Here is a 143,134-nt window from a genome sequence, read left to right as displayed (position 1 = left end):
ACAAATTCGAATTAATCGATAAAATCGGTTTATCACCCAGCACTACCTACCAGTACACTATAGTCTACAGAGCAGAGGAAGACAGCACAAATGCAGATGTGCTGAGCCGGCTCCCTTTGCCTGACACACCCACCCAGACCGTGGTGCCTCCAGAGACAGTTTTATTGCTGGAGAGACTGTCAACTCCTCCTGTGAATGCCAAACAAATCAAAAAGTGGATAGAGAGAGACCCGGTCCTGTCTCAGGTGAAAAAATTCCTCATGCAGGGTTGGCCCCCTGTGGTAAAGGATGAGAGACTGAGGCCTTATGCTAAACAAAAAAATGAACTGAGCGTCCAAGACGGCTGTGTTTTCTGGGGCTCCAGAGTGGTGGTCCCACCTCAGGGGACCACCACTTATATCAAACCTCACACAGTACTATTAAAACTGCAAACAGCAAGTTACCAAGGAATATATTTATAAGCTAAAAGGATAACTAAGTCAAAACAGCTAGGCAACAAGAAATATTTAAGGACACACTAGGTGAAAAATAGCTACTGCTAGAACAAGTAAATAAGACAAGTAAGTAAATAGAATAAGACAGCTACAGCTAGAATTAGATCCCACTAGGAACCAGCAGCAGATGTATAGAGAAAAGGACTAACACTCAAGCAGCTGGAATAAGACTAATAGCAACTTTTTAAGCAAGAAAGATGGTACTTACTCTATACTAGATGAACCAGCAATTCAGAATCACTCCGGAAGATAAAATGCACACTGGATTGAAACTGAATCAGGCCAGACTTATAAATCCCTGTGATGTTCTGGCCACACCCTGGCCACTTAACACCCAATTGAACAAAGAGGTACACTGAAAATAGGCTAATGCCCAGAAACGTGTCACTTATTTAAAACTCTATCAAACCTCACACAATACTGTTAAAACTGCAAACAGCAAGTTACCAAGGAATATATTTATAAGCTAAAAGGATAACTAAGTCAAAACAGCTAGGGTAACAAGAAATATTTAAGGACACACTAGGTGAAAAACAGCTACAGCTAGAATAAGTAAATAAGACAAGTAAGTAAATAGAATAAGACAGCTACAGCTAGAATAAGATCCCACTAATTCCCAATCGGAACCAGCAACAGATGTATAGCAAAAAGGACTAATACTCGAGCAGTTGTCAGCCTACCTGTACACTATAGTCTACAGAGCAGGGGAGGACAGCACAAACGCAGCCGTGCTGAGCCGGCTCCCTTTGCCTGACACACCCACCCAGATCGTGGTGCCTCCAGAGACAGTTTTATTGCTGGAGAGACAGTCAACTCCTCCTGTGAATGCCAAACAAATCAAACAGTGGATAGAGAGAGACCCGGTCCTGTCTCAGGTGAAAAAAATCCTCATGCAGGGTTGGCCCCCTGTGGTAAAGGATGAGAGACTGAGGCCTTATGCTAAATAAAAAATGAACTGAGTGTCTAAGACGGCTGTGTTCTCTGGGGCTCCAGAGTGGTGGTCCCACCTCAGGGGCGTTCACAAGTAATGGAGGAGATCCATGAGACCCACCCAGGGGCCTCCCGTATGAAAAGCTAGCCAGGGCATATGCATGGTGGCCTAACATGGACCAGGATCTAGAAAACAAGGTGAAATCCTGTTCCCAGTGTCGGATAAACCAAAAAATGGCACCGCCCACCCCACTCCATCCATGGCAGTGGCCTGGTCCAGACTACATGTGGACTTTGCAGGGCCTTTTATGGGGCAGATGCACATTCTAAGTGACTAGAGGTACACCAGATGAGCAACATCACAGCCCCGGTGACGATTGACAAGCTGGGTCAAGTGTTTGCAACTTTTGGACTTGCTAACATGCTGGTGAGTGACAATGGTGCAACATTTACCAGTGAGTTGCTCAGGGAGTTTATGGAAAGGAACGGCATCCACCACGTCTGCACAGCACTGTTCCATCCTGCCTCAAATGGTATGGCCAAGAAAGCTGAGAAATTTAAGGAAGGGCTTAAACGTATGACAGGAAGGGAGCCCATCACAACAAAGCTCTCACGTTGGCTGTTTCAGTACAGCATAACGCCACAAACAACGACAGAGCTCACACCTGCGGAAATGCTGATGGGCAGGAAGCTAAAGTTGCACCTGGACTTGATGCATCCAGATGTTAAAGCAAGGGTGGAGAGGAAACGAGAAACAAAAGGAGAGGCACAATGAGCGTGCCAGAGAGAGACAATTTGAGGAAAAGGACTGTGTGTATGTGAGAAACTTTGGCAGTGGTCAACACTGGCTGCCAGGCGTCATTCTAAAGCAAAGTGGTCCTATCTCTTTAGTGGTGAAACTAACGGATGGCAGAGTATTCCGCAGGCACCAGGACCACATCCGTTGGTGCCACGACACTCCTCTGCATCCAGACACCTCAGCAGGGGGGCATACAGGGGAGACAGAACAAGGCCCAGCACAGGAGCGACATCCAGGGGCTGTGGTGACTACAGGAGTGAGTAATGAACTCAAAAGCTCACACATGCAACCCACGAACCTAGGCCCAGTGGGAGACACCACACCAGTGTCTGCTGAGCCCCCATGCCCACTGGGACAGACCCCACCAATGTCTGCTGAGACACCGGGGGTAGTACTACTCAGCGTAGTCACAAACCGCCTGACAGACTAACCCTTTAAGACAGAGACTGAAGTCAGGGTGTTCATGTGTCGCATAAGTGGCTTACCCACTTCAGATGTTTACAGTGTCATGTGTCAGGTCATTATTTATGTTCATGGGCCTACACTAACAAGTTTGGAGGTGTATAAGACTTGTGTTGTTAAATATTTTTCTGTCCACAGGGGAAATTTAGCTTAAGGGGGGAGAAGTGTTGTAAGTGTTATAATGAGTTAAACAGGACTAGTTTTATTATTATTCTTTCATGGGGTCCCCGGACCCTTTAGGATGTCACACAGGGAGTAAATGTGTTCTGTCCATCAGTCTAATGTGTTTGTGCCATGTTAGTGCTCACGGACGGTTAGTGTACTGCAATTTTGTCTATGTATCGGTCCCATTCCGTTAAGTAAAGCTTTCTTATTATAAAGTATATGTGTCGTTCAAGTTACTAAAAAAGGAATACATAGAGCTGGCAGAAACATAGAACAGCACTTGAGCAGCAACTGATAGGAATTGACAGTGTTTTGGTCACTCACTGACCCTTAGGCTATGGCATTGTGACACATGTTGTGCCGCAAGGTGTGCACTTTGTCCCTCTCCTAAAATATGTGACCATTGCTCTTTCACATCCAGGAGTAGAAAATTTGGAGTCTGATTTTCAAATTTCTCCTGGTATTTTTTTCTTATGTTCTGGAATTGTTCACAATTTAGGAGAAAGTGCTTCTCTGTCTCGACCTCTTCTGCCGTAAAGTGACCACATATTCTTTGCTTTTTGGTAGCCAAGATGTTGTGTGTCTGCCCTTTTCAATGGCTAGACTGTGGTCACTGAGCCTGTACTTGGTAAGGATGTGTCTCTGCTTAGTGTCTCTGACAGTGGACAGATAGTCAGCCAGTTTGTATTCTCTTTTTAGGGCCCGATCATATTCTAATTTGTGTTGTAATTTGGTTTCTGTGTCCCAATGTTCCAAATATGAGTTGTTGCATTGTGCGATGATGTGGTTTACTCTAACCTGTGGTTGGTTAGCAGTGCTAGTCTGAAACTCATCTATGTTAGTGGTTACGGGGTTAGTTAGTTTCAGAACCAGCTGACTGAGGGGACTCTTTCTTAGCTCTTGGATTTAGAATGCTTTAAATTGCAATGTGTCGTGGGGACTTGATTTAAGGTGCATCCAGAATTTAAGTGATCTTTTTTTGATATTTATTATCAATGGGAAACAGCCTAATTCTGCCCTGCATGCATTTGTTGGTGTTTTCCTTTGTAAATTTAACAGTTTTCGACAGAATTCTGCATGCAGGGCTTCTATTGGCTGTTTGTCCCATCTAGTGTAGTCTTGATTGATTGAGTGGACCCCATACTTCACTTCCATATACTGCAATGGGCAGGATGACACTGTCAAGGATTTTGGACCAGATTTTAATTGGGATGTCTGTTTTATAGAATTTTTGCATAGAAAGCTCTTTGGGCTTTCTCTTTAAGTGCATTCACTGCCAGACCAAAGCTTCCAGAGGCACTGATTTTTAGTCCCAGGTCATCATAATTTAACGTGTGCTCTAGGGCGGTGTTACCTAGAATAAATAGGAATCTACTTTCTTGACACCCGGGCTTCTTCTGGAAGATCATAATTTTTGTCTTTCTTAAGTTTACTGCCAGGGTTACACTGTCTGTCTGTCTGTCTGTCTGTCTGTCTGTCTGTCTCTCTCTCTCTCTCACTCTCTATCTCTGTCTGTCTCTGTCTCTGTCTCCATCTCTCTCGTTCTCTCTGTCTGCCTCTGTCAGTCTTGTCTCTGTGTCTCTCTCTGTCTGCTCCAGTTTCTCTCTCCACTTTTCTCTCTGTCTGATTCTCTCTCTCTGTCTGTGTCTGTCTGTGTTACCTAGGTTACTGAACCTGTCGCTGACCTCTGACCTGGTTCCTGATCAGGATGTGATTGATGTCATCATCCATGTGGGACGGAACCCCCATGGGCGACACCTTGCCTGGAACTACTTCAGAGAGAAGTGGGATGTTCTGAATGCCCGGTACGGGGGGATTTTTGACATTCTTAATTTTAAGCAAGTATTTGAAAAGTTAGCCAAAGAAAATTTGAATTAGTCTTTTTCCACCAACTTGTGAGTGAATAAAGAGCCTCTGTGTGCACAAGAGGTGACAAAACTAAATCTTTAGGAATAAAAAGATAGGTAGATACAGCCAATCCAAGATGGCGGCTCGCTGGACGCAGCGGCTACTGTGGTTCCCTGTTCAGTGTCGTGTTTTCTTTGTTATTTATTCGTTAGTTTTAAGTTTATTTACAAGTGTAGGTCATGCGCTCTTCTACAGCCATCAGGAACTGTTAAACCTCAGAACAGATTACTCACTTCCCTCCACCATCACGGACAATTCCCCCATGGATATTATCCGCTCACCGGTCTCGCAGTGGAAACACTGCCCCCGTCGGCAATGTAAACAACGTGGCGGGCTACATGCTAAGCTAACTAGCGCTCCCTTCAAAGTTTCCCTCCCCAGCATCTTCATGGCTAATGTCCGGTCGTTAGCTAACAAAATGGACGAGATAAGACTCAGCCTGTCCTCTCAGAAAAGGCTCCAGAACTGCTGTCTGCTGATGTTTACGGAGACTTGGCTCAACAGCAACATAGCGACTCGGCAGTCGAGCTAGCGGGCTGCACAGCCTTCCGTGCCGACAGGACAGCGGACTCCGGCAAGCTCTGGGGAGGAGGTTTGAGTATTTATGTCAATAACTCTTGGTGCAACAATATAAAGATCGTTGAAAGGCATTGCTCTGCTGATCTCGAGCTCCTTATGATTAAGTTCAGGCCTTTTTACCTGCCCAGGGAGCTAACGGCCATTACCATCGCCGCTGTATACATCCCCCCACATGCTAATGCTAAGGTAGCACTTAAGCAGCTACAATGTGCCATCAGCAGACAACAGACCCAACACCCGGACAATGCCTTTATCATAGGTGGTGATTTCAATCAGGCTAACCTCAGGGCTGTATTGCCCAAATTCCATCAGCATGTCTCCTGCCCCACTAGGGGACAAAACACCCTGGACCATCTCTATACAAACATCAAGGACTCATACATCAAGGACTGCCCTCATCTGGGGCATTCTGACCACCTCTGCCTGTTCCTGGTCCCAGCCTACAAACCCCTAATAAAATGGGTCAAGCCAGCAGTAAAGACAATCACTGTCCAGCCAGAAGGAGCAGTCTCTGAACTCCAGGACTGTTTTGATAACACAGACTGGAGTATTTTTGCACATTCAGCTACCCATGGCTCCCATATAGACATTAATGAACAGACATCTGCCATACTAGCCTACATTAACTTTTGTACTGAGGGTGTCACAACAAAAAAATCGGTCCGCACCTTTCCAAACCAGAAACCCTGGATGACCAGTGAGGTCCTGTAGCTGCTGAAAGTCCGGGATGCAGCGTTCAAGTCAGGTAACTGCGAGGCCTACAGCACAGCCAGATCCAACCTCAAAAAGGGCATCATAACAGCCAAACATAAATATTCCCTGTGAATAGAGAACCACTTTCACTATAACTCTGATCCTCGGTGAATGTGGCAAGGCATTCAGTCTATCACAGACTGCAAAAGCTCTAATCGCGGTCCCACTGTCCATGATGCCTCCCTGCCAGACAAGCTAAATCATTTCTATGCCCGATTCGACAAGGACAATACTGACCCAGCCACAAAAGTCCCCAGCCACCCAGAAAACCAGGTGCTCACTCTATCAGTCGCAGAGGTCAGAGAATCACTGCGCAGAGTGAACACATGGAAGGCTGCCGGACCAGACGGCATACTGGGTTGGGTCTACTGGGAATGTGCCGACCAGCTGGCCGAGGTCTTCACACCTCTATTTTACCTCTCACTGTCCCAATCTAAAGTCCCGGCATGCTTTAAGACCACCTCTATCATTCCTGTCTCCAAGAAACCAACATGCACATGTCTGAATGACTACCGACCCATAGCACTCACCCCCACTGCCATGAAGTGCTTTGAAAGACTGGTTCTGGCTCACATCAAAAACATTATCCCCCCCACATTCGACCCACATCAGTGCGCCTACCATCCCAAAAGGTCTACTGAGGATGCCATTGCAGCTGCCCTACACATTGCTCTGACCCACCTTGAACTTAACAACACATACATCCAGATTCTGTTTATAGATTACAGCTCTGCCTTCAACACTATCATCCCCGCCAAACTAACCACCAAACTCCTCTCCCTTGGCCTCAACCCCTCCCTCTGTAACTTGATCCTGGACTTCCTGACCAACAGACCTCAGTCTGTTAGGTTAGGTGACCACTCCTCCTCCACCCTGACCCTCAGCACAGGTGCCCCTCAAGGCTGTGTTCTGAGCCCCCTCCTTTTCTCCCTCTTTACCCACGACTGCCTGCCAACTCACCCTTCAAATGTTATAGTTAAGTTTGCAGATGACACCACCGTCATTGGCCGTATCACCAACAATGACGAGATGGCCTACAGAGATGAGATTGAGCACCTCACATCACGGTGTACTACCAACAATCTTGTCCTTAATGTGCAGAAGACAAAGGAGCTGATTGTGGACTTCAGGAGGTCTAGAAGCTGCAGCCACTCCCCCATTCACATCAATGGGGTGGAAGTGGAGCGTGTTTCCAGCTTTAAATTCCTTGGAGGCCACGACCTTTCGTCGACATTAAACACCCAGGCCCTTGTCAAAAAGGCCCAACAACGCCTGCATTTCCTGAGGAGGCTGAGGAGCGCCCGTCTACCTCCCAAAATTCTCACCAACTTCTACCACTGCACCATGGAGAGCATCCTGACCATCTGCATCTCAGTGTGGTACGGCAACTGCACCTCAGTAGACCAGAAAGCTCTGCAGCGGATCGTCAAGGCGGCCCAGCATATCGCCAGTACCCAGCTCCCAGCCATAAAAGACATTTATCACAAACGCTGCCTTCGAAGGGGTCTGAGCATCAGCAGAGATCCCACCCAATTGTTTGCAATTGATGCTGCTAAAGGAGGCACAACTCATTATTAAATTCAGGGGGGCAATTACTTTTTTTCATGGGGGATATGTGTATTGGATAAGTTTTTTCCTTCAATAAGTGAAATGATCATTTAAAAAACAGCATGAAAGTAGCTCTTTAAGGATGTGAGATCAATGTACTTCTCTGAACTCATATCAAGAAATAACCACAATCCTGAAGTTCTCTTTGGGGTAATTGGTTCTGTTATTGGGTGGCACGGTGGTGCAGTGGTTAGCGCAGTCACCTCACAGCAAGACGGTCCTGAGTTCAATCGCAAGGGTCGTCCAACCTTGGGGATCGTCCTCTGTGTGGAGTTTGCCTGTTCTCCCCGTGTCTGCGTGGGTTTCCTCCGGGTGCTCCGGTTTCCTCCCACATTCCAAAGACATGTAGGTCAGGTGAATCGGCCATACTAAATTGTCCCTAGGTGTTAATGTGTGTGTGTGTCAGCCCTGTGATGGACTGGCAGCCTGTCCAGGGTGTCTCCCCGCCTGCCGCCCAATGACTGCTGGGATGGGCTCCAGCATCCCCGTGACCCTGAGTAGGATAAGCAGTTTGGATAATGGATGGCTGGGTTCTGTTATTAATGGTCCTTCCACTTTTCTTTTTGAACCTGATGTTGAGTTGTCCAAAAAATTTCTCACTCATTTTGTAAATAAGGTGGAGAATAGCAGGTCCCAAATCCAGCCAGGCTCTTGTATTCACTCCATTCCCCATGTTAATTCTGCCTCTTTTAACCAGTTTCAACCAATTACAATTTTAGTGTTAAAGAGTACAGTCTCCAATATGAATTCCTCCTCATCCTGCATCTTAGACATCATTCCCACTAAGCTGCTCAAGGAGGTATTTTTAACTATCAGCCCCATTATTCTGCAAATTCTTAGTAATTCTCTGACCTTTGGTTCTTTTCCAGACAATTTTAATCATGCCATTGTTCACTCATTGTGGAAGAAACCTAATTTAGATCCCCTGTCCCTAAGTAACTACAGACGAATCTCCAAATTGTCTTTTCTATATAAGGTTCTGGAGAGAGTAATTTCTTTTCAATGTATTTCTTTTATGAATGGTAATAGTGTTTTTAACAGTTTTCAGTCTGGTTTTAGCGTACTTCATAGCACCGAGACAGCTCTAGTTAAGGTCACTAATGACCTACTGCTGACTGCAGACACAGGTGACTGCTCGATTTTAGTTCTTTTAGACTTACAGTTGTGTTCAAAATAATAGCAGTGTGTGTAAAAAAAGTGAGTAAAGCTCAAAATCCTTATAATGACTTTTATTTCCATATACGCAAATGCATTGGGAACACTGCACATTCTATTCCAAATCGAAACATGAACAAGAAAATTAACAAATTTGTTATTCCTTTACAGAAAGTGAAGAAAAAGGAATATTAGGGTGTTCAAAAAAATAGCAGTGTCTGCATGAACTCAAACATTTACTGTATAAACTGAAAAATGCTTGAAGATTTAGCTTTCCTGTGAATCACTGAACTAATATTTAGTTGTATAACCACTGTTTCTGAGAACTGCTTCACATCTGTGTTGCATGGAGTTGACCAACTTCTGGCACCTGTGAACAGGTATTCCAGCCCAGGACGATTGGACTACTACTACTACTTTCGGCTGCTCCCGTTAGGGGTCGCCACAGCGGATCATCCGTTTCCATTTCTTCCTGTCTTCTGCGTCTTCCTCTGTCACACCAGCCACCTGCATGTCTTCCCTCACCACATCCATAAACCTCCTCTTTGGCCTTCCTCTTCTCCTCTTCCCTGGCAGCTCCATATTCAGCATCCTTCTCCCAATATACTCGGCATCTCTCCTCCACACATGTCCAAGCCATCTCAATCTTGCCTCTCTTGCTTTGTCCCCAAACCGTCCAACCTGAGCGGTCCCTCTAATATAATCGTTCCTAATCCTGTCCTTCTTCGTTACTCCCAGTGAAAATCTTAGCATCTTCAACTCTGCCACCTCCAGCTCCGCCTCCTGTCTTTTCGTCAGTGCCACTGTCTCCAAACCATATAACATAGCTGGTCTCACAACTATCTTGTAAACTTTCCCTTTAACTCTTGCTGATACCCTTCTGTCGCAAATCACTCCTGACACACTTCTCCACCCACTCCAACTTGCCTGCACTCTCTTTTTCACCTCTCTACTGCACTCCCCGTTACTTTGGACAGGTGACCCCAAGTATTTAAACTCAAATGCCTTTGTCACCTCCACTCCTTGCATCCTGACCATTCCACTGTCCTCTCTCTCATTCACGCATAGGTATTCCGTCTTGCTCCTACTGACTTTCATTCCTCTTCTCTCCAGTGCATACCTCCACCTCTCCAGCCTCTCCTTAACCTGCACCCTACTCTCACTACAGATCACAGTGTCATCCGCGAACATCATCGTCCATGGAGACTCCTGCCTGATCTTGTCCGTCAACCTGTCCATCACCATTGCAAACAAGAAAGGGCTAAGAGCCGATCCTTGATGTAATCCCACCTCCACCTTGAACCCATCTGTCATTCCAACCGCACACCTCACCATTGTCACACTTCCCTCATACGTATCCTGCACCACTCCTACATACTTCTCTGCAACTCCTGACTTCCTCATACAATACCACACCTCCTCTCTCGGCACTCTGTCATAAGCTTTCTCTAAATCTACAAAGACACAATGCAACTCTTTCTGGCCTTCTCTATACTTCTCAATCAACATTCTCAAAGCAAACATCGCATCTGTGGTGCTCTTTCGTGGCATGAAACCATACTGCTGCTCGCTGATCGTCACCTCTCCTCTTAACCTAGCTTCTATTACTCTTTCTCAAATCTTCATGCTGTGGCTGATCAACTTTATACCTCTGTAGTTGTTACAGTTCTGCACATCGCCCTTGTTCTTGAAAATCGGTACCAGTATGCTTCTTCTCCACTCCTCAGGCATCCTCTCACTTTCCAGGATTGTGTTAAACAATCTAGTTAAAAACTCCACTGCCATCTCTCCTGAACATCTCCATGCCTCCACAGGTATGTCATCAGGACCAACTGCCTTTCCATTCTTCATCCTCTTCATAGCTGCCCTCACTTCCTCCTTGCTAATCCGCTGAACTTCCTGATTCACTATCCCTACATCATCCAACCTTCTCTCTCTCTCATTTTCTTCATTCATCAGCCCCTCAAAGTATTCCTTCCACCTTCTTAGCACACTCTCCTCACTTGTCAGCACATTCCCAGGACGATTGGACTACATTCCACAATTCCTCTGCATTTCATGGTTTTGCCTCGGAAACAGCATTTTTGATGTCACCCCACAAGTTTTCTATTGAATTAAGGTCCGGGGATTGTGCTGACCTCTCCATAACGTTAATCTTGTTGGTCTGGAACCAAGATGCTGCTTGCTTACTGGTGTGTTTGGGGTCATTGTCTTGTTGAAACACCCATTTCAAAGGCATTTCCTCTTCGGCATAAGGCAACGTGACTTCTTCAAGTATTTTGATGTATTTAAACTGATCCATGATCTCTGTTATGCGATAAATAGGCCTGACACCATAGTATGAGAAACATCTCCATATCATGATGCTTGTGCCACCATGCTTCACTGTCTTCACAATGTACTGTGGCTTGAATTCAGTGTTTGGGGGTCATCTGACAAACTGTCTGCGGCCCCTAGACCCAAAAAAAACAATCTTGCTTTCATCAGTCCACAAAATGTTGCGCCATTTCTCTTTAGGCCAGTCAATGTGTTCTTTGGCAAATTGTAACCTCTGCAGCACGTCGTTTTTTCAACAATGGGACTTTGCAGTGGCTTCTTGCCGAAAGCTTGGCTTCACATAAGCGTCTTCTAATTGTTACAGTACTCACAGGTAACTTTAGACCTTCTTTGATCTCCCTGGAGCTGATCATTGGCTGAGTCTTTGCCATTTTGGCGTTTCTTTGATCCATTTGAATGCTAGTTTTCCGTTTTCTTCCACTTCTTTCAGGTTTTGGTTGCCATTTTAAAGCATTTGAGATCATTTTAGCTGAGCAGGCTATCATTTTCTGCACTTCTTTATATGTTTTCCACTCTCCAATCAACTTTTTAATCAAAGTAGGCTGTTCTTCTGAACAATGTCTGGAACGACCCATTTTCCTCAGATTTTCAGAGAGAAATGCACTAGAACCAGCATGTACAACATTTGCTGCCTTTGTCCTAAAATAAGGGCCACCCGTTTGACACCTGTTTTTTCACAGCTGAATGACCTCCCTGATCGAACTCCACACTGCTATTATTTTGAACACTACTACTACTACTACTTTCGGCTGCTCCCATTAGGGGTCGCCACAGCAGATCATCCGTTTCCATTTCTTCCTGTCTTCTGCGTCTTCCTCTGTCACACCAGCCACCTGCATGTCTTCTCTCACCACATCCATAAACCTCCTCTTTGGCCTTCCTCTTCTCCTCTTCCCTGGCAGCTCCATATTCAGCATCCTTCTCCCAATATACCCAGCATCTCTCCTCCACACATGTCCAAACCGTTTCAATCTTGCCTCTCTTGCTTTGTCTCCAAACCGTCCAACTTGAGTGGCCCCTCTAATATAATCGTTCCTAATCCTGTCCTCCTTTGTTACTCCCAGTGAAATTCTTAGCATCTTCAACTCTGCCACCTCCAGCTCCGCCTCATGTCTTTTTGTCAGTGCCACTGTCTCCAAACCATATAACATAGCTGGTCTCACAACTATCTTGTAAACCTTCCTTTTAACTCTTGCTGGTACCCCTCTGTGGCAAATCACTCCTGACATCCCTCTCCACACACTCCACCCTGCCTACACTCTCTTCTTCACCTCTCTCCTGCACTCCCCGTTACTTTGGACAGTTGACCCCAAGTATTTAAACTCATACGCCTTCGTCACCTCCACTCCTTGGATCCTGACCATTCCACCGTCCTCCCTCTCATTCATGCATAGGTATTCCATCTTGCTCCTACTGACTTTCATTCCTCTTCTCTCCAGTGCATACCTCCGCCTCTCCAGGCTCTCCTCAACCTGCACCCTACTCGCGCTACAGATCACAATGTCATCTGCGAACATCATCGTCCATGGAGACTCCTGCCTGTTCTTGTCCATCAACCTGTCCATCACCATTGCAAACAAGAAAGGGCTCAGAGCCGATCCTTGATGTAATCCCACCTCCACCTTGAACCCATCTGTCATTCCAACCGCACACCTCACCATTGTCACACTTCTCTCATACATATCCTGCACCACTCCTACATACTTCTCTGCGACTCCCGACTTCCTCATACAATACAACAACTCCTCTCTCGGCATCCTGTTGTATGCTTTCTCTAAATCTACAAAGACACAATGTAACTGCTTCTGGCCTTCTCTATACTTCTCAATCAAAGGAGTTGAATCAAGTGCAACTGGACTTGGTATATATCCGTGAAGACGTTTCGCCTCTCATCCAAGAGGCTTCCTCAGTTCGTGCCTTTCTGACTAGACCAAGCTAGTCTAACCGTAACCCTAACCCTGAGGAAGCCTCTTGGATGAAAGGCGAAACGTCTTCACGGATATATACCAAGTCCAGTTGCACTTGATTCAACTGCTTTCGATAACCATGACCTGGATGAATGAGAACATTCACAGACACTTCTCAATCAACATTCTCAAAGCAAACATCGCATCTGTGGTGCTCTTTCATGGCTTGAAACCATACTACTGCTCGCTAATCGTCACCTCTCCTCTTAACCTAGCTTCTGTTATGCTTTCCCATGTCTTCATGCTGTGGCTGATCAACTTTATACCTCTGTAGTTGTTACAGTTCTGCACATCCCCCTTGTTCTTGAAAATCAGTACCAGTATGATTCTTCTCCACTCCTCAGGCATCCTCTCACTTTCCAAGATTGTGTTAAACAATCTAGTTAAAAACCCCACTGCCATCTCTCCTAAACATCTCCATGCCTCCACAGGTATGTCATCAGGACCAACTGCGTTTCCACTCTTAATCGTCTTCATAGCTGCCCTCACTTCCTCCTTGCTAATTCACTGATCTTCCTGATTCACTGTCCCTACATCATCCAACCTTCTCCCTCTCTCATTTTCTTCATTCATCAGCCCCTCAAAGTACTCCTTCCACCTTCTTAGCACAATCTCCCCGCTTGTCAGCACATTTCCATCTCTATCCTTGATCGCCCTAACTTGCTGCACATCCTTCGCAACTCAGTCCCTCTGTCTACCCAATCAGTACAAGTCCTTTACTCCTTCCTTAGTGTCTAACCTGTCATACAACTCACCATATGCCTTTGCCTTTGCTACCTCTCTCTTCGCTTTACACTGCATCTCCTTCTACTCCTATCTACTTTCTTCATCTCTCTGACTATCCCACTTCTTCTTTGCCAACCTCTTCCTCTTTGTAATTTGCTGTACTTCCCCATTCCACCACCAAGTGTCCTTGTCTTCCTTCCTCTGCCTTGATGACACAACAAGTACCTTCCTAACTGTCTCCCTCACTATTTCTGCAGTGGTTGCCCAGCCATCCGGCAACTCTTCACTACCACCCAGCGCCTGTCTTAACTCCTGCCTGAACTACACACAACAGTCTTCCTTCTTCAACTTCCACCATTTGATCTTCGGCTCTGCCTTCACTCGCTTCCTTTTCTTGGTCTCCAAAGTCATCCAACAGACCAACATCCAATGCTGCCTAGCTACAGTCTCCCCTGTCACCACCTTGCAGTCTCCAATCCCTTTTAGATTGCACCTTCTACATAAGATATAGTCCACCTGTGTGCACTTTCCTCCACTCTTGTACATCACCCTGTGTTCCTCCCTCTTCTTGAAATATGTATTCACCACAGCCATTTCCATCCTTTTCAAAAAATCCACCACCATCTGTCCTTCCACATTTCTCTCCTTGGCACCATACCTACCCATCACCTCCTCATCACCTCTGTTCCCTTCACCAACATGTCCATTGAAGTCCGCTCCAGTCACCACTCTCTCCTCCTTGGGTACCCTCTCCACCACATCATCCGACTCACTCCAGAATTCTTCTTTCTCTTCCATCTCACACCCAAAATGCTGGGCAAATGTGCTGATAACATTCAGCAATACACCTTCGATTTCCAGCTTCATACTCATCACTCTGTCTGACACTCTTCACCTCCAGTACACTGTTGACATACTCTTCCTTTTGAATTACCCCTACCCCATTTCTCCTCCCATTTGCACCATGGTAGAAGAGTTTGAACCCATCTCCGATACTCCTGGCCTTACTCCCCTTCCACCTGGTCTCTTGCACACACAGTATACCTACCTTCTTTCCATAATATCAGCCAGCTCTCTCCCTTTACCAGTCATAGTACCAACATTCAAAGTTCCGACTCTCACTTCCACACTCCTACTCTTCCTCGTCTCTCGCTGACTCTGGACATGCCTTCCCCTTCTCCTTCTCCTTTGCCCAACAGTAGCATAGGTTCCACCGGCACCCTGCTATTTAACAGTACCGGTGGCGGTCGTTGGTAACCTGGGCCTCGACCGATCTGGTATGGAAATCTTATTTATGATCCGCATATTCGATTTGGCAAAGATTTTACGCCGGATGCCCTTCCTGACGCAACCCTCCCCATTTATCCGGGCTTGGGACCGGCACTAAGAATGCACTGGCTTGTGCATCCTCAGTGCTGGGTTAGACACCGACATCAAGACACCAAGCAGAATAAATGATGAAAATTCCCTCAGTGAATAGAATGGTTTACAGTCAATGAAAAAGGTCTCTAAGTGAGGCCTGCAGGATTTCTTCAACACTGTGACATCCACACACCAACCTTTGTTTATGTAGAAGCATATGCCTCCATCGAATTTTTTTTCCAATAGCTCCATTTCGCGGTCTGCCCAAAGGACTTTGAACTGTGGCAGATGACGTGTACTGTCCGTTTTATGCTCACTAAGCCAGGTTTCAGTGACACATAGGGTGGTGATCTGGAAAAGTTCAAGTTTTTTTCCGTTTAGGAGTAACAGTTCATCCATCTTGTTGGCCAGACAGTGGACATTCGCCAGGTGGATTGACAGGAGCATGGTTCCAAATCCCCACTGTTTCAGTTTCACAAGCGCGCAGGCTCGCTTACCCCTTCGGCATCTTTCTTGTAGTTCGCACTGGTCTGTACCAATCAAGACCTCAGCAATTTAAAGTCGGTAAAAAAGTGTGTTCAGTTTGTCGAGTGGACATTTGGAGACTTAAAAGATCTTCCCAGTTGGGTGTGTCAGGGTATCAATAAATAAATAAATTAATAAATATATTCCCTAGGTGTGAATGTGTGTGTCGGCCCTTTGATGGACTGGCAGCATGTCCAGGGTGTCTCTCTGCCTGCTGCCTAATGACTGCTGGAATAGGCTCCACCATCCTTGTGACCTTGTTCAGGATAAGCGGCTTGGAAAATGGATGGATGGATGGATGCATGTATTTCTATGGATACTGTACTGTAGACTCATATTAAATGGACTCTACATGGTTGTGTTGTGTACTGCAGGTATGGAGAAGCTCTGTTTATGAACTCCAAACTCATCGGTGGAGTCACAGAGTTCCTCAACACAGACACTGAACTGAGAGAGGTATACACACACACACACACACACACACACACCACACCACACACAAACACACACACACACACACACACACACACACACACACACACACATATACACAGCACACCACACACAAATACACACACAGACACACAGCTATACACATAAAAATTCCGACTGGGTTAACCACACAGCAGTCAGAGTGAAAGAGAGGGAAGAGAAAGGAGATGAGATGTGAGAGGAGAAGAAAGAAAAGAGAGAGAGTAAGAGAGGCAAACAGCAGTCAGAGTGAAAGAGAGGAAAGAGAAAAGAGATGAGATGTGAGAGGAGAAAAAAGAAAAGAGAGGCAAACAGCAGTCAGAGTGAAAGAAGAGATGAGATATGAGAGGAGAGGAAAGAAGAGAGAGGGAAATGGAAGTAAAATGTTTGCTTTATGCAGATGATCTAGTTTTGTTGTCACCACCCGCAGATGGGCTGCAACAACTACTAGACCTGCTTGAGGACTATTGCCAGCACTGGGCCCTGGCAATCAATCCAAAAAAGACAAAAGTAATGATCTTCCAGAAGAAGCCCAGATGTCAGGAAAATAGATACCAGTTGACTCTAGGTAGCATCACCTTAGAGCATACGATGCAGTATACTTACCTGGGTCTAATTATTACAGCATCAGGGAGTTTCAGTAGGGCAGTGAATAACCTAAAACAAAAAGCTGGCAGAGCTCTATATGCAATGAAAAATAAATTCTTTAACATTGATATACCAATCTCCACCTGGTGCAAACTGTTTGATGGTGTAATTCTGCCCATTGCACTATATGGAAGTGAGGTATGGGGTCCACTCAGTCTTTCCAGCTACACTAGATGGGACAAGCATCCAGCAGAAACCCTACATGCTGAATTCTGTAGAACGATTCTGAAAATACAAAGGAAAACACCAAACAATGCATGTAGGGCGGAATTAGGCTGGTTTCCATTATTGATAAATGTACAGAAAAGATCTCTAAATTTCTGGATGCACTTAAATACAAGCCCAACAAATACATTGCACTTTAAAGCTCTGAAAACCCAAGAACTGAACCCCGAAAAGAGTCCCCTGAAGCAGCTGGCTCTGAGACTCACTAACCCTTTAACAAATACTAAGACCAACCAACCTCAGGCCAGCACTTTATTCCAAACCAACTTGAGGATAAATCCGCTATAAAACAAACAAACATGAGGATAAATCAGCTATAAAACAAACAAACATGAGGATAAATCAGCTATAAAACAAACCAACATGAGGATAAATCAGCTGTAAAACAAACCAACATGAGGATAAATCAGACTATAAAACAAACCAACATGAGGATAAATCAGCTATAAAACAAACCAACATGAGGATAAATCAGACTATAAAACAAACAAACATGAGGATAAATCAGCTAAAAAACAAACCAACATGAGGATAAATCAGCTATAAAACAAACCAACATGAGGTTAAATCAGCTATAAAACAAACAAACATGAGGATAAATCAGCTATAAAACAAACAAACATGAGGATAAATCAGCTATAAAACAAACCAACATGAGGATAAATCAGCTATAAAACAGACCAACATGAGGATAAATCAGACTATAAAACAAACCAACATGAGGATAAATCAGCTATAAAACAAACCAACATGAGGATAAATCAGACTATAAAACAAACCAACATGAGGATAAATCAGCTATAAAACAAACAAACATGAGGATAAATCAGTCTATAAAACAAACCAACATGAGGATAAATCAGCTATAAAACAAACCAACATGAGGATAAATCAGCTATAAAACAAACCAACATGAGGATAAATCAGCTATAAAACAAACCAACATGAGGATAAATCAGACTATAAAACAAACCAACATGAGGATAAATCAGCTATAAAACAAACCAACATGAGGATAAATCAGACTATAAAACAAACAAACATGAGGATAAATCCGCTATAAAACAAACCAACATGAGGATAAATCAGCTATAAAACAGACCAACATGAGGATAAATCAGCTATAAAACAAACCAACATGAGGATAAATCAGACTATAAAACAAACCAACATGAGGATAAATCAGCTATAAAACAAACCAACATGAGGATAAATCAGCTATAAAACAAACCAACATGAGGATAAATCAGACTATAAAACACACCAAAATGAGGATAAATCAGACTATAAAACAAAGCAAGAACAATTATCTGAAACATTGGAACGCTGAAATCAAAACTCAAAACAAACTAGAAGTCTATCGGGCCCTAAAAACAAACTATGATCTGGAAGAACACCTCTTAACTGTCAGAGACAGGAAGCAGCGACAGATCCTCACCAAATACAGGCTCAGTGACCACAGTCTAGCCATTGAAAAGAGGAGACACAAAAAGACGTGGTTGCTAAAAGAGCATCGAACATGTGGTCATTGCATGACAGATGAGGTGGAGACAGAGGGGCACTTCCTCCTTAAATGTGACAAATTTGAAAAACAGCGCCGGGCTTTTGTCCAGGAGCTGGAACATGTGATTCCAGAGTAGCAGGACATGGAGGACGCAGGTAAGCTGCGGGTGGTCCTGGGAGGGGGGCAGCGGCGAGCATTGCAGCAAGATTTATATTTTCCTGCCACAACCTGAGAGACAGTGGGGGACGGCACCTATTGCTACTGTTGTTGTTTGATATCATAATCGTTGTTGTTGCTGTTGTTGTTGTTGTTGTTATAATCATTGTTGTGTTGTGTTGTTGTTGTTTTACATGCTTTGGCAATATGTACACAAATGTATGTCATGCCAATAAAGCACATATTGAATTGAATTGTGTAAGAGAGATACAGCAGTCAGAGTGAAAGAGAGGAAAGATGAGCTGTGAGAGAAGAAAGAATAGAGAGAGTAAAAGAGACAAACAGCAGACAGAGTGAAAGGGAGGGAAGAGAAGAGATGTGATATGAGAGGAGAAGAAAGAATAGAGAGAGTAAGAAAGACACAGCAGTCAGAGTGAAGGAGAGGAAAGAGATGAGATGTGAGAGAAGAAAGAAGAGGGCGTAAGAGAGACACAGCAGTCAGAGTGAAAGAGCGGAAAGATTGGATGTGAGAGGAGAAGAAAGAATAGAGAAAGTAAGAGAGACAAACAGCAGTCAGGGTGAAAGAGAGGAAAGAAGAGATGAGATACGAGAGGAGAAGAAAGAAGAGACGGAGTAAGAAAGACACAGCAGTCAGAGTGAAAGAGAGGAAAGAGATGAGATATGAGAGGAGAAGAAAGAAGAGACGGAGTAAGAAAGACACAGCAGTCAGAGTGAAAGAGAGGAAAGAGATGAGATATGAGAGGAGAAGAAAGAAGAGAGAGGGAGTAATAGACAGCAGTCAGAGTGAAAGAGAGGAAAGAGAATAGATGAGTTGTGAGAGGAGAAGAAAGAAGAGATAGGGAGTAAGAGACAGCAGTCAGAGTGAAAGAAGAGATGGGAGGAGAAGAAAGAAGAGAGAGGGAGTAAGGGAGACACACAGCAGTCAGAGTGAAAGAGAGGAAAGAGAACAGATCAGATATGAGAGGAGAAGAAAGAAGAGAGAAAGGTAAGAAAGACACAGCAGTCAGAGTGAAAGAAGAGATGAGATATGAGAGAAGACAGAAGAGAGAGGGGGTAAGGGAGACACACAGCAGTCAGAGTGAAAGAGAGGAAAGAGAATAGATGAGTTGTGAGAGGAGAAGAAAGAAGAGATAGGGCGTAAGAGACAGCAGTCAGAGTGAAAGAAGAGATGAGAGGAAAAGAAAGAAGAGAGAGGGAGTAAGGGACTGCAGTCAGAGTGAAAGAGAGGAAGGAAAGAGAAGAGATGAGATATGAGAGGATAAGAAAGAAGAGAGGGAGTAAGGGAGAGACAGCAGTCAGAGTGAAAGAGAGGAAGGAAAGAGAAGAGATGAGATATGAGAGGAAAAGAAAGAAGAGAGAGGGAGTAAGAGAGAGACAGCAGTCAGAGTGAAAGAGAGGAACGAGAATAGACGAGATATGAGAGGAGAAGAAAGAAGAGATAGGGAGTAAGACACAGTAGTCAGAGTGAAAGAGAGGAAAGAGAATAGACGAGATATGAGAGGAAAAGAAAGAAGAGAGAGGGAGTAAGAGAGACACAGCAGTCAGAGTGAAAGAGAGGAAAGAGAATAGACGAGATATGAGAGGAAAAGAAAGAAGAGAGAGGGAGTAAGAGAGACACAGCAGTCAGAGTGAAAGAGAGGAAAGAGAATAGATGAGTTGTGAGAGGAGAAGAAAGAAGAGATAGGGCGTAAGAGACAGCAGTCAGAGTGAAAGAAGAGATGAGAGGAAAAGAAAGAAGAGAGAGGGAGTAAGGGACTGCAGTCAGAGTGAAAGAGAGGAAGGAAAGAGAAGAGATGAGATATGAGAGGATAAGAAAGAAGAGAGGGAGTAAGGGAGAGACAGCAGTCAGAGTGAAAGAGAGGAAGGAAAGAGAAGAGATGAGATATGAGAGGAAAAGAAAGAAGAGAGAGGGAGTAAGAGAGAGACAGCAGTCAGAGTGAAAGAGAGGAACGAGAATAGACGAGATATGAGAGGAGAAGAAAGAAGAGATAGGGAGTAAGAGACAGCAGTCAGAGTGAAAGAGAGGAAAGAGAATAGACGAGATATGAGAGGAAAAGAAAGAAGAGAGAGGGAGTAAGAGAGACACAGCAGTCAGAGTGAAAGAGAGGAAAGAGAATAGACGAGATATGAGAGGAAAAGAAAGAAGAGAGAGGGAGTAAGAGAGACACAGCAGTCAGAGTGAAAGAGAGGAAAGAGAATAGACGAGATATGAGAGGAGAAGAAAGAAGAGATAGGGAGTAAGAGACAGCAGTCAGAGTGAAAGAAGAGATGAGAGGAAAAGAAAGAAGAGAGAGGGAGTAAGTAAGAGAGACACAGCAGTCAGAATGAAAGAGAGGAAAGAGAACAGATCAGATATGAGAGGAGAAGAAAGAAGAGAGAGAGGTAAGAAAGACACAGCAGTCAGAATGAAAGAGGAAAGAGAATAGATGAGTTGTGAGAGGAGAAGAAAGAAGAGATAGGGAGTAAGAGAGCAGTCAGAGTGAAAGAAGAGATGAGAGGAGAAGAAAGAAGAGAGAGGGAGTAAGAGAGAGAGCAGTCAGAGTGAAAGAGAGGAAAGAGAATAGACGAGATATGAGAGGAAAAGAAAGAAGAGAGAGGGAGTAAGAGAGACACAGCAGTCAGAGTGAAAGAGAGGAAAGAGAATAGACGAGATATGAGAGGAAAAGAAAGAAGAGATAGGGAGTAAGAGACAGCAGTCAGAGTGAAAGAAGAGATGAGAGGAGAAGAAAGAAGAGAGAGGGAGTAAGGGAGACACACAGCAGTCAGAGTGAAAGAGAGGAAAGAGAACAGATCAGATATGAGAGGAGAAGAAAGAAGAGAGAAAGGTAAGAAAGACACAGCAGTCAGAGTGAAAGAAGAGATGAGATATGAGAGGAGAAGACAGAAGAGAGAGGGGGTAAGGGAGACACACAGCAGTCAGAGTGAAAGAGAGGAAAGAGAATAGATGAGTTGTGAGAGGAGAAGAAAGAAGAGATAGGGCGTAAGAGACAGCAGTCAGAGTGAAAGAAGAGATGAGAGGAAAAGAAAGAAGAGAGAGGGAGTAAGGGACTGCAGTCAGAGTGAAAGAGAGGAAGGAAAGAAGAGATGAGATATGAGAGGAAAAGAAAGAAGAGAGAGGGAGTAAGAGAGAGACAGCAGTCAGAGTGAAAGAAGAGATGAGAGGAAAAGAAAGAAGAGAGAGGGAGTAAGGGACTGCAGTCAGAGTGAAAGCGAGGAAGGAAAGAGAAGAGATGAGATATGAGAGGAAAAGAAAGAAGAGAGAGGGAGTAAGAGAGACACAGCAGTCAGAGTGAAAGATGAGATGAGATATGAGAGGAGAAGACAGAAGAGAGGGAGTAAGAGACAGCAGTCAGAGTGAAAGAGAGGAAAGAGAAGAGATGAGATATGAGAGGAGAAGAAGAGAGGGAGTAAAAAAGACACTGCAGTCAGAGTGAAAGAGAGGAAGGAAAGAGAAGAGATGAGATGAGATATGAGAGGAAAAGAAAGAAGAGAGAGGGAGTAAGAGAGACACAGCAGTCAGAGTGAAAGATGAGATGAGATATGAGAGGAGAAGACAGAAGAGATAGGGAGTAAGAGACAGCAGTCAGAGTGAAAGAGAGGAAAGAGAATAGACGAGATATGAGAGGAGAAGAAGAGAGGGAGTAAAAAAAGACACTGCAGTCAGAGTGAAAGCGAGGAAGGAAAGAGAAGAGATGAGATATGAGAGGAAAAGAAAGAAGAGAGAGGGAGTAAGAGAGACACAGCAGTCAGAGTGAAAGATGAGATGAGATATGAGAGGAGAAGACAGAAGAGAGGGAGTAAGAGACAGCAGTCAGAGTGAAAGAGAGGAAAGAGAAGAGATGAGATATGAGAGGAGAAGAAGAGAGGGAGTAAAAAAGACACTGCAGTCAGAGTGAAAGAGAGGAAGGAAAGAGAAGAGATGAGATGAGATATGAGAGGAAAAGAAAGAAGAGAGAGGGAGTAAGAGAGGCAGCAGTCAGAGTGAAAGATGAGATGAGAGGAGAAGAAAGAAGAGATAGGGAGTAAGAGAGGCAGCAGTCAGAGTGAAAGAAGAGATGAGAGGAGAAGAAAGAAGAGATAGGGAGTAAGAGACACAGCAGTCAGAGTGAAAGAAGAGATGAGGAGAAGAAAGACGAGAGAGGGAGTAGGAGAGACAAGCAGCAGTCAGAGTGAAAGAGAGGAAAGAGAACAGACGAGATATGAGAGGAGAAGAAACGAGAGAGGGAGTAAGAGAGACAGCAGTCAGAGTGAAAGAAGAGATGAGGAGAAGAAAGAAGAGAGAGGGAGTAAGAGAGAAGAAATAATAAGAGAGTGGTATAGAAGAGGACCAGAGGAGTAGAGATGGAAAAAGTAAAGAAGAAAGGGGAATGAAAGGGGAGAAGAGGTGTAGAGGAGCAGGGACCGGGGTCAGAGGTCAGTTGGATGGTTTTACAAACAGTTTCATAGACAGTTGAAACATTGGGATTCTTTTTCTCTTTTTTGTTGCTAGTTCAGTTTTCCAGTCTTCCATTTGGCAAATTTGACCAAGTCTTAACATTAAAGTTTTCTCTTCCTTCCTGAACTTTTACGTTTTTAATTACTCACCTTTTTTGGAAGTGTCCTTGTAATAATAACTTAACTTGCATGTCAGAAAACTCTCCTGTAATTACTGAACATTAAAGGGTTCTTTTAATTTTTTTTCTTTGAAGTGATAAAGTAGTCTTTTCTATTCCCTTCATTAGTTTTAGGTTTCTTTCCACTCCAGAAAAGGTGGCGTGCTCTTAAAGTGGCTGATCTTTTGGTTCCAGTGGATGAACTTGGTTTGATAGAAACGCATCTAGCTTTGCAGGAAAATGCAACATATTCTGAACACAACACTTTTTGCTTTCTTTCTTTTTATCTTTTTACTTTCTTACTGTTTTTTCCAAGTGAATTGTATAATAAAGCTAATGATTATTCTGTCTTTTCTTGTCTCATATACATCAATTGTTCCATCTATCTGTCTATAGTTAAAAGAGTTTATACAGGCCAGCAGTGGGGGAGCAGGTCCGGCGTTGCCGCGGGCACTGGAGATTGTGGAGGGAAATGTGCACTGGCACCGTCTCCACCGGCAACAGTTCTACCAATGGCTTCGCAAAGCCCCAAACCCCAGCTTTGGCTAATGGCTACACTAGCGGCTAACATCTGTCTGCAGTCAGATAAAAGGAACAGAGGGGAGTAATGTGTACATTTGACAACAAGCTGTGGCTTTTCTGTGCCTGATTGTTTTCTGGACTGTTCTGCTGTTTTGATTGAATTCTGAACTGGTTTTTTTGGTTTACGTTCTGTTTCCTAGACTGCAGTTGTAGCTAGCTAGCATGGCCTAAAACCTCAAAACTGACTGAACAACAACTTGAGACTGAAAAGTTAAAATTCACCGACCAGCAATGCACAGAGTGGGATGCTGCACCGACACAAAGACTTTAATGAACAACGGCAAAATGACGGCTAGCTAGAGGGTAACCAAGCTACCAGAGCCCCAGTAGCACCGTTTTACAGTTCATACCAGGCTCCACTGAGCACTGGGACTTTGATTTAAGATTGCTTGTGATTCTTAGAGAATCACTTTTCAACCACAGACTTTTTTTCTTTTTTGTTCCCACTTTTAATTCTGTTACTTGGAGAGATTGACGAAGAAGAAGAGAGAAGTCAAAGACAAATATAAAATAGCGTAACAGGTAGAAGAGGGAGAGAGCGAAAACAGGAAACACAGCAGAGAGAAGAGGGTAAACATAATGGCAGACTAAATATGTTTCTGAATGCTTGATATTCCTCCATCTATATTTCTCTCACCATCCCTTTTTCCCACCTGTCTTTCAGTGACCCCTGAACTGATGTTTGTTTTCTTCAGACAGAGCTAAAACGGAAAATGAATTCTTATAGAAAGCTGATCTCAGTTTGCCTTGTCAGGAAATCCCAGCAAAGTAACAGAATCCTCAGAGCAAATAATAACAATCATGACATACAAACAAGTAACGCATGTCTCTGCTTTATTCTGGGGAAGAGTCACTCTGCAGTCAGCTGATCATATGGTATTTGGTGCTGTTCTTGATTTTGATCAAAGCTCTAGTCGCCTTAGTTTGTTGATAAGAGTGAGAAATGTGCGGCTACATTTTCCCAACAGTCTTCCTTTATTAAGATTTAGGTGAGCCTGTGTGTTGTATTCGTGGTTTATTTTTGACAGATCTGTACAGCTCAGAACTTGTTTCTATCTGAAGTCATTATTTTACTTGTCATGGTTAGCAACTTTAAACTAGATGAAGCGGGACCGTTTGTGCCACTACTAAAGCAGTTTTGTTTTTGTTGTTGTTAGTCTATATGAGCCTGTGAAATGTCTACTTTCTCAAAATTGTATTTATGGCTATAAACTCAGCAGATTTTTCTCACAAATGTTTCAGAATTTAAATGTCCATGAAAATGATGCAAACTTGATCCAGACTGAAACTTTCTGGAGTGATGCAGATGTCACCCAATGAGATGACTCATGTGACCTTTACTCTTGCTTTTCGCATTTGCCAAGAATTGATTTCATGTATCCATCTTGTCAAACTCACAGAGGATCTGAAGAAAGTCTACTCAAAAAAATTGCGATGAGACCATAGAAATCCCGACACAGACATTCAATTGGCAAAGTTCAGAAGTGCCCACCACAAGAAATGACTCAAGTGTTTTCCTGCTTGTCTTAACTACACTAACAACGGTAATGGGTGAGCTGTGGATTCAAACACTGTGTTTTTGTTAGAAGGAAAACAGACGTCCATGAGCTCGATGCCAGATTAGCCATGAAGAGACTGACACAGATATCGGAGAGATGAGAGGACAGAATAATGGATGATAGATGAGAAAAATGTAAGACAGATGAATGAGTGGAGCAACTGGTTTGATCTGAGAACCAGTAACTGAGAGGGAAGTAGATGGATCAGTTACCATGGCGTTACCCTGACAACTCCACTGATCGATGGAAAACCCTGAAGATCAAAACCTTAAATCTGAACTTGTAGCAACATTTGTAGACACATGGCTTTAGGAAAAGCACAGTATTACTGCCCCTAGCTGTCAGCTGGACACTGAACTAATGGAACAGAACTGAACACAGTGTAAATAATTTTTCCATTATCTCAAGTAAAGAAACAACCGGTCCCTCATAGACACCAGTCTAGAGGTCTGCAGCAGCCTCAGTGTGATTTCCTCCCTGAATATACAAGTGGGTCATAACGGAGGGACTTGATGTGTGTGTGTGCGTGTGTGTGTGTGTGCGCGCGTGTATATATATATATATATATAAAATCCAGTTAGTCAAGTGGATTATTTTTGCTCCTTATTTGTTGAGCACTATCCCTACTGTTGAGTGTTTCTTTTAACAAAGTTATACACACACACACACACGCAGAGAGACAAGGAACCAACTGTTTAACACAAAGCTCCAGCTGTAGCACGCCTACTTTTGAATACAGACTGTTGGTTTTCATAAAGACTGCTTGGTTTTAACACATGAACTTTGACCCCTTTGTGTCTGGGTCAGGAGTAAGGGTACTCGTAGAGTCCTCCTCCCTGCGTGGCAATGAGCCTCTGAATTTGAGCAAGATCTCCAGCCACACTTGACCTGGACACTTCAGTCAAATGGGAGTGAACAAACACTGCCTCTGCAGGCTCCAGGTTTTAGTCGGCTGGACTCGAGGAAATGTGGCAATGTTGTTTTTGTCTTTTTTGAAGAAAAAAAGCAATTCAAAGTATTACGCTTGTAACATTGTAGGGAAGACACAGTAAAACTGTAAATGAAAAATTATAGAAAATGACTGAAACTTTTTCAGAAAAGGAGTGAAGTAAGTGTTGAATGGTGTGTTGTGTGGCCGGGTGCTCAGGTGTGTTGAGTGGACAACTTTGTGTGAGAAAGACGTTTCAAACTATTCTTGTTTGCGCCACATTTAAATGAAGCTGATGAACACTGAGCCATATAGGAATCTTAAAGCCCACACACACACTTCCCCTGCAGCCCAAGGTCCAGCGATGTTTGTGCATGTGTGATGAAGATGATGGTGATGATGAAGATATCTGTGATTACAGTGTTGTCATTGTGATCCTGACCTACACAAGTACTGCAATGCTAACTAGGTTTGTCATGATTTAATATCCCGATGTTGGTGATGATCACAGTGATTTCAAACTAAAAATGAGGATGATGATGATGATGATGATGCAGCAGTGCTAAATATTCAAGCATGATTGACCCTTTGCAAAATTCTCTCCATGTCGCATCTAGTTATAGTTGCTGTGTCCAATAAACTTTAAAAACCATCTCCGTTCCTATTATTGAATTTCAGTGTCACACAGCACTGTAACGCAAACACGGACCAGCAGAGGGACTCTTCTCTGCTGATCCGGGGAGGGCTGCGGGCTACCACACGCCTCCTCCCATACATGTGGAGTCACCGGCCGCTTCTTTTCACCTGACAGTGAGGAGTTTCACCAGGGGGACGTAGAGCGCGGGAGGATCACGCTATTTCCCCCCAGTTCACCTCCACCCTGAACAGGCGCCCCGACCGACCAGAGGAGGCGCTAGTGCAGTGATCACGACACATACCCACATCCGACTTCCCACCCGTAGACTCGGCCAATTGTGGCTGTAGGGACGCCCGACCAAGCCGGAGGTAACATGGGAATTCGAACCGGCGATCCCTGTGTTGGTAGGCAACGAAATAGACCACTACGCTACCCGGACGTCCTCTTGCGAGCGTGTATTTTTTTCAGGATGGCTATGCCGACGGTGTCCTGTGCCATGGCGCTTCTCAGATATGATTCAGTTAGTTTTGCTTGGGAGAAGGACGTTTTGGGGCTCGCGACATCACAGCTACAGCAGGAAATACTTAAGTAGCCTAACCCTAACCCAGGAAATACTTAAGTAGCCTAACCCTAACCCAGGAAATACTTGAGTAGCCTAACCCTAACCCAGGAAATACTTAAGTAGCCTAACCCTAACCCAGGAAATACTTAAGTAGCCTAACCCTGGCTACATCAGGCACACTTGGTCATATGGAGTGCTCGTATGTATCAAAGACAAGTATGGACTACAAAGATTTTTTGAATATTTGTTGTAATTTTTACGCCAATGCTGGCTCTGAAAATAGACAATATCATGATGTGCACCCTATGAAATTGTAATTTCATAAAAATAAAAGCAATAAAAAAATCTTACAATAGTTCTTGACAGGCAGGGGCGGAGCCTGTTTGGATGGTCCCCCCCAGGCTCACGGGGGTTGCGAGGGTATACTTTGGCCCAGGTGTCACATCAACAGGCTAAACAGACAAAGCTGACTGTAGCTAACAGCTGTACAGGAGTGTTGTCTTCCACGTTTAATCGGCAGAAGACATTTCTGAAGGTCAGAGAGAAACTACACTGCCATCCAGATAAGTATTATCCATCCATCCATCCATCCATCCATTATCTTAACCGCTTATCCTGCTCTCAGGGTCGCGGGGATGCTGCAGCTTATTCCAGCAGTCATTGGGTGGCAGACGGAGAGACGCCCTGGACAGTCCGCCAGGCCATCTCAGCCCCCCCCCCCCCACACACACACACACACACACACACATTCATTCATTCATTCATTCATTCATTCCTAGGGACAACTTTCGTACAGCTGATTCACTTGACCTACACGTCTTTGGACTGTGGGAGGAAACCCACATAGACATGGGGAGAACATGCAAACTGCAAGTTTGGACTACCCCGGGGCCGCCCAGATAAGTATCATAACATATCCCTAAACAACCTTTTCACCTTTTCTAGATCCTTAAACTGTCCTTTTTCTAATCTTGTAATCTGTTACGTGTAACATTAAAGCTGTCCTCCATTGATGTTTGGGCAGCACGGTAGCCCAGTGGTTAGCGCTGTCACCTCACAGCAAGAAGGTCCTGGGTTCGAACCCCGGGGTTGTCCAGCCTTGGGGTCATCCCAGGTCGTCTTCTGTGTGGAGTTTGCATGTTCTCCCCGTGTCTGCGGTAGGTTTGCTCCGGTTTCCCCCACCATCAGAAAGACATGCATGTTAGGGTTAGTGTTTCAGTAGGCTATCTTATAAAGAATGACACACACACGAGTTGCTCAGTGCAGCCAAGTATATTCAAATTGATGTAACATGTTCCTGAGCGCGGGTCATGTGTATCTAAGGTAAACTAGTGGATAGCCGATGGCATCGATCTATCTAGACCCGTAACAGTTAGTACACCTCTCTGTGCCCTGACCGAGGCATGGCAAGACGAACTGGAGTTGGTCCCCGGGTGCTGCACCGTGTGTATCACCACAATAATATAATAATATAATATAACAGATAGTATAGAACAGAGAACATAGTAAAGACATAGGTTGATTTGAAGATATGCATGTTGACATGCTTGTATTCCTCAGCAAAGTCAGAGCAGCTTTTCATCCCCACACCAAGTCATTTCTATCATCCCAACGAGCGCACCTTCACCCAGATACAGTCTCTCTCTCTCTCTCTCTCTCTCTCTCTCTCTCTCTCTCTCTCTCTCTCTCTCTCTCTCTCTCTCTCTCTCTCTCTCTCTCTCTCCTTCTGCTTCATGACAACAACAACAACCTGTTTTATGGAGAACAGTGCTTCCAAACAAAATAAACTGTTTTAAATGCAATTATTGATTTCTTACCCATCTGCAAAATGAGAATAAAAAACAAAAAAAAGAGAAGGGCGGAGGAAGTAACACATATGGGTCTAAACTCTAAACACACACACAAAATATGCAAACACACCCCACACAGTATCTCGAATGCATCATGTATGAATAATTCAAATTCCTGTTTGATTAGCTTTGAGGTCATGTTTATAATTTCGGATATTGTAATTATTCACATGTGAAGTTGGTTTATGGCTTGTTAAATCCTATTCTGTGGGGGTAAGTGCCCCATTTTAATCTGTGTATCGTTAAGATACAAGGGTCCACGGAGGTCAGAAGGACTCGGAAGGATCTTTTTTTGCCCGTGGTGATGTGGGTCAAGCCGAGCCGGCGACCTTTGGGTCTGGTAGCCGGCGACCTTTGGGTCTGGCTTTCCATCCCCCTTGTAGTGTATCAGACCCAAGCATGAGACAGGTTGAGGTAGACTGAACAACGTTTACTTATTCGACTGTGGTATATCAGTACAGTGTGGGGTTTTCAAGGTTACAGCGTCACTTAGAGGTACCCTCCAGTACTACAACATCAATACATCACATTTCCCTTTTTCTAGTTATTTATTTGGAACTTTACTAGAATACTCAGTAGTTAACAACATCTTGTAATAGTAAGTCAATACTTAGGTTTTCACCAAACTGCTGCCTTAATGAACTCCATAACTGAGATTTCCACAATCTTTTAGTACAGAACCGTTTTTTCAATATGTTGCAATAGAAACTGTCAACTCAGTCTTTTACTGAAGTTTCACAGAGAACATCACAGTTGTAACAGTTCTTGATTTCTTTCAGCATTAGTTTCGGGACTTCGAGGGAAGTCGAACTGGTCGACCACAGCGTGTGGTTTTTACAGTCTCATTTGTAGCTGCTGACTTAGGAGAGACAACTGGTAAATGAGACCTTACAGGTGAGTTTCCTTCTGGAGTGAAAGCTGGTGGTGGTGGTGTCTTTGCAGGTGAGTGTCTTTCAGATAAGAGTCTTTCTCGGATCACTTCACCTCGTTCTGGTTCTCGTCCTGCATGGAGCTGTCCATCATCCATCAGCTGTGGAGGATCAAGTGTGTGTTCCACAGTCTCTGTTGGTTTTGGTAAAATCCTGTTTTCTTTTGTTTTCAGAATGTGTCTTCTGTTCCTTCTGTAGATTTGGTCATTGTCGGCTTGTACTATGTATGACCTTGGCTTGTCATGTTTATCCAGTATCACGGCAGGTTGCCACATTTTTGTGTTCTGCTGTCTGATTCTTACTCTTTCTCCTTTCTTCACCTCTTGCAGTTTCCTTGTTCCTCGATCAAAATAGTGTTTCTGCTTGTTTTGCCTGTTAATCAACTTGCTCCGCACGTGTTTGTATACTCGTGGCTTCAGCAGGCTCTTGGACACAGGTAGTTTTGATTTCAGCCTCCTACCCATAAGCAGCTGTGCGGGGGAGTAGCCTACTCCATCCAGCGGCGTGTTTCTGTACTCTAATAGAGTGATGTATGGGTCTGTGTGACTCTCCTGTGCTTTTTTCAACAGACGCTTTACCGTTTGAATGGCTCGTTCTGCCTGGCCATTTGCATGTGGAAACTCAGGACTCGAGGTGGTATGCTTGAACTCCCAGCTGGTAGCAAATCTTTGCATTTCTGCGCTTACTAGATGCCTTGCATTATCTGAAACAAGTTCATCTGGTGCCCCATGTCTGGCAAAGATAGATTTTAGAGCAGTTATGATGTGCTTGCTTGTTGTACCACTTAATTTTGTAATTTCGGGGTACTTTGAAAAGTAGTCGACACAGAGCAAATATGCTGCATTATTGAAATGGAATTTTCTTTACTTTTCACAATTCCCATATGAGACTCATGAATTTTCTCCAGAATCTCTTCTCTCATCTTTGCAGGCACGATCAGTTTTGAATTTTTGAACAACAGCCCGTCAGAGTATGCTAACTCTTCTTTAAAAGTCCAGTACTGTTGTATGGCTTTTTGAACTTGGCTCCGTGACTCAGGCCATCCATCCTGCACTGCTGCTATGACCTGTCTTGGTTCCTCATCGTCTTGAGTTGCCTCTTTGAACTGCTGGAGCTTCTCCTCTGACACAGGTAGCTGTTGCACAACGTAGCTCACATCCAGCTCCTCCTCCTGTGTGCTATCTGTGAGATCTTTTAGGCTGGCTCTGCTTAATGCATCTGCAATGTGCATTTCCTTACCAGGCTTGTAGTTCACATTTAGGCTATACTTTTGGAGTCTCATCAACATTTTCTGCAGCCTTGCTGAAGCCCTATGGAGAGATTTTTTGAAAATAGTTTCCAGTGGTTTGTGATCTGACTCAACCTGCACTTGCCTACCATATAGATATTGGTGAAATTTCTCACAGGCAAGTACAATTGCTAATAGCTCTTTTCTATTTGAGCATATCTTTGTTCACATTCTGTTAGTGATCTTGAGCTATATGCTATAGGATGTCCTTCTTGCAGGATTACAGCTCCCAAGCCACCTGAGCTAGCATCAACTGATAGTGTGACAGGCTTTTGCACATCATAATATTTCAACACTGGTGTGTTACTCACAAGCTCCTTGAGATGTTTGAAGCTCTTTTGTTGTTTATGCTCCCAGTGCCAGATGGTTTCGCCTTCCAGTAGCTTCCTGAGAGGAGCAGACACTTTGGAGAGATTAGGAATGAATTTGGCTAAGTACTGCACCATTCCCATGATTCTCCGTAGCTTTGTTTTGTCCTGTGGCTTTGGTATTTCTTGTATGGCTCTTACTTTTCCCATGTCCGGTTTCAGCCCATCCTTGCTCAACACATGTCCGATGTAGCTGATTTCACTGAGTCCAAATTTGCATTTGTCTCTGTTCAGCTTCATGTTTATGCTTCTCAGTCTGTCTAACAGCTTTCTCAGTCTGTTGTCATGGGACTCTTTATCCTCACCCCATACAAGAATGTCATCCACCACATTCACTACCCCTTCAAGCCCTTCTAGATGCTGCGCTAAACACCTTTGAAAGACTTCTGGTGCTGATGATATGCCAAAAGGAAGTCTCTTAAATCTGTACCTTCGTAGTTGTAAATTAAATGTACATAGTTTTGAGCTTTCTTCATCTAACTGGATTTGTCAGTAATCATGATTGGCATCTAAAACAGAGAACATCTTTGTGTTCGGCATTTCTGCAACTACTTCCTCTACTGTTTTAAGAGGGCAGTGTTCCCTTTTTATTGCTGTATTTAAATCCTGTGGATCTAGACATATCCTGATCTTATTCGGCTTCACTATAGTCACCATGCTGCTGATCCATTCTGTTGGTTCTGTCTGTCTGTCTCTCTATGACATCAAAACTTTCCATACGTTTTAGTTCTGTTTCAATGTCTTTTTTCAGAGCAACTGGGACCTTCCTAGAGGGATGAATCACTGTTGAGACATCAAGATTTAACTGAATATGGTGCACACCAGGAACACAACCTAGTCCTGTGAATAAATCTTCATATTCACTCAAAATGTCTGTCTGTGTTTTTTCTTCTACCCCATATATCCTCTTAATCATGCCTAGATCAACACTCGACTTGCTACCCAATATTGCTTTTGCATCTTGTTTTCTCACTTGAAAAACTAGATCATATTTTCTGTCTTTTTCTTGGCATTTAATAGTCTTCTGCCCTAGTGGCTTTTCTTTTTTCCCAAAGAAACCCACTAATTTGTAGCTTGACTTTTGCAGCTTACTGTCTTCCAGTTTCAATTTATCTAATTCTCCCTTGGATATGACATTACAGTCAGCACCTGTATCTATCATGACTGTGAGTGGCTGTGTATTTATCTTTAGAGTTTCTCTCCAGACACCTCTGTCCATTTTCACACCCACTTTGTTTACATGCATGTCTTTTTCTTTCACTGTAACTGTCCCTATGAACATATCATCATCACTTGCTGTGTCACGGTCAATTCCTTGGATTTTCCGTCGATTATCCGTCTGTCCACTTGTCTTGCACATTTTGGCATAGTGATTCTTGCGTTGACATTTACTACAGGTTTGGCCAAGTGCAAGGCATTGCATTACTTCATGTTTATACCCGCATCTCCCACATTGTGCTTGTGGTTTTTTCTTATTTTCTTGCGGTCTGTCCTTTTTTCCATACATTTTCTGTTTGTGTATTTTCTGTACTGGCACTTCGGTTTCCTCGTGGAGCTTTTTCAGCTGGCTCTGGCTGACTTCACTTGCCCGGCATATGTCAACTGCTCTTTGCAACGTTAGCTCTGGCTCCCTTAACAGCCTGCCTCGGATCTGATCGTTTGTGATCCCATAAACAACTCTGTCTCTGATCAATTATTCAGTTAACCCTCCAAATTCACAATCTTTGGCTTTGTTTTTAAGATCAGTGACGTATGCATCAATGGATTCAGCACTGCCATGTACCCTCGTGTTAAACACGTGTCTCTGGTACGTGACATTTTTTCGAGGGTTCACGGTACTTCCTGAACAGCTCTTTTAACGCATCCAAGTCGTCGACATCATCATCATCAAAATCAAAAGTATTAAATACTTTGATGGCGTCGTCTCTGTTATGTATGCACACATCGACAGTGCTGCATTTGATTTGGTGCTGTTCTATTGTGCTGGGATCGATTGGTGATGCCTGCGGGCTCTGGGTTGTTTGATCGGGTCTGCCTTTGATGCTGTGTCAGTCTAAATAAAGAATGCCACGGAGAGGTTGTGTCGAGCGACAGCGCTGTGTCCTGACGTGATTTCTAAATACAATATTGGCGACGAGGATGGCTGATATCTCCCTCCCACCACCTGCCCCCTTTCTGGCATTACCTGGCGAGCCTCCGGTACCATGGACTCGCTGGCTACATAGTTTTGAAAATTACATCATCGCCTCAGGGCTCGATTACGTGAGCCAGGCTAGGAAGACGGCTCTGTTGCTACACTGCTTGGGAGCAGAGGGTCATCGTGTGCTCGGGTCTCTGGGGAACGTCACAAGCTTTGCCGAAGCTGTGGGACTTATGAGCACCCATTTCGCTGCTCCACAGAGTGCCCTCCTTCGGCGATTTATATTCCGTCAGCGACACCAACTGCCTGGTGAGTCTGTGCGGCAGTACGTAGCTAATTTGCGAGGGCTAGCTAGCTCATGCAAGTTTGGCGCGCTTCAGGACGAGATGGTTCGCGACCAGCTAATCGAACACACCAACAACGCAAAGGTGCGTGAGACTCCTGCTGGAAAAAGACGATCTGCTGCTGTCCAGAGCAACTACCATCGTACTACAGGTTGAGGGAGCAGCTGAGTGTGCTGCTATGCTAAATACACAGCAAGTGGCCACCTCCAGTCAAGCTGCCAACGACTCCTCCCTCTACTCACGGCTGCCCCTCGGGACGCAACCCAACCAGAGCGAGGCGGGCGCCGACTCCACTGGGGACGTCTTGCAACTGCAACGACGGCGTTCTCGGCCCCGCCCTCAACAGTCCTGTGGTAACTGTGGGTCTCGGTCTCATGTTTCAAGGGCTCAGAACTGCCCTGCCCGTGGCCAGACATGCCGTACTGCGGTAAGCACAATCACTTTGCCAACGTCTGTCGATCTTCCCCGGCTGGGTCAGAGGGCCACACCCCCCAGTCTTCAACCGCCGTCATTCACAAGGTGAGCTCTGGGCCAGTGTCATTCAAATCATGCACAGTCAACATTAATGATGTGTGCATCCCCCTGCTGTTGGACACCGGTGCAAGTGTGTCTCTCCTGAATGTTGATACCTACAGTCAGTTTTTCGGTTCACTGCCACTGTCCGCACCCTCAGCTGTCCTCTGTGGGTATGGTGACTCCAAAATCGATCTGGTTGGCTCTCTCCAACTGACTGTCCGCTATGGAACCAAGCTGGTGCCCAATGCAGTTTTTCATGTGGCACGCCGTGGGGCCAACCTGATGGGCCTGGACCTGTTCTCCGCTCTGGGGTTCTCCCTCTTAGACACAAGGGGGGCAGCAATCCTGACTGTCGCCACACCTTGGCAGCAGAAGTGGCCATCGCTGTTTATGGGGCTGGGCTGCCTCTCCGCCTTCACCCATCAACCTCTCCTCAACCGTGCTGTGAAATCTGTCATCCAACCACTGCGCCGCATCCCGTTGCTCTCCGTGATGGGGTCTCCGCCGAGCTGCAACAACTGCTGGAAGCTGGCATCATTGAACCGGTGGACGCGTCACCTTGGGTCTCAAACCTCGTGGTGGCTAAGAAGAAGTCGGGGGGCCTGTGTGTCTGCGTCGATCTACGTGCAGTAAATAAGGCAGTGGTCCCTGATAAGTATCCACTGCCCACCTCAGAAGAACCCACTGCTCAGTTCTATGGCTCTGAGGTGTTCTCCAAGCTCGACCTCAGACAGGGGTACTTACAGGTGCCCCTCCACCCCAGCAGCCGAAACCTCACAGCCTTTGTGACACATGCAGGAGTGTTTCGCTACACCAGGATGCCTTTCGGTCTCAGCTCCGCCCCTAGCTGCTTCCAGAAAATCATGGTCTCCGTGCTGGCTGGCATACTGGGCGTGGCCATTTATCTGGACGATATAGTGGTACACGGGCCCACCAGTGAAATCCACGACAAGCGCCTTAACATGGTCTTCGCAGCCCTGTCCAAGCACAAGCTAACTCTCAATGCTGAGAAATGTGTCCTCTATGGCCGCTCCTTCACCCTCAGGACAGATCACCAGGCCCTGACAGCGCTGCTGTCCACATCTGGGACAGGCCACAAACCCCTGAGGCTGCACCGCTGGTCTGACCGCCTCCGCCAGTACAACTTCAGCCTGCAGTTCACCCCAGGCAGAGACAATGTTGTCGCCGACCTGCTCTCTTGCTCTGTCTCCACCCCAGCTCCACAGACGGACACTGACTGTGTGGAAAAGGACATTGTCCAAATGCTACACACACCCCTCCAGGCCACTGTCTCTCTGCAGGAGCTGAGGGCAGCCTCCGAACAGGACCCTGTCCTCTCCCAGCTCCGCACCTACATCCAGAACGGCTGGCCTCACAAGGTCCCAGAGGAGCTGGCTGCGTTCGCCCGAGTCAGACAGGAGCTCTCCTGCTGGAACGACACCTGCGTGGCACGTGGGTTTTGCACAGTGGTCCCAGCTGCTCTCCGTGACGTGTTTTGAATACGGCGCATGAAGGCCACCTGGGCATTGTGAAACTGAAACAGCGCTGCCGAGACCTGGTGTGGTGGCCGGGGATAGACAGAGATATTGAGGCTCTGGTGAAGGACTGTTCTGCCTGCCTTGTGAGTGGCAAGACTGGCCACCAGGCTCCCCCACCCCTGCAACCTCTCGCCTGGCCCTCTCAGCCCTGGGAACACCTGCAGTTGGACATTTGTGGTGAGATCCATGGAGTTCCCCACCACCAACGCTTCATGGTGGTCGCCTACGATCTACACTCAAAATGGCCTGAACTCACCACTTCCGGCCCTGTGACCTCACAGATCATCATCGACTTCCTGGACTCTCTTTTCTCTCGCTGGGGCCTCCCAAAGGCCATCACCACTGACAACGGCCCTCAGCTGGTCTCTGCTGAGTTCACTGCTTATCTCGAAAGCAAGGGCATCCGTCATATACGCACTGCGTACTACCACCCCCAGGCCAATGGCGGCGTTGAACGTTTTCACCAGTCACTGAAGAACGGCCTCAGAGCACACATGGCCCAAGGGTGCTCTTTCACGCAGGCCATCCGTCACACTCTGCTGCACTATCGGGCCACACAGCACTCGACCACAGGCGTCTCCCCAGCCTCTCTCATGCTAGGCCGGGAACTGTGCATGCCCCTTGACAGGCTCCGCCCCTCCACACCTCAGGCACCTCCCTCTGGGGTCAGAGCCTCAGTCAGCAGACGCGGATGAAGCAACGGTTTGACCAGTCAAAACGAACCAGGGTGCCAGACATCAATGTGTCAGACTGGGTCAGGGTCCGCAGGCCCCACAGGGACAATAAAATGGCTCCATACTGGTCCTCTCCTCTCCAAGTCACCCGTCAGCTGGGCCCAGCCACTTACCTCCTCAGCGATGGCACTCGGTGGCACTCCAGTCGTCTACGGAAGGTGTCAGCTCCGCCACACACAGCTGGTGACACAACCATAGCCATTCCCTCAGCATGGCGAGACGCCCCGGGGCTTCATGCAGCTCCTACACGGGCCTCAGACATTTCTGGGCCTCAGCTTCCCCTGCCATCTCCCTCCCCACCTCGGCCTGCCCAGCCTCAGGCCGCCCCGCGACCTGTTCGCACACGTTTACGCCCTGGCCACCTAGAGGACTTTGTGTCAACCTTTCATGTTTGAAATCCTGCCGGGGGGGGGGGGGAATGTTATGTATGCACACATCGACAGTGCTGCATTTGATTTGGTGCTGTTCTATTGTGCTGGGATCGATTGGTGATGCCTGCGGGCTCTGGGTTGTTTGATCGGGTCTGCCTTTGATGCTGTGTCAGTCTAAATAAAGAATGCCACGGAGAGGTTGTGTCGAGCGACAGCGCTGTGTCCTGACGTGATTTCTAAATACAATAGTCTCTCGCCACGTGAAGGAAAGTGGCTACCGTTACCTTTTCAGACTTCTGTGAGATTCCACTTGCAACGAGATATATTTCAAACTTCTGCTTCCACACTCGCCAATTTTCTGCGATGTTGCCTTCTAAGTTTAACATCCCTGGACGTTTCTGCTGGTCCATTTCTCATTTTATGAGTTCTTTTCTGTTTTTCAAGACAAACTTCTGACACCATGTATTGTATCAGACCCAAGCATGAGACAGATTGAGGTAGACTGAACAACGTTTACTTACTCGACTGTGGTATATCAGTACAGTGTGAGGTTCTCAAGGTTACAGCGTCACTTAGAGGTACCCTCCAGTACTACAACACCAATACATCACATTTCCCTTTTCTAGTTATTTATTTATTTATACAGTACCAGAAGGAGTTACTATGTTTGATCCAAGATTTTAACCCATTTATTTTTAAAGTTCCATCAAGGCAATCAAAATCAATAACTTTTAGTCCTCCATCCTTTACTTCTTTAACCATATGAATCTTACTCCTGTATTTTCACAATATGTGTCTGGTGTGTGTCTGTGTGAGAGTCTATAAACGGGCAAACTAAAGCACTTGGGGCCTTGATTCTTTTTGGAGGTTATTGGGAATGATCAGGGGCACCTATAAAAATAGCAGAAAATTAAATTAAAATTATAATAATTATGCGTAATTATGCAAAATATGCATTTTTCTAAAAATGGCTAAAAACCACTTTTCTCGGCGTTTCAGATGATTATGAGCATCTTTGCTTTTTTCACCTATATAAAAAAAAATTTCTGGGACTTAGAAATGTTTTGGCATTATGCAAAATATATGCATTTTTGCAAAAATGCACTTATGATCCTAATTTTTTTTGGAGGTGGTAGGTATTGTTCCAGAGAGGACCAGAAAAATAGCAGAAAATTAAAATCAACTCCCATATTTTCGTAATGTGTGTGTGTGGTGTTAGTGTGTGTGTGTGTTAGTTAGTGTAGATAGCGGGACCGAAAACTAAAGCACTTATGATCCTAATTCTTTTTGGAGGTGGTAGGTATTGTCTCAGAGAGTAAGGGGAAAATCCCAGAAAATTAAAATTATGCATAAATATGCATTTTCTAAAAATGGCTAAAAACCACTTTTCTCGGCATTTCAGATGATTCTGAGCATTTGGGGGGAGGGAGTTGGAGTGGGGGGGGGGGTTTAGGGGCAGGGGGAAGGCGGTTAGTTGGCAGGATGAAGAGGAGGGAGATTTAGACGGGTGGCTAACCAAACCGCTACACTGTAGCGGGGTTCTTCTAGTTTTCTTTATATAGGGAAGTTAACATAACACATGACCATAACGCGGCGCAGGAGTTAGCGGGAGTGGAGACGTGGATATGCGAGACATAACAAGGACATTTGATGTCACGCCACTGGTACACTACCTTGTTTTAAGGCGTCGCATTACAAATCCAAAGTTATCAAGCAGTACATGATCATTGTGGTCCGCAACTGTCACAACACATCCATAGCAACATTTCAGACCGTCATGACCCGCTCCAGGTCCTAGCTCATGTTTTATGAGTTTTTCATATTTCCCAGTGTTTCCTGTTTTATTGTGGTATTAACGTTTGTCTCTCGTTTTCAGACGCGACTTCCTGTCAAGTTTCCCTCCTGTGATTACCGGCCCCGCCCTAATGTGTTGCACCTGTGTGTCATCATCTCCCCCATGTGTGTATTTAAGCCAGGCGTTTCTCTCTCATGCTGCCCGTTCGTCTCTACCCCGGTGAAGAGCGCGACGCCTCTGCCTGAGCTGACTGGGTGTTGTGTACCGACCTTTTTGCCCGGTTAAACCTTTTTGGAGCTTTTGCTGCCTGTGTCCGTCTGCTTTGTGGGTCCTTGGCCATTGTGAGCCTGCGAACTGGCTAAAGTATGGACTCCGCAGACCCGCTTCGTACTGCTCTGCAAGCTAGGACCAGCGACCGCAGTGCTAGAAGCGACGTGTAACTCGGACGCTACACCGCCGTGTGACCCTGGTAAGTTTTCATGCTTTTCTGCCAAATGCTTAACGTTAATGGTTGTCTTGCACGCAATGTAGTTGATGCTGTCCAGTGTCCAACACGCCATGTCACGTGCTGTGTTGCTGCTTGTGCAGTAGGGGTGTGTGTATGTATGTAGTGATCATGAATGAGTAGACTCGCTAGCCGGGGGTCGTTACATATGCTAATACAACACCCCGCTAAATACCCCCCCCCTCCCCAGAGATGCACCCGGGTCTTCTGTTGTTTTAACTCCTGGTCGTGGAAAAACATTATTTCGGTAGTGTCAGTCAGGGCCTGGCGTTCGTGGCCATACTTCATGATTAACTTCCGGGTTGGCTGCGAAATTTCTCGTTAAGTGAGGCCGGGTGTAACGGGGGCAGTCCTATGCTGATCAGCCTGCTGCACGCCCGTCACTCTCATCGTTAGCTCTGCGTTGTGTTCTATTTTCGGTGGGGTCCCAGGTGTTGTGGGGGCCCTCAGTCTCTCATCATCATCATCATGATCAAGGAAGGAGGGGGGACACACAGGACTCTATTTGGCCCACCTTGCCATTTATTTAAGTTTCAAACCCTTCGACAAACGTCCAGTCCTCCAGCGGGAGCGGTGTTTCTTACGGACGTGGGGGTCGAAGTTCAACCACTGCCCGGACTTCACTCGTGTGCGTTAGAAGGAGAAACCGTCCACGGGACTCCGATGTAAGAAAGGTTAAACAAGTATTTTATCCCACAGCTTGCAGTATCTTCTTACAGGGATACTCAAGGTTACGTTCTCCTCAACCAGCAAAACTGTCCTACGGTAAGAAACACGCGTGGCTCGGCTCGATCGCTGCTTGAGACTCCTCCCACAAAACAAAAATGGCCTCTTCCGTGTACCCACAAGACCTCTCTCTTAAAGCGACAGTACACGTATATGACGGTCGTTGGAAAACATACATAAAAGTAAATAATGACATAAAATGTAGTAAACACAAATCACAGCACACAGACAGGATTTGGTGATATTTCATACTCAAACAAAATAAAATAAAAACATTAATTTTAACCTGGTTACATTCACCTCTCCTGAAATTCACCAACATCCTGACGGCAGGATAAAAAGAGGAAAGGAAAAGCCCATCACTGGCACAAGTGAAAAGAAGAACCTAGTCCTCCAGTCAACTTAGGAGCTACCTCGGTTACGAGGTTCAGAAAATAATGAGGTTGATCAAGTCTCAGTATTCCCCTAGATCAATGTGACGCCTGATACGCCACACCATGCACTTGGCCCAAAACAACCCTGTCTGATAGACACCTAATAACTCACATTAAACTAGTTTGAATGACTCCAACCTCCATCAAAGTTCAAACCCTCACACTCCGTAGAAATGGAATCTGAGCCATAGATTCTATTAACCTGTTCACTGACCTCACCACCCTCCCTGTGCGTGTCCTAACCCGGCCATCGCTCTCTACTTGTGTGCGTGAGACAGTGCGAGCTGCAACATCTGTATCGAGTGAGTGTGGTGCTTCTGTGTGCGAATCAGTGTGAGATATAACGCCAACATCGAGTGAGTGTGATGCCTCTATGTGTGGTGCGTGTGTGTCGGGTGGAGTCTGAGCAGTGGCCCCCACAGGACTGACTACCAGACTAGACGGAATGAACTCTTCCGCTTCTGCCCACTCAGGTCTAGGCGAGTCTCCAAGTGATGAGACTGCTAGCCCCACTGCATCCCCTGAGACCGTCAGGCCATCTGCACTGTCCTCCTCATCGGACTCTGCGCAGTCAAGCAACTGACTGGTTGTACTGGACTCCTCACCTTGATCTAACTCAGGAAGGGGCAAGAAGTTGACCTCCAACAAACGGTTCCTGTGCACCACTCTGGTGTGCCCCTCTGCATCCTGAATCTTGTAGACGTGGATATTGGGGTTGACACCGACAACCGTGTACACTCCATTCTCCCATTTGTCAGCCAACTTTCTCTTCCCTCGCTGGAAAACATACATAAAAGTAAATGATGACATAAAATGTAGTAAACACAAATCACAGCACACAGACAGGATTTGGTGATATTTCATACTCAAACAAAATAAAATAAAAACATTAATTTTAACCTGGTTACACGGGTCACCAACGGCCGGTCCCCGTTAAGGTTCGTGAAAATAAAATCGGAACGTTTTGATTATTAACCAGTCGGATGTAAATAAAGATAATGTGAACAGAGAATACGTAGTTAAAATGGGGAATTGTTAACCTAATTAAACATTTGAAAATAAAGCTAACAGTAACAATGATACTCGCTTAACTCCCGAAATGAGTGTTCTCTCTGTGACGGTCACATTCGGAATGAGCCGAGCGATTGGTTCCGCCTTCTTCTCTGGTTTTACACCGCCACCTGCTGTCCAAGTGTGTAACATGGCATTTTACCCTATTAAACCATCAACCTTGTGTCACTTAAAAAAAGTAGTGCCTTCCTGGTGATTTCAATTCCCTCCCCACACGTGGATAAGCGGTTTTTAATTGTTTCATCTCCACCATTAAAGGGAATTGTACAAATGCTCAAATATGAATGGAGGGGTTTTAATTCGGTAAATGATTTATAATTGCTTGCCAGGAATGTTGTACTTTTTATTAGTAAATACTTTTTTTTTTTTGGTGTTCGTTCCATAAAACTGAAGTGCAGCCGGTAAGCAACCATTCAGTTTGAAGTAGAATTATTTCCCACGGCTTAAGGTTTGGGGAAGGGGGACTAGTCTTGTTGCAGAGGCCAGCATTGTCTACCTCCAATTTAGGCTTCTAGGATATGATTTGTCCAATTTTGAGAGCCACCTTTTCTCAGCTCTTTTCCTATGAGGTATACGCTATCTTGTTCTTAATGGTCTTGGATGGCACGTTACTGCTATCTGTTGGAATTGAGGTGGCGATGCTTTGCCGGCCGTGTATTGCTGTAGGGGCGTTGTGCCCCGGATGTTGTTCCGAACTAGATAGTCTGCACTCACTACTCGTCATTTAACACCGAAACATGGTGTCAGAAGTGAGTTAAAGATGGCGACGCTTAGCCTTTTCCCCCAAGGGGGCGTGAATATTAGCTTACCAGTTCTGTGTCTTAGTTACCGAGTATACCAGAACTAAGTCATGGCAGCAGTGAACCTGATTCCTCTTCCTGCTGCAATCTAGTTTAACGGAGACTAAATTGTTAACTGGACATCTTCAGGGCAGATGTTGAGGATTACAATTTAGCAACGGGACTGCATGAGAAACCGGCGGAGGTCCAAGCGGCTACTCTGAGGAGTGTAATGGGCCCTGAATGTAGGTAGGCATGTGTACAAGAACAATCTGGGATTGACTGAGGTGGAGCAGAAAGATGCGACAATTGTGGAGGCTTACTTCAAACCCACCATGAATCTGGTTTCTGAATGATGTATCTTTGGCTGCTGCAAACAGGAGGACGGTGAGTCCGTAAACGGTCTTGTTGCTTGCCTTGGGGAGAAGGCTGCTACATGTGGTTAAGAGGCGCTGAGAGATCAACTGATCTGGGACAAAGTTGTACTTGGCATTGCACATGAGGGCGCACGCAGACATTTGTTGAGGGAGAAAGATGTAACGCTGACGGCTGCTGTGGCGACATGCTGTGTCGCGGAGCTGACAGGAGGCTGAGGTCTATTGATCAAGAGAGGCCACGCATAGACGGCGGCGTCAATGCAACATTCAGGCAGCCATTCAAGGAAACTTCCCCGGTCGTAGACGAGCAAGAGACAAGATGATACGGCTGCAGATGGCCGTTCTGCATGTAGATGCTGCGGCGCTTCGCATGGGCGAGGGAAAGAGGACTGCCCAGTGTACACTGACAAAAGGGAGAGGTGGGGGTTGTACAATTTATAAAAATGCGCTTCGTATGTATGACTCATTTGTTACTTTTCTGATCATATTTCAGTCATGTAGAATTCTTTTAATTTTGATGGATGTAAAATCTAAGTCATGTAAAGGACCAGTGAAGTTTTGTTTGGAAACCCCGCCCCCTTCAGACAGCGGAAACTTGTGCAGCGGAATCGCCGTCTTTTCACTCGTGTTCCGGTCGAGACTAGACTGATGCCCCACTCTGAGGTGGTTTTTCGGCCTAGACTGGGTCAGTATACACGCCTGAACCGCTGTGTAATCCAACTCTGCTAACAGGTTATGGCCCCAGAGTTGACCAGCGATTTACCACCGAGAGAAAAGTCGCGTCGTACAGCTGCGTGTCTGAGAGTTGGCATGCTATGCTAGGAGTTAGCATGCTATGCTAGCTAGCGCCATGAGCAGGCGAGCCGCCGAGTCGAGTAGCCGCTGGTCTCGGCTAGTTTTGGACGGAGGAGAAAATAAGTATGAACTGTAAGAGACGAATACTTTGGGCCATCTTTGGCTGCAGTTTTGACTGAGCCAGCCGACGATGAGGACGCGGAGCCGGCAGAAGAGGGAAATGCCGAGCTAATGCAGTTTCTGGATGATAAAAGCTTGTCGCTGGTCATGCGAGAAGCCGTGGACAACGGTGATCCATTAAAGCTAAATGAAGCCACCATCGCAATTATTTACATGGTCTCGAGAAAACGACAAACGGAACATGAAAGAAATGCTTTCAATTATCAAGGTCAAGTTTGTTAAACAAGAATTTAATATATTTGTTAAATTTGTAGAAAACTGTGCAACCGATGTACTTTAAACTTTTTTTTTTTTTTACTGGAAATCCAACAGATGGGGGGGGGGTTGTATGGCAAGGTGTGCAGAGCTTGTGGCACGGCTAACCATTTTGCAAGTGTGCATCAAAACCAAGAGCCGGGGGCAGCAGTTCGTTCCGTGGACAATTCAATTCCAGGACGGCGGCAGCGCCGAAAATGTTTATTCAAACTATTGGGACTGTTACGGCCCCATTGCCGTGTGGTGTACGTATGTAATGTCTCCCCTCCTGTGGAGCTGCTGGTTGAGCACAGGTGATTTCAATCCCTCATCAGCTGGGCGTGTATATAACCTGGGGAGACGCCCAGTGGGCCATGTTGGCAGCCAGAGCTGTTGCGTGTATAGTCGATACTCCTTGAGGAGGGTGAAACCTGTTTGTTTTTTTTGGGGGGGGGGGTTTATCTGCGTTATTTTGTTGTTTGATACCCAACCCTGGTTAGTTAAGAGACAGCGTCTTAAATTGATCTTTTGTTGCATATATTGGCTTATGGTTGGTTTTGTTAATAAACTCGTTTGTTTTTACACTTGGTCCCACCTTTCTTATTCCCCTGGGATACGTTTTCTTTACTTCCCGTGGACATGTAACGGGGAGGAAAGGGAAAAGTGGTTTGTCACGCTTCAACTGAACAACTAGGGCTCACGCATTTCACCGTTCCTGTAGACCTTCCAGCTGACTGAGGACACGCTGGTTGGCAAACACCAAGGTGGTCTCACTTCCCCAGTTGACTCCGTGCCAGATGAGGTGCATTTTGAATTGGATGCAGTGACTCGACCAGTCCAGAGCCCATCTCGAAATGTTCCAGTCGCTATGAAGGCGTGGCGTGATCAATACGAAGCGGAGGGCCGTATTTCTCCAGTTAAAGAGCCAACAGACTTGATTAGCAATATGGTGATTGTTAAGCGACCTGACAAGCTGCGGACGTGCGCTGAGGCGATCACATTACTTCATCATGCCCACGCTAGAGGATGTACTCTAAGCTTCCTAAGGCGAGGGTTTTCACTTTCGTGGACGCCAGGATTGCCTTCCTTTTAATGCAAGCTTGATAAGCCCAGCAGCTACCTGACGACGACTCTTTGGACGCCCTGGGGTCGAACGCTGGTTGACGCTTCCCTTGGGTGTGTCTGTGGCCCCAGAAGTGTACCAACGGAAATGGTACCAGCTGCTGTTTGGGTTCAATGGGGTGGAGCTTATAGCTGACGACGTTCTCGTCGTGGGCTGTGGCGAAACGGATGAAAAGGCAGGCAGGTCAAGGTACAAATTGGCTTAAAGCTCCAGTTGAAGGTGCCAGACGTCTTCAATGGGCTTGAAGGCAGCTCACGAGAAGGTGAAAACAGTTGTAAATGACACCCCCCCCCCCCCTATCAAATGCGAAGGCTGTGCAGCGGTTTGTTGGATTTGTCACCTACCTGGCCAAATTTCTGACACGCTTTTCGAAGGTGTGCGAGCCGTTGAAGATTCGTGGACAAGGACACAGTCTGGCACTGGCTCACAAAGCATGATACAGCGGCGAGAGATGAAACGGCTGGTGACGACAACGCCTGTTTTGTGTTGCTACGACGTGGCAAAGGCGGTTATTCAAGCCAGCATGGCCTGGGCTGCTGCCAGATGCAGGAGGGTTGCCCTGTCGCATTCGCTTCGAGGGCCCTCTCACCGACGGAGCCATTATCTGTATGGACGCGACAGCATTACAGCAGAGACCGATCACAAGCCCCTCATCACCATATTCTGAGTGCCCCAAAGCGTGTGCAGAGTATGCAGCTGGCTCTGCAGAGCTACAACCTCGGGTGGTGTGTATATTGGTTGGCTAAAATAACCATAAATGATTTAATGCAGAAGAGCCTGTAGGAGTGCGTCTTCTTAACCGAACTTCTCGTGCCGCTTAATTATAGAATAAACGTTACAAGTCAGGCGCTCGTGGCTGTCGGCTAGGCATGCTATCCGAACTAACCTAACCGTCTCTGTCTGGATGTTAACATTAACTACCTAAAACAATGAACACTGGTAGTTGTAGTCCTGTAACTGACTATGTAGTCATGACTGGTCCTACAGAGCCATTTAACGTGCGTTATTCGTGCGCTGCTAGGCACTACCGTAAATCGGTTTATGATGACCACCCCCCCCCCCCAAGGGTCACTGTTGTAATAATGTAAAGTAACCTACGACACATCAGTACAGTGTCGAAGCTGGGACTAGTGAGAGACCCTCAGCAGGGCCACTGTGTCAAACACACATGCACAGCGATCACGCTGTCTGTAGTTTAGAGACAGCAGCTGGATGTGGAGCTCATCAAGCGGGCTGACTACCACAATGTCACAGACAGGCGACTCGTACAGATCCGGCCACGCAATGACGAGCACCCCACACCCTGAAATCTGACCCTGCGCGGCTGGCCTGAAAACGGAGATGAAGCTCCACTTGCAGCAAGGGAATACTGACATTTAAGGAGGAGCTCAGTAGTCAAAATGGGGTACTACTCGACGGTGAAAGTCATTACTCTGCCTCAAAATGTTGGTACGAGTGCGCTCTAGTCACATAGGGGTCGAGGCATTATAGATGCAAGCTTCATAGAAAGTGTTACTGAAAATTCTTATCCAAAAGGTGGAGAGAGTCGGACACAGCCGAAACGTGTGCATTAAATCTGCCGGCTGGCCTCTGCAGCGAGGGCATAAAGGCTCAATGTCTGGATAAATCTCTGCCAATCTAGCATTAGTCAAATGTACTCTGCTAAACATGGCGTAATACAATCGAAAGTTGTACAGATGTAGACAATGTGTTTATCAAATTTAAAATGGAGTCCCATTGATCATCTGTTAAAGGTGTTCCAGGCCAGTTTTAAATTTTCCATGGAATGTTGCTTGATGTAAATGAACTCATAAATCTGGGAGTCAATCCTCTATGGTCTGAAGTCAATTCCAGGAAATGGTCGACATGCGTTTTTTTTCTTTCATGGGTTTGTATGGAAACGAGATAAATGTCTTTTGTACAAAACCCCTGATCTGTAAATAACGAAAGAAGTGGTTCTCAGGTAAGTCATAGACTTTGGATAATCGAGGAAAAGATGCAAATATGTTATGTATGGATTGATCTAATCCACTTGTTAAACCATAAAGTAAATGCAGTGTCTGTACGGGAGGGAATGATTAGACTTAATCGGGCAGAGAATAGAAGTTCCTTGCAGCCCAAAATGCCTTCTAAACTGAGTCCATATTTTTATCGAGTGATTGACTATTATATTCGAACTCAGGTTATTGCTAAGAAGGGTCAAGGCTGCACCAACCACTGAGCCCAAATGGTGTTGGCATGATGAGAACTCTAATCATACCCAGTCTGCCTGTCCTGCAATTGGCTTTTTTTCTTCAGACCAGCGAATTATCTTCTGAATATTGCATGCCCAATCATAACGGAAATTGGGCACAGCCAGGCCTCCTGAGCGCATTGGTCTTTGGAGATGGGTTTTTCTGATTCGGCTAGACTTATTCCCCCATATGAACGAGATGATGCTCTTATCAAGGGTTTTTTTAAAAAAAAAATTTTTAAATTAGGGTCTGGATGTTTTGGAAGCGAAACAAACTTTGGTAATATCATTGTAAGCTGTCAATATTTAAATTTCAATAGCTCTTATACGACAATGTTTTCGAAAAGCTATAAAGAGTGATTACAACTAACTTTAAAGCTGGCTCCAACACCAGCAGTCACATCATAGATAATAAACTTTATTTGTATAGCACCTTTCATACATAAAATGCAGCTTAAAGTGATTTACATTAAAAATAAGGGAAACGATAAAACTCAACAACAATACAGATAAGTTAAAAGTAATAAAACACAGACCAAGGCAAGAAATAAAACCACAGTATAAGGTAAAAGAAATAAAATGGAATTTATTCAAAGCAAGAACATAAAAATGGGTCTTGAGCTGATTCTCAAAACTATCTATGGACGTTGTTTCTCTTATTTGTTGGGAGTCTATTCCAAGCTGTCGGTGCATAAAAACAATGCTGCTTCGCCATACTTTTTGTAGTTCATTCTATGGACATTGAGCAGGCCAGCACCAGAGGATCTAAGAGACCGGCTCGGAACATAATCGGATAAGCAGTCAGACAGGTATGAGGGTGCTAAACCATGTAGAGATGCTGGAAGCTAATCAGCAAGATGCTTGACCGCCAATTGGTGACAGAGGTGTCCAAGTCTCCAGCATGGGACATAATGGTTGAGGAGACAACAGACGTGCATCTCTGTCACCAAACAGTTGGGTCTGGTTGTGAGGCAAGTAAAATGTTCAAATATGACCAAACTGACTCACGGTGCAGCTAGAAACAGAGTGACAATAGTGTTACTTGGTTTTCTGCAGCAATCTGGGTCCAGATCAGACTGGAACTGTAGTAATCAAGTCAAAGGTGTTGAATGTCTGCAAAGTCCAGGCTGGAGACGCAGCGACCCTGACAGTCTTAACCAGCCAGAGGCACTGGTGACATACCTGTCCAATGCCGCCTCACCGTCTCCCTCAGAGTGGAGTTGAGGGAGATGGTGAGGTGGCATTTATGGTTCTTAATATGTAATGTTTAGTGAAGAAGTGTCGGATTTGCAAGTATCTTTAATAAAAAAATAAAAAAAAAACAAAAAAAAAAAAAACCTCTGCAAGCTATTGTTGCTGCAACTGCTGATGTGGCGCTTGGTTAAAACTGTTTAATGCAAACAGAGGCCCCCCCATTTTAAAACTGTTTAATGTAAATGGATGCCCCCCCCCATTTTATATTTTGTAAATGACAAGCATGTGTTTTTTTTCTGTACAAAGTACAGAAATCTACTCATACATTTTCGTTGTGTGTTAGTTAGTGTAGATAGCGGGACCGAAAACTAAAGCATTTATGATCCTAATTCTTTTTGGAGGTGATAGGTATTGTCTGAGAGTAAGGGAAAAATCCCAGAAAATTAAAATTATGCATTTTTCTAAAAATGGCTAAAAAAACACTTTCCTCGGCATTTCAGATAATTCTGAGCATCTTTTTTTTCAGCTATATAAAAAAATTTTTTTCTGGGACTTAAATGTTTTGGCATTATGCAAAATATGCATTTTTGCAAAAATTCACTTATGATCCTAATTTTTTTGGAGGTGGTAGGTATTGTTCTGGAGAGGACCAGAAATTATAATAATTATGCAAAATATGCTTTTTCTAAACCACTTCTCGGCATTTCAGATGATTCTGAGCATTAGGGGGGAGGGAGTTGGAGTGGGGGGGGGGGGTTAGCTGGCAGGATAAAGAGGAAGATTTAGAGTGGATGACCAAACCGCTACATTGTAGCGGGGTTCTTCTAGTTAATGTCATATTACTGGTAACTGATCTACATCGTGTCCTTGCGTTATTACTGGTCACTGGTCAAAGTACGTTTGGCCAACAGAGGGCGCAGTGAGTCTAGTATTCCCGAAGCATCTGTAGGTTGGTGATTCTAGAAGCTTGGTCATGTGAGTGCTGAGCACACGATAGAAAGGTTCAGCGCTCGGGTAATATTTTGTATTCTGCACTTTTCTGCAGGTAGGTTGATCATGATTATCAGTCTGATAAATGTAATGACGTTGTACACTCGAGTGGATAGTAACGGTAATCATTAAGTAAGGAAATGTCGAGTTGACCGTAGTTTAGCATGACGACGTTAGACTAGTAACAGCAGTAAAATGGCGACCGCCGACGGAACGAGTCATGTAAATGTTGTCTTCACAAAAGACGAGATGTCAATATGATAGAAGCCTTTGTGTCTTATTATAATCGGTGCTAGCAGGCTAGATCGCTGATTAGCTTAATTATCCGAAGACTATTTGTCGTTCATTTGAGGTTCTAGCTTAGCTAACCGCTAGCTTGGACTACAGTAATGCACTGCTGTAGCTAGCCTAGTTTAAGGTCACCACGAGGTGGGAGACACTGCGCGTGCTATACGTACTGGTGCTAGTAGAATGGCGACTTAATCTTAACATATCGGCAGCTAGTGAATCAGCGTGTCATCTTTAGACTAATGGGGATTAACAATAAATGGAATATATTAATGTGATAATTGATAATAGATAAAACACGTAATGGATTAATGTGACTGCGTGTAGTAATGGGTCAATGAATGTAGCCTTTCTAATTCTGTGAACTATTCCGGACGTTAGTACGACCTCGTTAGAGTGCAGGCATAGTATGGTGTTCATGCACAAAGAACACAGGGTGTATCGGATGAAGTAAACACAGCTATTTTTAAATGGACATGTTATTCTTAAGAGTTTATCTACTATTCTTAAAAGAAGTATACTGGTTTTAAAAATAAGAATCGTTTGATTGGTAAACGTTGGCGTATGTTTAATCTACCTCTTCAATGCAATAGTACCAACCTTCTAAGATATTTCAGGGTCAGGATATGTTGGAACAGTAAAACGGGTATACAGTCTGTAATGAACAATACATTATATATAGGTGTGTGTGTGTGTATGGAACTTTATTATACTTGTTTTGTAAACTATAGAGTATAAATTAGTTAACAAACAATGAACGTTATTTACCTCAACTTCTAAGGGGAGGGAAACTTAACCTTTATACTCAACTGGAGTCCTGTAAGAAAGATCTTAATCTTTAAACGAAATATGGGTTAATAAGGAAATTGTAATTGAAGAGTAGTAAACTTTGTACTAGGAAGGTACAATTGTGTATTATTGTATCAGTTAAACGATGGTTGATTGTATTGTTTGAGAATCAGTAGGTTGCTGATTCTAGAAACTTTGTCAGTACATGATGTGAGTGATAAGACCACTGCAGAAAGATTCACTGCTCTGATAATATTTTGTATTCTCTACTTTTCTATAGTTTCCCTACTAAATTACATGTGTTAAACCAAACTGAGCCCCAAGCATCATTTTGTCTGTAACACTGAAAGGATAGTAAAGTCTGGCCATCGAATAAATCTCCTAGCTTTGTTAGTCCCTGGCTGTACCATGCTTTAAACACTATCTTATTGTTTTCCTTTTAAAATAACTTCTTCTGTCCCCCCCCCCCTTTAATGTTCCATGTAGGGCTGCGACATCTAGTCCTGAGTCAAGCACCACTACTACCCTTCATATCAACCCTAAAAAAAAATCGGCAAAGGTAGTTCTTGTTGCTACAGGCACTTTTGTTTCATGAAATGTAGAAAATCCACCCAGTAGTGGAGCTAGAGTTTATACAAGGATTGGCCAAGGCTAATTCAGGAGGTCCGCAGACAATGACAGAAAACTAGTGTATAACCCTAACCTGGCATTAACGAGTATGAATGAATCCTGTGGTCGCTGATTAGAGGTTGAAGTGATAATTCACTTAGCTCGGAGTGCTTCAATGTGGCACATAGTGTGGTCTACTAGGGTTACTTCACTAGAATTCTTTAACATACTATGAGTAGCCAGTGTCTCTACCTCCAGAACTGCGGCTCAATTTCTTTGTCACACACTCTGTGCTATACTATACTGGAGAGACTGGGGTCACTCTGTTTTCATGAATATGTAATCTGGGTCCAAGTGTTGAACATCCAAAATATTTTCATGAAATAAAGCTCAAGCACCAAGGAGATAAGATGGCATTTGTGTGTGACATAACTTGCGTAGTTCATTTATGAAAGTAAATTTACAAATAAAGACTGCAATTTGATGTACCATGTATGACCAACTTGTACAGACCTCTCTGATTCCCAAGTCAAACGATGTTTTTTGTTGTTTTGTGAAAACACAAGATATGCTTGCACAAAATATTATCAAGCAGAAATGGACTTGGAAAAAGAAAAATAATTTTGGTGCTCACCAAGGTTACAAACTTGAACAATGTTCCCTGCAATTATTGCAAGGTTTGTTTTTATTCAAAAACACAATTTCTCAAGTAGCTATAATTTCCTATACCTTACGATGGCAAACAGGCCATCTGCAAATTGTGGTAATGTTAACACATTGATAATTGTTCGTTTCGAGTTCAAGAACAAAAATCTGAGTTGATGGATTTCAGGTTGCTAAATGTTAACTTGCTGAACACTTGGTTGTATTAATTATCTAAACACTTGTATATTGTAACTTAAAACAGTTCACTGTCTGTGTATTCCTAGCGCAGATGTAAACATAATGTTAGGCTAAACTGGGAACCTAGCTCTTTCAGCTGATTAACTCTGTTTTGCAGTCAAATGGCCAGTATGCATCTACACAGCCACTCAACTTTTCATAAAAGTTGTTCAGGAAACCTAAACTCGATGGTAAAGCTTACTTCAAAATGGTGCTTTCGCCGTAGGTCTGCCATAGTTGTCAGTCGCTTGCATAACTCGTGAGCTGTGGAAATATTTTCTCACCCTCGATTTTTGAAAAGCAGTGTAGGATGTCAAAATAAACGCTTCTTTTAAGAAGAGGTGAAATGAGATGTCAATCGGCATCAAACTGCAAGTAATAGAGAATGAAGTTTTAGGATGGCATCTGGGCTGGCCAATCAGGGGTGTCCAGACACCCCTCTGGCTCCACCTTGATTGAGTGGAAGTTTTGTGATTGCACAGGAGCAAATTGTTGTCAGATGTCTAATAAACTGGCTAACAACCCTTTTTTTATTTTGTTTTAATTTCTTGACCTAGCAAGCACTGAGCAGCACTCACTACCTGCTAAACATTTTTAAAGTAGTTTCAAGGTTTTATATTTCATCCAACCTGATGCAGCACGCACAGAGATCGCTAATATAAATGGCAGGGAAGCAAGGAAAACTTTCATTCTGCTGCGAGTATTGGGGGAGGATGGAGTGCCCTCTATTGTCCAGAAACGCACACTATCTGTATGTGCTGAAATGTAGTCGAGGTTTTCTTGGTGCAATATGTTTCCATTTGAGTGTCGGCCTACCTGGACTAGCAAATTGCTAATGCTCCTGCATAAAGATGGTTGTATTTAATTTGCAGGTGCCGTGAATTGAAGGACTCTACACCCTCACAGAAGGGACAGCCCACAAGAAAGGTAATTAAAAACTGCTCTCTGTATGAATAAATGTTACTGAGTTTTGAGCTGCAATTGTTCAGTTATTTAGCGTTTGGTTTTATGATTGTATGGTTGACATGTGTACAAAAGGAAGCACTATAAAAATGCCAATGTACATATCTAATTTATAGGCTCCAGCATCCCTGAGAGCAGGATAAGCGGTTTAGATAATCGATGCATGGATAACAAAAGAATTCATGCATTGACATATACTTGCATTAATGTAAGCCTTGTCTTGTTCCTTGCGATTAGGTCTTGTCAAAACAGGCAGCAAAATATATGGTACATTCTCCTAAAGAAGAACTTGGACGGATACCCAAAGACCCAGATCCAAACACAGGCCACCTCTTTATGACAAATTCTGTCACGGATCTCAACAATCAGTCACCAAGAAATGTAAGTAGTTGTAGTACTCTTTCATTGTTTTTATTTTTTTGGGAGAGTGCACATTAATTAAATCATAAATATGCCAGATTTAGCCTGTCATGTAGTCCTACCTTAGCAATAACCTACAAACTTCATCTGAACACAATTTACTAATTCACTTTCAGTTGGGTATGAATTTGAATATAATTAAGTGAAAACATCTCACATAAGCAATTACAGCTCTTTTTAAGGCTTTTTTCTATGTTTAAACTATTTGAATTTTTGATACCGGTTTATGCCTACATTCCATTTGCCCCATCTTTTCTGTTCATGGTATAGAGATGAGTGACTTATTTCATATGGCCACATACAGCTCGCTACCCCTGCAGCAGACAGCTATTAAATGTACAAGTACTTGTTGGTCTTATTTGGTTGATGTAGTTGTCAGTTTCAAATAAGACAACTGTACTTATTTAACTGAACTTTATTTGTGCGCTCCACAGCAAGTGGCCACAGCCTACCAAACATTTCAACAAGTGCCTTTCACTAGCAGCGCACCTTCCTCCTAACAGGAGGGTTACTGTAAGGACTGCAGTAGAAGTGACTAACAAAACAGGCTACTGTATTATAGACACCAACAAAAGTTAACTTAAACTTAACAGTTGTCTCATTTAGGGCTGCAACTATTTTGACAGTCGAATAATTTATCGATTATGACTCGCACAGTTAGTCAATGGCTCTTATCTATCTGCTTTCAAATGTAGCTTGAGGTTTTAGGCATGCGGTAACGATAAAGATGAGACCTTCATTCAAAAATGTATTTTTTAATGAATGGTTAACTAGGAGTAGTTCAGTGAGGGCAGTTACTTGCTGGGGTGTACAAGTCTGCTTCCTTTGACGAAAGCCATCCATGGTAGCATTACAAGATCCAACAAACCCACAACTTGTTCCAATTAATTTGAATGCAACCCACATTGGGCATGCACGCATAGACAAGTTGTAGAGATCTTTCACAAATTCAAGTATCAAATCCTCCGGTGTTCTCCAGACTTTTGTATTCGGCAGCAACACTATCTCCAGCCATACATGTCACTATGACAACAATGCGACGTTTAAGCAAAGAATTTCCAAATGGCAGACAGGCTTTGGTTTAACATTGTGAAGTTAGGGCACATATGGAATGTGAACAGGATGGTTGTGAATATGTGTAATGCCATTAATAATTGATTGATCAAGAGAAAATGTATTTCAAAACAGAAAATGTTACAACTCGTAACATGGCTTTTAACACTAACATTAGCTATACTAGCTAGCCAGCTAGCTTAACGAGACGAGTCTTCATCATGCAGAGAGCCAACGTGCCACCTCTTCAGATTTTTTGTCGCGTTGATCAGCGCATAATTTCCGTTGGTTGGTTAGTAGACGTAGCTCGTACTAACGGTCACATTGTGAGATGGTCATCCTAACTTTGTGACACTGTCAGGCTTTTGTCCCAGGTTATCTTCGGTCGTAAGACTGGAATTATGGCCATCTTTGAACCTGTCTCGCAGTGCAACGTAAGACCACTTTTAGAACCCCGACCAAACATATCGCCACGTTTAGTCATCTGAGACGGCCCAAATCGCATAGTCTGTAGGAGAGAGATAATGTTTAGTTACAGAATTTTTTTTTTTTCCAAAAAAAACACACCCAAACTCCAAATCTGCCTGGAGACACACCAGAGAGCCAATCGGTAATGAGCAGGACAGCCCTCCCAATGGCACGTAAACTGACGATGACGATTGCTGCCTTCAGAAACTGCATTGTCATTGTCAACTATTATGAAAGTAAAGTTGTCATATATGGGTTTTAAATTTGCAGTTGAGACAAAAACAATGTTCTTTACAAGGAAAAGAACTGATAATGAAATAAAACAAATTATGTAATCAAGAATTGGAAAAGTGGAACCCTTTCAGATTTTAAGGATATGGTTTGATGAAAGAATTACATGCTTATCCATTCAGAAAGTAGTGGACAAATGTAAGAAGGTACTAAATGTAATGGTGTTTAGTTGAAAGTGAATGGGGCAGATGGAACTGCTTTGAAGGCCATATAGAATGGTTTACTTTGGTCAGTATTAGATTATGGCTGTGTAGTGTATGGGTCAGCAGCCAACATTGGGGAAAAAATGAGATAAGGTACAATATCAGGCTTTGAGATAATGCAAAGGTGCATTTAAAACAAGCCCAACAGCAGCATTACAGGTAGAAATGGGAGACATGCCACTAGAAATGAGAAGGATACTTATCCTTGAACTACTGGGCTAATTTACAGGGCCATAGTCAGGATCATCCAACACTAGACACTTCAGTCCCTTGTTGGGAAAACGAGAGAAGGGAAACAAAAAGCTTTGGATGGACAATGACACGGAAAGCAATAGAATTTGAAGTAGATCAATTAAACATTGAGCCAACAATGTCTTTGCCAGCAATACCACCTCGGATACTTCCAGATTCCTCAATAGATTTCCCATTATTGGAAAAGAACAAATGTAAGGATTTGAATTCTGATTGACATAAAATACAGGCTTACATTGATAATTACACAGTTGCATCCAGATTTATACAGATGCATCAAACGGGTCAGTAAATAATCAAGATGGGAGGTGAATTGTAAAGAAGAAACATCCAAATTTACCGTATCCTTAATCCATCAAACTCTATCCGCATCCCTAACCCTAATTCTGGGGGTGTCTCCAAGCCAGCACTGGCGGAAGCCCTCTGGTGACACACGCTGGCCCGGGAATTAAACCCTTAACTTTCACTCCGAAAAGGTCAGTATTATCCATCAGAAATGCCATTGCCATGGTTCCCTTGCCTACTGTGGAGAGTTAGTCTCTGTTGCTGTGGTGTTCTTTGTGGGATTGTCCACCTGAGCAAGTAAAATCTTACCCTAACAAAAACCCAACCCAAAGGTGTGGAAAGATCTGGCAATTTTATCAAAAACTCACTCTGAGAGGTTCAAGACTTTACATAAGAAATGCCATTGCCGTCGTTAGCTTGGCTACTGCGAAGTTAGTCTCTTTTGCTGTGGTATTGTCTGCCTGAGCAGATAAATCCCGTACCCTAACCCAACCGAATCATGTAGGAGGCATCCGTTAATTTTATCCAAAACTATCTCTCTGAGAAGCTCGGTGCTTTCCATTAGAAATGCCGTTACCGTGGTTAGCTTGGCTACCATGAAGAGTTAGCCTCTGTTGCTGTGGTATTGTCTGTGCGATTGACTGCCCAAGCCGATAAAACGCTTGCACTAATCGAAATATGTAGAAAGAGCCGTCCGTTAATTTTATCCAAAACTTTCATTCCGAGAAGCTTGGTACTTTCCATCCGCATTGCCATAATTAGCTTGGCTACTGCGAAGAGTTGGTCTCTGTTGCTGTGGGATTTCTGAGGGATTGTTCGACTAAACGGATAAAACCCTTAACGTAAGCGAAACATGTAGAAAGCAGTCCAGTAATTTTATCCAAAACTTTCACTCCGAGAAGCTTGGTACTTTCCATCAGAAATGCCATTGCAGTGGTTAGCTTGGCTACTGCGAAGAGGTAGTGTCTGTTGCTGTGGTATTCTCTGTGCGATTGTCTACCTGAGCTGATAAAACCCTTACCCTAAGCGAAACATGTAGAAAGAGCCATCTCGTTCTACATCTTTCGGTTAGGGTTATGGTCAGCAACAGAGACTGTCTGCCTTTGCAGATAAAACCCTTATACTAAACCTATCCCAACCCTTAAAAATGTAGGAAGAGCCATCCGTTAATTGTATACAAACCTAAAGCTCCAAGACACTCCGTATTTCCCATCAGAAATGCCATTGCTGTGGTTAGCTTGAGTCCTGTAAAGAATTAATCCCACAAAGAATACCATATTAAGAGACTGTCTTGGCGGTTGCCAAGCTAACCACTGCAGTGGCGTTTATGATGGAAAGTACAGAGCTTCTCGGTGTGAAAGGTTTCGATAAAATTAACGGATAGCTCATTCTACACTTTTTTTGTTAGACTTGGGGGTAGAACTAGGGTAATAGTTTTTTTTTTTCTCAGGCAGCCAGTCTCTGCTGTAGTATTGTCTACCCTAGCAGATCAAACCCCAGCCCTAACCGCAAGATCCATCCGTTAAGTTTATCCAAACCTAATGCTAACCAAAAGCTGCAGAAGACTATTTTCAGCGATCATTTCTGACTTACTTAACTTGAAATATGTTTCTAAGTGATTCCCGCCAGCCACGATTATGGGCTGTTGTGAATCTTCCTGAGCGCAAAGCGGGTACAGGGAAGTTGTTTAATGACAAACTCTGCTTTTATGACCGTTGAGTGCTCCTTTATGGGAGCTTCGAGGAAGGAGCACATTCTGATGGGTTAAAGAGGGGGGGAAATCCACCAGTTTTATCCAGACCTAAACCTTATTCCTAATCCTTACCCTAAAAACATTAAATTGCAATAGCAGACAACTTCAAAAAAAAAAGAAGCTTATATTACTCTGAACCCCACCAACAACTTTTGAAGCTTAAAGCAGGGTAAACTAATCAAGATGGGAGGTGAATTGTAAGGAAGAAACATCCAAATTTACCGTATCCTTAATCCATCAAACTCTATCCACCTCTCTAACCCTAATTCTGGGGGTATCTCCAAGCCGGCACTCTGGTGACACGCGCTGACCCGGGCATTCAACCCTAAACTTTCACTCCGAGAAGGTCAGTATTATCCATCAGAAATACCATTGCCATGGTTCGCTTGCCTATTGCGAAGAGTTAGTCTCTGTTGCTGTGCTGTTCTAGAGAAATGTGTTTCTAAAGTGAGTCCTGCTAACCACGATGATGAGGTGTGATGCTTCTTCCTGAGCATAAAGCAGGTACAGAGAAGTGGCTTAATCCCAATTTCTGTGCTTTTATGGAAAGAAGCATGCGCTGAGTGGTAAAATGCAGAGAGCCATCAATTAATTTTATTTAAACCTAACCCTAAAAACAAACTGCTGTAGCAGTGAACTTCAAAAAAAAAATTATAATGCTCCAACCCCCACCATCAATTTTTCAAGTTTAAACGGGGTAAACCAATCAAGATACAAGACAGTGGGAGATCAATTGTAAAGAAGAAAAATCATCCTAATTGAACCTACCATTAACCCATCAAACTCTCTCCATAACCCTAATCCTGAGGGTTTCTCCAAGCCAGTGCTTAGGCACTGTCCACCTGAGCAGATAAAACCCTCCCTAAACCGAAACATGTAGAAAGAACCATCTGTTAATTTGATCCAAAACATGGACTACGAGAAGCTTGGTATTCTCCTTCAGAAATGACATTGCTGTGGTTAGTTTGGCTCCTGCTAAGAATTAATCCCACAAAGAATACCATAGTAACAGAGACTGTCTTGGCAGTTGCCCAGCTAACCACTGCAGTGGCATTTCTGATGGAAAGTACAGAGCTTCTCGGTGTCAAAGGTTTGGATAAAATTAACGGATAGCTCAGTCTACGTTTTTCTGTTGGACTTGGCGGTAGAACTAGGGTAAGAGGTTTTTGTTTTGTTTTTTTGCTCAAGCGGCCAGTCTCGCTAACCAAAAGCTTCAGAAGACTGTATTTTCAGCTATCATTTCTGCCGTTCTTAACTTGAAATATGTTTCTACTAGAGGAACCCTGCTGCAATGTAGCGGTTTGGTTATCCACCCGTCTAAATCTTCCTCTTCATCCTGCCAGCTAGCCGCCTGCCCCTAAACCCCCCACTCCAACTCCCTCCCCCCAAAATGCTCAGTATCATCTGAAATGCCGAGAAAAGTGGTTTACCCTCCAACTCCCTCCCCCCAAATACTCAGAATCATCTGAAATGCCGAGAAAAGTGGTTTTTAGCCATTTTTAGAAAATGCATATTTTGCATAAATATGTATAATTATTAAAATTGTTTTAATTTTCTGCTATTTTTCTGGTCCTCTCTGGAACATTACCTACCAACTCCAAAAAAAATTAGGATCATAGGTGCATTTTTGCAAAAATGCATTTATTTTGCATAATGCCAAACATTTCTAAGTCCCAGATTTTTTTTTTACATAGGTGAAAAAATGTAAGATGCTCAGAATCATCTGAAGTGCAGATAAAAGTGGTTTTTAGCCATTTCTAGAAAAATGCATATATATGCATAATTTTAATTTTCTGGGATTTTTCCTTTACTCTGAGTCAATACCTACCACCTCCAAAAAGAATTGGGATCTTAAATGCTTTAGTTTTCTGGTTCCGCTGAATAACAGACATATACGCACATGCGCACACACACGCACATTACGAAAACATATGAGTAGAAAGTGATTCCCGCCAGCCACGATAATGGGCTGTCATGAATCTTCCTGAGCGCAAAGCGGGTACAGGAAAGTTGTTTAATGACAAACTCTGCTTTTATGACTCTTGAGTGTTCCTTTATGGGAGCTTCGAGGAAGGAGCGCATTCTGCTACTGCTAAGAGTTGGTCTCTTTTGCTGTGGTAATCTGTGTGCGATTGTCTGCCTGAGCTGATAAAACCCTTACCGAATCCCAAACCCTACCTCAACCGAAACATTGTAGAAAGAGCATACGTTAATAAGATCCAAAACTGTCACTCCCATTCACATGGGGAGCTTTGCTACTGAGATTTACTCTCTGTTGCTGTGAGATTGTTTGCCTGAGCAGATAAAACCCTTACCGAATCCCAAACCCTACCTCAACCAAAACATGAAGAAAGTCATCAGTTAATTTGATGCAAAATGCTGACTACGAGAAACTAGGTACTTTATTTCAGAATTGTCATTGCTGTGTTTAGCTTGCCTACTGCGAAGTGCTAGTCTCGGTTGTTATGCTATTCTGTGTGGGATTGTCTGCCTGAGCAGGTAAAACCCTTACCCTATCCCAACCGAAACATGTAGAAAGAGCGATCTGTTAGTTTTATCTGAAACTATCTGTTCAGAAATGCTACTGCGGAGGTAGTTGCTGTGGTATTGTTTGCCTGAGCATATAAAACTCTTAGCCAAACTCATCCCTAACCGAAAGATGTAGAAAGAGCAATCTGTTAATTTTATCCAAACCCTTTCAGTTGGAAAAGCTCAGTACTTTCCATCAGAAATGACTGTCATGGATAGCTTGGCTACTGCTAAGAGTTATTCTCTGGTGTGGGATTGTTTGACTGAGCAGATAAAACCCTTACGCTTAGCGAAATATGTGGAAAGAACCGTCCAGTAATTTTATCCAAAATTTTCACTCCGAGAAGCTTGGTACTTTCAATCAGAAATGCCATTGCCGTGGTTAGCTTGGCTACTGCGAAGAGTTGGTCTCTGTTGCTGTTGTATTCTCCGTGCGATTGTCTGCCTGAGCTGATAAAACCCTTACCCTAATTGAAACATGTAGAAACGGCCTCCGTGAATTTTTTCCTGAAACTATCACTCAGAAGCTCGGTACTTGAGAAGACCAGTGCCATTGCTGTGTTTAGCTTGGCTACAGCGAAGTTAGCCTCTGTTGCTGTGGGATTGTCTGCCTGAGCAGGTAAAACCCTTACGCTAACCAAATCGAAACATTGTTGTAAGAGCATATTTTAATGAGATCCAAAACTGTCACTCCGAGAAGCCTAGTACTTTCCATCAGAAATGCCATTGCCATGGTGAGCTTTGCTATTGCGAAGAGTTAGTCTCTGTTGCTGTGAGATTGTTTGCCTGAGCAGATAAAACCCTTAGGCAAACCCTACCTCAACGAAAACATGAAGAAAGTCATTGGTTGATTTGATCCAAAATTGTCTACGAGAAAGTCGGTACTTTTTCAAAATTGTCATTTCTGTGTTTAGCTTGGCTACTGCGAAGTGGTAGTCTCCGTCGCTGTGAGATTGTCTGCCTCAGCAGGTAAAACACTTACCCTAACCCAACCGAAACATGTAGAAAGAACCATCCGTTTATTTTACCCAAAACTATCGCTGCGACAAGCTCACTGCTCTCCATCAGAAATGCCATTGCCGTGGTTGGCTTGGCTACCACCAAGACTGTCTGTTGCTGTGGTATTTCTACAGGATTATCTGGCTGAGCAGATAAAACCCTTACTCTTTAGTGAAACATGTAGAAAGAGTCATCTGTTAACTTCATCCGGAACTATCACTCGGAGAAGCTTGGTACTTTCCATCAGAAATGACTTTGCTGTGGTTAGTTTAGCTACTATGAAGAGTTAGACTCTGTTGCTGTGGTATTCTCTGTTTGATTGTCTACCTGAGCTGATAAAACCCTTACCCTAAGCAAAACATGTAGAAGGAGCCGTCCATTAATTTTATCCAAAACTTTCACTCCGAGAAGCTTGGTACTTTCCATCAGTAATGCCATTGCCGTAGTTAGCTTTGCTACTACGAAGAGTTAGTCTCTGTTGCCGTGGTGTTTTCTGTGTGATTGTCTGCCTGAGCTGATAAAACCCTTACACTAAGCGAAATATGTAGAAAGAGCTGTCCAGTAATTTTATCCAAAACTTTCACTCCGAGAATCTGGGTACTTCAGTAATACCATTGCCCTGGTTTGCTTGGCTACCACAAAGAGTTGGTATCTGTTGCTATTGTATTTCTGCGGGATTGTCCGACTGAACAGATAAAACCCTTACACTAAGCGAAACATGTAGAAAGAGCCGTCCAGTAATTTTATCCAAAACTTTCACTCCGAGAAACTTGGTACTTTCCATCAGAAATGCCGTTGCCGTGGTTAGCTTGGCTACTGCGAAGAGTTGGTCTGTTTTGCTGTGGTAATCTATGTGCGATTATCTGCCTGAGCTGATAAAACCCTTAAGCTAACCAAACCGAAACATTGTCGAAATAGCATACGTTAATAAGATCCAAAACTGTCACTCCCATTCACATGGTGAGCTTTGCTACTGAGATTTACTCTGTTGCTGTGAGATGGTTTGACTGAGCAGATTAAACCCCTACGCTTAGCGAAATATGTAGAAAGAGCCGTCCAGTAATTTTATCCAAAACTTTCACTCCGAGAAGCTTGGTACTTTCCATCAGAAATGCCATTGCCGTGGTTAGCTTGGCTACTGCGAAGAGTTGGACTCTGTTGCTGTGGTATTCTCTGTTTGATTGTCTACCTGAGCTGATAAAACCCTTACCCTAAGCGAAACATGTAGAAGGAGCCATCCATTAATTTTATCCAAAGCTTTCACTCCGAGAAGCTTGGTAGTTTCCATCAGGAATGCCATTGCTGTAGTTAGCTTGGCTACTACGAAGAGTTAGTCTCTGTTGCTGTTGTTCTCTGTGCGATTGACTGCCTGAGCTGATAAAACCCTTACACTAAGCAAAATATGTCAAAAAAGCTGTCCAGTAATTTTACCCAAAACTTTCACTCCGAGAAGCTTGGTGCTTTCCATCAGTAATGCCATTGCCGTAGTTACCTTGGCTACTACGAAGACTTAGACTTCGTTGCTGTGGTGTTCTCTATGTGACTGTCTGCCTGAGCTGATAAAACCCTTACACTAAGCGAAATATGTAGAAAGAGCTGTCCAGTAATTTTATCCAAAACTTTCACTCCGAGAAGCTTGGTACTTTCCATCAAAAATGCCATTGCTGTGGTTAGCATGGCTATTGTGAAGAGTTGGACTCTGTTGCTGTGGTATTCTCTGTTTCATTGTTTGCCTGAGCAGATAAAACACTTACCCTAACCCAACCGAAACATGTAGAAAGAGCCATCTGTTTATTTTATCCAAAACTATCGCGCCGAGAAGCTCTATGTTCCATCCGCAGTGCCATTGCCGTAATTAGCTTGGCTACGATGAAGAGTTGGTCTCTGTTGCTGTGGGATTTCTGAGTGATTGTTCGACTAAATGGATAAAACCCTTACCGTAAGCGAAACATGTAGAAAGCAGTCCAGTAATTTTATCCAAAACTTTCACTCGGAGAAGCTTGGTACATTCCATTGCAGTGGTTAGCTTGGCTACTGCGAAGAGGTAGTGTCTGTTGCTGTGGTATTCTCTGTGCAATTGTCTACCTGAGCTGATAAAACCCCTTACCCTAAGCAAAATATGTTGAAAGAGCCGTCCAGTAATTTTATCTAAAACTTTTGCTTCGAGAAGCTTGGTACTTTCCATCAGAAATGCCATTGCCGTGTTTAGCTTGGCTACTGCGAAGAGTTGGACTCTGTTGCTGTGGTATTCTCTGTGCGATTGTCTACCTGAGCTGATAAAACCCATACCCTAAGCAAAACATGTAGAAAGAGCCATGTTGTTCTACATCTTTCAGTCAGGGTTGGTGTAGGGTTATGGTCAGCAACAGAGACTGTCTGCCTGTGCAGATAAAACCCTTATACTAAACCTATCCCAACCCTTAAAAATGTAGAATGAGCCAGTCGTTAATTGTATACAAACCTAAAGCTCCAAGACCCTCGGTATTTCCCATCAGAAATGCCATTGCCGTGGTTAGCTTGACTCCTGCTAAGAATTAATCCCACAAAGAATACCATAGTAAGATTGACTGTCTTGGCGGTTGCAAAGCTAATCACTGCAGTGGCGTTTCTGATGGAAAGTACAGAGCTTTTCGGTGTGAAAGGTTTGGATAAAATTAACGGATAGCTCATTCTACATTTTTTTTTTGTTAGACTTGGGGGTAGAACTAGGGTAAGAGGTTTGTTTTTTGTTTGCTCAGGCAGCCAGTCTCTGCTGTAGGATTGTCTGCCCTAGCAGATCAAACCCCAGCCCTAACCGTAAGATCCATCCGTTAAGTTTATCCAAACCTAACTCTAACCAAAATCTGCAGAAGACTGTATTTTCAGCAATCATTTCTGCCGTTCTTAACTTGAAATATGTTTCTAAAGTGATTCCGCCAGCCACGATTATGGGCTGTCGTGAATCTTCCTGAGCGCAAAGCGGGTACAGCGAAGTTGTTTAATGACAAACTTTGCTTTTATGATCGTTGAGTGCTCCTTTATGGGAGCTTCGAGGAAGGAGCACATTCTGATGGGTTAAAGGGGGGGGGAATCCACCAGTTTTATCCAGACCTAAACCTTATTCCTAATCCTTACCCTAAAAACATTAAATTGCAATAGCAGACAACTTCAAAAAAAAAGCTTATATTACTCTGAACCCCACCAACAACTTTTGAAGCTTAAAGCAGGGTAAACTAATCAAGATGGAAGACAATGGGAGGTGAATTGTAAGGAAGAAACATCCAAATTTACTGTATCCTTAATCCATCAAACTCTATCCACATCTCTAACCCTAATTCTGGGGGTATCTCCAAGCCGGCACTCTGGTGACACGCGCTGACCCGGGCATTCAACCCTAAACTTTCACTCCGAGAAGGTCAGTATTATCCATCAGAAATACCATTGCCATGGTTCGCTTGCCTATTGCGAAGAGTTAGTCTCTGTTGCTGTGCTGTTCTAGAGAAATGTGTTTCTGAAGTGAGTCCTGCTACCCACAATGATGAGGTGTGATGCTTCTTCCTGAGCATAAAGCAGGTACAGAGAAGTGGTTTAATCACAAGTTCTGTGCTTTTGTGGAAAGAAGCATGCGCTGAGTGGTAAAAAGCAGAGAGCCATCAATTAATTTTATTTAAACCTAACCCTAAAAACAAACTGCTATAGCAGTGAACTTAAAAAAAAATCATTTATAATGCTCCAACCCCCACCATCAATTTTTCAAGTTTAAACGGGGTAAACCAAGATACAAGACAGTGGGAGATCAATTGTAAAGAAGAAAAATCATCCAAATTGAACCTACCATTAACCCATCAAACTCTCTCCATAACCCTAATCTTGAGGGTTTCTCCAAGCCGGCGCTTAGGCACTGTCCACCTGAGCAGATAAAACTTTACCCAAACCCTACCTAAACCGAAACATGTAGAAAGAACCATCTGTTAATTTGATCCAAAACTTGGACTACGAGAAGCTTGGTATTCTCCTTCAGAAATGACATTGCTGTGGTTAGTTTGGCTCCTGCTAAGAATTAATCCCACAAAGAATACCATAGTAACAGAGACTGTCTTGGCGGTTGCCAAGCTCACCACTACAGTGGCATTTCTGATAGAAAGTACAGAGCTTCTCTGTGTCAAAGGTTTGGATAAAATTAACGGATAGCTCAGTCTACATTTTTCTGTTGGACTTGGCGGTAGAACTAGGGTAAGAGGTTTTTTTTTTTTTTTTTTTGCTCAGGCAGCCAGTCTCTGCTGTAGGATTGTCTGCCCTAACCGTAAGATCCATCCGTTAAGTTTATCCAAACCTAACGCTAACCAAAACCTGCAGAAGACTGTATTTTCAGTGCTCATTTCTGCCGTTCTTAACTTGAAATATGTTTCTACTAGAGGAACCCTGCTGCAATGTAGCGGTTTGGTTATCCACCCATCTAAATCTTCCTCTTCATCCTGCCAGCTAACCGCCTGCCCCTAAACCCCCCACTCCAACTCCCTCCCCCCCAATGCTCAGAATCATCTGAAATGCCGAGAAAAGTGGTTTACCCCCTACTCCAACTCCCTCCCCCCAAATGCTCAGAATCATCTGAAATGCCAAGAAAAGTGGTTTTTAGCCATTTTTAGAAAATGCATATTTTGCATAATTATTAAAATTGTTTTAATTTTCTGCTATTTTTCTGGTCCTCTCTGGAACAATAGCTACCACCTCCAAAAAAAATTAGGATCATAAGTGCATTTTTGCAAAAATGCATTTATTTTGCATAATGCCAAACATTTCTAAGTCCCAGATTCTTTTTTTTACATAGGTGAAAAAATGAAAGATGCTCAATCATCTGAAATGCAGATAAAAGTGGTTTTTTAGCCATTTTTAGAAAAATGCATATATATGCATAATTTTAATTTTCTGGGATTTTTCCTTTACTCTCAGACAATACCTACCACCTCCAAAAAGAATTAGGATCATAAATGCTTTAGTTTCCGGTCCCGCTATTTACACTAACTAACAGGCCTATACGCGCACACACACATTACGAAAACCTATGAGTAGAAAGTGATTCCCGCCAGCCACGATAATGGGCTGTCATGAATCTTCCTGAGCGCAAAGCGGGTACTGGGAAGTTGTTTAATGACAAACTCTGCTTTTATGACCGTTAAGTGCTCCTTTATGGGAGCTTCGAGGAAGGAGCACATTCTGATGGGTTAAAGAGGGGGGGAAATCCACCAGTTTTATCCAGACCTAAACCTTATTCCTAATCCTTACCCTAAAAACATTAAATTGCAATAGCAGACAACTTCAAAAAAAAAAGCTTATATTACTCTAAACCCCACCAACAACTTTTGAAGCTTAAAGCAGGGTAAACTAATCAAGATGGAAGACAATGGGAGGTGAATTGTAAGGAAGAAACATCCAAATTTACCGTATCCTTAATCCATCAAACTCTATCCACATCTCTAACCCTAATTCTGGGGGTATCTCCAAGCCGGCACTCTGGTGACACGCGCTGACCCGGGCATTCAACCCTAAACTTTGACTCCGAGAAGGTCAGTATTATCCATCAGAAATACCATTGCCATGGTTCGCTTGCCTATTGCGAAGAGTTAGTCTCTGTTGCTGTGCTGTTCTAGAGAAATGTGTTTCTAAAGTGAGTCCTGCTACCCACGATGATGAGGTGTGATGCTTCTTCCTGAGCATAAAGCAGGTACAGAGAAGTGGCTTAATCCCAATTTCTGTGCTTTTGTGGAAAGAAGCATGCTCTGAGTGGTAAAAAGCAGAGAGCCATCAATTAATTTCATTTAAACCTAACCCTAAAAACAAACTGCCGTAGCAGTGAACTTCAAAAAAAAATCATTTATAATGCTCCAACCCCCACCATCAATTTTTCAAGTTTAAACGGGGTAAACCAATCAAGATACAAGACAGTGGGCGATCAATTGTAAAGAAGAAAAAACATCCAAATTGAACCTACCATTAACCCATTAAACTCTCTCCATAACCCTAATCCTGAGGGTTTCTCCAAGCCGGCGCTTAGGCACTGTCCACCTGAGCAGATAAAACTTTACCCAAACCCTACCTAAACCGAAACATGTAGAAAGAACCATCTGTTAATTTGATCCAAAACTTTGACTACGAGAAGCTTGGTATTCTCCTTCAGAAATGACATTGCTGTGGTTAGTTTGGCTCCTGCTAAGAATTAATCCCACAAAGAATACCATAGTAACAGAGACTGTCTTGGCGGTTGCCAAGCTCACCACTACAGTGGCATTTCTGATAGAAAGTACAGAGCTTCTCTGTGTCAAAGGTTTGGATAAAATTAACGGATAGCTCAGTCTACATTTTTCTGTTGGACTTGGCGGTAGAACTAGGGTAAGAGGTTTTTTTTTTTTTTTTTTTTGCTCAGGCAGCCAGTCTCTGCTGTAGGATTGTCTGCCCTAACCGTAAGATCCATCCGTTAAGTTTATCCAAACCTAACGCTAACCAAAACCTGCAGAAGACTGTATTTTCAGTGCTCATTTCTGCCGTTCTTAACTTGAAATATGTTTCTACTAGAGGAACCCTGCTGCAATGTAGCGGTTTGGTTATCCACCCATCTAAATCTTCCTCTTCATCCTGCCAGCTAACCGCCTGCCCCTAAACCCCCCACTCCAACTCCCTCCCCCCCAATGCTCAATCATCTGAAATGCCGAGAAAAGTGGTTTACCCCCTACTCCAACTCCCTCCCCCCAAATGCTCAGAATCCTCTGAAATGCCAAGAAAAGTGGTTTTTAGCCATTTTTAGAAAATGCATATTTTGCATAATTATTAAAATTGTTTTAATTTTCTGCTATTTTTCTGGTCCTCTCTGGAACAATAGCTACCACCTCCAAAAAAAATTAGGATCATAAGTGCATTTTTGCAAAAATGCATTTATTTTGCATAATGCCAAACATTTCTAAGTCCCAGATTCTTTTTTTTACATAGGTGAAAAAATGAAAGATGCTCAATCATCTGAAATGCAGATAAAAGTGGTTTTTTAGCCATTTTTAGAAAAATGCATATATATGCATAATTTTAATTTTCTGGGATTTTTCCTTTACTCTCAGACAATACCTACCACCTCCAAAAAGAATTAGGATCATAAATGCTTTAGTTTCCGGTCCCGCTATTTACACTAACTAACAGGCCTATACGCGCACACACACATTACGAAAACCTATGAGTAGAAAGTGATTCCCGCCAGCCACGATAATGGGCTGTCATGAATCTTCCTGAGCGCAAAGCGGGTACTGGGAAGTTGTTTAATGACAAACTCTGCTTTTATGACCGTTAAGTGCTCCTTTATGGGAGCTTCGAGGAAGGAGCACATTCTGATGGGTTAAAGAGGGGGGGAAATCCACCAGTTTTATCCAGACCTAAACCTTATTCCTAATCCTTACCCTAAAAACATTAAATTGCAATAGCAGACAACTTCAAAAAAAAAAGCAGCTTATATTACTCTAAACCCCACCAACAACTTTTGAAGCTTAAAGCAGGGTAAACTAATCAAGATGGAAGACAATGGGAGGTGAATTGTAAGGAAGAAACATCCAAATTTACCGTATCCTTAATCCATCAAACTCTATCCACATCTCTAACCCTAATTCTGGGGGTATCTCCAAGCCGGCACTCTGGTGACACGCGCTGACCCGGGCATTCAACCCTAAACTTTGACTCCGAGAAGGTCAGTATTATCCATCAGAAATACCATTGCCATGGTTCGCTTGCCTATTGCGAAGAGTTAGTCTCTGTTGCTGTGCTGTTCTAGAGAAATGTGTTTCTAAAGTGAGTCCTGCTACCCACGATGATGAGGTGTGATGCTTCTTCCTGAGCATAAAGCAGGTACAGAGAAGTGGCTTAATCCCAATTTCTGTGCTTTTGTGGAAAGAAGCATGCTCTGAGTGGTAAAAAGCAGAGAGCCATCAATTAATTTCATTTAAACCTAACCCTAAAAACAAACTGCCGTAGCAGTGAACTTCAAAAAAAAAATCATTTATAATGCTCCAACCCCCACCATCAATTTTTCAAGTTTAAACGGGGTAAACCAATCAAGATACAAGACAGTGGGCGATCAATTGTAAAGAAGAAAAAACATCCAAATTGAACCTACCATTAACCCATTAAACTCTCTCCATAACCCTAATCCTGAGGGTTTCTCCAAGCCGGCGCTTAGGCACTGTCCACCTGAGCAGATAAAACTTTACCCAAACCCTACCTAAACCGAAACATGTAGAAAGAACCATCTGTTAATTTGATCCAAAACTTTGACTATGAGAAGCTTGGTATTCTCCTTCAGAAATGACATTGCTGTGGTTAGTTTGGCTCCTGCTAAGAATTAATCCCACAGAGTACCATGGTAACAGAGACTGTCTTGGTGGTTGCCAAGCTAACCACTGCAGTGGCATTTCTGATGGAAAGTACAGAGCTTCTCGGTGTCAAAGGTTTGGATAAAATTAACGGATAGCTCAGTCTACGTTTTTCTGTTAGACTTGGCGGTAGAACTAGGGTAAGAGGTTTTTTTTTTTTTTTTTTTTGCTCAGGCACCAAGTCTCTGCTGTAGGATTGTCTGCCCTAGCAGATCAAACCCCAGCCCTAACTGTAAGATCCATCCGTTAAGTTTATCCAAACCTAACGCTAACTAAAAGCTGCAGAAGACTGTATTTTCAGTGCTCATTTCTGCCATTCTTAACTTGAAATATGTTTCTACTAGAGGAACCCTGCTGCAATGTAGCGGTTTGGTTATCCACCCATCTAAATCTTCCTCTTCATCCTGCCAGCTAACCGCCTGCCCCTAAACCCCCCACTCCAACTCCCTCCCCCCCAATGCTCAGAATCATCTGAAATGCCGAGAAAAGTGGTTTACCCCCCTACTCCAACTCCCTCCCCCCAAATGCTCAGAATCATCCGAAATTCCGAGAAAAGTGGTTTTAGCCATTTTTAGAAAATGCATATTTTGCATAATTATGTATAATTATTAAAATTGTTTTAATTTTCTGCTATTTTTCTGGTCGTCTCTGGAACAATAGCTACCACCTCCAAAAAAATTAGGATCATAAGTGCATTTTTGCAAAAATGCATTTATTTTGCATAATGCCAAACATTTCTAAGTCCCAGATTTTTTTTTTTTTACATAGGTGGAAAAAATGAAAGATGCTCAATCATCTGAAATGCAGATAAAAGGGGTTTTTAGCCATTTTTAGAAAAATGCATATTTATGCATAATTTTAATTTTCTGGGATTTTTCCTTTACTCTCAGACAATACCTACCACCTCCAAAAAGAATTAGGATCATAAATGCTTTAATTTCCGGTCCCGCTATTTACACTAACAGACATATACGCGCACACACACATTACGAAAACCTATGAGTAGAAAGTGATTCCCGCCAGCACGATAATGGGCTGTCATGAATCTTCCTGAGCGCAAAGCGGGTACAGGGAAGTTGTTTAATGACCAACTTTGCTTTTATGATCGTTGAGTGCTCCTTTATGGGAGCTTCGAGGAAGGAGCACATTCTGATGGGTTAAAGAGGGGGGGAAATCCACCAGTTTTATCCAGACCTAAACCTTATTCCTAATCCTTACCCTAAAAACATTAAATTGCAATAGCAGACAACTTCAAAAAAAAAAGAAGCTTATATTACTCTAAACCCCACCAACAACTTTTGAAGCTTAAAGCAGGGTAAACTAATCAAGATGGAAGACAATGGGAGGTGAATTGTAAGGAAGAAACATCCAAATTTACCGTATCCTTAATCCATCAAACTCTATCCACATCTCTAACCCTAATTCTGGGGGTATCTCCAAGCCGGCACTCTGGTGACACGCGCTGACCCGGGCATTCAACCCTAAACTTTCACTCCGAGAAGGTCAGTATTATCCATCAGAAATACCATTGCCATGGTTCGCTTGCCTATTGCGAAGAGTTAGTCTCTGTTGCTGTGCTGTTCTAGAGAAATGTGTTTCTAAAGTGAGTCCTGCTACCCACGATGATGAGGTGTGATGCTTCTTCCTGAGCATAAAGCAGGTACAGAGAAGTGGCTTAATCCCAATTTCTGTGCTTTTGTGGAAAGAAGCATGCTCTGAGTGGTAAGAAGCAGCGAGCCATCAATTAATTTCATTTAAACCTAACCCTAAAAACAAACTGCCGTAGCAGTGAACTTAAAAAAAAAAATCCTCTATAATGCTCCAACCCCCACCATCAATTTTTCAAGTTTAAACGGGGTAAACCAATCAAGATACAAGACAGTGGGAGATCAATTGTAAAGAAGAAAAATCATCCGAATTGAACCTACCATTAACCCATCAAACTCTCTCCATAACCCTTAGCCTGAGGGTTTCTCCAAGCCAGCGCTTAGGCACTGTCCACCTGAGCATTTAAAACTTTACCCAAACCCTCCCTAAACCGAAACATGTAGAAAGAACCATCTGTTAATTTGATCCAAAAGTTGGACTACGAGAACCTCAGTACTCTCCTTCAGAAATGACATTGCTGTGCTTAGTTTGGCGACCGCGAAGAGTTGGTCACATTCTGTGGGATTATCTGCCTGAGCAGATAGAGCTTTACCCAAACCGAAATGTACAAAGTCTTCTTTTAACTGGATCCAAAAATTTTACTCTGAGAAGCGCTGTATTTTCCATCAGAAATGCCATTGTCATAGTGAGCTTTGCTACCATGAAGAGTTAGTCTCTGTTGCTGTGGGATTGTCTGCCTGAGCAGGTAAAACACTTAACCTAACTCAACCGAAACATGTAGAAAGAGCCATCTGTTTATTTCATCCAAAACTATCGCGCCGAGAAGCTCGGTACGTTCCATCCGCAGTGCCATTGCCATGGTTAGCTTGGCTACGATGAAGAGTTGGTCTCTGTTGCTGTGGGATTTCTGAGGGATTGTCCGCCTAAACGGATAAAACCCTTGCTCTAAGCGAAACATGTAGAAAGCACTCCGTTAATTTCATCCAAAATTTTCATTCCGAGAAGCTCTGTTCTTTCCTGCAGAAATGCCATTGCCGTGGTCGGCTTCGGCTACCACCAAGACTGCCTGTTGCTTTGGTATTTCTATGGGATTATCTGGCTGAGCAGATAAAACCCTTACTCTTAAGTGAAACATGTAGAAAGAGTCATCTGTTAATTTCATCCGGAACTATCACTCCGAGAAGCTCGGTACTTAACATCAGAAATGACTTTGCTGTGGTTAGTTTGGCTACTATGAAGAGTTAGTCTCTGGAACGACCCAACCCTTAATTTTATCCAAAGATTTTATTCCGAGCAGCTCGGTACATTCCATCTGAAATGCAATTACTGTGGTTAGCTTGTCTATCGACGTTATTCTCTGTTGCAGTGGTATTCTCTATAGGATTTTCTGCCTTAGCAGGTAAAACCCTAACCCTATCCCAACCGAAACATCTAGAAAGAGCAATCCGTTAATTTTATCTGAAACTATCACTCCATGTTAAGAAATGCTACTGTGAAGAGGTAGTCCCTGTTGATGTGGTATTGTTGGCCTGAGCAGACAAAACTCTTAGCCTAACTCATCCCCAACCGAAAGATGTAGAAAGAGCAATCTATTAATTTCATCCAAACCTTTCAGTTGGAAAATATCAGTACTTTCCATCAGAAATGACTGTCATGGATAGCTTGGCTACTGCTAAGAGTTATTCTCTGTTGTGGTATTTTTTTTTTTTGTGTGGGATTGTCTGACTGAGCAGATAAGCCCTAACCCAAACCTTACCTCAAGTGAAACATGGAGAAAGCGCTCTCCGTTCGTTTTATGCAGAACTCTTACTCTGAAAAGTTCAGTACTTTCCATCAGAAATACCATTGCTGTGTTTAGCTTGCCTACTGCGAAGTGTTGGTCTCTGTTGTTGTGCTATTCTGTGTGGGATTGTCTGCCTGAGCAGGTAAAACCCTTACCCTATCCCAACCGAAACATGTAGAAAGAACAATCTGTTAGTTTTATCTGAAACTATCTATGTTCAGAAATGCTACTGCGAAGAGGTAGTCGCTGTTGCTGTGGTATTGTTTGCCTGAGCAGATAAAACTCTTAGCCAAACTCATCCCTAACCGAAAGATGTAGAAAGAGCAATCTGTTAATTTTATCCAAACCTTTCAGTTGGAAAAGCTCAGTCCTTTCCATCAGAAATGCCGTTGCCGTGGTTAGCTTGGCTACTGCGAAGAGTTAGTCTCTGTTGCTGTTGTATTCTCCGTGCGATTGTCTGCCTGAGCTGATAAAACCCTTACCCTAATTGAAACATGTAGAAACAGCCTCCGTGAATTTTTTCCCAAAACTATCACTCAGAAGCTCGGTACTTGAGAAGAGCAGTGCCATTGCTGTGTTTAGCTTGGCTATGGCGAAGTTAGCCTCTGTTGCTGTGGGATTTGCTGCCTGAGCAGGTAAAACCTTTACCCTAATACAAACCCTAACCCAGCCCAAACGTGTTGAAAGAGCCGTCTGTTAATTTTATCCAAATCTTGCATACCGAGAAGCTCTGTACTTTCCATCAGAAATGCTATTGTTAGCTTGGCAACCTCCAAGACAGTCTCTGTTGCTATGGTATTAATTCTTAGCAGGAGCCAAGCTAACCACGGCAATGGTATTTCTGGTGGAAGATACTGAGTGTTTCGGAGCTTGTGGTTCGGATATAATTAGCGGCTGGCTCTTTATACATCTTTTTGTAAGGGTTGGGTTCGGTTTAGTATAAGGGTTTTACTGCTTAGGCAGACAGTCTCTGTTGCCGTTGTATTTCTGCGGGATTGTCCGCCTGAACAGATAAAACCCTTACAACTAAGTGAAACATGTAGAATGAGCCGTCCGTTAATTTTATCCAAAACTTTTACTCCGAGAAGTTTGGTACTTTCCATCAGAAATGCCATTGCCGTAGTTGGCTTGGCTACTGCGAAGAGTTCGTCTCTGTTGCTGTGGTATTCTCTGTGCGATTGTCTGCCTGAGCTGATAAAACCCTTACTCTAAGTGAAACATGTAGAAACAGTCTCCGTGAAATTTTTTTCCGAAACTGTCACTCAGAAAGTCGGTACGTGAGAAGAGCAGTGCCATTGCTGTGTTTAGCTTGGCTATGACGAAGTTAGTCTCTGTTGCTGTGTCTGCCTGAGCAGGTAAAACACTTTCGCTAACCAAAACGAAACATTGTAGAAAGAGCATACGTCAATACGATCCAAAACTGTCACTCCGAGAAGCTGGGTACTTTCCATCAGAAATGCCATTGCCGTGGTGAGCTTTGCTACTGCGAAGGGTTAGTCTCTGTTGCTGTGAGATAGTTTTCCTGAGCAGATAAAACCCTTAACCTACCTCAACCAAAACATGAAGAAAGTCATTTAGTTTGATCCAAAATTTCGAGTACGAGAAAGTCGGTACTTTATTTCAGAATTTTCATTGCTGTGTTTAGCTTGGCTACCGTGAAGTGTTAGTCTCTGTTGCTGTGCTATTTTGTGTGGGATTGTCTGCCTGAGCAGGTAAAACACTTAGACTAAACCAACCGAAACATGTAGAAAGAGCCATCCGTTTATTTTAGCCAAAACTATCGCTGCGAGAAGCTTGCTACTCTCCATCAGAAATGCCATGGTTGGCTTGGCTACCACCAAGACTGTCTGTTGCTGTGGTATTTCTTTGGGATTATCTGTATGAGCAGATAAAACTCTTACGTGAAACATGTAGAAAGAGTCGTCTGTTAATTTCATCCAGAACTATCACTCCGAGAAGCTCGGTACTTTCCATCAGAAATGACTTTGCTGTGGTTAGTTTGGCTACTATGAAGAGTTGGTCTCTGTTACTGTCGTATTTTCTTTGGGATTGTGTGGCTGAGCAGATAAAACCCTTACCCTAACCCAAATCCTAGAAAGCGCTGTCCGTTAATTTTATGCAAAGCTTTTACTCTGAGAAGCTCTCTACTTTGCATCAGAAATACCGTTGCCGTGGTTAGCTTGGCTATTGTGACGAGTTGGTCTCTATTGCTGTGGTATTGTCTGCCAGAGCAGATAAAACTCTTACCCCAACCGTAACCGAAAGATATAGAGCCATCCATTGAGTTTATCAAAACCTAATATTAATTTCAGAGAATTTCTTTAGTTTTTATCTTGAGAAATGTTTTTCTAAAGTGCGAGTCCCGCCACCCACCATGATGAGCCTGGGGTGCTTCTCCCTGACCGCGAAGCAGGTACAGAGAAGTGGTTTAATCACTCACTCTGGGCTTTTGGTGACCGTTCAGTGTTGCTTTTATGGAGTTATCAAGAGGAAGGAGCATGTTCTGTGTGGCTAAAAAGGAGGGGCAAAAATGTAGAAATTCATCAATTTTATCTAAACCTTAGTCCAAACTCTAAAAACATGACGATTGTAGAAGTGCAATTCAATAAAAGAAACCCACTTGTATTGCTGCAAACCCCACCAACAACTTCTCAAGTTTAAAACAGGATAAACTAATCAAGAGGGAAGACAATGGGGGATCAAGTGTAAAGAATAAACAACCTCCAAATAGATCCTATACCCAATCCATCAAACTCTCCAAATTCGTAACCCTAAACCTGGGGGTATCTGTAAGCCAGTATTTGGGCATTGTTGAGGCGCCTGGTTGACATGTGTTGGCTCTTGCATTCAATTCTAACTCTTACCTTTCACTAGGAGAGGCCTAATATTTCCCATCAGAAATGCCATTGCCGTGGTTAGCTTGGCTACTGCGAAGAGTTCATCTCTGTTGCTGTGGTATTCTCTGTGCGATTGTCTGCCTGAGCTGATAAAACCCTTACACTAAGCGAAACCTAGGAAGAGCCGTCTATTAATTTTATCCAAGTCTTTCTCTCCGAGAAGCTTCGTACTTTCCATCAGAAATGCCATTGCCGTGGTTAGCTTGGCTACTGCGAAGAGTTAGTCTGTTGCTGTGGTATTGTCTGTGCGATTGTCTGCCTGAGCTGATAAAACTCTTACACTAAGCGAAACATAAGGAGCCGTCCATTAATTATATCCGAGACTTTCACTCCGAGAAGCTTGCTACTTTCCATCAGAAATGCCATTGCCGTGGTTAGCTTGGCTACTGCGAAGAGTTCATCTCTGTTGCTATGGTATTCTTTGTGCGATTGTCTGACTGAGCTGAAAAAACCCTTACACTAAGCGAAACCTAGAAAGAGCCGTCCATTAATTTTATCCAAGTCTTTCACTCCGAGAAGCTTGGTACTTTCCATCAGAAATGCCATTGCCATGGTTAGCTAGGCTACTGCGAAGAGTTCGTCTCTGTTGCTGTGGTATTCTCTGTGCGATTGACTGCCTGAGCTGATAAAACCCTTACACTAAGCGAAACCTAGAAAGAACCGTCTATTAATTTTATCCAAGTCTTTCTCCCCGAGAAGCTTGGTACTTTCCATCAGAAATGCCATTGCCGTGGTTAGCTTGGCTACTGCGAAGAGTTCGTCTCTGTTGCTGTGGTATTCTCTGTGCGATTGTCTGCCTGAGCTGATAAAACCCTTGCACTAAGCGAAACATAAAGAGCCGTCCATTAATTTTATCCAAGACTTTCACTCTGAGAAGCTTGGTACTTTCCATCAGAAATGCCATTGCCGTGGTTAGTTTGGCTACTGCGAAGAGTTCGTCTCTGTTGCGGTGGTATTCTCTGTGTGATTGTCTGCCTGAGCTGATAAAACCCTTACACTAAGCAAAACGTATAGAAAGAAACGTCCATTAATTTTATCCAAGACTTTCACTCCGAGAAGCTTGGTACTTTCCATCAGAAATGCCATTGCCATGGTTAGCTTGGCTACTGCGAAGAGTTAGTCTCTGTTGCTGTGGTATTCTCTGTGCGATTGTCTGCCTGAGCTGATAAAACTCTTACACTAAGCGAAACATAAGGAGCCGTCCATTAATTATATCCAAGACTTTCACTCCGAGAAGCTTGCTACTTTCCATCAGAAATGCCATTGCCGTGGTTAGCTTGGCTACTGCGAAGAGTTCATCTCTGTTGCTGTGGTATTCTCTGTGCGATTGACTGCCTGAGCTGATAAAACCCTTACACTAAGCGAAACTTAGAAAGAACCGTCTATTAATTTTATCCAAGTCTTTCTCCCCGAGAAGCTTGGTACTTTCCATCAGAAATGCCATTGCCGTGGTTAGCTTGGCTACTGCGAAGAGTTCGTCTCTGTTGCTGTGGTATTCTCTGTGCGATTGTCTGCCTGAGCTGATAAAACCCTTACACTAAGCGAAATATGTGGAAAGAGCTGTCCAGTAATTTTATCCAAAACTTTCACTCAGAGAATCTTTATACTTTTCCTCAGTAATGACATTGCCTTGGTTTGCTTCGCTTCCACGAAGTTAGTTTCTGTTGCTATTGTATTTCTGCGGGATTGTCCGACTGAACATATAAAACCCTTACTGTAAGTGAAATATGTAGAATAGCCGTTCATTAATTTTATCCAAAATTTTTACTGCAAGAAACTTGATACTTTCCATCAGGAATGCCATTGCAATAGTTAGCTTGACTACTAAAAAGAGTTGGTCTCTGTTGCTGTGGTATTCTCTGTGCGATTGTCTGTCTGAGCTTATAAAACCCTTACACTAAGCGAAACGTATAGAAAGAAACGCCCAGTAATTTTATCCAAAACTTTTACTGTGAGAAGTTTGGTACTTTCCATCAGAAATGCCATTGCCGTGGTTAGCTTGGCTACTGCGAAGAGTTGGTCTGTTGCTGTGGTATTCTCTGTGCGATTGTCTGCCTGAGCTGATAAAACCCTTACACGAAGCGAAACATAAAGAGCCGTCCATCAATTATATCCAAGACTTTCACTCCGAGAAGCTTGGTACTTTCCATCAGAAATGCCATTGCCGTGGTTAGCTTGGCTACTGCGAAGAGTTCGTCTCTGTTGCTGTGGTATTCTCTGTGCGATTGTCTGCCTGAGCTGATAAAACCCTTACACTAAGCGAAACATAAAGAGCCGTCCATTAATTTTATCCAAGACTTTCACTCCGAGAAGCTTGGTACTTTCCATCAGAAATGCCATTGCCGTGGTTAGCTTGGCTACTGCGAAGAGTTCGTCTCTGTTGCGGTGGTATTCTCTGTGTGATTGTCTGCCTGAGCTGATAAAACCCTTACACTAAGCGAAACATAAAGAGCCGTCCATTAATATTATCCAAGACTTTCACTCCGAGAAGTTTGGTACTTTCCATCAGAAATGCCATTGCCGTGGTTAGCTTGGCTACTGCGAAGAGTTCGTCTCTGTTGCTGTGGTATTCTCTGTGCGATTGTCTGCCTGAGCTGATAAAACCCTTACTCTAAGTGAAACATGTAGAAACAGTCTCCGTGAAATTTTTTTCCGAAACTGTCACTCAGAAAGTCGGTACGTGAGAAGAGCAGTGCCATTGCTGTGTTTAGCTTGGCTATGACGAAGTTAGTCTCTGTTGCTGTGTCTGCCTGAGCAGGTAAAACACTTTCGCTAACCAAAACGAAACATTGTAGAAAGAGCATACGTCAATACGATCCAAAACTGTCACTCCGAGAAGCTGGGTACTTTCCATCAGAAATGCCATTGCCGTGGTGAGCTTTGCTACTGCGAAGGGTTAGTCTCTGTTGCTGTGAGATAGTTTTCCTGAGCAGATAAAACCCTTAACCTACCTCAACCAAAACATGAAGAAAGTCATTTAGTTTGATCCAAAATTTCGAGTACGAGAAAGTCGGTACTTTATTTCAGAATTTTCATTGCTGTGTTTAGCTTGGCTACCGTGAAGTGTTAGTCTCTGTTGCTGTGCTATTTTGTGTGGGATTGTCTGCCTGAGCAGGTAAAACACTTAGACTAAACCAACCGAAACATGTAGAAAGAGCCATCCGTTTATTTTAGCCAAAACTATCGCTGCGAGAAGCTTGCTACTCTCCATCAGAAATGCCATGGTTGGCTTGGCTACCACCAAGACTGTCTGTTGCTGTGGTATTTCTTTGGGATTATCTGTATGAGCAGATAAAACTCTTACGTGAAACATGTAGAAAGAGTCGTCTGTTAATTTCATCCAGAACTATCACTCCGAGAAGCTCGGTACTTTCCATCAGAAATGACTTTGCTGTGGTTAGTTTGGCTACTATGAAGAGTTGGTCTCTGTTACTGTCGTATTTTCTTTGGGATTGTGTGGCTGAGCAGATAAAACCCTTACCCTAACCCAAATCCTAGAAAGCGCTGTCCGTTAATTTTATGCAAAGCTTTTACTCTGAGAAGCTCTCTACTTTGCATCAGAAATACCGTTGCCGTGGTTAGCTTGGCTATTGTGACGAGTTGGTCTCTATTGCTGTGGTATTGTCTGCCAGAGCAGATAAAACTCTTACCCCAACCGTAACCGAAAGATATAGAGCCATCCATTGAGTTTATCAAAACCTAATATTAATTTCAGAGATAATTTCTTTAGTTTTTATCTTGAGAAATGTTTTTCTAAAGTGCGAGTCCCGCCACCCACCATGATGAGCCTGGGGTGCTTCTCCCTGACCGCGAAGCAGGTACAGAGAAGTGGTTTAATCACTCACTCTGGGCTTTTGGTGACCGTTCAGTGTTGCTTTTATGGAGTTATCAAGAGGAAGGAGCATGTTCTGTGTGGCTAAAAAGGAGGGGCAAAAATGTAGAAATTCATCAATTTTATCTAAACCTTAGTCCAAACTCTAAAAACATGACGATTGTAGAAGTGCAATTCAATAAAAGAAACCCACTTGTATTGCTGCAAACCCCACCAACAACTTCTCAAGTTTAAAACAGGATAAACTAATCAAGAGGGAAGACAATGGGGGATCAAGTGTAAAGAATAAACAACCTCCAAATAGATCCTATACCCAATCCATCAAACTCTCCAAATTCGTAACCCTAAACCTGGGGGTATCTGTAAGCCAGTATTTGGGCATTGTTGAGGCGCCTGGTTGACATGTGTTGGCTCTTGCATTCAATTCTAACTCTTACCTTTCACTAGGAGAGGCCTAATATTTCCCATCAGAAATGCCATTGCCGTGGTTAGCTTGGCTACTGCGAAGAGTTCATCTCTGTTGCTGTGGTATTCTCTGTGCGATTGTCTGCCTGAGCTGATAAAACCCTTACACTAAGCGAAACCTAGGAAGAGCCGTCTATTAATTTTATCCAAGTCTTTCTCTCCGAGAAGCTTCGTACTTTCCATCAGAAATGCCATTGCCGTGGTTAGCTTGGCTACTGCGAAGAGTTAGTCTGTTGCTGTGGTATTGTCTGTGCGATTGTCTGCCTGAGCTGATAAAACCCTTACACTAAGCGAAACCTAGAAAGAACCGTCTATTAATTTTATCCAAGTCTTTCTCCCCGAGAAGCTTGGTACTTTCCATCAGAAATGCCATTGCCGTGGTTAGCTTGGCTACTGCGAAGAGTTCGTCTCTGTTGCTGTGGTATTCTCTGTGCGATTGTCTGCCTGAGCTGATAAAACCCTTGCACTAAGCGAAACATAAAGAGCCGTCCATTAATTTTATCCAAGACTTTCACTCTGAGAAGCTTGGTACTTTCCATCAGAAATGCCATTGCCGTGGTTAGTTTGGCTACTGCGAAGAGTTCGTCTCTGTTGCGGTGGTATTCTCTGTGTGATTGTCTGCCTGAGCTGATAAAACCCTTACACTAAGCAAAACGTATAGAAAGAAACGTCCATTAATTTTATCCAAGACTTTCACTCCGAGAAGCTTGGTACTTTCCATCAGAAATGCCATTGCCATGGTTAGCTTGGCTACTGCGAAGAGTTAGTCTCTGTTGCTGTGGTATTCTCTGTGCGATTGTCTGCCTGAGCTGATAAAACTCTTACACTAAGCGAAACATAAGGAGCCGTCCATTAATTATATCCAAGACTTTCACTCCGAGAAGCTTGCTACTTTCCATCAGAAATGCCATTGCCGTGGTTAGCTTGGCTACTGCGAAGAGTTCATCTCTGTTGCTGTGGTATTCTCTGTGCGATTGACTGCCTGAGCTGATAAAACCCTTACACTAAGCGAAACTTAGAAAGAACCGTCTATTAATTTTATCCAAGACTTTCACTCGGAGAAGCTTGGTACTTTTCCTCAGTAATGACATTGCCTTGGTTTGCTTCGCTTCCACGAAGTTAGTTTCTGTTGCTATTGTATTTCTGCGGGATTGTCCGACTGAACATATAAAACCCTTACTGTAAGTGAAATATGTAGAATAGCCGTTCATTAATTTTATCCAAAACTTTTACTGCAAGAAACTTGATACTTTCCATCAGGAATGCCATTGCAATAGTTAGCTTGGCTACTAAAAAGAGTTGGTCTCTGTTGCTGTGGTATTCTCTGTGCGATTGTCTGTCTGAGCTTATAAAACCCTTACACTAAGCGAAACGTATAGAAAGAAACGCCCAGTAATTTTATCCAAAACTTTTACTGTGAGAAGTTTGGTACTTTCCATCAGAAATGCCATTGCCGTGGTTAGCTTGGCTACTGCGAAGAGTTGGTCTGTTGCTGTGGTATTCTCTGTGCGATTGTCTGCCTGAGCTGATAAAACCCTTACACGAAGCGAAACATAAAGAGCCGTCCATCAATTATATCCAAGACTTTCACTCCGAGAAGCTTGGTACTTTCCATCAGAAATGCCATTGCCGTGGTTAGCTTGGCTACTGCGAAGAGTTCGTCTCTGTTGCTGTGGTATTCTCTGTGCGATTGTCTGCCTGAGCTGATAAAACCCTTACACTAAGCGAAACATAAAGAGCCGTCCATTAATTTTATCCAAGACTTTCACTCCGAGAAGCTTGGTACTTTCCATCAGAAATGCCATTGCCGTGGTTAGCTTGGCTACTGCGAAGAGTTCGTCTCTGTTGCGGTGGTATTCTCTGTGTGATTGTCTGCCTGAGCTGATAAAACCCTTACACTAAGCGAAACATAAAGAGCCGTCCATTAATATTATCCAAGACTTTCACTCCGAGAAGCTTGGTACTTTCCATCTGAAATGCCATTGCCGTGGTTAGCTTGGCTACTGCGAAGAGTTCGTCTCTGTTGCTGTGGTATTCTCTGTGCGATTGTCTGCCTGAGCTGATAAAACCCTTACTCTAAGTGAAACATGTAGAAACAGTCTCCGTGAAATTTTTTTCCGAAACTGTCACTCAGAAAGTCGGTACGTGAGAAGAGCAGTGCCATTGCTGTGTTTAGCTTGGCTATGACGAAGTTAGTCTCTGTTGCTGTGTCTGCCTGAGCAGGTAAAACACTTTCGCTAACCAAAACGAAACATTGTAGAAAGAGCATACGTCAATACGATCCAAAACTGTCACTCCGAGAAGCTGGGTACTTTCCATCAGAAATGCCATTGCCGTGGTGAGCTTTGCTACTGCGAAGGGTTAGTCTCTGTTGCTGTGAGATAGTTTTCCTGAGCAGATAAAACCCTTAACCTACCTCAACCAAAACATGAAGAAAGTCATTTAGTTTGATCCAAAATTTCGAGTACGAGAAAGTCGGTACTTTATTTCAGAATTTTCATTGCTGTGTTTAGCTTGGCTACCGTGAAGTGTTAGTCTCTGTTGCTGTGCTATTTTGTGTGGGATTGTCTGCCTGAGCAGGTAAAACACTTAGACTAAACCAACCGAAACATGTAGAAAGAGCCATCCGTTTATTTTAGCCAAAACTATCGCTGCGAGAAGCTTGCTACTCTCCATCAGAAATGCCATGGTTGGCTTGGCTACCACCAAGACTGTCTGTTGCTGTGGTATTTCTTTGGGATTATCTGGCTGAGCAGATAAAACTCTTACGTGAAACATGTAGAAAGAGTCGTCTGTTAATTTCATCCAGAACTATCACTCCGAGAAGCTCGGTACTTTCCATCAGAAATGACTTTGCTGTGGTTAGTTTGGCTACTATGAAGAGTTGGTCTCTGTTACTGTCGTATTTTCTTTGGGATTGTGTGGCTGAGCAGATAAAACCCTTACCCTAACCCAAATCCTAGAAAGCGCTGTCCGTTAATTTTATGCAAAGCTTTTACTCTGAGAAGCTCTCTACTTTGCATCAGAAATACCGTTGCCGTGGTTAGCTTGGCTATTGTGACGAGTTGGTCTCTATTGCTGTGGTATTGTCTGCCAGAGCAGATAAAACTCTTACCCCAACCGTAACCGAAAGATATAGAGCCATCCATTGAGTTTATCAAAACCTAATATTAATTTCAGAGATAATTTCTTTAGTTTTTATCTTGAGAAATGTTTTTCTAAAGTGCGAGTCCCGCCACCCACCATGATGAGCCTGGGGTGCTTCTCCCTGACCGCGAAGCAGGTACAGAGAAGTGGTTTAATCACTCACTCTGGGCTTTTGGTGACCGTTCAGTGTTGCTTTTATGGAGTTATCAAGAGGAAGGAGCATGTTCTGTGTGGCTAAAAAGGAGGGGCAAAAATGTAGAAATTCATCAATTTTATCTAAACCTTAGTCCAAACTCTAAAAACATGACGATTGTAGAAGTGCAATTCAATAAAAGAAACCCACTTGTATTGCTGCAAACCCCACCAACAACTTCTCAAGTTTAAAACAGGATAAACTAATCAAGAGGGAAGACAATGGGGGATCAAGTGTAAAGAATAAACAACCTCCAAATAGATCCTATACCCAATCCATCAAACTCTCCAAATTCGTAACCCTAAACCTGGGGGTATCTGTAAGCCAGTATTTGGGCATTGTTGAGGCGCCTGGTTGACATGTGTTGGCTCTTGCATTCAATTCTAACTCTTACCTTTCACTAGGAGAGGCCTAATATTTCCCATCAGAAATGCCATTGCCGTGGTTAGCTTGGCTACTGCGAAGAGTTCATCTCTGTTGCTGTGGTATTCTCTGTGCGATTGTCTGCCTGAGCTGATAAAACCCTTACACTAAGCGAAACCTAGGAAGAGCCGTCTATTAATTTTATCCAAGTCTTTCTCTCCGAGAAGCTTCGTACTTTCCATCAGAAATGCCATTGCCGTGGTTAGCTTGGCTACTGCGAAGAGTTAGTCTGTTGCTGTGGTATTGTCTGTGCGATTGTCTGCCTGAGCTGATAAAACTCTTACACTAAGCGAAACATAAGGAGCCGTCCATTAATTATATCCGAGACTTTCACTCCGAGAAGCTTGCTACTTTCCATCAGAAATGCCATTGCCGTGGTTAGCTTGGCTACTGCGAAGAGTTCATCTCTGTTGCTATGGTATTCTTTGTGCGATTGTCTGACTGAGCTGAAAAAACCCTTACACTAAGCGAAACCTAGAAAGAGCCGTCCATTAATTTTATCCAAGTCTTTCACTCCGAGAAGCTTGGTACTTTCCATCAGAAATGCCATTGCCATGGTTAGCTAGGCTACTGCGAAGAGTTCGTCTCTGTTGCTGTGGTATTCTCTGTGCGATTGACTGCCTGAGCTGATAAAACCCTTACACTAAGCGAAACCTAGAAAGAACCGTCTATTAATTTTATCCAAGTCTTTCTCCCCGAGAAGCTTGGTACTTTCCATCAGAAATGCCATTGCCGTGGTTAGCTTGGCTACTGCGAAGAGTTCGTCTCTGTTGCTGTGGTATTCTCTGTGCGATTGTCTGCCTGAGCTGATAAAACCCTTGCACTAAGCGAAACATAAAGAGCCGTCCATTAATTTTATCCAAGACTTTCACTCTGAGAAGCTTGGTACTTTCCATCAGAAATGCCATTGCCGTGGTTAGTTTGGCTACTGCGAAGAGTTCGTCTCTGTTGCGGTGGTATTCTCTGTGTGATTGTCTGCCTGAGCTGATAAAACCCTTACACTAAGCAAAACGTATAGAAAGTGTAATATTTGCTAGTAATATTTGATTTGCTAATGTCCCTTACGGCTTTCCGTAGCGCCACAACAAAGTCACGTGATGTACGTAACAACGTCAGTCGGAATCCGGTCGACGAATAAACACCCAGCACGAGAGAAGTCGTCCTTGCTTTATTAATGTTATAAGTTAACATAGCCAGAGGGCACAGATCATTACATGGTGTCAGAGTAGCGGAGTTTAAATACCCAATATGGATTCGTACGGCGTTCCAGCTCCACGGATGGACTGGGAATCGGCGAACTTACCTGAAGCATGGAGACGATTTCGACAAACAACGGAGCTAATGTTCACGGGCCCCCTGCGCGGGAAGAATGAAGAGGAGAAATGCAGCTACCTCCTGCTCTGGATAGGGGAAAAAGGGCGCGATGTGCACAACACTTGGACACTCAGCGGAGAACAAGCCAAGAAGCTAGAAACGTACTACGATAAGTACACTGAGTACATCACCCCCAAAGCAAACCCGATTTATGCCAGATATAAATTTCATGAAAAGATGCAGGGAGAGAGTGAATCCTTCGAACGATTTGTAACTGAGCTAAAGCTCCTAGTCAAAGACTGTGGCTACCCAAATGCCGACGAGATGGTCAGGGACCGCATCGTGTTTGCCACCAACTCACCCAGAGTGAGAGAAAAGCTACTTAGCCAGGGAGCTGAGCTAACGCTAGAAAAAGCCATAGATGTAGCCCGCTCACACGAGCTAGCAAAGCAACAGCTAACGTTTATGGGCCAGGGCAGCACACATGAAACGGTGCACGCAATAGGCAGAAAGACTTACAAACCGAACGCACCCAAAGCAGCTAACGCTAACTTCAGACAAAGGGACGTTAGCACCGCCGCCAGGGCGTGTAGCTATTGTGGAGGGCTACACGGCGCTAAAGCCACTTGCCCAGCTAAGGGTAAACAATGCATTAAATGCAAGAAGCTCAATCATTTTGCTAAAGTATGCAAGTCTAGCTCCCAGGGACAGACAAAGTACTACCGCGGCACAGTACATGCCGTCGGAGAGAACCCAGAAGAGTGCACCACTGACAGAGAACAGGAAGAACTGTACTTCGACAACATTACAGTGGAGAGCACCGCTGTGGGAGAACAGACAGAGCTGTACATAGACTGCATCTCAATAGAGAACAACGGAAAAAGCAACGAGCAGGCTTACGTAGAGGTTGGAATTGGCACACCTCCACAGAAGGTAAAGTTTAAACTAGACACTGGGGCACAGGCCAATACTATTCCCACCAACCTGTTCCAGGCGCTGTTCAAAAATGTGACACTGAAACCAGCAATACACAGACTCACTGAATATGGAGGAGGCGCGCTGAGCGTGAAAGGCACATGCAAACTCAAATGTAAGTACAGAGACAATGCAATTATGCTGGACTTTTACGTCATTGACACAAACGCCCCACCAGTCATGGCAATGAAAACATGCCGTGACCTAAACTTGGTAAAAATAGTGATGGCTGTGAGCGAGGAAAACAATGTCACATCACAGAGCATAATGGATGAGTATGCAGATGTTTTCCAAGGAATAGGAGAGTTCCCAGGCGAGTGCACCTTCCGCGTCACACCAGATGCAACGCCGGTCGTCTGCCCGCCACGCAGAATCCCCATCGCCCTACGCAGCAAACTGAGGGACGAGCTTGACAGCATGGAGAAAGGCGGCATAATCTGTAAGGTAACAGAACCCACAGAATGGGTGAACGCACTCGTCATTGTTGAGAAGCCAAAGACAGGCAAACTTAGAGTGTGTTTAGACCCCAGAGCTCTTAACAAAGTGATACAACGACCTCACTACCCCCTCCCCACGCTGGAGGACGCCACCACAAAGCTTGCTGGAGCTGAGTACTTTAGCGTGTTAGACGCGCGGTCAGGCTATTGGGCCATCAAACTGAGCACTGAATCCTCAATGTTGACGACATTTAACACAGTGTTTGGCAGGTATCGTTTCCTCAGACTGCCATTCGGAATCGTGTCCGCTCAAGACGAGTTCCAGAGACGCGTGGATGAAACATATGAAGGATTGGACGGTGTGACGGCCATAGTGGACGATATACTAGTGTTCGGCAAGACTAAAGAGGAACATGACCAGCGTCTCAGAGCGATGCTGAAGCGCACAAGGGAGCGAGGGGTGAGGCTCAACCCCGACAAGTGTCACATATGCGTGTCCGAGGTAAGCTACTTCGGCCACACGCTCTCACACGAAGGCATCAAACCAGACCCACACAAGGTGAAGGCGGTCAAGGACATGCAACCCCCACAGAACAAAGCAGAGCTGGAGACAGTCCTCGGCATGGTCAACTACCTCGCCAGATTTGCTCCACACCTCTCACAGATAAACTCACCCCTCAGACAGCTTCTGAAACAGGACAGTGAGTTTGTGTGGGATGCAGTCCACGACAAGGCGTTCCAAGAGATGAAGAATCTCATTACACAGCACCCAGGTCCAGTACTCTCATATTTCGACCCGCAGAAAGAGCTGCGACTCCAAGTGGATGCATCCAAAAGTGGCCTTGGGGCTGTCATGCTCCAAGATGGCAAACCAATTGCCTATGCGTCCAAGTCACTCAACAGCACTGAAGAAAACTACGCACAGATAGAGAAGGAGCTCTACGCTGTGGTCTTCGGCTGCAAGAGGTTCCACGAGTACATGTATGGACGAAAAGTGATTGTGGAGTCAGACCACAAGCCTCTGGAGGCAATACTAAAAAAGCCACTGGCAGCAGCACCACCCCGGCTGCAACGGATGATCCTGGCGCTCCAAAAATACGACATCCAAATCATCCACCGCCCCGGTAAGGACATACCGGTGGCCGACACACTGTCACGCAAGTCAATAGAACACCACGACAGTGACCTACAGGAAGGGATGGAGGCCCAAGTGCACACAGTCCTCAGCAACATCCCTGTGAGCGACACAAGACTCACAGAAATCAAGCAGGAAACAGCGCAAGATCCACAGCTCACCACACTCAGACGAGCCACACTCACTGGCTGGCCAGACACAAAGAAAAAGTGCCCGCCCAGCATCCAGGAATACTGGAACCACAGAGCAGAAATCTCAGAAATGGACGGTATCCTGTTCAAAGGTGAGAGAATCATTGTCCCCCAAAAGCTTCGCAAGGACATGATACAGCGCATCCATGCCAGCCACCTTGGCGTGGAAAAAAGCAAATGCCGAGCAAGAGACTTACTGTTCTGGCCTGGCATGGGGAAACAGATCGAGGATGCGGTAGCAGACTGCAGCATATGCCAAGAACGGCGCAGCGCAAATGCAAAGGAACCAATGATGTCACACGCCATACCCGAGCGGCCGTGGCAAGTGATAGGCACAGACCTATTCACATGGAACTCACAGGACTTCATAGTCACTGTGGACTACTACTCCAGATTCTTCGAGCTAGAAAGACTTTACAGCTGCACCTCATCTGCCGTCATCATGAAGCTGAAAGCAGCAATGGCTCGACACGGAATCCCCGAGACTATCATCAGCGACAACGGTCCGTGCTACAGCTCTGGTGAGTTCCGCAACTTCTCACAGACATGGGGTTTCTCACACACCACCACAAGCCCCCACTACCCACAGAGCAACGGCCTCTCCGAGAAGACTGTCCAGACGGCCAAACGCATCCTGGACAAAGCCAAAGCTGAGAACAAAGACCCCTACATGAGCTTACTGGAGTATCGCAACACACCGGTGGACAACCTGAAATCACCGGCACAGCTACTGATGAGTCGGAGGCTGCGGTCCATTCTCCCATCAACAGCAAAACACCTGCAGCCACAGATCGCCAGTCAGGAGGATGTTCACAAAAGGAGAGAGGTATGTCAACAGCGCCAGCAGGCATACTACAACCGAACAGCCAAACCTCTGCCCCACCTGCCCGCAGGCACACCAATCCGCTTCCGGCAGGAGGATGGATCCTGGAGACCTGCAACTGTGGAAAGACCAGCGAACACAGACAGGAGCTACCACATCCAAACCAAAGAAGGTCAGATCTACCAACGCAACCGTCAACACCTGCGACAAAGCAGAGTGAACACTCACACTACGCACACACACACTTCACAGCAGACTGTTACCAGCGCTAACAACAACACACAAGCCCATCAGCAAGAGCATGCTGAACCTCCAGACACGAACAATCAGCGACAACCAGACACACAGCCTGGTTACACCACGAGGTCAGGTCGCACGATCAAACCAAGACAAATCCTTGACTTATGAATGTAAAAAAAAGAGAATTTTACACCAACCTGTACTATACCTGCTATGTTTTGAAAAGAAATATTTACAGCGTTCACTTACCTTGTGTACCTACCTGCTGTTTGCAGTTACCAGTAATGAAATGAAAAAAAAAAAAGATGAAATGTTATTACGGTGTCACATTTAGACAGTGAAGGAAATGTTTTACACTACTTTGTTGCAGTCCAGTTATATAAGAGTTCCACTTTCATATTCTTTCTTATTAAGATTGTATTCGCTTATAAACGTGCTCAACGTGGTCTGTATCTCTGCAGAGAAAGCAGCACTTTTCAGAAAAAGGGAGATGTAATATTTGCTAGTAATATTTGATTTGCTAATGTCCCTTACGGCTTTCCGTAGCGCCACAACAAAGTCACGTGATGTACGTAACAACGTCAGTCGGAATCCGGTCGACGAATAAACACCCAGCACGAGAGAAGTCGTCCTTGCTTTATTAATGTTATAAGTTAACATAGCCAGAGGGCACAGATCATTACAGAAAGAAACGTCCATTAATTTTATCCAAGACTTTCACTCCGAGAAGCTTGGTACTTTCCATCAGAAATGCCATTGCCATGGTTAGCTTGGCTACTGCGAAGAGTTAGTCTCTGTTGCTGTGGTATTCTCTGTGCGATTGTCTGCCTGAGCTGATAAAACTCTTACACTAAGCGAAACATAAGGAGCCGTCCATTAATTATATCCAAGACTTTCACTCCGAGAAGCTTGCTACTTTCCATCAGAAATGCCATTGCCGTGGTTAGCTTGGCTACTGCGAAGAGTTCATCTCTGTTGCTGTGGTATTCTCTGTGCGATTGACTGCCTGAGCTGATAAAACCCTTACACTAAGCGAAACTTAGAAAGAACCGTCTATTAATTTTATCCAAGTCTTTCTCCCCGAGAAGCTTGGTACTTTCCATCAGAAATGCCATTGCCGTGGTTAGCTTGGCTACTGCGAAGAGTTCGTCTCTGTTGCTGTGGTATTCTCTGTGCGATTGTCTGCCTGAGCTGATAAAACCCTTACACTAAGCGAAATATGTGGAAAGAGCTGTCCAGTAATTTTATCCAAAACTTTCACTCAGAGAATCTTTATACTTTTCCTCAGTAATGACATTGCCTTGGTTTGCTTCGCTTCCACGAAGTTAGTTTCTGTTGCTATTGTATTTCTGCGGGATTGTCCGACTGAACATATAAAACCCTTACTGTAAGTGAAATATGTAGAATAGCCGTTCATTAATTTTATCCAAAATTTTTACTGCAAGAAACTTGATACTTTCCATCAGGAATGCCATTGCAATAGTTAGCTTGGCTACTAAAAAGAGTTGGTCTCTGTTGCTGTGGTATTCTCTGTGCGATTGTCTGTCTGAGCTTATAAAACCCTTACACTAAGCGAAACGTATAGAAAGAAACGCCCAGTAATTTTATCCAAAACTTTTACTGTGAGAAGTTTGGTACTTTCCATCAGAAATGCCATTGCCGTGGTTAGCTTGGCTACTGCGAAGAGTTGGTCTGTTGCTGTGGTATTCTCTGTGCGATTGTCTGCCTGAGCTGATAAAACCCTTACACGAAGCGAAACATAAAGAGCCGTCCATCAATTATATCCAAGACTTTCACTCCGAGAAGCTTGGTACTTTCCATCAGAAATGCCATTGCCGTAGTTAGCTTGGCTACTGCGAAGAGTTCGTCTCTGTTGCTGTGGTATTCTCTGTGCGATTGTCTGCCTGAGCTGATAAAACCCTTACACTAAGCGAAACATAAAGAGCCGTCCATTAATTTTATCCAAGACTTTCACTCCGAGAAGCTTGGTACTTTCCATCAGAAATGCCATTGCCGTGGTTAGCTTGGCTACTGCGAAGAGTTCGTCTCTGTTGCGGTGGTATTCTCTGTGTGATTGTCTGCCTGAGCTGATAAAACCCTTACACTAAGCGAAACGTATAGAAAGAAACGTCCATTAATTTTATCTAAGACTTTCACTCCGAGAAGCTTGGTACTTTCCATCAGAAATGCCATTGCCGTGGTTAGCTTGGCTACTGCGAAGAGTTCGTCTCTGTTGCTGTGGTATTCTCTGTGCGATTGTTTGCCTGAGCTGATAAAACCCTCACACTAAGCGAAACATAAAGAGCCGTCCATTAATTTTATCCAAGACTTTCACTCCGAGAAGCTTGGTACTTTCCATCAGAAATGCCATTGCCGTGGTTAGCTTGGCTACTGCGAAGAGTTCGTCTCTGTTGCTGTGGTATTCTCTGTGTGATTTTCTGCCTGAGCTGATAAAACCCTTACACTAAGCGAAACGTATAGAAAGAAACGTCCATTAATTTTATCCAAGACTTTCACTCCGAGAAGCTTGGTACTTTCCATCAGAAATGCCATTGCCGTGGTTAGCTTGGCTACTGCGAAGAGTTCATCTCTGTTGCTGTGGTATTATCTGTGCGATTGTCTGCCTGAGCTGATAAAACCCTTACACTAAGCGAAACCTAGGAAGAGCCGTCTATTAATTTTATCCAAGTCTTTCTCTCCGAGAAGCTTCGTACTTTCCATCAGAAATGCCATTGCCGTGGTTAGCTTGGCTACTGCGAAGAGTTCGTCTCTGTTGCTGTGGTATTCTCTGTGCGATTGTCTGCCTGAGCTGATAAAACCCTTACACTAAGCGAAACATAAAGAGCCGTCTATTAATTTTATCTAAGCCTTTCACTCCGAGAAGCTTGGTACTTTCCATCTGAAATGCCATTGCCGTGGTTAGCTTGGCTACTGCGAAGAGTTCGTCTCTGTTGCGGTGGTATTCTCTGTGTGATTGTCTGCCTGAGCTGATAAAACCCTAACGCTAAGCGAAATATGTAGAAAGAGCTGTCCATTAATTTTATCCAAAACTTTCACTCCGAGTAGCTTGGTACTTTCCATCAGAAATGCCATTGCCGTGGTTAGCTTGGCTACTGCGAAGAGTTCGTCTCTGTTCCTGTGGTATTCTCTGTGCGATTGTCTGCCTGAGCTGATAAAACCCTTGCACTAAGCGAAATATGTGGAAAGAGCTGTCCAGTAATTTTATCCAAAACTTTCACTCAGAGAATCTTTATACTTTTCCTCAGTAATGACATTGTCTTGGTTTGCTTCGCTTCCACGAAGAGTTAGTTTCTGTTGCTATTGCATTTCTGCGGGATTGTCCGACTGAACATATAAAACCCTTACTGTAAGTGAAATATGTAGAATAGCCGTTCATTAATTTTATCCAAAACTTTTACTGCAAGAAACTTGATACTTTCCATCAGGAATGCTATTGCAATAGTTAGCTTGGCTACTACAAAGAGTTGGTCTCTGTTGCTGTGGTATTCTCTGTGCGATTGTCTGTCTGAGCTTATAAAACCCTTACACTAAGCGAAACGTATAGAAAGAAACGTCCAGTAATTATATCCAAAACTTTTACTGTGAGAAGTTTGGTACTTTCCATCAGAAATGCCATTGCCGTGGTTAGCTTGGCTACTGTGAAGAGTTGGTCTGTTGCTGTGGTATTCTCTGTGCGATTGTCTGCCTGAGCTGATAAAACCCTTACACGAAGCGAAACATAAAGAGCCGTCCATTAATTATATCCAAGACTTTCACTCCGAGAAGCTTGGTACTTTCCATCAGAAATGCCATTGCCGTGGTTAGCTTGGCTACTGCGAAGAGTTCGTCTCTGTTGCTGTGGTATTCTCTGTGCGATTGTCTGCCTGAGCTGATAAAACCCTTACACTAAGCGAAACATAAAGAGCCGTCCATTAATTTTATCCAAGACTTTCACTCCGAGAAGCTTGGTACTTTCCATCAGAAATGCCATTGCCGTGGTTAGCTTGGCTACTGCGAAGAGTTCGTCTCTGTTGCGGTGGTATTCTCTGTGTGATTGTCTGCCTGAGCTGATAAAACCCTTACACTAAGCGAAACGTATAGAAAGAAACGTCCATTAATTTTATCCAAGACTTTCACTCCGAGAAGCTTGGTACTTTCCATCAGCAATGCCATTGCCGTGGTTAGCTTGGCTACTGCGAAGAGTTCGTCTCTGTTGCTGTGGTATTCTCTGTGTGATTTTCTGCCTGAGCTGATAAAACCCTTACGCTAAGCGAAACGTATAGAAAGAAACGTCCATTAATTTTATCCAAGACTTTCACTCCGAGAAGCTTGGTACTTTCCATCAGAAATGCCATTGCCGTGGTTAGCTTGGCTACTGCGAAGAGTTCATCTCTGTTGCTGTGGTATTCTCTGTGCGATTGTCTGCCTGAGCTGATAAAACCCTTACACTAAGCGAAACCTAGAAAGAGCCGTCTATTAATTTTATCCAAGTCTTTCTCTCCGAGAAGCTTGGTACTTTCCATCTGAAATGCCATTGCCGTGGTTAGCTTGGCTACTGCGAAGAGTTCGTCTCTGTTGCTGTGGTATTCTCTGTGCGATTGTCTGCCTGAGCTGATAAAACCCTTACACTAAGCGAAACATAAAGAGCCGTCCATTAATATTATCCAAGACTTTCACTCCGAGAAGCTTGGTACTTTCCATCTGAAATGCCATTGCCGTGGTTAGCTTGGCTACTGCGAAGAGTTCGTCTCTGTTGCGGTGGTATTCTCTGTGTGATTGTCTGCCTGAGCTGATAAAACCCTTACACTAAGCGAAACCTAGAAAGCGCCCTCCATTAATTTTATCCAAGACTTTCACTCCGAGAAGTTTAGTACTTTCCATCAGAAATGCCATTGCCGTGGTTAGCTTGGCTACTGCGACGAGTTGGTGTCTTGCTGTGGTATTCTCTCTAGGATTGTGTGCCAGGGCAGATGAAACCCTTACCCTAACCGTAACCGAAAGATATAGAGCCATCCGTTACGTTTAGCAAAACCTAATCCTCCTTTCGGGGATAAGTTCTTTAGTTTTATCGTGAGAAATGTTTTTCTAAAGTGAGCTCCACCGCCCATGATGATGAGCTGGGGTGCTTCTTCCTCAGCGCTAAGCTGGTACAGAGAAGTGGTTTAATCACAATCTCTGTGCCTTAGATGATGTTCAATGTTCCTTTCATGGGAGCATCAAGAGAAGGGGCATGTTCTGAGTGGTAAAAAGGAAAAAATTGCAGAAATTCATCAATTTGATCTAAACCTTAGTCTTAACTCTTAAAACATTAAATTGCAATTGCAGAAAAGTTCAATTAAAAAAAAAAACACTTGTACTGTTCCAAACCCCACCAACAACATTTTAAGTTTAAAACGGGATAAAGTAATCAAGATATAAGACAATGGGAGATCAGTTGTAACGAATAAACACCCAAATTGCCCCTAAACTTAACCAATCAAACTCTATCCCTAACCGTAATCTTTGGGGTATTTCTTTCCAGCACTTGGGCATTGGCGGAGGTGCTCAGTTGACATGTGTTGGCTCTGGCATTCAACCCTAACCATAAAGTTAACCTAGTATTTTCAATCTGAAAGGCCCTTGCCCTGGTTAGCTTGGCTACCGCGAAGAGTTGGTCTCTGTTGCTGTGGTATTCTCTGTGCGATTGACTGCCTGAGCTGATAAAACCCTAACGCTAAGCGAAACATGTAGAAAGAGCTGTCCATTAATTTTATCCAAAACTTTCACTCCGAGTAGCTAGGTACTTTCCATCAGAAATGCTATTGCCGTGGTTAGCTTGGCTGCTGCGAAGAGTTCGTCTCTGTTGCGGTGGTATTCTCTGTGTGATTGTCTGCCTGAGCTGATAAAACCCTAACGCTAAGCGAAATATGTAGAAAGAGCTGTCCATTAATTTTATCCAAAACTTTCTCTCCGAGTAGCTTGGTACTTTCCACCAGAAATGCCATTGCCGTGGTTAGCTTGGCTACTGCGAAGAGTTCGTCTCTGTTGCGGTGGTATTCTCTGTGCGATTGTCTGCCTGAGCTGATAAAACCCTTACACTAAGCGAAATATGTGGAAAGCGCTGCCCAGTAATTTTATCCAAAACTTTCACTCAGAGAATCTTTATGCTTTTCCTCAGTAATGACATTGTCTTGGTTTGCTTCGCTTCCACGAAGAGTTAGTTTCTGTTGCTATTGTATTTCTGCGGGATTGTCCGACTGAACATATAAAACCCTTACTGTAAGTGAAATATGTAGAATAGCCGTTCATTAATTTTATCCAAAACTTTTACTGCAAGAAACTTGATACTTTCCATCAGGAATGCCATTGCAATAGTTAGCTTGGCTACTACAAAGAGTTGGTCTCTGTTGCTGTGGTATTCTCTGTGCGATTGTCTGTCTGAGCTTATAAAACCCTTACACTAAGCGAAACGTATAGAAAGAAACGCCCAGTAATTTTATCCAAAACTTTTACTGTGAGAAGTTTGGTACTTTCCATCAGAAATGCCATTGCCGTGGTTAGCTTGGCTACTGCGAAGAGTTGGTCTGTTGCTGTGGTATTCTCTGTGCGATTGTCTGCCTGAGCTGATAAAACCCTTACACGAAGCGAAACATAAAGAGCCGTCCATCAATTATATCCAAGACTTTCACTCCGAGAAGCTTGGTACTTTCCATCAGAAATGCCATTGCCGTAGTTAGCTTGGCTACTGCGAAGAGTTCGTCTCTGTTGCTGTGGTATTCTCTGTGCGATTGTCTGCCTGAGCTGATAAAACCCTTACACTAAGCGAAACATAAAGAGCCGTCCATTAATTTTATCCAAGACTTTCACTCCGAGAAGCTTGGTACTTTCCATCAGAAATGCCATTGCCGTGGTTAGCTTGGCTACTGCGAAGAGTTCGTCTCTGTTGCGGTGGTATTCTCTGTGTGATTGTCTGCCTGAGCTGATAAAACCCTTACACTAAGCGAAACGTATAGAAAGAAACGTCCATTAATTTTATCTAAGACTTTCACTCCGAGAAGCTTGGTACTTTCCATCAGAAATGCCATTGCCGTGGTTAGCTTGGCTACTGCGAAGAGTTCGTCTCTGTTGCTGTGGTATTCTCTGTGCGATTGTTTGCCTGAGCTGATAAAACCCTCACACTAAGCGAAACATAAAGAGCCGTCCATTAATTTTATCCAAGACTTTCACTCCGAGAAGCTTGGTACTTTCCATCAGAAATGCCATTGCCGTGGTTAGCTTGGCTACTGCGAAGAGTTCGTCTCTGTTGCTGTGGTATTCTCTGTGTGATTTTCTGCCTGAGCTGATAAAACCCTTACACTAAGCGAAACGTATAGAAAGAAACGTCCATTAATTTTATCCAAGACTTTCACTCCGAGAAGCTTGGTACTTTCCATCAGAAATGCCATTGCCGTGGTTAGCTTGGCTACTGCGAAGAGTTCATCTCTGTTGCTGTGGTATTATCTGTGCGATTGTCTGCCTGAGCTGATAAAACCCTTACACTAAGCGAAACCTAGGAAGAGCCGTCTATTAATTTTATCCAAGTCTTTCTCTCCGAGAAGCTTCGTACTTTCCATCAGAAATGCCATTGCCGTGGTTAGCTTGGCTACTGCGAAGAGTTCGTCTCTGTTGCTGTGGTATTCTCTGTGCGATTGTCTGCCTGAGCTGATAAAACCCTTACACTAAGCGAAACATAAAGAGCCGTCTATTAATTTTATCTAAGCCTTTCACTCCGAGAAGCTTGGTACTTTCCATCTGAAATGCCATTGCCGTGGTTAGCTTGGCTACTGCGAAGAGTTCGTCTCTGTTGCGGTGGTATTCTCTGTGTGATTGTCTGCCTGAGCTGATAAAACCCTAACGCTAAGCGAAATATGTAGAAAGAGCTGTCCATTAATTTTATCCAAAACTTTCACTCCGAGTAGCTTGGTACTTTCCATCAGAAATGCCATTGCCGTGGTTAGCTTGGCTACTGCGAAGAGTTCGTCTCTGTTCCTGTGGTATTCTCTGTGCGATTGTCTGCCTGAGCTGATAAAACCCTTGCACTAAGCGAAATATGTGGAAAGAGCTGTCCAGTAATTTTATCCAAAACTTTCACTCAGAGAATCTTTATACTTTTCCTCAGTAATGACATTGTCTTGGTTTGCTTCGCTTCCACGAAGAGTTAGTTTCTGTTGCTATTGCATTTCTGCGGGATTGTCCGACTGAACATATAAAACCCTTACTGTAAGTGAAATATGTAGAATAGCCGTTCATTAATTTTATCCAAAACTTTTACTGCAAGAAACTTGATACTTTCCATCAGGAATGCTATTGCAATAGTTAGCTTGGCTACTACAAAGAGTTGGTCTCTGTTGCTGTGGTATTCTCTGTGCGATTGTCTGTCTGAGCTTATAAAACCCTTACACTAAGCGAAACGTATAGAAAGAAACGTCCAGTAATTATATCCAAAACTTTTACTGTGAGAAGTTTGGTACTTTCCATCAGAAATGCCATTGCCGTGGTTAGCTTGGCTACTGTGAAGAGTTGGTCTGTTGCTGTGGTATTCTCTGTGCGATTGTCTGCCTGAGCTGATAAAACCCTTACACGAAGCGAAACATAAAGAGCCGTCCATTAATTATATCCAAGACTTTCACTCCGAGAAGCTTGGTACTTTCCATCAGAAATGCCATTGCCGTGGTTAGCTTGGCTACTGCGAAGAGTTCGTCTCTGTTGCTGTGGTATTCTCTGTGCGATTGTCTGCCTGAGCTGATAAAACCCTTACACTAAGCGAAACATAAAGAGCCGTCCATTAATTTTATCCAAGACTTTCACTCCGAGAAGCTTGGTACTTTCCATCAGAAATGCCATTGCCGTGGTTAGCTTGGCTACTGCGAAGAGTTCGTCTCTGTTGCGGTGGTATTCTCTGTGTGATTGTCTGCCTGAGCTGATAAAACCCTTACACTAAGCGAAACGTATAGAAAGAAACGTCCATTAATTTTATCCAAGACTTTCACTCCGAGAAGCTTGGTACTTTCCATCAGCAATGCCATTGCCGTGGTTAGCTTGGCTACTGCGAAGAGTTCGTCTCTGTTGCTGTGGTATTCTCTGTGTGATTTTCTGCCTGAGCTGATAAAACCCTTACGCTAAGCGAAACGTATAGAAAGAAACGTCCATTAATTTTATCCAAGACTTTCACTCCGAGAAGCTTGGTACTTTCCATCAGAAATGCCATTGCCGTGGTTAGCTTGGCTACTGCGAAGAGTTCATCTCTGTTGCTGTGGTATTCTCTGTGCGATTGTCTGCCTGAGCTGATAAAACCCTTACACTAAGCGAAACCTAGAAAGAGCCGTCTATTAATTTTATCCAAGTCTTTCTCTCCGAGAAGCTTGGTACTTTCCATCTGAAATGCCATTGCCGTGGTTAGCTTGGCTACTGCGAAGAGTTCGTCTCTGTTGCTGTGGTATTCTCTGTGCGATTGTCTGCCTGAGCTGATAAAACCCTTACACTAAGCGAAACATAAAGAGCCGTCCATTAATATTATCCAAGACTTTCACTCCGAGAAGCTTGGTACTTTCCATCTGAAATGCCATTGCCGTGGTTAGCTTGGCTACTGCGAAGAGTTCGTCTCTGTTGCGGTGGTATTCTCTGTGTGATTGTCTGCCTGAGCTGATAAAACCCTTACACTAAGCGAAACCTAGAAAGCGCCCTCCATTAATTTTATCCAAGACTTTCACTCCGAGAAGTTTAGTACTTTCCATCAGAAATGCCATTGCCGTGGTTAGCTTGGCTACTGCGACGAGTTGGTGTCTTGCTGTGGTATTCTCTCTAGGATTGTGTGCCAGGGCAGATGAAACCCTTACCCTAACCGTAACCGAAAGATATAGAGCCATCCGTTACGTTTAGCAAAACCTAATCCTCCTTTCGGGGATAAGTTCTTTAGTTTTATCGTGAGAAATGTTTTTCTAAAGTGAGCTCCACCGCCCATGATGATGAGCTGGGGTGCTTCTTCCTCAGCGCTAAGCTGGTACAGAGAAGTGGTTTAATCACAATCTCTGTGCCTTAGATGATGTTCAATGTTCCTTTCATGGGAGCATCAAGAGAAGGGGCATGTTCTGAGTGGTAAAAAGGAAAAAATTGCAGAAATTCATCAATTTGATCTAAACCTTAGTCTTAACTCTTAAAACATTAAATTGCAATTGCAGAAAAGTTCAATTAAAAAAAAAAACACTTGTACTGTTCCAAACCCCACCAACAACATTTTAAGTTTAAAACGGGATAAAGTAATCAAGATATAAGACAATGGGAGATCAGTTGTAACGAATAAACACCCAAATTGCCCCTAAACTTAACCAATCAAACTCTATCCCTAACCGTAATCTTTGGGGTATTTCTTTCCAGCACTTGGGCATTGGCGGAGGTGCTCAGTTGACATGTGTTGGCTCTGGCATTCAACCCTAACCATAAAGTTAACCTAGTATTTTCAATCTGAAAGGCCCTTGCCCTGGTTAGCTTGGCTACCGCGAAGAGTTGGTCTCTGTTGCTGTGGTATTCTCTGTGCGATTGACTGCCTGAGCTGATAAAACCCTAACGCTAAGCGAAACATGTAGAAAGAGCTGTCCATTAATTTTATCCAAAACTTTCACTCCGAGTAGCTAGGTACTTTCCATCAGAAATGCTATTGCCGTGGTTAGCTTGGCTGCTGCGAAGAGTTCGTCTCTGTTGCGGTGGTATTCTCTGTGTGATTGTCTGCCTGAGCTGATAAAACCCTAACGCTAAGCGAAATATGTAGAAAGAGCTGTCCATTAATTTTATCCAAAACTTTCTCTCCGAGTAGCTTGGTACTTTCCACCAGAAATGCCATTGCCGTGGTTAGCTTGGCTACTGCGAAGAGTTCGTCTCTGTTGCGGTGGTATTCTCTGTGCGATTGTCTGCCTGAGCTGATAAAACCCTTACACTAAGCGAAATATGTGGAAAGCGCTGCCCAGTAATTTTATCCAAAACTTTCACTCAGAGAATCTTTATGCTTTTCCTCAGTAATGACATTGTCTTGGTTTGCTTCGCTTCCACGAAGAGTTAGTTTCTGTTGCTATTGTATTTCTGCGGGATTGTCCGACTGAACATATAAAACCCTTACTGTAAGTGAAATATGTAGAATAGCCGTTCATTAATTTTATCCAAAACTTTTACTGCAAGAAACTTGATACTTTCCATCAGGAATGCCATTGCAATAGTTAGCTTGGCTACTACAAAGAGTTGGTCTCTGTTGCTGTGGTATTCTCTGTGCGATTGTCTGTCTGAGCTTATAAAACCCTTACACTAAGCGAAACGTATAGAAGGAAACGTCCAGTAATTTTATCCAAAACTTTTACTGTGAGAAGTTTGGTACTTTCCATCAGAAATGCCATTGCCGTGGTTAGCTTGGCTACTGCGAAGAGTTGGTCTGTTGTTCTGGTATTCTCTGTGCGATTGTCTGCCTGAGCTGATAAAACCCTTACACCAAGCGAAACATAAAGAGCCGTCCATTAATTATATCCAAGACTTTCACTCCGAGAAGCTTGGTACTTTCCATCAGAAATGCCATTGCCGTGGTTAGCTTGGCTACTGCGAAGAGTTCGTCTCTGTTGCTGTGGTATTCTCTGTGCGATTGTCTGCCTGAGCTGATAAAACCCTTACAATAAGCGAAACATAAAGAGCCGTCCATTAATTTTATCCAAAACTTTCACTCCGATTAGCTATGTACTTTCCATCAGAAATGCCATTGCCGTGGTTAGCTTGGCTACTGCGAAGAGTTCGTCTCTGTTGCTGTGGTATTCTCTGTGCGATTGACTGCCTGAGCTGATAAAACCCTAACGCTAAGCGAAACATGTAGAAAGAGCTGTCCATTAATTTTATCCAAAACTTTCACTCCGAGTAGCTAGGTTCTTTCCATCAGAAATGCCATTGCCGTGGTTAGCTTGGCTACTGCGAAGAGTTCGTCTCTGTTGCTGTGGTATTCTCTGTGCGATTGTCTGCCTGAGCTGATAAAACCCTTACACTAAGCGAAACATAAAGAGCCGTCCATTAATTTTATGCAAGACTTTCACTCCGAGAAGCTTGGTACTTTCCATCAGAAATGCCATTGCCGTGGTTACCTTGGCTACTGCGAAGAGTTCGTCTCTGTTGCGGTGGTATTCTCTGTGTGATTGTCTGCCTGAGCTGATAAAACCCTTACACTAAGCGAAACGTATAGAAAGAAACGTCCATTAATTTTATCCAAGACTTTCACTCCGAGAAGCTTGGTACTTTCCATCAGAAATGCCATTGCCGTGGTTAGCTTGGCTACTGCGAAGAGTTCGTCTCTGTTGCTGTGGTATTCTCTGTGCGATTGTCTGCCTGAGCTGATAAAACCCTTACACTAAGCGAAACATAGAGCCGGCCATTAATTTTATCCAAGACTTTCACTCCGAGAAGCTTGGTACTTTCCATCAGAAATGCCATTGCCGTGGTTAGCTTGGCTACTGCGAAGAGTTCGTCTCTGTTGCTGTGGTATTCTCTGTGCGATTTTCTGCCTGAGCTGATAAAACCCTTACACTAAGCGAAACATAGAGCCGTCCATTAATTTTATCAAAGACTTTCACTCCGAGAAGCTTGGTACTTTCCATCAGAAATGCAATTGCCGTGGTTAGCTTGGCTACTGCGAAGAGTTCGTCTCTGTTGCTGTGGTATTCTCTCTGTCATTGTCTGCCTGAGCTGATAAAAACCTTACACTAAGCGAAACGTATAGAAAGAAACGTCCATTAATTTTATCCAACACTTTCACTCCGAGAAGCTTGGTACTTTCCATCAGAAATGCCATTGCCGTGGTTAGCTTGGCTACTGCGAAGAGTTCGTCTCTGTTGCTGTGGTATTCTCTGTGCGATTGTCTGCCTGAGCTGATAAAACCCTTAAGCTAAGCAAAACCTAGAAAGAGCCGTCTATTAATTTTATCTAAGCCTTTCACTCCGAGAAGCTTGGTACTTTCCATCAGAAATGCCATTGCCGCGGTTAGCTTGGCTACTGCGAAGAGTTCGTCTCTGTTGCTGTGGTATTCTCTATGCGATTGACTGCCTGAGCTGATAAAACCCTAACGCTAAGCGAAACATGGAGAAAGAGCTGTCCATTAATTTTATCCAAAACTTTCACTCTGAGAAGCTTGGTACTTTCCATCAGAAATGCCATTGCCGTGGTTAGCTTGGCTACTGCGAAGAGTTCGTCTCTGTTGCTGTGGTATTCTCTGTGCGATTGTCTGCCTGAGCTGATAAAACCCTAACGCTAAGCGAAACATGTAGAAAGAGCCGTCCATTAATTTTATCCAAGACTTTCACTCCGAGAAGCTTGGTACTTTCCATCAGAAATGCCATTGCCGTGGTTAGCTTGGCTACTGCGAAGAGCTCGTCTCTGTTGCTGTGGTATTCTCTGTGTGATTTTCTGCCTGAGCTGATAAAACCCTTACACTAAGCGAAACGTATAGAAAGAAACGTCCATTAATTTTATCCAAGACTTTCACTCCGAGAAGCTTGGTACTTTCCATCAGAAATGCCATTGCCGTGGTTAGCTTGGCTACTGCGAAGAGTTCATCTCTGTTGCTGTGGTATTCACTGTGCGATTGTCTGCCTGAGCTGATAAAACCCTTACACTAAGCGAAACCTAGAAAGAGCCGTCTATTAATTTTATCCAAGTCTTTCTCTCCGAGAAGCTTCGTACTTTCCATCAGAAATGCCATTGCCGTGGTTAGCTTGGCTACTGCGAAGAGTTCGTCTCTGTTGCTGTGGTATTCTCTGTGCGATATTCTGCCTGAGCTGATAAAACCCTTACACTAAGCGAAACATAAAGAGCCGTCCATTAATATTATCCAAGACTTTCACTCCGAGAAGCTTGGTACTTTCCATCTGAAATGCCATTGCCGTGGTTAGCTTGGCTACTGCGAAGAGTTCGTCTCTGTTCCTGTGGTATTCTCTGTGCGATTGTCTGCCTGAGCTGATAAAACCCTTACACTAAGCGAAATATGTAGAAAGAGCTGTCCATTAATTTTATCCAAAACTTTCACTCCGAGTAGCTTGGTACTTTCCATCAGAAATGCCATTGCCGTGGTTAGCTTGGCTACTGCGAAGAGTTCGTCTCTGTTCCTGTGGTATTCTCTGTGCGATTGTCTGCCTGAGCTGCTAAAACCCTTACACTAAGCGAAATATGTGGAAAGAGCTGTCCAGTAATTTTATCCAAAACTTTCACTCAGAGAATCTTTATACTTTTCCTCAGTAATGACATTGTCTTGGTTTGCTTCGCTTCCACGAAGAGCTAGTTTCTGTTGCTATTGTATTTCTGCGGGATTGTCCGACTGAACATATAAAACCCTTACTGTAAGTGAAATATGTAGAATAGCCGTTCATTAATTTTATCCAAAACTTTTACTGCAAGAAACTTGATACTTTCCATCAGGAATGCTATTGCCGTGGTTAGCTCTGCTACTGTGAAGAGTTCGTCGCTGTTGCTGTGGTATTCTCTGTGCGATTGTCTGCCTGAGATGATGAAACCCTTACCCCAACCGTAACCGAAAGATATAGAGCCATCCGTTACGTTTAGCAAAACCTAATCGTACTTTCGGGGATAAGTTCTTTTAGTTTCATCGTGAGAAATGTTTTTCTAAAGTGAGTTCCGCCACCCACGATGATGAGCTGGGGTGCTTCTTCCTGAGCGCTAATGTGGTACAGAGAAGTGGTTTAATCACAAGCTCTGTCCTTAGATGATGTTCAATGTTCCTTTCATGGGAGCATCAAGAGAAGGGGCATGTTCTGAGTGGTAAAAAGGAAAAAAGTGCAGAAATTCATCAATTTGATCTAAACCTTAGTCTTAACTCTTAAAACATTAAATTGCAATTGCAGAAAAATTAAATTTAAAAAACAAAAACAAAAAAACACTTGTATTGTTCCAAACCCCACCAACAACATTTCAAGTTTAAAACGGGATAAAGTAATCAAGATATAAGACAATGGGAGATCAGTTGTAACGAATAAACACCCAAATTGCCCCTAGACTTAACCAATCAAACTCTATCCCTAACCGTAATCTTTGGGGTATTTCTAATCCAGCACTAGGGTATGGCGGAGGTGCTCAGTTGACATGTGTTGGCTCTGGCATTCAACCCTAACCATAAAGTTAACCTAGTATTTTCAATCTGAAATGCCCTTGCCGTGGTTAGCTTGGCTACCGCGAAGAGTTGGTCTCTGTTGCTGTGGTATTCTCTGTGCGATTGACTGCCTGAGCTGACAAAACGCTAAGCGAAACATGTAGAAAGAGCCGTCCATTAATTTTATCCAAAACTTTCACTCCGAGAAGCTTCCTACTTTCCATCAGAAATGCCATTGCCGTGGTTAGCTTGGCTACTGCGAAGAGTTCGTCTCTGTTGCTGTGGTATTCTCTGTGCGATTGTCTGACTGAGCTGATAAAACCCTTACACTAAGCGGAACCTAGAAAGAGCCGTCCATTAATTTTATACAAGTCTTTCACTCCGAGAAGCTTGGTACTTATCATCAGAAATGCCATTGCCGTGGTTAGCTTGGCTACTGCGAAGAGTTCGTCTCTGTTGCTGTGGTATTCTCTGTGCGATTGACTGCCTGAGCTGATAAAACCCTAACGCTAAGCGAAACATGTAGAAAGAGCTGTCCATTAATTTTATCCAAAACTTTTACATTGAGAAGCTTGGTACTTTCCATCAGAAATGCCATTGCCGTGGTTAGCTACGCTACTGCGAAGAGTTCATCTCTGTTGCTGTGGTATTCTCTGTCATTGTCTGCCTAAGCTGATAAAACCCTTACACTAAGCGAAATATGTGGAAAGAGCTGTCCAGTAATTTTATCCAAAACTTTTCAGTCAAAGAATCTTGATACTTTTCCTCGGTAATGACATTGCCTTGGTTTGCTTCGCTTCCACGAAGAGTTAGTTTCTGTTGCTATTGTATTTCTGCGGGATTGTCCGACCGAACATATAAAACCCTTACTGTAAGTGAAATATGTAGAATAGCCGTTCATTAATTTTATCCAAAACTTTCACTGCAAGAAACTTGATACTTTCCATCAGGAATGCCATTGCAATAGTTAGCTTGGCTACTACAAAGAGTTGGTCTCTGTTGCTGTGGTATTCTCTGTGCGATTGTCTGTCTGAGCTTATAAAACCCTTACACTAAGCGAAACGTATAGAAAGAAACGTCCAGTAATTTTATCCAAAACTTTTACAGTGAGAAGTTTGGTACTTTCCATCAGAAATGCCATTGCCGTGGTTAGCTTGGCTACTGCGAAGAGTTCGTCTCTGTTGCTGTGGTATTCTCTGTGCGATTGTCTGCCTGAGCTGATAAAACCCTTACACTAAGCGAAACATAAAGAGCCGTCTATTAATTTTATCTAAGTCTTTCACTCCGAGAAGCTTGGTACTTTCCATCAGAAAGGCCATTGCCGTGGTTAGCTTGGCTACTGCGAAGAGTTCGTCTCTGTTGCTGTGGTATTCTCTGTGTGATTGTCTGCCTGAGCTGATAAAACCCTTACACTAAGCGAAATATGTGGAAAGCGCTGCCCAGTAATTTTATCCAAAACTTTCACTCAGAGAATCTTTATGCTTTTCCTCAGTAATGACATTGTCTTGGTTTGCTTCGCTTCCACGAAGAGTTAGTTTCTGTTGCTATTGTATTTCTGCGGGATTGTCCGACTGAACATATAAAACCCTTACTGTAAGTGAAATATGTAGAATAGCCGTTCATTAATTTTATCCAAAACTTTTACTGCAAGAAACTTGATACTTTCCATCAGGAATGCCATTGCAATAGTTAGCTTGGCTACTACAAAGAGTTGGTCTCTGTTGCTGTGGTATTCTCTGTGCGATTGTCTGTCTGAGCTTATAAAACCCTTACACTAAGCGAAACGTATAGAAGGAAACGTCCAGTAATTTTATCCAAAACTTTTACTGTGAGAAGTTTGGTACTTTCCATCAGAAATGCCATTGCCGTGGTTAGCTTGGCTACTGCGAAGAGTTGGTCTGTTGTTCTGGTATTCTCTGTGCGATTGTCTGCCTGAGCTGATAAAACCCTTACACCAAGCGAAACATAAAGAGCCGTCCATTAATTATATCCAAGACTTTCACTCCGAGAAGCTTGGTACTTTCCATCAGAAATGCCATTGCCGTGGTTAGCTTGGCTACTGCGAAGAGTTCGTCTCTGTTGCTGTGGTATTCTCTGTGCGATTGTCTGCCTGAGCTGATAAAACCCTTACAATAAGCGAAACATAAAGAGCCGTCCATTAATTTTATCCAAAACTTTCACTCCGATTAGCTATGTACTTTCCATCAGAAATGCCATTGCCGTGGTTAGCTTGGCTACTGCGAAGAGTTCGTCTCTGTTGCTGTGGTATTCTCTGTGCGATTGTCTGCCTGAGCTGATAAAACCCTTACACTAAGCGAAACATAAAGAGCCGTCCATTAATTTTATGCAAGACTTTCACTCCGAGAAGCTTGGTACTTTCCATCAGAAATGCCATTGCCGTGGTTACCTTGGCTACTGCGAAGAGTTCGTCTCTGTTGCGGTGGTATTCTCTGTGTGATTGTCTGCCTGAGCTGATAAAACCCTTACACTAAGCGAAACGTATAGAAAGAAACGTCCATTAATTTTATCCAAGACTTTCACTCCGAGAAGCTTGGTACTTTCCATCAGAAATGCCATTGCCGTGGTTAGCTTGGCTACTGCGAAGAGTTCGTCTCTGTTGCTGTGGTATTCTCTGTGCGATTGTCTGCCTGAGCTGATAAAACCCTTACACTAAGCGAAACATAGAGCCGGCCATTAATTTTATCCAAGACTTTCACTCCGAGAAGCTTGGTACTTTCCATCAGAAATGCCATTGCCGTGGTTAGCTTGGCTACTGCGAAGAGTTCATCTCTGTTGCTGTGGTATTCTCTGTGCGATTGTCTGCCTGAGCTGATAAAACCCTCACACTAAGCGAAACGTATAGAAAGAAACGTCCATTAATTTTATCCAAGACTTTTACTCCGAGAAGCTTGGTACTTTCCATCAGAAATGCCATTGCCGTGGTTAGCTTGGCTACTGCGAAGAGTTCGTCTCTGTTGCTGTGGTATTCTCTGTGCGATTGTCTGACTGAGCTGATAAAACCCTTACACTAAGCGAAACCTAGAAAGAGCCGTCCATTAATTTTATCCAAGTCTTTTACTCCGAGAAGCTTGGTACTTTCCATCAGCAATGCCATTGCCGTGGTTAGCTTGGCTACTGCGAAGAGTTCGTCTCTGTTGCTGTGGTATTCTCTGTGCGATTTTCTGCCTGAGCTGATAAAACCCTTACACTAAGCGAAACATAGAGCCGTCCATTAATTTTATCAAAGACTTTCACTCCGAGAAGCTTGGTACTTTCCATCAGAAATGCAATTGCCGTGGTTAGCTTGGCTACTGCGAAGAGTTCGTCTCTGTTGCTGTGGTATTCTCTCTGTCATTGTCTGCCTGAGCTGATAAAAACCTTACACTAAGCGAAACGTATAGAAAGAAACGTCCATTAATTTTATCCAACACTTTCACTCCGAGAAGCTTGGTACTTTCCATCAGAAATGCCATTGCCGTGGTTAGCTTGGCTACTGCGAAGAGTTCGTCTCTGTTGCTGTGGTATTCTCTGTGCGATTGACTGCCTGAGCTGATAAAGCCCTAACGCTAAGCGAAACATGTAGAAAGAGCTGTCCATTAATTTTATCCAAAACTTTCACTCCGAGAAGCTTGGTACTTTTTATCAGAAATGCCATTGCCGTGGTTAGCTTGGCTACTGCGAAGAGTTCATCTCTGTTGCTGTGGTATTCTCTGTGCGATTGTGTGCCTGAGCTGATAAAACCCTCACACTAAGCGAAACGTATAGAAAGAAACGTCCATTAATTTTATCCAAGACTTTAACTCCGAGAAGCTTGGTACTTTCCATCAAAAATGCCATTGCCGTGGTTAGCTATGCTACTGCGAAGAGTTCGTCTCTGTTGCTGTGGTATTCTCTGTGCGATTGTCTGCCTGAGCTGATAAAACCCTTACACTAAGCAAAACCTAGAAAGAGCCGTCTATTAATTTTATCTAAGTCTTTCACTCCGAGAAGCTTGGTACTTTCCATCAGGAATGCCATTGCCGTGGTTAGCTTGGCTACTGCGAAGAGTTCGTCTCTGTTGCTGTGGTATTCTCTGTGCGATTGTCTGCCTGAGCTGATAAAACCCTTACACTAAGCGAAACATAGAGCCGTCCATTAATTTTATCCAAGACTTTCACTCGGAGAAGCTTGGTACTTTTCCTCAGTAATGACATTGCCTTGGTTTGCTTCGCTTCCACGAAGACTTAGTTTTTGTTGCTATTGTATTTCTGCGGGATTGTCCGACTGAACATATAAAACCCTTACTGTAAGTGAAATATGTAGAATAGCCGTTCATTAATTTTATCCCAAACTTTCACTGCAAGAAACTTGATACTTTCCATCAGGAATGCCATTGCAATAGTTAGCTTGGCTACTACAAAGAGTTGGTCTCTGTTGCTGTGGTATTCTCTGTGCGATTGTCTGTCTGAGCTTATAAAACCCTTACACTAAGCGAAACGTATAGAAAGAAACGTCCAGTAATTTTATCCAAAACTTTTACAGTGAGAAGTTTGGTACTTTCCATCAGAAATGCCATTGCCGTGGTTAGCTTGGCTACTGCGAAGAGTTCGTCTCTGTTGCTGTGGTATTCTCTGTGCGATTGTCTGCCTGAGCTGATAAAACCCTTACACTAAGCGAAACATAAAGAGCCGTCTATTAATTTTATCTAAGTCTTTCACTCCGAGAAGCTTGGTACTTTCCATCAGAAAGGCCATTGCCGTGGTTAGCTTGGCTACTGCGAAGAGTTCGTCTCTGTTGCTGTGGTATTCTCTGTGTGATTGTCTGCCTGAGCTGATAAAACCCTTACACTAAGCGAAACATAGAGCCGTCCATTAATTTTATCCAAGACTTTCACTCGGAGAAGCTTGGTACTTTTCCTCAGTAATGACATTGCCTTGGTTTGCTTCGCTTCCACGAAGACTTAGTTTCTGTTGCTATTGTATTTCTGCGGGATTGTCCGACTGAACATATAAAACCCTTACTGTAAGTGAAATATGTAGAATAGCCGTTCATTAATTTTATCCAAAACTTTCACTGCAAGAAACTTGATACTTTCCATCAGGAATGCCATTGCAATAGTTAGCTTGGCTACTACAAAGAGTTGGTCTCTGTTGCTGTGGTATTCTCTTTGCGATTGTCTGTCTGAGCTTATAAAACCCTTACACTAAGCGAAACGTATAGAAAGAAACGTCCAGTAATTTTATCCAAAACTTTTACAGTGAGAAGTTTGGTACTTTCCATCAGAAATGCCATTGCCGTGGTTAGCTTGGCTACTGCGAAGAGTTCGTCTCTGTTGCTGTGGTATTCTCTGTGCGATTGTCTGCCTGAGCTGATAAAACCCTTACACTAAGCGAAACATAAAGAGCCGTCTATTAATTTTATCTAAGTCTTTCACTCCGAGAAGCTTGGTACTTTCCATCAGAAAGGCCATTGCCGTGGTTAGCTTGGCTACTGCGAAGAGTTCGTCTCTGTTGCTGTGGTATTCTCTGTGTGATTGTCTGCCTGAGCTGATAAAACCCTTACACTAAGCGAAACATAGAGCCGTCCATTAATTTTATCCAAGACTTTCACTCGGAGAAGCTTGGTACTTTTCCTCAGTAATGACATTGCCTTGGTTTGCTTCGCTTCCACGAAGACTTAGTTTCTGTTGCTATTGTATTTCTGCGGGATTGTCCGACTGAACATATAAAACCCTTACTGTAAGTGAAATATGTAGAATAGCCGTTCATTAATTTTATCCAAAACTTTCACTGCAAGAAACTTGATACTTTCCATCAGGAATGCCATTGCAATAGTTAGCTTGGCTACTACAAAGAGTTGGTCTCTGTTGCTGTGGTATTCTCTGTGCGATTGTCTGTCTGAGCTTATAAAACCCTTACACGAAGCGAAACGTATAGAAAGAAACGTCCAGTAATTTTATCCAAAACTTTTACTGTGAGAAGTTTGGTACTTTCCATCAGAAATGCCATTGCCGTGGTTAGCTTGGCTACTGCGAAGAGTTAGTCTGTTGCTGTGGTATTCTCTGTGCGATTGTCTGCCTGAGCTGATAAAACCCTTACACTAAGCGAAACATAAAGAGCCGTCCATTAATTATATCCAAGACTTTCACTCCGAGAAGCTTGGTACTTTCCATCAGAAATGCCATTGCCGTGGTTAGCTTGGCTACTGCGAAGAGTTCGTCTCTGTTGCTGTGGTATTCTCTGTGCGATTGTCTGCCTGAGCTGATAAAACCCTTACACTAAGCGAAACCTAGAAAGAGCCGTCTATTAATTTTATCTAAGTCTTTCACTCCGAGAAGCTTGGGCATTTCCATCAGAAATGCCATTGCCGTGGTTAGCTTGGCTACTGCGAAGAGTTCGTCTCTGTTGCTGTGGTATTCTCTGTGCGATTGACTGCCTGAGCTGATAAAACCCTAACGCTAAGCGAAACATGTAGAAAGAGCTGTCCATTAATTTTATCCAAAACTTTCACTCCGAGTAGCTCGGTACTTTCCATCAGAAATGCCATTGCCGTGGTTAGCCTGGCTACTGCGAAGAGTTAGTCTCTGTTGCTGTGGTATTCTCTGTGCGATTGTCTGCCTGAGCTGATAAAACCCTTACACTAAGCGAAACATAAAGAGCCGTCCATTAATTATATCCAAGACTTTCACTCCGAGAAGCTTGGTACTTTCCATCAGAAATGCCATTGCCGTGGTTAGCTTGGCTACTGCGAAGAGTTCATCTCTGTTGCTGTGGTATTCTCTGTGTCATTGTCTGCCTGAGCTGATAAAACCCTTACACTAAGCGAAACGTATAGAAAGAAACGTCCATTAATTTTATCAAAGACTTTCACTCCGAGAAGCTTGGTACTTTCCATCAGAAATGCCATTGCTGTGGTTAGCTTGGCTACTGCGAAGAGTTCATCTCTGTTGCTATGGTATTCTCTGTGCGATTGTCTGCCTGAGCTGATAAAACCCTTAAGCTAAGCAAAACCTAGAAAGAGCCGTCTATTAATTTTATCTAAGCCTTTCACTCCGAGAAGCTTGGTACTTTCCATCAGAAATGCCATTGCCGTGGTTAGCTTGGCTACTGCGAAGAGTTCGTCTCTGTTGCTGTGGTATTCTCTGTGCGATTGACTGCCTGAGCTGATAAAGCCCTAACGCTAAGCGAAACATGTAGAAAGAGCTGTCCATTAATTTTATCCAAAACTTTCACTCCGAGAAGCTTGGTACTTTATATCAGAAATGCCATTGCCGTGGTTAGCTTGGCTACTGCGAAGAGTTCATCTCTGTTGTTGTGGTATTATCTGTGCGATTGTGTGCCTGAGCTGATAAAACCCTCACACTAAGCGAAACGTATAGAAAGAAACGTCCATTAATTTTATCCAAGACTTTAACTCCGAGAAGCTTGGTACTTTCCATCAAAAATGCCATTGCCGTGGTTAGCTATGCTACTGCGAAGAGTTCGTCTCTGTTGCTGTGGTATTCTCTGTGCGATTGTCTGCCTGAGCTGATAAAACCCTTACACTAAGCAAAACCTAGAAAGAGCCGTCTATTAATTTTATCTAAGTCTTTCACTCCGAGAAGCTTGGTACTTTCCATCAGGAATGCCATTGCCGTGGTTAGCTTGGCTACTGCGAAGAGTTCGTCTCTGTTGCTGTGGTATTCTCTGTGCGATTGTCTGCCTGAGCTGATAAAACCCTTACACTAAGCGAAACATAGAGCCGTCCATTAATTTTATCCAAGACTTTCACTCGGAGAAGCTTGGTACTTTTCCTCAGTAATGACATTGCCTTGGTTTGCTTCGCTTCCACGAAGACTTCGTTTCTGTTGCTATTGTATTTCTGCGGGATTGTCCGACTGAACATATAAAACCCTTACTGTAAGTGAAATATGTAGAATAGCCGTTCATTAATTTTATCCAAAACTTTCACTGCAAGAAACTTGATACTTTCCATCAGGAATGCCATTGCAATAGTTAGCTTGGCTACTACAAAGAGTTGGTCTCTGTTGCTGTGGTATTCTCTGTGCGATTGTCTGTCTGAGCTTATAAAACCCTTACACTAAGCGAAACGTATAGAAAGAAACGTCCAGTAATTTTATCCAAAACTTTTACTGTGAGAAGTTTGGTACTTTCCATCAGAAATGCCATTGCCGTGGTTAGCTTGGCTACTGCGAAGAGTTAGTCTGTTGCTGTGGTATTCTCTGTGCGATTGTCTGCCTGAGCTGATAAAACCCTTACACTAAGCGAAACATAAAGAGCCGTCCATTAATTTTATCTAAGCCTTTCACTCCGAGAAGCTTGGTACTTTCCATCAGAAATGCCATTGCCGTGGTTAGCTTGGCTACTGCGAAGAGTTCGTCTCTGTTGCTGTGGTATTCTCTGTGCGATTGTCTGCCTGAGCTGATAAAACCCTTACACTAAGCGAAACATATAGAAAGAAACGTCCATTAATTTTATCCAAGACTTTCACTCTGAGAAGCTTTGTACTTTCCATCACAAATGCCATTGCCGTGGTTAGCTCTGCTACTGCGAAGAGTTCGTCTCTGTTGCTGTGGTATTCTCTGTGCGATTGTCTGCCTGAGATGATGAAACCCTTACCCCAACCGTAACCGAAAGATATAGAGCCATCCGTTACGTTTAGCAAAAGCTAATCCTACTTTCGGGGATAAGTTCTTTTAGTTTTATCGTGAGAAATGTTTTTCTAAAGTGAGTTCCGCCACCCACGATGATGAGCTGGGGTGCTTCTTCCTGAGCGCTAATGTGGTACAGAGAAGTGGTTTAATCACAAGCTCTGTGCCTTAGATGATGTTCAATGCTCCTTTCATGGGAGCATCAAGAGAAGGGGCATGTTCTGAGTGGTAAAAAGGAAAAAAGTGCAGAAATTCATCAATTTGATCTAAACCTTAGTCTTAACTCTTAAAACATTAAATTGCAATTGCAGAAAAATTAAATTTAAAAAACAAAAACAAAAAAACACTTGTATTGTTCCAAACCCCACCAACAACATTTCAAGTTTAAAACGGGATAAAGTAATCAAGATATAAGACAATGGGAGATCAGTTGTAACGAATAAACACCCAAATTGCCCCTAGACTTAACCAATCAAACTCTATCCCTAACCGTAATCTTTGGGGTATTTCTAATCCAGCACTTGGGCATTGGCGGAGGTGCTCAGTTGACATGTGTTGGCTCTGGCATTCAACCCTAACCATAAAGTTAACCTAGTATTTTCAATCTGAAATGCCCTTGCCGTGGTTAGCTTGGCTACTGCGAAGAGTTAGTCTGTTGCTGTGGTATTCTCTGTGCGATTGTCTGCCTGAGCTGATAAAACCCTTACACTAAGCGAAACATAAAGAGTCGTCCATTAATTATATCCAAGACTTTCACTCCGAGAAGCTTGGTACTTTCCATCAGAAATGCCATTGCCGTGGTTAGCTTGGCTACTGCGAAGAGTTCGTCTCTGTTGCTGTGGTATTCTCTGTGCGATTGACTGCCTGAGCTGATAAAACCCTTACACTAAGCGAAACCTAGAAAGAGCCGTCTATTAATTTTATCTAAGTCTTTCACTCCGAGAAGCTTGGTACTTTCCATCAGAAATGCCATTGCCGTGGTTAGCTTGGCTACTGCGAAGAGTTCGTCTCTGTTGCTGTGGTATTCTCTGTGCGATTGACTGCCTGAGCTGATAAAACCCTAACGCTAAGCGAAACATGTAGAAAGAGCTGTCCATTAATTTTATCCAAGACTTTCACTCCGAGAAGCTTGGTACTTTCCATTAGAAATGCCATTGCCGTGGTTAGCTTGGCTACTGCGAAGAGTTCGTATCTGTTGCGGTGGTATTCTCTGTGTGATTGTCTGCGTGAGCTGATAAAACCCTTACACTAAGCGAAACGTATAGAAAGAAACGTCCATTAATTTTATCCAAGACTTTCACTCCGAGAAGCTTGGTACTTTCCATCAGAAATGCCATTGCCGTGGTTAGCTTGGCTACTGCGAAGAGTTCGTCTCTGTTGCTGTGGTATTCTCTGTGCGATTGTCTGCCTGAGCTGATAAAACCCTTACACTAAGCGAAAAATAGAGCCGTTCATTAATTTTATCCAAGACTTTCACTCCGAGAAGCTTGGTACTTTCCATCAGAAATGCCATTGCCGTGGTTAGCTTGGCTACTGCGAAGAGTTCGTCTCTGTTGCTGTGGTATTCTGTGCGATTGTCTCTCTGAGCTTATAAAACCCTTACACTAAGCGAAACGTATAGAAAGAAACGTCCAGTAATTTTATCCAAAACTTTCACTCAGAGAATCTTGGTACTTTTCCTCAGTAATGACATTGCCTTGGTTTGCTTCGCTTCCACGAAGACTTAGTTTCTGTTGCTATTGTATTTCTGCGGGATTGTCCGACTGAACATATAAAACCCTTACTGTAAGTGAAATATGTAGAATAGCCGTTCATTAATTTTATCCAAAACTTTCACTGCGAGAAACTTGATACTTTCCATCAGGAATGCCATTGCAATAGTTAGCTTGGCTACTACAAAGAGTTGGTCTCTGTTGCTGTGGTATTCTCTGTGCGATTGTCTGTCTGAGCTTATAAAACCCTTACACTAAGCGAAACGTATAGAAAGAAACGTCCAGTAATTTTATCCAAAACTTTTACTGTGAGAAGTTTGGTACTTTCCATCAGAAATGCCATTGCCGTGGTTAGCTTGGCTACTGCGAAGAGTTAGTCTGTTGCTGTGGTATTCTCTGTGCGATTGTCTGCCTGAGCTGATAAAACCCTTACACTAAGCGAAACATAAAGAGCCGTCCATTAATTATATCCAAGACTTTCACTCCGAGACGCTTGGTACTTTCCATCAGAAATGCCATTGCCGTGGTTAGCTTGGCTACTGCGAAGAGTTCGTCTCTGTTGCTGTGGTATTCTCTGTGCGATTGACTGCCTGAGCTGATAAAACCCTAACGCTAAGCGAAACATGTAGAAAGAGCTGTCCATTAATTTTATCCAAAACTTTCACTCCGAGTAGCTAGGTACTTTCCATCAGAAATGCCATTGCCGTGGTTAGCTTGGCTACTGCGAAGAGTTCGTCTCTGTTGCTGTGGTATTCTCTGTGCGATTGTCTGCCTGAGCTGATAAAACCCTTACACTAAGCGAAACCTAGAAAGAGCCGTCTATTAATTTTATCTAAGTCTTTCACTCCGAGAAGCTTGGTACTTTCCATCAGAAATGCCATTGCCGTGGTTAGCTTGGCTACTGCGAAGAGTTCGTCTCTGTTGCTGTGGTATTCTCTGTGCGATTGTCTGCCTGAGCTGATAAAACCCTTACACTAAGCGAAACATGGAGCCGTCGATTAATTTTATCCAAGACTTTCACTCCGAGAAGCTTGGTACTTTCCATCAGAAATGCAATTGCCGTGGTTAGCTTGGCTACTGCGAAGAGTTCGTCTCTGTTGCTGTGGTATTCTCTGTGCGATTGTCTGTCTGAGCTTATAAAACCCTTACACTAAGCGAAACGTATAGAAAGAAACGTCCATTAATTTTATCCAAGACTTTCACTCCGAGAAGCTTGGTACTTTCCATCAGAAATGCCATTGCTGTGGTTAGCTTGGCTACTGCGAAGAGTTCGTCTCTGTTGCTGTGGTATTCTCTGTGCGATTGTCTGCCTGAGCTGATAAAACCCTTAAGCTAAGCAAAACCTAGAAAGAGCCGTCTATTAATTTTATCTAAGCCTTTCACTCCAAGAAGCTTGGTACTTTCCATCAGAAATGCCATTGCCGTGGTTAGCTTGGCTACTGCGAAGAGTTCGTCTCTGTTGCTGTGGTATTCTCTGTGCGATTGACTGCCTGAGCTGATAAAGCCCTAACGCTAAGCGAAACATGTAGAAAGAGCTGTCCATTAATTTTATCCAAAACTTTCACTCCGAGAAGCTTGGTACTTTCTATCAGAAATGCCATTGCCGTGGTTAGCTTGGCTACTGCGAAGAGTTCATCTCTGTTGCTGTGGTATTCTCTGTGCGATTGTGTGCCTGAGCTGATAAAACCCTCACACTAAGCGAAACGTATAGAAAGAAACGTCCATTAATTTTATCCAAGACTTTAACTCCGAGAAGCTTGGTACTTTCCATCAGAAATGCCATTGCCGTGGTTAGCTTGGCTACTGCGAAGAGTTCGTCTCTGTTGCTGTGGTATTCTCTGTGCGATTGTCTGCCTGAGCTGATAAAACCCTTACACTAAGCGAAACATAGAGCCGTCCATTAATTTTATCCAAGACTTTCACTCGGAGAAGCTTGGTACTTTTCCTCAGTAATGACATTGCCTTGGTTTGCTTCGCTTCCACGAAGACTTAGTTTCTGTTGCTATTGTATTTCTGCGGGATTGTCCGACTGAACATATAAAACCCTTACTGTAAGTGAAATATGTAGAATAGCCGTTCATTAATTTTATCCAAAACTTTCACTGCAAGAAACTTGATACTTTCCATCAGGAATGCCATTGCAATAGTTAGCTTGGCTACTACAAAGAGTTGGTCTCTGTTGCTGTGGTATTCTCTGTGCGATTGTCTGTCTGAGCTTATAAAACCCTTACACGAAGCGAAACGTATAGAAAGAAACGTCCAGTAATTTTATCCAAAACTTTTACTGTGAGAAGTTTGGTACTTTCCATCAGAAATGCCATTGCCGTGGTTAGCTTGGCTACTGCGAAGAGTTAGTCTGTTGCTGTGGTATTCTCTGTGCAATTGTCTGCCTGAGCTGATAAAACCCTTACACTAAGCGAAACATAAAGAGCCGTCCATTAATTTTATCTAAGCCTTTCACTCCGAGAAGCTTGGTACTTTCCATCAGAAATGCCATTGCCGTGGTTAGCTTGGCTACTGCGAAGAGTTCGTCTCTGTTGCTGTGGTATTCTCTGTGCGATTGTCTGCCTGAGCTGATAAAACCCTTACACTAAGCGAAACATATAGAAAGAAACGTCCATTAATTTTATCCAAGACTTTCACTCTGAGAAGCTTGGTACTTTCCATCACAAATGCCATTGCCGTGGTTAGCTCTGCTACTGCGAAGAGTTCGTCTCTGTTGCTGTGGTATTCTCTGTGCGATTGTCTGCCTGAGATGATGAAACCCTTACCCCAACCGTAACCGAAAGATATAGAGCCATCCGTTACGTTTAGCAAAAGCTAATCCTACTTTCGGGGATAAGTTCTTTTAGTTTTATCGTGAGAAATGTTTTTCTAAAGTGAGTTCCGCCACCCACGATGATGAGCTGGGGTGCTTCTTCCTGAGCGCTAATGTGGTACAGAGAAGTGGTTTAATCACAAGCTCTGTGCCTTAGATGATGTTCAATGCTCCTTTCATGGGAGCATCAAGAGAAGGGGCATGTTCTGAGTGGTAAAAAGGAAAAAAGTGCAGAAATTCATCAATTTGATCTAAACCTTAGTCTTAACTCTTAAAACATTAAATTGCAATTGCAGAAAAATTAAATTTAAAAAACAAAAACAAAAAAACACTTGTATTGTTCCAAACCCCACCAACAACATTTCAAGTTTAAAACGGGATAAAGTAATCAAGATATAAGACAATGGGAGATCAGTTGTAACGAATAAACACCCAAATTGCCCCTAGACTTAACCAATCAAACTCTATCCCTAACCGTAATCTTTGGGGTATTTCTAATCCAGCACTTGGGCATTGGCGGAGGTGCTCAGTTGACATGTGTTGGCTCTGGCATTCAACCCTAACCATAAAGTTAACCTAGTATTTTCAATCTGAAATGCCCTTGCCGTGGTTAGCTTGGCTACTGCGAAGAGTTAGTCTGTTGCTGTGGTATTCTCTGTGCGATTGTCTGCCTGAGCTGATAAAACCCTTACACTAAGCGAAACATAAAGAGCCGTCCATTAATTATATCCAAGACTTTCACTCCGAGAAGCTTGGTACTTTCCATCAGAAATGCCATTGCCGTGGTTAGCTTGGCTACTGCGAAGAGTTCGTCTCTGTTGCTGTGGTATTCTCTGTGCGATTGACTGCCTGAGCTGATAAAACCCTAACGCTAAGCGAAACATGTAGAAAGAGCTGTCCATTAATTTTATCCAAAACTTTCACTCCGAGTAGCTAGGTACTTTCCATCAGAAATGCCATTGCCGTGGTTAGCTTGGCTACTGCGAAGAGTTCATCTCTGTTGCTGTGGTATTCTCTGTGCGATTGTGTGCCTGAGCTGATAAAACCCTCACACTAAGCGAAACGTATAGAAAGAAACGTCCATTAATTTTATCCAAGACTTTAACTCCGAGAAGCTTGGTACTTTCCATCAGAAATGCCATTGCCGTGGTTAGCTTGGCTACTGCGAAGAGTTCGTCTCTGTTGCTGTGGTATTCTCTGTGCGATTGTCTGCCTGAGCTGATAAAACCCTTACACTAAGCGAAACATAGAGCCGTCCATTAATTTTATCCAAGGCTTTCACTCGGAGAAGCTTGGTACTTTTCCTCAGTAATGACATTGCCTTGGTTTGCTTCGCTTCCACGAAGACTTAGTTTCTGTTGCTATTGTATTTCTGCGGGATTGTCCGACTGAACATATAAAACCCTTACTGTAAGTGAAATATGTAGAATAGCCGTTCATTAATTTTATCCAAAACTTTCACTGCAAGAAACTTGATACTTTCCATCAGGAATGCCATTGCAATAGTTAGCTTGGCTACTACAAAGAGTTGGTCTCTGTTGCTGTGGTATTCTCTGTGCGATTGTCTGTCTGAGCTTATAAAACCCTTACACGAAGCGAAACGTATAGAAAGAAACGTCCAGTAATTTTATCCAAAACTTTTACTGTGAGAAGTTTGGTACTTTCCATCAGAAATGCCATTGCCGTGGTTAGCTTGGCTACTGCGAAGAGTTAGTCTGTTGCTGTGGTATTCTCTGTGCGATTGTCTGCCTGAGCTGATAAAACCCTTACACTAAGCGAAACATAAAGAGCCGTCCATTAATTTTATCTAAGCCTTTCACTCCGAGAAGCTTGGTACTTTCCATCAGAAATGCCATTGCCGTGGTTAGCTTGGCTACTGCGAAGAGTTCGTCTCTGTTGCTGTGGTATTCTCTGTGCGATTGTCTGCCTGAGCTGATAAAACCCTTACACTAAGCGAAACATATAGAAAGAAACGTCCATTAATTTTATCCAAGACTTTCACTCTGAGAAGCTTGGTACTTTCCATCACAAATGCCATTGCCGTGGTTAGCTCTGCTACTGCGAAGAGTTCGTCTCTGTTGCTGTGGTATTCTCTGTGCGATTGTCTGCCTGAGATGATGAAACCCTTACCCCAACCGTAACCGAAAGATATAGAGCCATCCGTTACGTTTAGCAAAAGCTAATCCTACTTTCGGGGATAAGTTCTTTTAGTTTTATCGTGAGAAATGTTTTTCTAAAGTGAGTTCCGCCACCCACGATGATGAGCTGGGGTGCTTCTTCCTGAGCGCTAATGTGGTACAGAGAAGTGGTTTAATCACAAGCTCTGTGCCTTAGATGATGTTCAATGCTCCTTTCATGGGAGCATCAAGAGAAGGGGCATGTTCTGAGTGGTAAAAAGGAAAAAAGTGCAGAAATTCATCAATTTGATCTAAACCTTAGTCTTAACTCTTAAAACATTAAATTGCAATTGCAGAAAAATTAAATTTAAAAAACAAAAAAACACTATTGTTCCAAACCCCACCAACAACATTTCAAGTTTAAAACGGGATAAAGTAATCAAGATATAAGACAATGGGAGATCAGTTGTAACGAATAAACACCCAAATTGCCCCTAGACTTAACCAATCAAACTCTATCCCTAACCGTAATCTTTGGGGTATTTCTAATCCAGCACTTGGGCATTGGCGGAGGTGCTCAGTTGACATGTGTTGGCTCTGGCATTCAACCCTAACCATAAAGTTAACCTAGTATTTTCAATCTGAAATGCCCTTGCCGTGGTTAGCTTGGCTACTGCGAAGAGTTAGTCTGTTGCTGTGGTATTCTCTGTGCGATTGTCTGCCTGAGCTGATAAAACCCTTACACTAAGCGAAACATAAAGAGTCGTCCATTAATTATATCCAAGACTTTCACTCCGAGAAGCTTGGTACTTTCCATCAGAAATGCCATTGCCGTGGTTAGCTTGGCTACTGCGAAGAGTTCGTCTCTGTTGCTGTGGTATTCTCTGTGCGATTGACTGCCTGAGCTGATAAAACCCTAACGCTAAGCGAAACCTGTAGAAAGAGCTGTCCATTAATTTTATCCAAGACTTTCACTCCGAGAAGCTTGGTACTTTCCATTAGAAATGCCATTGCTGTGGTTAGCTTGGCTACTGCGAAGAGTTCGTATCTGTTGCGGTGGTATTCTCTGTGTGATTGTCTGCCTGAGCTGATAAAACCCTTACACTAAGCGAAACGTATAGAAAGAAACGTCCATTAATTTTATCCAAGACTTTCACTCCGAGAAGCTTGGTACTTTCCATCAGAAATGCCATTGCTGTGGTTAGCTTGGCTACTGCGAAGAGTTCGTCTCTGTTGCTGTGGTATTCTCTGTGCGATTGTCTGCCTGAGCTGATAAAACCCTTAAGCTAAGCAAAACCTAGAAAGAGCCGTCTATTAATTTTATCTAAGCCTTTCACTCCGAGAAGCTTGGTACTTTCCATCAGAAATGCCATTGCCGTGGTTAGCTTGGCTACTGCGAAGAGTTCGTCTCTGTTGCTGTGGTATTCTCTGTGCGATTGACTGCCTGAGCTGATAAAGCCCTAACGCTAAGCGAAACATGTAGAAAGAGCTGTCCATTAATTTTATCCAAAACTTTCACTCCGAGAAGCTTGGTACTTTCTATCAGAAATGCCATTGCCGTGGTTAGCTTGGCTACTGCGAAGAGTTCATCTCTGTTGCTGTGGTATTCTCTGTGCGATTGTGTGCCTGAGCTGATAAAACCCTCACACTAAGCGAAACGTATAGAAAGAAACGTCCATTAATTTTATCCAAGACTTTAACTCCGAGAAGCTTGGTACTTTCCATCAGAAATGCCATTGCCGTGGTTAGCTTGGCTACTGCGAAGAGTTCGTCTCTGTTGCTGTGGTATTCTCTGTGCGATTGTCTGCCTGAGCTGATAAAACCCTTACACTAAGCGAAACATAGAGCCGTCCATTAATTTTATCCAAGACTTTCACTCGGAGAAGCTTGGTACTTTTCCTCAGTAATGACATTGCCTTGGTTTGCTTCGCTTCCACGAAGACTTAGTTTCTGTTGCTATTGTATTTCTGCGGGATTGTCCGACTGAACATATAAAACCCTTACTGTAAGTGAAATATGTAGAATAGCCGTTCATTAATTTTATCCAAAACTTTCACTGCAAGAAACTTGATACTTTCCATCAGGAATGCCATTGCAATAGTTAGCTTGGCTACTACAGAGTTGGTCTCTGTTGCTGTGGTATTCTCTGTGCGATTGTCTGTCTGAGCTTATAAAACCCTTACACGAAGCGAAACGTATAGAAAGAAACGTCCAGTAATTTTATCCAAAACTTTTACTGTGAGAAGTTTGGTACTTTCCATTAGAAATGCCATTGCCGTGGTTAGCTTGGCTACTGCGAAGAGTTCGTATCTGTTGCGGTGGTATTCTCTGTGTGATTGTCTGCCTGAGCTGATAAAACCCTTACACTAAGCGAAACGTATAGAAAGAAACTCCATTAATTTTATCCAAGCCTTTCACTCCGAGAAGCTTGGTACTTTCCATCAGAAATGCCATTGCCGTGGTTAGCTTGGCTACTGCGAAGAGTTCGTCTCTGTTGCTGTGGTATTCTCTGTGCGATTGTCTGCCTGAGCTGATAAAACCCTTACACTAAGCGAAACATATAGAAAGAAACGTCCATTAATTTTATCCAAGACTTTCACTCTGAGAAGCTTTGTACTTTCCATCACAAATGCCATTGCCGTGGTTAGCTCTGCTACTGCGAAGAGTTCGTCTCTGTTGCTGTGGTATTCTCTGTGCGATTGTCTGCCTGAGATGATGAAACCCTTACCCCAACCGTAACCGAAAGATATAGAGCCATCCGTTACGTTTAGCAAAAGCTAATCCTACTTTCGGGGATAAGTTCTTTTAGTTTTATCGTGAGAAATGTTTTTCTAAAGTGAGTTCCGCCACCCACGATGATGAGCTGGGGTGCTTCTTCCTGAGCGCTAATGTGGTACAGAGAAGTGGTTTAATCACAAGCTCTGTGCCTTAGATGATGTTCAATGCTCCTTTCATGGGAGCATCAAGAGAAGGGGCATGTTCTGAGTGGTAAAAAGGAAAAAAGTGCAGAAATTCATCAATTTGATCTAAACCTTAGTCTTAACTCTTAAAACATTAAATTGCAATTGCAGAAAAATTAAATTTAAAAAACAAAAACAAAAAAACACTTGTATTGTTCCAAACCCCACCAACAACATTTCAAGTTTAAAACGGGATAAAGTAATCAAGATATAAGACAATGGGAGATCAGTTGTAACGAATAAACACCCAAATTGCCCCTAGACTTAACCAATCAAACTCTATCCCTAACCGTAATCTTTGGGGTATTTCTAATCCAGCACTTGGGCATTGGCGGAGGTGCTCAGTTGACATGTGTTGGCTCTGGCATTCAACCCTAACCATAAAGTTAACCTAGTATTTTCAATCTGAAATGCCCTTGCCGTGGTTAGCTTGGCTACTGCGAAGAGTTAGTCTGTTGCTGTGGTATTCTCTGTGCGATTGTCTGCCTGAGCTGATAAAACCCTTACACTAAGCGAAACATAAAGAGTCGTCCATTAATTATATCCAAGACTTTCACTCCGAGAAGCTTGGTACTTTCCATCAGAAATGCCATTGCCGTGGTTAGCTTGGCTACTGCGAAGAGTTCGTCTCTGTTGCTGTGGTATTCTCTGTGCGATTGACTGCCTGAGCTGATAAAACCCTAACGCTAAGCGAAACATGTAGAAAGAGCTGTCCATTAATTTTATCCAAGACTTTCACTCCGAGAAGCTTGGTACTTTCCATTAGAAATGCCATTGCCGTGGTTAGCTTGGCTACTGCGAAGAGTTCGTATCTGTTGCGGTGGTATTCTCTGTGTGATTGTCTGCCTGAGCTGATAAAACCCTTACACTAAGCGAAACGTATAGAAAGAAACGTCCATTAATTTTATCCAAGACTTTCACTCCGAGAAGCTTGGTACTTTCCATCAGAAATGCCATTGCCGTGGTTAGCTTGGCTACTGCGAAGAGTTCGTCTCTGTTGCTGTGGTATTCTCTGTGCGATTGTCTGCCTGAGCTGATAAAACCCTTACACTAAGCGAAAAATAGAGCCGTTCATTAATTTTATCCAAGACTTTCACTCCGAGAAGCTTGGTACTTTCCATCAGAAATGCCATTGCCGTGGTTAGCTTGGCTACTGCGAAGAGTTCGTCTCTGTTGCTGTGATATTCTCTGTGCGATTGTCTCTCTGAGCTTATAAAACCCTTACACTAAGCGAAACGTATAGAAAGAAACGTCCAGTAATTTTATCCAAAACTTTTACTGTGAGAAGTTTGGTACTTTCCATCAGAAATGCCATTGCCGTGGTTAGCTTGGCTACTGCGAAGAGTTAGTCTGTTGCTGTGGTATTCTCTGTGCGATTGTCTGCCTGAGCTGATAAAACCCTTACACTAAGCGAAACATAAAGAGCCGTCCATTAATTATATCCAAGACTTTCACTCGGAGAAGCTTGGTACTTTCCATCAGAAATGCCATTGCCGTGGTTAGCTAGGCTACTGCGAAGTGTTCATCTCTGTTGCTGTGGTATTCTCTGTCATTGTCTGCCTAAGCTGATAAAACCCTTACACTAAGCGAAATATGTGGAAAGAGCTGTCCAGTAATTTTATCCAAAACTTTCACTCAGAGAATCTTGATACTTTTCCTCAGTAATGACATTGCCTTGGTTTGCTTCGCTTCCACGAAGAGTTAGTTTCTGTTGCTATTGTATTTCTGCGGGATTGTCCGACTGAACATATAAAACCCTTACTGTAAGTGAAATATGTAGAATAGCCGTTCATTAATTTTATCCCAAACTTTCACTGCAAGAAACTTGATACTTTCCATCAGGAATGCCATTGCAATAGTTAGCTTGGCTACTACAAAGAGTTGGTCTCTGTTGCTGTGGTATTCTCTGTGCGATTGTCTGTCTGAGCTTATAAAACCCTTACACTAAGCGAAACGTATAGAAAGAAACGTCCAGTAATTTTATCCTAAACTTTTACAGTGAGAAGTTTGGTACTTTCCATCAGAAATGCCATTGCCGTGGTTAGCTTGGCTACTGCGAAGAGTTCGTCTCTGTTGCTGTGGTATTCTTTGTGCGATTGTCTGCCTGAGCTGATAAAACCCTTACACTAAGCGAAACATAGAGCCGTCCATTAATTTTATCAAAGACTTTCACTCCGAGAAGCTTGGTACTTTCCATCAGAAATGCAATTGCCGTGGTTAGCTTGGCTACTGCGAAGAGTTTGTCTCTGTTGCTGTGGTATTCTCTGTGTCATTGTCTGCCTGAGCTGATAAAACCCTTACACTAAGCGAAACGTATAGAAAGAAACGTCCATTAATTTTATCCAAGACTTTCACTCCGAGAAGCTTGGTACTTTCCATCAGAAATGCCATTGCCGTGGTTAACTTGGCTACTGCGAAGAGTTTGTCTCTGTTGCTGTGGTATTCTCTGTGCGATTGTCTGCCTGAGCTGATAAAACCCTTAAACTAAGCGAAACATAAAGAGCCGTCCATTAATTTTATCCAAGACTTTCACTCCGAGAAGCTTGGTACTTTCCATCAGAAATGCCATTGCCGTGGTTAGCTTGGCTACTGCGAAGAGTTCGTCTCTGTTGCTGTGGTATTCTCTGTGCGATTGACTGCCTGAGCTGATAAAACCCTAACGTTAAGCGAAACATGTAGAAAGAGCTGTCCATTAATTTTATCCAAAACTTTCACTCCGAGAAGCTTGGTACTTTCCATCAGAAATGCCGTTGCCGTGGTTAGCTTGGCTACTGCGAAGAGCTCATCTCTGTTGCTGTGGTATTCTCTGTGTCATTGTCTGCCTAAGCTGATAAAACCCTTACACTAAGCGAAATATGTGGAAAGAGCTGTCCAGTAATTTTATCCAAAACTTTCACTCAGAGAATCTTGATACTTTTCCTCAGTAATGACATTGCCTTGGTTTGCTTCGCTTCCACGAAGAGTTAGTTTCTGTTGCTATTGTATTTCTGCGGGATTGTCCGACTGAACATATAAAACCCTTACTGTAAGTGAAATATGTAGAATAGCCGTTCATTAATTTTATCCCAAACTTTCACTGCAAGAAACTTGATACTTTCCATCAGGAATGCCATTGCAATAGTTAGCTTGGCTACTACAAAGAGTTGGTCTCTGTTGCTGTGGTATTCTCTGTGCGATTGTCTGTCTGAGCTAATAAAACCCTTACACTAAGCGAAACGTATAGAAAGAAACGTCCAGTAATTTTATCCCAAACCTTTACTGTGAGAAGTTTGGTACTTTCCATCAGAAATGCCATTGCCGTGGTTAGCTTGGCTACTGCGAAGAGTTAGTCTGTTGCTGTGGTATTCTCTGTGCGATTGTCTGCCTGAGCTGATAAAACCCTTACACTAAGCGAAACATAAAGAGCCGTCCATTAATTATATCCAAGACTTTCACTCCGAGAAGCTTGGTACGTTCCATCAGAAATGCCATTGCCGTGGTTAGCTTGGCTACTGCGAAGAGTTGGTCTCTGTTGCTGTGCGATTGTCTGCCTGAGCTGATAAAACCCTTACACTAAGCGAAACATATAGAAAGAAACGTCCATTAATTTTATCCAAGACTTTAACTCCGAGAAGCTTGGTACTTTCCATCAGAATTGCCGTGGTTAGCTTGGCTACTGCGAAGAGTTCATCTCTGTTGCTGTGGTATTCTCTGTGCGATTGTCTGCCTGAGCTGATGAAACCCTTACACTAAGCGAAACATATAAAAAGAGCCGTCCATTAATTCTATCCAAGACTTTCACTCCGAGAAGCTTGGTACTTTCCATCAGAAATACTATTGGCGTGGTTAGCTTGGCTACTGCGAAGAGTTCGTCTCTGTTGCTGTGGTATTCTCTGTGCGATTGTCTGCCTGAGCTGATAAAACCCTTACACTAAGCGAAACCTATAGAAAGAAACGTCCATTAATTTTATCCAAGACTTTCACTCTGAGAAGCTTGGTACTTTCCATCACAAATGCCATTGTCAAGGTTAGCTTGGCTATTGCGAAGACTTGGTCTCTGTTGCTGTGGTATTCTCTTTGCGATTGTCTGCCTGAGCTGATAAAACCCATACCCTAAGCGAAACATGTAGAAAGAGCCATCTTGTTCTATATTTTTCAGTCAGGGTTGGTGTAGGGTTATGGTCAGCAACAGAGACTGTCTGCCTGTGCAGATAAAACCGTTATACTAAATCTATCCCAACCCTTTAAAATGTAGAAAGAGCCATCTGTTAATTGTGTACAAAACGAAAGCTCCAAGACACTCAGTATTTCCCATCAGAAATGCCATTTTCGTGGTTAGCTTGACTCCTGCTAAGAATTAATCCCACAAAGAATACCATAGTAACAGACTGTTTTGGCGGTTGCCAAGCTAACCACTGCAGGCATTTCTGATGGAAAGTACAGAGCTTCTCGGTGTGAAAGGTTTGGATAAAATTAACGGATAGCTCATTCAACATTTGTTTTTGTTTTTTTTTTGCTTCTTTATGGGAGCTTCGAGGAAGGAGCTTATTCTGAGGGGTTAAAAAGGGGGAACATTTGAGAAATCCACCAGTTTTATCCAGACCTAAACCTTAGTCCTAACCCTTACCCTAAAAACATTAAATTGCAATAGCAGACTACTTCAAAAAAAAGCTTCTATTACTCTAAACCCCACCAATAACTTTCCAAGCTTAAAGCAGGGTAAACTAATCAAGATGGGAGGTGAATTGTAAAGAAGAAACATCCAAATTTACCGTATCCTTAATCCATCAAACTCTATCCACATCCATAACCCTAATTCTGGGGATATATCTAAGCCAGGACTGGCGGAGGCACTCTGGTGACACGCGCTGGCCAGGGCATTCAACCCTTAACTTTCACTCCGAGAAGGTCAATATTATCCATCAGAAATGCCATTACCGTGGTTAGCTTGGCTACTGCGAAGAGTTCGTCTCTGTTGCTGTGGTATTCTCTGTGCGATTGTCTGACTGAGCTGATAAAACCCTTAAACTAAGCGAAGCCTAGAGAGAGCCGTCCATTAATTTTATCCAAGTCTTTCACTCCGAGAAGCTTGGTACTTTCCATCAGAAATGCCATTGCCGTGGTTAGCTTGGCTACTGCGAAGAGTTCGTCTCTGTTGCTGTGGTATTCTCTGTGCGATTGACTGCCTGAGCTGATAAAACCCTAACGCTAAGCGAAACATGTAGAAAGAGCTGTCCATTAATTTTATCCAAAACTTTCACTCCGAGAAGCTTGGTACTTTCCATCAGAAATGCCGTTGCCGTGGTTAGCTAGGCTACTGCGAAGAGCTCATCTCTGTTGCTGTGGTATTCTCTGTGCGATTGACTGCCTGAGCTGATAAAACCTTAACGCTAAGCGAAACATGTAGAAAGAGCTGTCCATTAATTTTATCCAAAACTTTCACTCCGATTAGCTAGGTACTTTCCATCAGAAATGCCATTGCCGTGGTTAGCTTGGCTACTGCGAAGAGTTCGTCTCTGTTGTTGTGGTATTCTCTGTGCGATTGTCTGCCTGAGCTGATAAAACCCTTACACTAAGCGAAACATAAAGAGCCGTCCATTAATTTTATCCAAGACTTTCACTCCGAGAAGCTTGGTACTTTCCATTAGAAATGCCATTGCCGTGGTTAGCTTGGCTTCTGCGAAGAGTTGGTCTCTGTTGCTGTGCGATTGTCTGCCTGAGCTGATAAAACCCTTACACTAAGCGAAACATATAGAAAGAAACGTCCATTAATTTTATCCAAGACTTTAACTCCGAGAAGCTTGGTACTTTCCATCAGAATTGCCGTGGTTAGCTTGGCTACTGCGAAGAGTTCATCTCTGTTGCTGTGGTATTCTCTGTGCGATTGTCTGCCTGAGCTGATGAAACCCTTACACTAAGCGAAACATATAAAAAGAGCCGTCCATTAATTCTATCCAAGACTTTCACTCCGAGAAGCTTGGTACTTTCCATCAGAAATACTATTGGCGTGGTTAGCTTGGCTACTGCAGAGAGTTAGTCTCTGTTGCTGTGGTATTCTCTGTGCGATTGTCTGCCTCAGCTGATAAAACCCTTACCCTAAGCGAAACATAGAAAGAGCCGTCCAGTAATTTTATCTAAAACTTTCGCTTCGAGAAGCTTGGTCCTTCCATCAGAAATGCCATTGCTGTGGTTAGCTTGGCTACTGCGAAGAGTTCGTCTCTGTTGCTGTGGTATTCTCTGTGCGATTGTCTGCCTGAGCTGATAAAACCCTTACACTAAGCGAAACCTATAGAAAGAAACGTCCATTAATTTTATCCAAGACTTTCACTCCGAGAAGCTTGGTACTTTCCATCACAAATGCCATTGTCAAGGTTAGCTTGGCTATTGCGAAGACTTGGTGTCTGTTGCTGTGGTATTCTCTGTGCGATTGTCTGACTGAGCTGATAAAACCCTTAAACTAAGCGAAGCCTAGAAAGAGCCGTCCATTAATTTTATCCAAGTCTTTCACTCCGAGAAGCTTGGTACTTTCCATCAGAAATGCCATTGCCGTGGTTAGCTTGGCTACTGCGAAGAGTTCGTCTCTGTTGCTGTGGTATTCTCTGTGTCATTGTCTGCCTGAGCTGATAAAACCCTTACACTAAGCGAAACATGTAGAAAGAGCTGTCCATTAATTTTATCCAAAACTTTCACTCCGAGAAGCTTGGTACTTTCCATCAGAAATGCCGTTGCCGTGGTTAGCTAGGCTACTGCGAAGAGCTCATCTCTGTTGCTGTGGTATTCTCTGTGTCATTGTCTGCCTAAGCTGATAGAACCCTTACACTAAGCGAAATATGTGGAAAGAGCTGTCCAGTAATTTTATCCAAAACTTTCACTCAGAGAATCTTGATACTTTTCCTCAGTAATGACATTGCCTTGGTTTGCTTCGCTTCCACGAAGAGTTAGTTTCTGTTGCTATTGTATTTCTGCGGGATTGTCCGACTGAACATATAAAACCCTTACTGTAAGTGAAATATGTAGAATAGCCGTTCATTAATTTTATCCAAAACTTTCACTGCAAGAAACTTGATACTTTCCATCAGGAATGCCATTGCAATAGTTAGCTTGGCTACTACAAAGAGTTGGTCTCTGTTGCTGTGGTATTCTCTGTGCGATTGTCTGTCTGAGCTAATAAAACCCTTACACTAAGCGAAACGTATAGAAAGAAACGTCCAGTAATTTTATCCAAAACCTTTACTGTGAGAAGTTTGGTACTTTCCATCAGAAATGCCATTGCCGTGGTTAGCTTGGCTACTGCGAAGAGTTGGTCTCTGTTGCTGTGCGATTGTCTGCCTGAGCTGATAAAACCCTTACACTAAGCGAAACATAAAGAGCCGTCCATTAATTATATCCAAGACTTTCACTCCGAGAAGCTTGGTACTTTCCATCAGAAATGCCATTGCCGTGGTTAGCTTGGCTACTGCAAAGAGTTCGTCTCTGTTGCTGTGGTATTCTCTGTGCGATTGACTGCCTGAGCTGATAAAACCTTAACGCTAAGCGAAACATGTAGAAAGAGCTGTCCATTAATTTTATCCAAAACTTTCACTCCGATTAGCTAGGTACTTTCCATCAGAAATGCCATTGCCGTGGTTAGCTTGGCTACTGCGAAGAGTTCGTCTCTGTTGTTGTGGTATTCTCTGTGCGATTGTCTGCCTGAGCTGATAAAACCCTTACACTAAGCGAAATATAAAGAGCCGTCCATTAATTTTATCCAAGACTTTCACTCCGAGAAGCTTGGTACTTTCCATTAGAAATGCCATTGCCGTGGTTAGCTTGGCTTCTGCGAAGAGTTGGTCTCTGTTGCTGTGCGATTGTCTGCCTGAGCTGATAAAACCCTTACACTAAGCGAAACATATAGAAAGAAACGTCCATTAATTTTATCCAAGACTTTAACTCCGAGAAGCTTGGTACTTTCCATCAGAATTGCCGTGGTTAGCTTGGCTACTGCGAAGAGTTCATCTCTGTTGCTGTGGTATTCTCTGTGCGATTGTCTGCCTGAGCTGATGAAACCCTTACACTAAGCGAAACATATAAAAAGAGCCGTCCATTAATTCTATCCAAGACTTTCACTCCGAGAAGCTTGGTACTTTCCATCAGAAATAGTATTGGCGTGGTTAGCTTGGCTACTGCAGAGAGTTAGTCTCTGTTGCTGTGGTATTCTCTGTGCGATTGTCTGCCTCAGCTGATAAAACCCTTACCCTAAGCGAAACATAGAAAGAGCCGTCCAGTAATTTTATCTAAAACTTTCGCTTCGAGAAGCTTGGTCCTTCCATCAGAAATGCCATTGCTGTGGTTAGCTTGGCTACTGCGAAGAGTTCGTCTCTGTTGCTGTGGTATTCTCTGTGCGATTGTCTGCCTGAGCTGATAAAACCCTTACACTAAGCGAAACCTATAGAAAGAAACGTCCATTAATTTTATCCAAGACTTTCACTCCGAGAAGCTTGGTACTTTCCATCACAAATGCCATTGTCATGGTTAGCTTGGCTATTGCGAAGACTTGGTCTCTGTTGCTGTGGTATTCTCTTTGCGATTGTCTGCCTGAGCTGATAAAACCCTTACACTAAGCGAAACATATAAAAAGAAACGTCCATTAATTTTATCCAAGACTTTCACTCCGAGAAGCTTGGTACTTTCCATCAAATACTATTGGCGTGGTTAGCTTGGCTACTGCGAAGAGTTCGTCTCTGTTGCTGTGGTATTCTCTGTGCGATTGTCTGCCTGAGCTGATAAAACCCTTACCCTAAGCGAAACATAGAAAGAGCCGTCCAGTAATTTTATCTAAAACTTTCGCTTCGAGAAGCTTGGTCCTTCCATCAGAAATGCCATTGCTGTGGTTAGCTTGGCTACTGCGAAGAGTTCGTCTCTGTTGCTGTGGTATTCTCTGTGCGATTGTCTGCCTGAGCTGATAAAACCCTTACACTAAGCGAAACCTATAGAAAGAAACGTCCATTAATTTTATCCAAGACTTTCACTCTGAGAAGCTTGGTACTTTCCATCACAAATGCCATTGTCAAGGTTAGCTTGGCTATTGCGAAGACTTGGTGTCTGTTGCTGTGGTATTCTCTTTGCGATTGTCTGCCTGAGCTGATAAAACCCATACCCTAAGCGAAACATGTAGAAAGAGCCATCTTGTTCTATATTTTTCAGTCAGGGTTGGTGTAGGGTTATGGTCAGCAACAGAGACTGTCTGCCTGTGCAGATAAAACCGTTATACTAAATCTATCCCAACCCTTTAAAATGTAGAAAGAGCCATCTGTTAATTGTGTACAAAACGAAAGCTCCAAGACACTCAGTATTTCCCATCAGAAATGCCATTTTCGTGGTTAGCTTGACTCCTGCTAAGAATTAATCCCACAAAGAATACCATAGTAACAGACTGTTTTGGCGGTTGCCAAGCTAACCACTGCAGGCATTTCTGATGGAAAGTACAGAGCTTCTCGGTGTGAAAGGTTTGGATAAAATTAACGGATAGCTCATTCAACATTTGTTTTTGTTTTTTTTTTGCTTCTTTATGGGAGCTTCGAGGAAGGAGCGCATTCTGAGGGGTTAAAAAGGGGGAACATTTGAGAAATCCACCAGTTTTATCCAGACCTAAACCTTAGTCCTAACCCTTACCCTAAAAACATTAAATTGCAATAGCAGACTACTTCAAAAAAAAGCTTCTATTACTCTAAACCCCACCAATAACTTTCCAAGCTTAAAGCAGGGTAAACTAATCAAGATGGGAGGTGCATTGTAAAGAAGAAACATCCAAATTTACCGTATCCTTAATCCATCAAACTCTATCCACATCCATAACCCTAATTCTGGGGATATATCTAAGCCAGGACTGGCGGAGGCACTCTGGTGACACGCGCTGGCCAGGGCATTCAACCCTTAACTTTCACTCCGAGAAGCTCAATATTATCCATCAGAAATGCCATTACCGTGGTTAGCTTGGCTACTGCGAAGAGTTCGTCTCTGTTGCTGTGGTATTCTCTGTGCGATTGTGTGCCTGAGCTGATAAAACCCTTAAACTAAGCGAAGCCTAGAAAGAGCCGTCCATTAATTTTATCCAAGTCTTTCACTCCGAGAAGCTTGGTACTTTCCATCAGAAATGCCATTGCCGTGGTTAGCTTGGCTACTGCGAAGAGTTCGTCTCTGTTGCTGTGGTATTCTCTGTGCGATTGACTGCCTGAGCTGATAAAACCCTAACGCTAAGCGAAACATGTAGAAAGAGCTGTCCATTAATTTTATCCAAAACTTTCACTCCGAGAAGCTTGGTACTTTCCATCAGAAAAGCCGTTGCCGTGGTTAGCTAGGCTACTGCGAAGAGCTCATCTCTGTTGCTGTGGTATTCTCTGCGTCATTGTCTGCCTAAGCTGATAAAACCCTTACACTAAGCGAAATATGTGGAAAGAGCTGTCCAGTAATTTTATCCAAAACTTTCACTCAGAGAATCTTGATACTTTTCCTCAGTAATGACATTGCCTTGGTTTGCTTCGCTTCCACGAAGAGTTAGTTTCTGTTGCTATTGTATTTCTGCGGGATTGTCCGACTGAACATATAAAACCCTTACTGTAAGTGAAATATGTAGAATAGCCGTTCATTAATTTTATCCAAAACTTTCACTGCAAGAAACTTGATACTTTCCATCAGGAATGCCATTGCAATAGTTAGCTTGGCTACTACAAAGAGTTGGTCTCTGTTGCTGTGGTATTCTCTGTGCGATTGTCTGTCTGAGCTAATAAAACCCTTACACGAAGCGAAACGTATAGAAAGAAACGTCCAGTAATTTTATCCAAAACCTTTACTGTGAGAAGTTTGGTACTTTCCATCAGAAATGCCATTGCCGTGGTTAGCTTGGCTACTGCGAAGAGTTAGTATGTTGCTGTGGTATTCTCTGTGCGATTGTCTGCCTGAGCTGATAAAACCCTTACACTAAGCGAAACATAAAGAGCCGTCCATTAATTATATCCAAGACTTTCACTCCGAGAAGCTTGGTACTTTCCATCAGAAATGCCATTGCCGTGGTTAGCTTGGCTACTGCGAAGAGTTCGTCTCTGTTGCTGTGGTATTCTCTGTGCGATTGACTGCCTGAGCTGATAAAACCTTAACGCTAAGCGAAACATGTAGAAAGAGCTGTCCATTAATTTTATCCAAAACTTTCACTCCGATTAGCTAGGTACTTTCCATCAGAAATGCCATTGCCGTGGTTAGCTTGGCTACTGCGAAGAGTTCGTCTCTGTTGTTGTGGTATTCTCTGTGCGATTGTCTGCCTGAGCTGATAAAACCCTTACACTAAGCGAAACATAAAGAGCCGTCCATTAATTTTATCCAAGACTTTCACTCCGAGAAGCTTGGTACTTTCCATTAGAAATGCCATTGCCGTGGTTAGCTTGGCTTCTGCGAAGAGTTGGTCTCTGTTGCTGTGCGATTGTCTGCCTGAGCTGATAAAACCCTTACACTAAGCGAAACATATAGAAAGAAACGTCCATTAATTTTATCCAAGACTTTAACTCCGAGAAGCTTGGTACTTTCCATCAGAATTGCCGTGGTTAGCTTGGCTACTGCGAAGAGTTCATCTCTGTTGCTGTGGTATTCTCTGTGCGATTGTCTGCCTGAGCTGATGAAACCCTTACACTAAGCGAAACATATAAAAAGAGCCGTCCATTAATTCTATCCAAGACTTTCACTCCGAGAAGCTTGGTACTTTCCATCAGAAATACTATTGGCGTGGTTAGCTTGGCTACTGCAGAGAGTTAGTCTCTGTTGCTGTGGTATTCTCTGTGCGATTGTCTGCCTCAGCTGATAAAACCCTTACCCTAAGCGAAACATAAAGAGCCGTCCAGTAATTTTATCTAAAACTTTCGCTTCGAGAAGCTTGGTCCTTCCATCAGAAATGCCATTGCTGTGGTTAGCTTGGCTACTGCGAAGAGTTCGTCTCTGTTGCTGTGGTATTCTCTGTGCGATTGTCTGCCTGAGCTGATAAAACCCTTACACTAAGCGAAACCTATAGAAAGAAACGTCCATTAATTTTATCCAAGACTTTCACTCCGAGAAGCTTGGTACTTTCCATCACAAATGCCATTGTCATGGTTAGCTTGGCTATTGCGAAGACTTGGTCTCTGTTGCTGTGGTATTCTCTTTGCGATTGTCTGCCTGAGCTGATAAAACCCTTACACTAAGCGAAACATATAAAAAGAAACGTCCATTAATTTTATCCAAGACTTTCACTCCGAGAAGCTTGGTACTTTCCATCAAATACTATTGGCGTGGTTAGCTTGGCTACTGCGAAGAGTTCGTCTCTGTTGCTGTGGTATTCTCTGTGCGATTGTCTGCCTGAGCTGATAAAACCCTTACCCTAAGCGAAACATAGAAAGAGCCGTCCAGTAATTTTATCTAAAACTTTCGCTTCGAGAAGCTTGGTCCTACCATCAGAAATGCCATTGCTGTGGTTAGCTTGGCTACTGCGAAGAGTTCGTCTCTGTTGCTGTGGTATTCTCTGTGCGATTGTCTGCCTGAGCTGATAAAACCCTTACACTAAGCGAAACCTATAGAAAGAAACGTCCATTAATTTTATCCAAGACTTTCACTCTGAGAAGCTTGGTACTTTCCATCACAAATGCCATTGTCAAGGTTAGCTTGGCTATTGCGAAGACTTGGTGTCTGTTGCTGTGGTATTCTCTTTGCGATTGTCTGCCTGAGCTGATAAAACCCATACCCTAAGCGAAACATGTAGAAAGAGCCATCTTGTTCTATATTTTTCAGTCAGGGTTGGTGTAGGGTTATGGTCAGCAACAGAGACTGTCTGCCTGTGCAGATAAAACCGTTATACTAAATCTATCCCAACCCTTTAAAATGTAGAAAGAGCCATCTGTTAATTGTGTACAAAACGAAAGCTCCAAGACACTCAGTATTTCCCATCAGAAATGCCATTTTCGTGGTTAGCTTGACTCCTGCTAAGAATTAATCCCACAAAGAATACCATAGTAACAGACTGTTTTGGCGGTTGCCAAGCTAACCACTGCAGGCATTTCTGATGGAAAGTACAGAGCTTCTCGGTGTGAAAGGTTTGGATAAAATTAACGGATAGCTCATTCAACATTTGTTTTTTTTTTTTTTTGCTTCTTTATGGGAGCTTCGAGGAAGGAGCGCATTCTGAGGGGTTAAAAAGGGGGAACATTTGAGAAATCCACCAGTTTTATCCAGACCTAAACCTTAGTCCTAACCCTTACCCTAAAAACATTAAATTGCAATAGCAGACTACTTCAAAAAAAAGCTTCTATTACTCTAAACCCCACCAATAACTTTCCAAGCTTAAAGCAGGGTAAACTAATCAAGATGGGAGGTGAATTGTAAAGAAGAAACATCCAAATTTACCGTATCCTTAATCCATCAAACTCTATCCACATCCATAACCCTAATTCTGGGGATATATCTAAGCCAGGACTGGCGGAGGCACTCTGGTGACACGCGCTGGCCAGGGCATTCAACCCTTAACTTTCACTCCGAGAAGCTCAATATTATCCATCAGAAATGCCATTACCGTGGTTAGCTTGGCTACTGCGAAGAGTTCGTCTCTGTTGCTGTGGTATTCTCTGTGCGATTGTGTGCCTGAGCTGATAAAACCCTTAAACTAAGCGAAGCCTAGAAAGAGCCGTCCATTAATTTTATCCAAGTCTTTCACTCCGAGAAGCTTGGTACTTTCCATCAGAAATGCCATTGCCGTGGTTAGCTTGGCTACTGCGAAGAGTTCGTCTCTGTTGCTGTGGTATTCTCTGTGCGATTGACTGCCTGAGCTGATAAAACCCTAACGCTAAGCGAAACATGTAGAAAGAGCTGTCCATTAATTTTATCCAAAACTTTCACTCCGAGAAGCTTGGTACTTTCCATCAGAAAAGCCGTTGCCGTGGTTAGCTAGGCTACTGCGAAGAGCTCATCTCTGTTGCTGTGGTATTCTCTGCGTCATTGTCTGCCTAAGCTGATAAAACCCTTACACTAAGCGAAATATGTGGAAAGAGCTGTCCAGTAATTTTATCCAAAACTTTCACTCAGAGAATCTTGATACTTTTCCTCAGTAATGACATTGCCTTGGTTTGCTTCGCTTCCACGAAGAGTTAGTTTCTGTTGCTATTGTATTTCTGCGGGATTGTCCGACTGAACATATAAAACCCTTACTGTAAGTGAAATATGTAGAATAGCCGTTCATTAATTTTATCCAAAACTTTCACTGCAAGAAACTTGATACTTTCCATCAGGAATGCCATTGCAATAGTTAGCTTGGCTACTACAAAGAGTTGGTCTCTGTTGCTGTGGTATTCTCTGTGCGATTGTCTGTCTGAGCTAATAAAACCCTTACACGAAGCGAAACGTATAGAAAGAAACGTCCAGTAATTTTATCCAAAACCTTTACTGTGAGAAGTTTGGTACTTTCCATCAGAAATGCCATTGCCGTGGTTAGCTTGGCTACTGCGAAGAGTTAGTATGTTGCTGTGGTATTCTCTGTGCGATTGTCTGCCTGAGCTGATAAAACCCTTACACTAAGCGAAACATAAAGAGCCGTCCATTAATTATATCCAAGACTTTCACTCCGAGAAGCTTGGTACTTTCCATCAGAAATGCCATTGCCGTGGTTAGCTTGGCTACTGCGAAGAGTTCGTCTCTGTTGCTGTGGTATTCTCTGTGCGATTGACTGCCTGAGCTGATAAAACCTTAACGCTAAGCGAAACATGTAGAAAGAGCTGTCCATTAATTTTATCCAAAACTTTCACTCCGATTAGCTAGGTACTTTCCATCAGAAATGCCATTGCCGTGGTTAGCTTGGCTACTGCGAAGAGTTCGTCTCTGTTGTTGTGGTATTCTCTGTGCGATTGTCTGCCTGAGCTGATAAAACCCTTACACTAAGCGAAACATAAAGAGCCGTCCATTAATTTTATCCAAGACTTTCACTCCGAGAAGCTTGGTACTTTCCATTAGAAATGCCATTGCCGTGGTTAGCTTGGCTTCTGCGAAGAGTTGGTCTCTGTTGCTGTGCGATTGTCTGCCTGAGCTGATAAAACCCTTACACTAAGCGAAACATATAGAAAGAAACGTCCATTAATTTTATCCAAGACTTTAACTCCGAGAAGCTTGGTACTTTCCATCAGAATTGCCGTGGTTAGCTTGGCTACTGCGAAGAGTTCATCTCTGTTGCTGTGGTATTCTCTGTGCGATTGTCTGCCTGAGCTGATGAAACCCTTACACTAAGCGAAACATATAAAAAGAGCCGTCCATTAATTCTATCCAAGACTTTCACTCCGAGAAGCTTGGTACTTTCCATCAGAAATACTATTGGCGTGGTTAGCTTGGCTACTGCAGAGAGTTAGTCTCTGTTGCTGTGGTATTCTCTGTGCGATTGTCTGCCTCAGCTGATAAAACCCTTACCCTAAGCGAAACATAAAGAGCCGTCCAGTAATTTTATCTAAAACTTTCGCTTCGAGAAGCTTGGTCCTTCCATCAGAAATGCCATTGCTGTGGTTAGCTTGGCTACTGCGAAGAGTTCGTCTCTGTTGCTGTGGTATTCTCTGTGCGATTGTCTGCCTGAGCTGATAAAACCCTTACACTAAGCGAAACCTATAGAAAGAAACGTCCATTAATTTTATCCAAGACTTTCACTCCGAGAAGCTTGGTACTTTCCATCACAAATGCCATTGTCATGGTTAGCTTGGCTATTGCGAAGACTTGGTCTCTGTTGCTGTGGTATTCTCTTTGCGATTGTCTGCCTGAGCTGATAAAACCCTTACACTAAGCGAAACATATAAAAAGAAACGTCCATTAATTTTATCCAAGACTTTCACTCCGAGAAGCTTGGTACTTTCCATCAAATACTATTGGCGTGGTTAGCTTGGCTACTGCGAAGAGTTCGTCTCTGTTGCTGTGGTATTCTCTGTGCGATTGTCTGCCTGAGCTGATAAAACCCTTACCCTAAGCGAAACATAGAAAGAGCCGTCCAGTAATTTTATCTAAAACTTTCGCTTCGAGAAGCTTGGTCCTTCCATCAGAAATGCCATTGCTGTGGTTAGCTTGGCTGCTGCGAAGAGTTCGTCTCTGTTGCTGTGGTATTCTCTGTGCGATTGTCTGCCTGAGCTGATAAAACCCTTACACTAAGCGAAACCTATAGAAAGAAACGTCCATTAATTTTATCCAAGACTTTCACTCTGAGAAGCTTGGTACTTTCCATCACAAATGCCATTGTCAAGGTTAGCTTGGCTATTGCCAAGACTTGGTGTCTGTTGCTGTGGTATTCTCTTTGCGATTGTCTGCCTGAGCTGATAAAACCCATACCCTAAGCGAAACATGTAGAAAGAGCCATCTTGTTCTATATTTTTCAGTCAGGGTTGGTGTAGGGTTATGGTCAGCAACAGAGACTGTCTGCCTGTGCAGATAAAACCGTTATACTAAATCTATCCCAACCCTTTAAAATGTAGAAAGAGCCATCTGTTAATTGTGTACAAAACGAAAGCTCCAAGACACTCAGTATTTCCCATCAGAAATGCCATTTTCGTGGTTAGCTTGACTCCTGCTAAGAATTAATCCCACAAAGAATACCATAGTAACAGACTGTTTTGGCGGTTGCCAAGCTAACCACTGCAGGCATTTCTGATGGAAAGTACAGAGCTTCTCGGTGTGAAAGGTTTGGATAAAATTAACGGATAGCTCATTCAACATTTGTTTTTGTTTTTTTTTTGCTTCTTTATGGGAGCTTCGAGGAAGGAGCGCATTCTGAGGGGTTAAAAAGGGGGAACATTTGAGAAATCCACCAGTTTTATCCAGACCTAAACCTTAGTCCTAACCCTTACCCTAAAAACATTAAATTGCAATAGCAGACTACTTCAAAAAAAAGCTTATATTACTCTAAACCCCACCAATAACTTTCCAAGCTTAAAGCAGGGTAAACTAATCAAGATGGGAGGTGAATTGTAAAGAAGAAACATCCAAATTTACCGTATCCTTAATCCATCAAACTCTATCCATATCCATAACCCTAATTCTGGGGATATATCTAAGCCAGGACTGGCGTAGGCACTCTAGTGACACGCGCTGGCCAGGGCATTCAACCCTTAACTTTCACTCCGAGAAGCTCAATATTATCCATCAGAAATGCCATTACCGTGGTTGGCTTGGCTGCTGTGAAGAGTTTGGCTCTATTACTGTGGTATTCTCTGTGCGATTGTCTGCCTGAGCTGATAAAACCCTTACACTAAGCGAAACATATCGAAAGAGCCGTCCATTAATTTTATCCAAGACTTTCACTCCGAGAAGCTTGGTTCTTTACATCAGAATTCCATTGCCGTGGTTAGCTTGGCTACTGCGAAGAGTTAGTTTCTGTTGCTGTGGTATTCTCTGTGCGATTGTCTGCCTGAGCTGATAAAACCCTTGCACTAAGCGAAACATAGAAAGGGCCGTCCCTTAATTTTATCCAAGACTTTCACTCTGAGAAGCTTGGTACTTTCCATCAGAAATGCCATTGCCGTGGTTAGCATTGGCTACTGCGAAGAGTTAATCTCTGTTGCTGTGCGATTGTCTGCCTGAGCTGATGAAACCCTTACACTAAGCGAAACATATAAAAAGAGCCGTCCATTAATTCTATCCAAGACTTTCACTCCGAGAAGCTTGGTACTTTCCATCAGAAATACTATTGGCGTGGTTAGCTTGGCTACTGCAGAGAGTTAGTCTCTGTTGCTGTGGTATTCTCTGTGCGATTGTCTGCCTCAGCTGATAAAACCCTTACCCTAAGCGAAACATAGAAAGAGCCGTCCAGTAATTTTATCTAAAACTTTCGCTTCGAGAAGCTTGGTCCTTCCATCAGAAATGCCATTGCTGTGGTTAGCTTGGCTACTGCGAAGAGTTCGTCTCTGTTGCTGTGGTATTCTCTGTGCGATTGTCTGTCTGAGCTGATAAAACCCTTACACTAAGCGAAACCTATAGAAAGAGCCGTCCAGTAATTTTATCTAAAACTTTCGCTTCGAGAAGCTTGGTCCTTCCATCAGAAATGCCATTGCCGTGGTTAGCTTGGCTACTGCGAAGAGTTCGTCTCTGTTGCTGTGGTATTCTCTGTGCGATTTGTCTGCCTGAGCTGATAAAACCCTTACACTAAGCGAAACCTATAGAAAGAAACGTCCATTAATTTTATCCAAAACTTTCACTCCGAGAAGCTTAGTACTTTCCATCAGAAATACTATTGCCGTGCTTAGCTTGGCTACTGCGAAGAGTTCGTCTCTGTTGCTGTGGTATTCTTTGTGCGATTGTCTGCCTGAGCTGATAAAACCCTTACCCTAAGCGAAACATAGAAAGAGCCGTCCAGTAATTTTATCTAAAACTTTCGCTTCGAGAAGCTTGGTCCTTCCATCAGAAATGCCATTGCTGTGGTTAGCTTGGCTACTGCGAAGAGTTAGTTTCTGTTGCTGTGGTATTCTCTGTGCGATTGTCTGCCTGAGCTGATAAAACCGTTGCACTAAGCGAAACATAGGGCCGTCCCTTAATTTTATCCAAGACTTTCACTCTGAGAAGCTTGGTACTTTCCATCAGAAATGCCATTGCCGTGGTTAGCTTGGCTACTGCGAAGAATTCGTCTCTGTTGCTGTGCGATTGTCTGCCTGAGCTGATAAAACCCTTACACTAAGCGAAACATATAGAAAGAAACGTCCATTAATTTTATCCTAGACTTTCACTCCGAGAAGCTTGGTGCTTTCCATCAGAAATGCCATTGCCGTGATTAGCTGGCTACTGCGAAGACTTGTTCTCTGTTGCTGTGGTATTCTCTTTGCGATTGTCTGCCTGAGCTGATAAAACCCTTACACTAAGCGAAACATATAAAAAGAAACGTCCATTAATTTTATCCAAGACTTTCACTCCGAGGAGCTTGGTACTTTCCATCAGAAATGCCATTGCCCTTGTTAGCTTGGCTACTGCGAAGAGTTAGTCTCTGTTGCTCTGGTATTCTCTGTGCGATTGTCTGCCTGAGCTGATAAAACCCATACCTTAAGCGAAACATGTAGAAAGAGCCATCTTGTTCTACATTTTTCAGTCAGGGTTTGTGTAGGGTTATTGGTCAGCAACAGAGACTGTTTGCTTGTGCAGATAAAACCCTTATACTAAACCTATCCCAACCCTTTAAAATGTAGAAAGAGCCATCTGTTAATTGTATACAAACCTAAAGCTCCAAGACACTCAGTATTTCCCATCAGAAATGCCATTGCCGTGGTTAGCTTGACTCATGCTAAGAATTAATCCCACAAAGAATACCATAGTAACAGAGACTGTCTTGGCGGTTGCCAAGCTAACCACTGCAGGCATTTCTGATGGAAAGTACAGAGCTTCTCGGTGTGAAAGGTTTGGATAAAATTAACGGATAGCTCATTCAACATTTGTTTTTTTGTTTTTTTTGCTTCTTTATGGGAGCTTCGAGGAAGGAGCGCATTCTGAGGGGTTAAAAAGGGGGAACATTTGAGAAATCCACCAGTTTTATCCAGACCTAAACCTTAGTCCTAACCCTTACCCTAAAAACATTAAATTGCAATAGCAGACTACTTCAAAAAAAAGCTTCTATTACTCTAAACCCCACCAATAACTTTCCAAGCTTAAAGCAGGGTAAACTAATCAAGATGGGAGGTGAATTGTAAAGAAGAAACATCCAAATTTACCGTATCCTTAATCCATCAAACTCTATCCACATCCATAACCCTAATTCTGGGGATATATCTAAGCCAGGACTGGCGTAGGCACTCTAGTGACACGCGCTGGCCAGGGCATTCAACCCTTAACTTTCACTCCGAGAAGCTCAATATTATCCATCAGAAATGCCATTACCGTGGTTGGCTTGGCTGCTGTGAAGAGTTTGGCTCTATTACTGTGGTATTCTCTGTGCGATTGTCTGCCTGAGCTGATAAAACCCTTACACTAAGCGAAACATATCGAAAGAGCCGTCCA

The 143,134-nt window shown here is 43.4% G+C and overlaps 1 protein-coding gene, 11 non-coding genes and 9 pseudogenes across 12 annotated transcripts in view; all 21 read left to right on the top strand.

The window, feature by feature from the left end:
• The window catches only part of LOC130110470 (thyrotropin-releasing hormone-degrading ectoenzyme-like), a 373,072-nt gene extending 349,136 nt beyond the window's left edge, over window positions 1-23,936 (top strand). Inside the window, exons 18-20 of the mRNA XM_056277578.1 lie at window positions 4,515-4,655; window positions 16,145-16,226; window positions 23,784-23,936. Of these exons, the coding sequence (XP_056133553.1) occupies window positions 4,515-4,655; window positions 16,145-16,226; window positions 23,784-23,936 (376 nt within the window). The remainder of the gene's footprint in view (window positions 1-4,514; window positions 4,656-16,144; window positions 16,227-23,783) is intronic.
• Window positions 23,937-58,233: 34,297 nt separating this feature from the next.
• LOC130110893 (small nucleolar RNA U3) lies at window positions 58,234-58,437 on the top strand (annotated as a pseudogene).
• Window positions 58,438-58,823: 386 nt separating this feature from the next.
• On the top strand, window positions 58,824-58,993 carry LOC130110913 (small nucleolar RNA U3; annotated as a pseudogene).
• A 5,809-nt stretch (window positions 58,994-64,802) lies between these two features.
• Window positions 64,803-65,008, top strand: LOC130110886 (small nucleolar RNA U3). The gene has a single exon (XR_008810099.1). It is a non-coding gene; the product is annotated as a small nucleolar RNA U3 (small nucleolar RNA).
• A 391-nt stretch (window positions 65,009-65,399) lies between these two features.
• On the top strand, window positions 65,400-65,569 carry LOC130110915 (small nucleolar RNA U3; annotated as a pseudogene).
• A 1,398-nt stretch (window positions 65,570-66,967) lies between these two features.
• On the top strand, window positions 66,968-67,155 carry LOC130110920 (small nucleolar RNA U3; annotated as a pseudogene).
• A 393-nt stretch (window positions 67,156-67,548) lies between these two features.
• LOC130110911 (small nucleolar RNA U3) lies at window positions 67,549-67,718 on the top strand (annotated as a pseudogene).
• Window positions 67,719-69,120: 1,402 nt separating this feature from the next.
• LOC130110919 (small nucleolar RNA U3) lies at window positions 69,121-69,308 on the top strand (annotated as a pseudogene).
• A 396-nt stretch (window positions 69,309-69,704) lies between these two features.
• On the top strand, window positions 69,705-69,874 carry LOC130110910 (small nucleolar RNA U3; annotated as a pseudogene).
• Window positions 69,875-71,360: 1,486 nt separating this feature from the next.
• LOC130110922 (small nucleolar RNA U3) lies at window positions 71,361-71,487 on the top strand (annotated as a pseudogene).
• A 401-nt stretch (window positions 71,488-71,888) lies between these two features.
• On the top strand, window positions 71,889-72,058 carry LOC130110909 (small nucleolar RNA U3; annotated as a pseudogene).
• Window positions 72,059-76,023: 3,965 nt separating this feature from the next.
• LOC130110885 (small nucleolar RNA U3) lies at window positions 76,024-76,237 on the top strand. The gene has a single exon (XR_008810098.1). It is a non-coding gene; the product is annotated as a small nucleolar RNA U3 (small nucleolar RNA).
• A 4,086-nt stretch (window positions 76,238-80,323) lies between these two features.
• On the top strand, window positions 80,324-80,539 carry LOC130110883 (small nucleolar RNA U3). The gene has a single exon (XR_008810096.1). It is a non-coding gene; the product is annotated as a small nucleolar RNA U3 (small nucleolar RNA).
• A 3,546-nt stretch (window positions 80,540-84,085) lies between these two features.
• On the top strand, window positions 84,086-84,301 carry LOC130110882 (small nucleolar RNA U3). Its single transcript, XR_008810095.1, has one exon. It is a non-coding gene; the product is annotated as a small nucleolar RNA U3 (small nucleolar RNA).
• Window positions 84,302-94,829: 10,528 nt separating this feature from the next.
• On the top strand, window positions 94,830-95,041 carry LOC130110889 (small nucleolar RNA U3). Its single transcript, XR_008810102.1, has one exon. It is a non-coding gene; the product is annotated as a small nucleolar RNA U3 (small nucleolar RNA).
• Window positions 95,042-99,700: 4,659 nt separating this feature from the next.
• On the top strand, window positions 99,701-99,912 carry LOC130110888 (small nucleolar RNA U3). The gene has a single exon (XR_008810101.1). It is a non-coding gene; the product is annotated as a small nucleolar RNA U3 (small nucleolar RNA).
• A 4,483-nt stretch (window positions 99,913-104,395) lies between these two features.
• On the top strand, window positions 104,396-104,607 carry LOC130110884 (small nucleolar RNA U3). Its single transcript, XR_008810097.1, has one exon. It is a non-coding gene; the product is annotated as a small nucleolar RNA U3 (small nucleolar RNA).
• Window positions 104,608-113,579: 8,972 nt separating this feature from the next.
• Window positions 113,580-113,792, top strand: LOC130110879 (small nucleolar RNA U3). The gene has a single exon (XR_008810092.1). It is a non-coding gene; the product is annotated as a small nucleolar RNA U3 (small nucleolar RNA).
• A 4,302-nt stretch (window positions 113,793-118,094) lies between these two features.
• LOC130110878 (small nucleolar RNA U3) lies at window positions 118,095-118,307 on the top strand. The gene has a single exon (XR_008810091.1). It is a non-coding gene; the product is annotated as a small nucleolar RNA U3 (small nucleolar RNA).
• Window positions 118,308-120,271: 1,964 nt separating this feature from the next.
• Window positions 120,272-120,484, top strand: LOC130110876 (small nucleolar RNA U3). The gene has a single exon (XR_008810090.1). It is a non-coding gene; the product is annotated as a small nucleolar RNA U3 (small nucleolar RNA).
• Window positions 120,485-122,986: 2,502 nt separating this feature from the next.
• LOC130110875 (small nucleolar RNA U3) lies at window positions 122,987-123,199 on the top strand. Its single transcript, XR_008810089.1, has one exon. It is a non-coding gene; the product is annotated as a small nucleolar RNA U3 (small nucleolar RNA).
• Window positions 123,200-143,134: the final 19,935 nt, after the last annotated feature.

The sequence above is a fragment of the Lampris incognitus genome, chromosome 3 (genome assembly GCF_029633865.1).
Source record: "Lampris incognitus isolate fLamInc1 chromosome 3, fLamInc1.hap2, whole genome shotgun sequence".
NCBI lineage: Eukaryota > Metazoa > Chordata > Actinopteri > Lampriformes > Lampridae > Lampris > Lampris incognitus.
The sequence above is the reverse complement of the archived record's forward strand: the minus strand, read 5'-3'. Positions and strand labels throughout refer to the sequence as shown.